General features: G+C 47.5%; 2 protein-coding genes across 4 annotated transcripts; one reads left to right on the plus strand and one right to left on the minus strand.

Annotated features, from left to right (window-relative positions):
- Positions 1-3,390: 3,390 nt before the first annotated feature.
- On the plus strand, positions 3,391-38,366 carry Rcc1l (RCC1 like). 3 transcript variants are annotated; one of them, XM_004662609.2, is made up of 11 exons: positions 3,391-3,708; positions 9,882-10,011; positions 11,769-11,897; positions 14,226-14,292; positions 15,451-15,502; positions 18,639-18,723; positions 23,717-23,898; positions 26,329-26,416; positions 26,938-27,111; positions 30,129-30,214; positions 37,434-38,366. In XM_004662609.2, exons 1-11 carry the CDS (start codon positions 3,391-3,393, stop codon positions 37,509-37,511), a joined length of 1,389 nt encoding a protein of 462 aa, XP_004662666.2. In that variant the 3' UTR covers positions 37,512-38,366. The 3 variants fall into 3 exon arrangements, with proteins under 3 accessions (XP_004662666.2, XP_045000631.1, XP_045000632.1); XM_045144696.1 differs by having other exon boundaries at positions 27,013-27,111; XM_045144697.1 differs by lacking the exon at positions 3,391-3,708 and adding an exon at positions 4,122-4,140.
- Positions 38,367-48,963: 10,597 nt separating this feature from the next.
- Castor2 (cytosolic arginine sensor for mTORC1 subunit 2) lies at positions 48,964-104,873 on the minus strand. The gene is made up of 9 exons (XM_045142830.1): positions 104,353-104,873; positions 69,391-69,461; positions 61,477-61,670; positions 61,185-61,317; positions 60,664-60,787; positions 58,882-58,992; positions 57,785-57,867; positions 55,993-56,087; positions 48,964-54,808 (listed from the first exon to the last, which is right to left on the minus strand). The coding sequence occupies exons 1-9, from the start codon at positions 104,463-104,465 to the stop codon at positions 54,743-54,745; spliced, it is 990 nt and encodes a 329-aa protein (XP_044998765.1). The 5' UTR covers positions 104,466-104,873; the 3' UTR covers positions 48,964-54,742.
- Between the last annotated feature and the right edge of the window lie 37,997 nt (positions 104,874-142,870).

Below are 142,870 nucleotides of genomic sequence, written 5' to 3' on the forward strand. Positions count from 1 at the left end.
ATGCTTCAAAACCATGTTAACCGTGTTCCAGGTGAGGACTAGTATACCTGAAAGTTGTCCTTTGACCTCCACACATACGCATGAGCTCTGGGCGTAGACACATGCATGTGTACACACACACACACACACACACACACACACTCTCTCTCTCTCTCTCTCTCTCTTTCTCTCTCTTTAAAACATTTGTTTCTGCAGTGCTGGGATGGAGCCCAGAGCTGTCTATGTCATAGGTAAGCACTCTATTAGTGAGCTACATCGACAGCTCGGCAAGTGTAATTATAAATCCATCTCTAGATCATGAGTAACTTTGCTTTATTGTTTCTCCACCAGCAAACTACAAAATGGACGGGCAAGCACTGCCCTCAAGTGGTAGCAACTCGTGTTGCAGAATTTCCTTTTGTCCTCCAGTGTTGTTTTTTTTTTTTATGTGAGAGAGAGAGAGAGGACTAACGTGGGTCCTGGGGAATCGAGCCTCGAACTGGGGTCCTTAGGCTTCACAAGCAAGTGCTTAACCGCTAAGCCATCCCTCCAGCCCTGTTCTTAAAAAGTATTTTGCTAGACTTCATCTCAACCCCCCCAATATATATTTAATTATGAATGAGAGAGAGAGGGAGAGAATGGGTGCACCAGGGCCCCTAGCTGCTGTAAATAAACTCCAGACACACGCACCACCTTGTGCATCTGCCTTTGTGTGGGCACTGGGGAATGGAACTTGGGTCCCTTGGCTTGCAGGCAAACACCTTAATCACTAAGCCATCTCTCCAGCCTTTTTTTTTTGGAGGGGGGCTTTGAGGTAGGGTCTCACTCTAGCTCAGGCTGACCTGGAATTCACTATGGAGCCTCAGGGTGGCCTTGAACTCATGGCGATCCTTCTACTTCTGCCTCCCAAGTGCTGGGACTAAGGGCATGCGCCACCACACCCAGCTGCTGTTGTTTTGTTTTTAATTTTGGAGTAGGATCTTGTAGTCCAGCTAACATGGAATTCACTATGCAGTCTCAGGGTGGCCTCGAACTCATGGTTATCCTCCTACCTCTCTGCCTGTGAGTGCTGGGATTAAAGGCGTGTCCCACCACACCTGGCAATTCTTTTATTGCTTTTTAAAAATTGCTTTTAATCTTTCTCTCTATCCCTCTCCTCTCTCTGTAGGCCAGGGTGCCCTGCAACTCCCTAGCCTAAGTTGGCCTCAAACTTGCAATCCTGCCTCAGCCTCAGCAATATTGGAATTACAGGTGTGTGCCACCATGACAGGGTATTTTAGTATTTTCTGTTTTGTTTTTGGTCAGGGTCTCACTCTGTAGCCCACAGTGACCTTGTATTTCCTGAAAACCTCCCTGCCTCAGCCTCCTCAGTGCTAGGTTTACAGGTATGAACCATAATACCCAGCTACTTTCTCCATTTCTGCTTCTGTAAGATAATCATATAGAAACTCTCCTTCCAACTCACCTCACTACTTACAACTACTTCCTGGATGGACGGGAAAGATGCTTCAGAGGTTAAGGCGCTTGCCTGCAATGCCTAAAAACCTGACTTTGATTCTCCAATATCCTAATTGGCGCATACATCTGGAGTTAGTTTGCAGAGGCTGTGGCCCTTGTAAGCTGTGTTCATTCTCTCCCTTCTCTGTTTACAAATGAATAAATGAATGTTTTAATAATATTTTATTTATTTATTTATTTTTTTTTTGGTTTTTCAAGGTAAGATCTCGTTCTAGCCTACACTGACCTGGAATTCACTATGTACTGAAAGGCAGGATAGAAAATTTTAAAGTAAACTTAGTGAAGAAATAGCTGGTTGCTATAGGTAGGGGACAGCCTGAACTGTATATTCAGGAGTAAATCAAAAATAGGCTAAAAGATAGGCTGCGGGTGGCCCAAGATATGGGTTAGTCGGGTCAACCTAAACTTTATGTCCCGGGAAGAGGAAAAAAAATAAGTTTCCCAAGACAGCCTGACCAAGGACTTAAACTCTGGTTATGCACAAATAAGATATGTAGAAATAACTGTACAAGCTTGGCAAATACCCTTGTGAGACTCCCTCCCCTTTCCCTTCCTTGCTAAAACCCTATAAAAAGAAACACCCAATAGGGCTCAGGGTCGACTCCTCTGTCTCCTGCATGAGATACGTGTCGACCCCAGAGCTCTGGTTTCCCGAATAAAGCTTCATGCTTTTGCAGCAAGTTTGGTCTCCCTCGTGTCTTTGGGTGCGTGCTATCTCAAGACTTGAGTGACGGTCTCCCTCTGGGGGTCTTTCAGTACTATTAGGGTGGCCTGGAACTCACAGAGATATTCCTACCTCTGTCTCCAGAGTGCTGGGATTAAAGGCATGTGCCACCACACCTGGCTTTAAATAAATATTAAAAAACAAAACAAGCCGGGCGTGGTGGCGCACGCCTTTAATCCCAGCACTCGGGAGGCAGAGGTAGGAGGATTGCCATGAGTTCAAGGCCACCCTGAGATGACAGAGTTAATCCCAGGTCAGCCTGGACTAGAGTGAGACCCTACCTCGGAAAAAAAAAAAAACAAAAAAAAAACCCAACAACAACAACAAAGACCAGTTTTCCTCAGCCTGGCAAATGTGGCTTAGTGATAACCCAAACAGCAAGTATGGGTTCAATGATCTCCTGCATCCAAAACTCCTTCAAATCAAAAAGACAACGGCTGGAGGGATGGCTTAGAGGTTAGGGCGTTTTCCTGCAAAGCCAAAGGACTCAGGTTCGATTCCCCAGGACCCACGTTGGCCAGCTGCACAAGCAGGCACACGCATCTGGAATTCATTTGCAGTGGCTGGAGGACCTGGCGCGCTCATTCTCTCTCTTCTTTCTCTCTCTGCCACTCTCAAATAAATAAAAATAAAAAAAATAAAATATGTATTTTTTATTTATTTAAATATATATTTTTATTTACTTATTTGACAAAGAGGGATCGAGAGAATGGGTGCGCCAGGGCCTCCAGCTACTACAAACTCCAGACGCGTACACCCCCTTGTGCATCTGGCTAACGTGGGTCCTGGGGAATTGAGCCTCGAGCCAGCGTCCTTAGGCTTCACAGTCAAGCATTTAACCGCTAAGCCATCTCTCCAGCCCCCCCCAAAAATATTTTTTTTTAAAAAAAAGCAACTAAAAGAAATGAGAAGGTTGGGAAAGGTAGGACAGGTAGGGGACAACACTGCTCTGGAGTTTTCACACGAAGCATTCTTCTAAGTGCTGATAGACAAGGCAGGGTGCTGCCACGGTTTTTCCCTCAGCGCTTTCGCCGTCAGCCAGTACTAAACATGGCCGCGGCCGCGCCGCACTTCCGCCAGGACGTGCGTGCGTGTGTGTGTGTGTGTGTGGGGGGGGTCAAAGGTGACCCAAGATGGCGGCGCCCATGAGCCGAGGCGTGGGGCGGAAGATGGCGTCGGTGGCCGCGGGGACTCGGCTGTGGCGGCGGCTGAAGTGGCCGGGACAGGTCCGCGAGCAGTGGACGCCGGCGGGGCGCTCGCGGAGCCGGCGCGAGGCGGCAGAGGCCGAGGCGGACGCGCCCGTGGTGCAGTACGTCGGCAAGCGCGCGGCCCGCGCCGACCGCATCTTCGTGTGGGGCTTCAGCTTCTCCGGGGCGCTGGGCGTGCCCAGCTTCGTGCTGCCGGCCGCAGGGCCCGAGCCCCGCGCCGGCTCCAGGCCGCGCCGCAGGATCCAGCCGATTCCCTACCGCCTGGAGCTGGACCAGAAGGTGCGGCCACGGCCCCGGGCTCCCTCCCTGCAGGTGGAGCTGCGAAGAACGTTCCTGTCCAGCTTCCATGTTGGCACGTTGCTGACCGTATTAGCGAGCGAGAGAGCACTTAGCATTTTACTTAGCATTTTCTTTGCTCTCTAGCCCAGGCTGACTTGGAATTCACTTTGTAGTCTCAGGGTGGCCTCGAACTCACGGCGAGCCGCCTACTTCTGCCTCCCAAGTGCTGGGATTGAAGGCGTGCGCCACCACGCCCAGCATTAAATGTTTAAATTATATATATCTTTTTCTTTTTTTTTTGAGACAGTGTCTCACTTTAGCCTACACCGACCTAGGCTAGCTTTAGATTTATGGCACTCCTGCTTCAGCCTGCAGTGGGATTAAAGGCATGAGCTACCGTGTTCTGCTCTAAAAAAATTTTTTTTCCCCAAGGTAAGGTCTCACTCTAGCTCAGCTGACCTGGAATTCACTCTGTACTTTCCGAGTGACCTCGAACTCAAAGTGATCCCCCTTCTGCCTCCCAAGTGCTGGGATTGGAGGCGTGCGCCACCACACCCGGCTTCAGCCCTAAAATCTTAAAAAAATTTAGTCAATCACATGTTCTGCTGTAAACTGTGCTCTTGGCACCATGTCTAAGAAATCTGTGGCTAGTTCAAAATTCAGGTTTTTTTTTTTTTTTTTTCAAGGTCTCATGTAGCTCATGCTAATCTGGAACTCACTGTAGTCCCAGGCTAGCCTCAGATTCATGGTGATCCTCCAACCTCTGCCTCCCAAGGGCACCACCATGCTTAGCAAAATTCAGTGTTTTTTTTTTTTTTTTTTTTTTTTTTTAACAGCAGCCACATCGTTTCACTAGTGCTCATGTTTGAATCTTTGAACTCCCTAGTTGGTTTTGTATAGATACCAGTTGTAGTAGGTACTCAGTTGTGATAACATCCTTAGTTTAAATGACTGACCTTTCCTTTTAGATTTATTATTATTATTATTTAAGAAAGAGAGGGAAGGCTGGAGAGATGGCTTAGTGGTTAGGCTCTTGCCTGTGAAGCCTAAGGACCCTGGTTCGAGGCTGGATTACCCAGGACCCACGTTAGCCAGATGCACAAGGGGGCACATGCATCTGGAGTTCATTTGCAGTGGCTGGAGGCCCTGGCACGCTCATTCTCTCTCTCTGTATCTCTCTCTCTCTGCCTCTTTCTCTCTGTTGCTCTCAAATAAATAAAATAAACAAAAAAATTTAAAAAAAAAAAAAGAGGGAGAGAAAAAGAATTGGCACACCAGGGCCTTAGTCACTGAAATCGAACTCCTGATGTTTGCACCACCTAGTGGGCATGTGCCACCTTGCATTTGCCATGTGTGTGTCTGGCTTAATGGGATAAGGAGACTAAAACATGGGTCCTTAGGCTTTGCAGGCAAGCACTTTAACCATTAAGCCATCTCTCTAGGCCCCTTTTAGAATTTTTAGTACCAGATTGGCCTTGAACTCACAGCAATACCCTCACATACCTTTTTCTCCCCAGTGCTGAGAACTTTTTTTATTGACAACTTCCATAATTATAGATAATAATGTATCTATAATAATCTAAATCATGATAATTTCCTCCTCTCCCTAAATTTCCTTTTCACAAATCCACTCTCTTATCATATCCTCCCCCTCCCCAATCAGTCTCTTTTATTTTGATGTTATCATCTTTTCCTTGTATTAGACTGGTCTTGTGTAGGTGGTGCCAGGAAGTGCAAGGTCTTGGATATCCAGGCCATTTGGTGTCTGGAAGAGTGCATTGTAAGGAGTCCTACCCTTCCTTTGGCTCTTAAATTGCACCACCTCTTCTGCAGTGGACCCTGAGCTTTGGAAGGTGTGATAGAGATGTCTCAGTGCTGAGTACTCTTCTCAGCACTGTGGTGCCTTCTGAGTCATCCCAGTGGTTATTGCCATCTAAAAAGAGAAGCTTCTCTAATCAAAAGTGAGAATAGCATTAATATATGGGTGTGAACTTCAGGAAACGTGCTTACAGGGCATTTTGGTGAGCTTAACATATACATTTAGCCAGATAACAACAGGTGTTACACTCCTAGGGCACATGACCTCCCCTGCCCTAGGCTTTTGACTAGGTTTTCATTACCAGGCATGTATTCCCTCCCATGGAGTGAACCTCCAGTCCAGGTAGATGGCAGTTGGTTTCCCTTATAACAGACATGCCAGTATTGCATCTGTTGCTTATTTGGCCTGGCTGGCCAGACTTAAGGCTTGCAGTATCCATTGTTGTTTATCTCCACTGATGACTTCTCTCTCCCATAGGGCTGCATGCAGCATAGTTTTTTCCAGCTTCCTGTCAGCTGGTCTGCATGGAGGAAATTTTCAGCTCAGCTCCAACTTGATTTCTCCATGACCTTGCAGCCCAGGCATGTGGAATCTTCAGCAATAGGGTCTTACCGTCTATTTCTGGTGGGAAATCACAAGAGCCTTGGTAATGGCCTATTAATGTTTTGGTGCATCAGGGACCTCCCTGGCCAACAGTTCACTGGAAGGTATCCCATCCTTGGCACTGAAATTTTTCTGGTAACAATCTATGGCTCTGGGTATGCCATTATCCAAAAAAGTAGGTTTCCATATGGCTTATGGATACCAACTTAAATTTTTTTGTTTTGTTTTTTGTTTTTTTGAGGTAGGGCTTCACTCTAGGCCAGGCTGACCTAAAACTCATTGTATAGTCTCAGGGTGGCCTTGAACTCATGGTGATTCTCCTATATCTGCCTCCCAAGTGCTAGGATTAAACCATCTTAAATTTTGATTAACTCTTCGCCCACCCTTTCCTTTACTCAATCTTTTCCCCTGCCCTCAGGCCATCCCACTCCCAGTAACCCCTTCTCTACTTACATATATACAATACCATCCCCTTAAGCCCTCCTATCTCCTCCCATATAGCCCTATTTCTGGCTTACTGGCCTCTGCTACTGATCTTTACTCCAATTCACATGCAAGCCGAAGCATTTGTAAGTGGAGTCCACATATGAGAACATGCAGTGTTCAGCTTTCTGGGCCTGGGTTACCTCACAGTATAATCCTTCCCAGATCCATCCATTTATTTCCCTGAAAATTTCATAAACTCATTTTTCTTTACCGCCGAATAGAACTCCACTTTATAAATGTACCACATCTTCATTATCTACTCATCAGTTGAGGGACATACAGGTTGGTTCCATCTAGGACCAATTACAGCCTCTATTTATTTATTTGCAAGTAGAAAGAGATGGGGAGGGGAGGAGGGAGGTTGTACCAGGGCCTCTATCTATTGCAAAGGAGCTCCAGATGCATGTGCCACTTGGTGCATCTGGCTTTACATGAGTATTCGGGAATTGAATCTGGGTTGCTGGTCTTTGCAGGCAAGCATTTTAACCATTGAGCCATCTCTCAAGTCCCAAGACAGTTTTAGATCTTCACTTGTAGTTGGCTGCACATGTCTCTCTCTTCCCTGATTGCACTGGGTAACAACCCCAGTATAGTGTTAAGACTTGGTGACAGCTAGTGCCCTCGCATCTTTATTTCGTTCCTCCCCTCCTCTGGGCTGGGATTATTGGTGTAAGCTACTGTGCATGGCCTCTCCTCCTCTCCCTGACAGAGGTTTGCTTTGTAGCCGAGGCTGCCTTCAAACTTGTGATCTTCCTGCTTGAGTCTCCTGAGTGCTGAGATGATGTGTTTATGCCACTGGGCATGGCCTTGTCTGGTGTTCTTGGTCTTTGGGGAGATGCTCACCAACGTGGTTGGAAGTCCTGTCCTGGCACATTATCATCACAGGCCCTTGATTAAGCTGACACTGCCAGATGCTGCTCAGAGCCTTTTCACATATTAACAGACTAAATGATCCCATGTGCTCTTCAAATATTTGTCAAAAGTTAAGTAAACAGGCATCGCTAAGTAGTGAGAATAATCCTGGTGTTCTGGGACGATTTTAGACCTAGTTTTTTCTGTTTCCTGCTATGCAGTCCAGCTAGCTGCAACCTCCCAGTAGGGCATTTCTGTGGAGCTGGGGCTATTCCAGAAGTATGGGGCACTAGGAGGCCAGAGAACAGAGGTGTTTTGAGTACAAGGGTGCAGGCATACATGTTCATATGAAACTAAGGAAGGAAAATGTCACAAAGCAGAAGGAGAGACATGACCCTTTAAAAAAAAACAGTTTATTTGAGAGAGAGAGAGAGAGAGAGAGAATGAGAGAGAGAGAATGGGCATGCCAGGGCCTCCAGCCACTGCAGTCGAACTCCAGATGCATGTGCCTCCTTAGGCATCTGGCTTACAGGGATCCTGAGAAACCCAACCGCCGTCTTTTGGCTTTGTAGGGAAATAACCGCTAAGTCATCTTCTCCAGTTCACATGTCCCTTTTGGATGAATTGATGCAACAAAGCATCAACAAATCCAAATTTCAGAGTTGTGTGTATATGTGTGCATATGTGAATGGGTGTGCCGTGGAGAATGTGTGGAGGTGAGAGGAGAACCTCGGGGTGTTTCTCCTCCACCTATTTTAATTTTTGCATTGGGATTGCAGACGTGTTTGCTACTTTGCATCTGCCTTAGGTGGGTGTTAAGGAAGATGGAAGTTGGATTGGCAAGCTTGCAAACAAGTGCCTTTAGTTGCTGAGCCATCTGCCCCCCCCTCCACTGCAGCAAATCCAAATGCAAAGAAATATTTAGCTTTCTTTGAGACCTGCTGGTATTTTACTGTCAAGGTCAACTTGTATTGGCACATGTCTCTAATGCCAGCACTCAGCAGGCTGAGGCTGGAGGATGATGGATTTGAGAGCAGACTGGGATAAAGAGTGAGATCTTGTGTCCCTTTCTAGAAAAACAAAATTTCTCATACTTGTTCATAAAGAATGGTACTAGGGCTGGGTGTGGTGGTGCACACCTTTAATCCCAGCACTTGGGAGGCAGAAGTAGGAGGATCGCTGTGAGTTCAAGGCCACTCTGAGACTATAGTTAATTCCAGGTCAGCCTGGGCTAGAGTGAGACCCTACCTTGAAAAACCAAAAATAAATAAATAAAATAATAACTAAATAAATATGAAAAAAGCTATTTTTAGAAAGAATGCTACTTGGGCATTTGTGTCAGGATTCAGTGAGATTTGCATGAGTTCTCTTGAGAGAGCAAATGGGCCTCTGATGGACACGAAACAGCTGAGAGATAGAAAAGTGTAATTAGGATAGGTCCTTATAGAATAATGTTAATTTTATTTATTTGAGACAGAGATAGACAGAAAGAGGCAGATAGAGAGTGAGTGAGTATGGGTGTGCTAGGTCCTTCTGCCACTGTAAATGAACCCCAGATGCACGTGCTAGTTTGTGCATCTGGCTTTATGTGGGAACAGGTATCGAACCTGGGTCATCAGACTTTGCAAGCAGGTGCTTTTAACCACTGAGCCATTTACTCGACCTGGGGCCAGGTCTTTATAACTTGTTTGAGAGGATATTGGATAAGTGAAACCAGGACTGGCCCAGGCCAGCTGGGAACATGGTCAGTCCAGGTAGTATGGGAAGAGGATTGGTTTTAGAATACACCCATCTTTAATTTATTTCCGGCCCTACCGTAAGTTGAGGTCTCCCCGGAGGTTGAGCTTCCACCGGAAGTTGGGTTTCCCTTGTGAGGCCCTAGGCAGTGTGGTTCCCTCAAGCTCACAGTAGCTGTGGCCGCACGTTCTCTTCATGGCGTGATTCGAGACTAACCATGTAGCTTGCAGTTAAGGGTGGCACTGGATCAGGCATCTTCCACTTGCCAAGCACGTGACTTAACCTGTGGGGCCTGACTTTTCTTGTTCACCATATACCCTCAGTGACATTGGTACTGTGTACATAACTTCCATCAAGCCAGCTGCTGTTGGTAGATTAGGGTGAGATGCTGTTGTCACTTATTTAAAGAGAGCTATGCAGAGAGGTTAAGTAAATGCATCTCAAGCCACACAGCTGCTGTGGGTGGGGGTCAAGATTGAAGACCCTGTGTCAACTGATGTGCTACACCTTGTTATGGTGGATGGGGATGCAAATACCTGGAACATCATGTGAGGGACAACAGTATACCTAGCATGTAGGAAACCTGCCAGTTGCTGTGGCAACCAAATGGTTTGGTAACTAGCTTGGTACCTATTGCTGAAATAACTGGCTCTGCATTGTGGGAACTCCTTTGCAGATCTCTTCTGCCGCCTGTGGCTATGGATTCACGTTGCTGTCCTCGAAAACCAAGGATGTCACCAAAGTTTGGGGAATGGGACTCAACAAAGATTCTCAGCTCGGATTCCACCAGAGCCGGAAGGACAAAAGTGAGCAGAGCCCTGGCGGTGGGACACAATCACACACTTGACGCATAGCAACAAGTTAGGGTGTACACCTGTGATCTTAGCACTGGGGGCTCAGGCAGGAAGATCTTACTGGAGACTCTGTGGTGAGACCCTGTCTCACAGAAGCAAAGCAGGGGCTGAAGAAATGGCTTAGTGGTTAGGGCTCTTGCCTACAAAGCCCAATGACCTGGGTTCCATTCCCCAGTACCCATGTAAAGCCAGATGAACAAAGTTGCACATGCATCATTTGCAGGGCTAGAGGCCCTGGTGTACTCATTCTCCCTCTCCCTTTCTCTTTTTCTCCTCCTCTCTCTCTACAAATAAGTAAAAATATTTTATTTACTTCTTTGTAAGCAGAGAGAGAGTGAATGAGTGAGAGAGAGAGAATGGGTACTAGGGTCTCTAGCCACTGCAAACAAACTCCAGATAACGTATCACACTGCATCAGTCTTTACATGGGTAGTAGGAGGAATTGAACCCAGGTTCTTAGGCTTTTCAGGCAAGTGCCTTAACCACTGAACCATCTCTTCAGCCCCAATTTAAAAAAAAAACAACAACCTTTTATCAAGGTAGGGTCTTGCTCAAGCTCAGGCTCATCTGGAATTCACTGTATAGTCTCAGGCTGTCCTTGAACTCACAGTGATCCTCCCACCTCTGCCTTCTGAGTGCTGGAATTAAAGGTGTATGCCACCAGACAGGGCTAAAATATTTTTTTTTTTAATGAAATTAAGGGCTGGAGAGATGGTTTAGCGGTTAAGGCACTTGCCTACAAAGCCAAAGGACCCAGGTTCAATTCCCCAGGACCCACGTAAGCCAGATCAAATAAATAAACAAAAATAAAATTTAAAAATGAAATTAAAAGATGTTTTAGCACTTGGAAGACAAAGGTAAGAGGATGACTTTGAGTTTAAGGCCACCCTGAGACTACATAGTGAATTCCAGGTCAGCCTGGTCTAGAGCAAGACCGTCTAAAAACTAAAACACAGCTGGGCGTGGTGGCCCATGCCTGTAGTCCCAGCACTTGGGAAGCAGAGGTAGGAGGATCACCATGAGTTAGAAGCCACCCTGAGACTACATAGTAAATTCTAGGTCAGCCTGGACTAGAGTGAGACCCTGCCTTGGGAAAAAAAACAAAACAAAAACAACCAAGAAAGCAAAACCCAAACAAACAAACAAAAAAAGTTTTGGGGTTGGCATGGCAGTTCAGGGTATAATCCCAGCATTTGGGAGGGAGAAACAGAAGGTTCTAGAGTTTTAGGCCAGTGTGAATTCTATGGTGAACTTCCTACTTTGTGGGAATTGGAATGGATAGGGTCTCAGATAGTCCAGGCTGGCCTTGAACTTCTAATTCTTCTGCCTTTCCCTCCTTCGTGTTAGGATTACAGGCACACACCACCACACCTGGTTTTTATTTATTTATTTTAAAAATATATTTTATGTATTTGAGAGAGGGAGAGAATGGGTGTACCAGGGCCTCCAGCCACTGCAAAGGAACTCCAAACACATGTGCCACCTTGCACATCTGGCTAACGTGGGTCCTGAGGAATTGAACCTGGGTCCTTAGGCTTTGCAGGATAATGCCTTAACCACTGAGCCATCATCTCCAGCCCATACCTGGTTTTTATTCTCTCACTTTCGCCTGTAGAACAGTGGGGTTGGGCAGCTTGGTTCCTATTGTCAGAGCCTCTGGGTCTCTCAGCCAGTGGACCTCACTGTGACTGCTGTGCTTCTCTGTTCAGCCAGGGGCTACGAGTACATCTTGGAGCCCTCGCCCATCCCGCTGCCGCTGGACAGACCTCAGGAGACAAGGGTGTTGCAGGTGTCCTGCGGCCGAGCGCACTCTCTGGTTTTGACTGACAGCGAAGGTGGTAGGTGGATTTGGTGAAGGCCAAGGAGGAGTGGAAGGGTGTCTCACATGCCTAGCTGTCGGGCCTGAGCAGCCTGTCGTTGCGCCACATGATTAGACGAGGCGTCTCCCCAGCTGACTGATGAGATTGCTGCAGAGAGCTACAATGGGCAGACCTTACGTTCTGTAGCTCATAACCACTCAACCCCTGAACTCTACCTCAATTCCAGAGTTTTCTGTGTGTGTATGTGTGTGTGTGTGTGTGTGTGTGTGTGTGTGTGTGTGTGTGGTGCATAGGCACTGGGCAATCAAATCCAGGTCATCAGGCTTTTGCAACCAAGCACCTTTAGTTGATAAGCCATCTCTAGATAAGGTCTCTTATTGGAGCTTACCAAGGTGTTAGGCTGGCTGGCTTGTGAGTCCCACAAGGATCCTCCTGCCTCTGCCTCCCCAGTGCTGTTACAGGTGAGTGCTACCACACCCAGCATTTTCACGAGTACGGGGGCTCAGACTCAGGTTCTCATGCTTGCAAGGCAAGCCCTTTACTAACTGAATCCATCTCTCTTTTTTTTTTTTTTTTTTTTTTTGAGATAAGGTCTCACTTTAGTCCAGGCTAATCTGGAACTCACTCTATAGTCCCCGGCTGGCCTCAAACTCACAGTGATCCTCCTACCTCTACCTCCTGAGTGCTGGGATTAAAGGTGTGCACCATCATGTCCAGCTGTTTTTATTTTTATTATTTAATTTTATTTTATTTTTGTTTTTCGAGGTAGGGTCTCACTCTGGCCCAGGCTGACCTAGAATTCACTGTGTAGTCTCAGGGTGGCCTCAAACTCACAGTGATCCTCCTACCTCTGTCTCCCAAGTGCTGGGATTAAAGGCGTGTGCCACCATGCCCAGCTCTGTTTTTTTGTTTGTTTGTTTTTATTTTTAACATGGGTGCTAGAACTCACTGTGATCCTCCTACCTCTGGCTCCCAAGTACTGGGTTTATAAAGGGACACACCACTGCCCCGCTTTGAGGCAGAGTCTCAGTCTAGCCAAAACTGATCTGGAGCTCACCCTGTAGCCCCAGGCTTGCCTTGAATTCATGGTGACCCTCCTACCTCAGTCTGGGACTAAAGGTATGCACTACCATGCCCTGCTCTTGTTTTTGTTTTTTTAACTTTTAAGAATTTATTTTTATCACTATTATTTTTTTTCAGGGCAGAGGTCTTGCACTAGCCCAGGCTGACCTGGAATTAGTCTCAGGTTGGCCTTGAATTTCACAGTGATCCTCCTATCTTTGCCTCCCAAGTACTGGGATTAAAGAAGTGCACCACCATGCCCAGTTTCCCTTGTTTTTATTTATTTTTAAATATTTTTATTTATTTATTTATTTATTAGAGACAGAGGGAGAGAGAGAGAAAGAGAGAGAATGAGTGTGCCAGGGTCTCCATCCACTGCAAGCGAACTCCAGACACATGCACCACCTTGTGTATCTGGCTTATGTGGGACCTGAAGAATCAAACCTGAACCCTTAGGCTTCGTATGCAAACACCTTTGCTGCTAAGCCATCTCTCCAGCCCCCTTGTTTTTACTTTTAACATGGGTGCTGGAGATCAAACTCAGGTCTTCATGCTTGTTCAGAAAGCACTCTTGTTCAGAACCCACTGAGCCACCTCCCCAGATCCCCAGCCTTTTGTTTTTTGAGACTGAGTCTCACTCTGTAGCCCATGCTAGCCTTGAACTTACAGTCATCCTGCTTCAGCCTCTTGAGTGCTGGGATCACAAGTGTATACTGCTATGCCCAGCCAGCAAGACATTTCCTGTGCCCTGGGCCATGAAGTTACCAAATGGGCTGTGTGTGAAGATGGCTTGTCCACTGCTACTGAGAGAAATCATGTGGTTGTCTGTTGGGGGCTCAGAGTCATGAGGCCCTTCTCCACGGCAGACTCGTTCCACCTGTTCTGTTTGGGAGCGAGCCCCATTAGTGTGGTGGTCAGGGGAGGCAAGAAGATCATTGGTTGTCTCTGCTGTCACCTTTTGGCTACATGTGTGCAGTAGGAACCATCCAAGGCGTGTTTAGGAGGCCATTGAAAGGGCATTTGGCTTCAAGGGCTGTCTAGTGACAGACACAGGTAATGGCCTTATGGTGTCAAAGTCCCAAGAGGGGGAAGCTCAGCCCAGAAGGGAAATATGCCCAGCCTCCCACATGCCCATGAGCTGCCTGCAGAGAGGCCGGGGGTATAGGAGGTCCTGTTGCAGTGAGGGTGAGCAGTTTAACCAGGACTGTTCTCGAGAGCCCCTCACAGTCCTGAGGCTGGTCCCAGGAGCCCAAGAGCTAACGTCCTCGATGTCTTGTTCTTCAGTCTTCAGCATGGGCAACAATTCCTACGGGCAGTGTGGACGGACCGTGGTGGACAATGAAGTGTACAGGTGAGTTCTCAAGGCGTTGTTTTCCCCAGGTCATGGCAGCAGGGGGTGGCTGAGTGATTGCTGGGCTGTTGCCCCTCAGAATGCAGGGTCCCTGTGCTTGACAGGAAGCTGAGCTCAGCAGAAGGCCCTGGGGGAGTGTTTCATGTAGGGATGAGCCTCATTCTTATCAGGATAGGAGGAGCACTGGTTATGATACACAGAGCATTGTTCGGTTACTTTTTGTAAAGTCATTCAAAATACTTAAATTAGATTAAAAAATATTTATCTATTTGAGAGAGAAAGAGAAAGAAATAGGCAGGCAGAGAGAGAAAGAGAGAATGGGCACGCCAGGGTATCCAGCCATTGCAAACTAACTACAGATGTGTGCTCCCCCTGTGCATCTGGTTTACATGGGACCTGGGGAATTGAGCCTGGGTCCTTTGGCTTTATAGGTAAGCACCTTAACTGCTAAGCCATCTCTCCAGCCCTATTTTAGATTTTTTCATTTTGGTATTTTATTTTATTTATTTTTTAATTTTTTTTAAATTTTATTTATTTATTTGAGAGCGGCAGACACAGAGAGAAAGACAGGTAGAGGGAGAGAGAGAGAATGGGCGCGCCAGGGCTTCCAGCCTCTGCAAACGAACTCCAGACGCGTGCGCCCCCTTGTGCATCTGGCTAACGTGGGACCTGGGGAACCGAGCCTCGAACCGGGGTCCTTAGGCTTCACAGGCAAGTGCTTAACCGCTACGCCATCTCTCCAGCCCTCATTTTGGTATTTTAAAACAAATCCTCTATACCCCAGTACTAAGGAGGCTGAGGTAAGATTGCCATGAACTTGGACTACAGACTGAGTTCTTTCTAGGTCAGCCTGAGCTACAGTGAGACCCTACCTCAAACAAACAAACAAACAAACAAAAAAACAAACATGAAGGCATGGATATTCAGCTCAGTGGTGAATGGCTGCTTAGAGTTTGGTGAGAGGCTGAGGTATGGCTCAGAGGTAGAGCCCCTGCCTAGTAAGTCGGGAGTTCCGTCCCTAGCATGACAGTAAATAAATGCAAAAGCTGAAAATAACATCAAAAAGTAAATAACTACATAACTGTTACTCTGAGTGGGCTGACCTGCACATTGCTCATGATGCTGTTCATTTTCTTCTCTCCGATTTCCTGACTGTAGTGAGAGTCACACAGTCCATCGGATGCAGGACTTTGATGGACAGGTGGTCCAGGTAAGACCCTTGTGCTAAGCACTGGCTGGCCTGCTTCTGGGGTACGTTTGAAAGGTTCATAGCTGTATGGGGTGATGACCAATTGGTTAGAGGGATTTTGGGGATTGATAAATTATTTTATTAAAAATGATTAGCTTGAAGCCAGGTGAGGTGGTGTCTGCCTTTAGTCCCAGCACTCGGGAGGTAGAGGCAGGAGGATTGCCATGAATTCAAGGCCACCCTGAGACCACATAGTGAATTCCAGATCAGCCTGGACTAGACCAAGACCCTATCATAAAAACAAAAACAGATTAGCTTGAGTCTGACATGGTGTCTCATGTCTACAATTCTACCACTTGTGAGGTTGAGGTAGGAGGATCATTGTGAGTTCAAGCTTAGCCTGGGGCTACAGAATGAGTTCCAGGTCATCCAGAGTGAGACCCTGCCTCCAAAAAAAAAAAAAAAAAAAATTGGCTTCCTTATTTTATTCCTGAATTTATGCTAGAATGTAGGGATACAAAGTTTATTAAAATTTGGGGGAAGCTGTGAGTGTGTGTGTGTGTGTGAGAGAGAGAGAGAGAGAGAAAGGAGTAAGGACAGAGAAGAATAAATGAATCCATATAAGATTTGTGTATTTACCCTAGATGAGACGTGTGAATGTGTGTGTGTAAATAAGTATGTGATAATAGCATGTGAGTGTGTGATTGTGTATGTGTGTGTGAATGTATAATGCCCAAATCCAGCTGTGTCATAGTGTGGTCATTACCATGGTGACCCCAGCTGGTTATGTCTTACTCACCATCTTGGTGCCTGGCACACAATAGGTACTTATAATGTACAATGAAAACCACACATATGTGTTTGCAGGAAGTGCTGGGAGTGCACCAAGGGCGCAGTCTGGAGTCCCAGGGAAGGAAGCAAGGGAGCCTCCTGGAAGAGGCAGGGGGTTCTGTGGTCATGCTAGACACAGTGATAGGCTAGGTTGGGGACAGGGGAGCAAAGCAGCTGGGAAGGCTGCGAGCCATCGGCACCAGGTGTGCTGTGCTTGGCATCTGGACATGTGCGCTGCACTTGGAAGTCATCTTGAAGCAGGTCGGGGACGCACTGTGGAGTCACAGTACCATGCCCGGGAGTGTAAACTCTTTGGGTTTCATCTTTTGACAGTTGGGCTGTCAAAGATTCCTAGCAGGGGGACTAGGGATATCATTTATGGCAAAGCACAGGCTCCACATACCTTAGCGCCTGGTTTAGTTCCCAGTACCTGTCCAAAGTTCTAAGCAGACAGAGTGACAGCCAAGTCATGCTGTGTTTTGAAGATGACTTTGGCCATGGTATGGAGTAGAGTTGATAAACCATGGGGGAGGTGGCTGGTGAGAGACATGTAAGGCAGAACCACGATGCAACATTTCTGAAGGTGCACGTATTGGGCCTTCATGGAACTAGACGTTGTCATGTGTGACTCCATGGGTGAATGAGTGCTCTGATATTCTCAAGCCAGGTAGATCCTTCTGGAGCAAGAACATTCGAGGCCTGGTGTGGGTAGAAGTGAGGGTAGCAAGGTAGAGCAATGTCTGGTGGGGTGGAGAGGAAGGGGAAGTAGAGCAGTGTCTTGTGAGGGTGGAGGTGAGGGGAGGGAGCTAGAGCAGTGTCTGGTGAGGGTGGAGGTGAGGGGAGGGAGATAGAGCAGTGTCTGGGTGTGGGTAGAGGTAAGGAAGGTAGGTAGAGCAGTGTCTGGTGGTAAGGTTGTGAAGGAACCCCAGGAGGGGGACCCCACGCTCTGCCCGGATATGGCGACACCCCAAATCACTCACGAGAAGCAGTCTTGATGCAAACTGCAAGAGGATTTTATTCCAAGCGCGCTGGGGCCCACAGTCGTACACCGCACAGGGGTAGAGGACTGTAGAGCCCCGAATGCAGGAACAGGACAGTTTTTATAGGGTTTCTAACAAAGCCTGTGCATTAGACCAATCATTTTTTTAATATCAGGAGCCTGTGGGGTGCGAGCCAGTCAGTTTGTGCCACCCCATAGTTTCTAAGCCAATTAGTTTAATTTGTTCAAGCCCCTTGTAGACCAATCATTCTCTTATGACCTTGGTGGTCAGCATTTGCGCAGGTCCTTGGGTGGGAGTAGCAGAGTGTGGTACCAGTCTCCTATGACCTTGGAGGTCAGCATTTGCGCAGGTCCTTAGGTGGGGGTAGCAGAGTATGGTATCAGCCTCCTATGACCTTGGTGGTCTGAGACAGGCTGCTACAGCTTATGGTGCGAGCTACTAAGGCTTACAGTGTGGGCTATTAAGGCTTATGGTGCAGGCTATTTACAGAAACCAAATAAGTGGTTCACTTCATTACTTATTTCCCATCCTTGAGGGCTATCTCATGCCCTTTTTACCTAGTTTTATATTAGGAGTGGGCTCTGATATAATGAGAAGAGGGATTCTTTACTTGCTTCCAACAGAGAGTAAAGCCTGGAGTTTGAGGTATGCAGGAGCCCGCTTAAGCTCCCTTTGGAGCGTGATAGTATTTCTGGGCTTCTGAATTCTTGGGCCTTTCAGTTGCAGGGTGCATAATGTCACTTGCATAGGCTTCTTAATTTCATGGATATGAGTTCAAGTCTCTTCTCCTCTACTTACTGGCTGAGTGACTTTGGTTAAGCCAGTAGACTTCTCTGAGGTTTGTGTTTACTAGGGGACATGGCTATAGACATAGCAGCATGGATAGCTCTTGAGTGGCATTTTGGAAAAGACATCTGGCAGCTTACTGTCATTGAGAAAGGAGATCATGATGTAGGGTAGCAGGTGAGCTTCAGGGGTACAGGGTGTCTCCCAGGGAAGTGTGAAGAACAGAGACGGGCACTGAGGACAGACCCTGGAGAAAGATTCCAATAGTGATGTGCACTGGGAGCCTGTGACAAGATAGGAGCAGTTAGAGGCAGAAGGTAGACTGGGGAGCGAGTGTGATAGCTGGTAAAGGAAGAGCCATTGGATGTATCCCTAGCTCGCTGCACGCATGTTACCAAGAGCACTTTCAGTGGGGAGGGTGACAGAGGCAAGGCCGTGTGGCTTCCAAAACAAGGAATGCAGGGAATGGGGCAGTCCAGCTGGATGCAGCCCTCCTGGTACTCACTTAACCCAGCTGCCTATCTCTGTGTGCCTGCCAGGTGGCCTGCGGCCAGGATCATAGTCTGTTCCTCACAGAGAAAGGTGAAGTGTATTCTTGTGGCTGGGGAGCCGATGGGCAGACAGGTAAGTACTTGTTACCCATTTCAGGTGGTAGAGATTTTGGCGCTTGATCTCTGGAGTTCTGGTGGTATAGGGTTCATGGTCTAGGACCCTCCTTCCTGGATGTGACCATATTTGACATCCTTTTCCATTCCCTTTGCCCCTGGATCCCATAGAAACAAACCAAGAAAGCATGAGAGGTAACCTTACTTCTCAGTAGAGAGGCCAAGCTTGAGGTAACCCTACCTCTCCTCAGTAGAGAGTCCAAGCATGAAAGGTAACCCTATGTCTATTCAGAGTCCAAATGTGAGAGGTAACCCTACCTCTCCTCAGTAGAGAGTCCAAGCGTGAGAAGTAACCCTACCTCTCTTTAGAGAGTCCAAGTGCGAGAGGTAACCCTACTTCCCCTCAGTAGAGAATCCAAGCATGAGAGGTAACCCTGCCTCTTCTCAGTAGAGAGTCCAAGTGTGAGAGGTAACCCTACCTCTCCTCAGTAGAGTCCAAGCATAAGAGGTAACCCTGCCTCTCCTTAGTAGAGAGTCCAAGCGTGAGAAGTAACCCTACCTCTCTTTAGAGAGTCCAAGTGTGAGAGGTAATCCTACTTCTCCTCAGTAGAGAATCCAAGCGTGAGAGGTAACTCCACCTCTCCTCAGTAGAGAGTCTAAGCTTGAGATAACCCTGCCTTTCCTCAGTAGAGCCCATGCATGAGAGTAATCCTATCTCTCCTCAGTAAAGAGTCCAAGTGTGAGAGGTAACCCTGCCTCTCCTCAGTAGAGAGTCCAAGTGTGAGTGGTAATCCTGCCTCTCCTCAGTGGAGGGGTCCAAGCGTGAGAGGTAACCCTGCCTCTCCTCAGTACAGAGTCCAAGCTTGGGAGGTAACCCTTCCTCTCCTCAGTAGAGTCCAGGCTTGAGGAGGTAACCCTGCCTCTCCTCAGTAGAGGTCCAAGCCAGATCAACCTGTATATTATCTTTTCCTTCTGTCTTTTGTTTGTGTTTGGTTAGTCTTGGAGGGAAGCAGTCCTTGAGGGCCCAGATCATAGGGAGGACCCCTGAGGGGAGTATTTGACCCTTCTCCACATGTTCCCGACAAACAAGGGCCTCTACCCTATCCCATGTGTCCCAATCAAAGAGATTTCCTTCTGGCAGCCATGGCGCCAGCTTTAAAAGGCAATCCCAGGTCTGTCAAGCCTGATTATCAGTCAAATTAAGCCCTCTACTCTTTAGGACTGCCCTGAGAGATTCTACAGCAGGATTGGATTTAGAGGTAGATTGTCCCTTATTATAAAGTTGAGAGAGAGAGATATCCATAAAACTAGGGCAATAGCAACCCACATGCACACGAGTAAAACACAACCGCAAGGATCCAAAAGATAGGTAAGCATGTTGTACAAAAGCCGCAGATGCAGCTTGTCTGCGAAATGAAAGTGAAAGGAAAGAGAAAGAGAATGAAGAGATGTTGACAAGTTAAGTACAGTTTGTAGAAGCAAAGTTTAGTGCAGTAAATATGAAGACTACCTCATAACTTATGAGGGTACGCTCACCTGCAAACACCGATTACCTCCTCAACGACTGCCTCTCACGGGGTTCACTAGTCTGTCGGGGTCCCAAGGCCCCACGTTGGGTGCCAGATGTTGGGCTCCTTCCCGCACAGGTAGTGCTGAGGGAAGAACCAGGCCTGCTGGTTCTTTCCTAGGGGTTGAGGGGATGATGAGCGTTGCACGACCCAGAAACCTCTCCTGGCCACCGGAGAAAAAAACCACACTGAGTCAGGAGTCCTTTCGAAGCAGGAGCTCAACTTTATTGTTACAGGCAGGTGTTTATATAATGTTGAGAAAGAAGGCGGAGACTTTAGGGTGGGGTGAGATGTAAGGGCCAATAGCACAGTGCGACCTTTGAGATGATTGGTCCTAAGTGCGCATGGGGGGGGGACGGACTCTAACTTCCTGTGTGGAAGTGGCAGGCCAGAGGCCATTTGGCCCCCTGCTGAGTTCTAAGTGCCCACAGGCAGAAATTCTAATTTCCTATGTGAAAATGGCAGGCCAGGGGCCAAGCCCCCTGCTGAGTCATGGCTGGGCGGAGGCAGTTAGGCTCAGGAAGTTCCGCTAGGCCTCAGGTCCGGGCCTCTCAAGGCCCAACAAGAGGTAACCCTGCCTCTCCTCAGTACAGAGTCCAAGTGTGAGAGGTAACCCTGCCTCTCCTCAGTACAGAGTCCAAGCGTGAGAGGTAACCCCTGCCTCTCCTCAGTACAGAGTCCAAGTGTGAGAGGTAACCCTGCCTCTCCTCAGTACAGAGTCCAAGTGTGAGAGGTAACCCTGCCTCTCCTCAGTAGAGGTCCAAGCGTGAGAGGTAACCCTGCCTCTCCTCAGTAGAGGTCCAAGCGTGAGAGGTAACCCTGCCTCTCCTCAGTACAGAGTCCAAGTGTGAGAGGTAACCCTGCCTCTCCTCAGTACAGAGTCCAAGCTTGAGAGGTAACCCTGCCTCTCCTCAGTACAGAGTCCAAGCGTGAGAGGTAACCCTGCCTCTCCTCAGTACAGAGTCCAAGTGTGAGAGGTAACCCTGCCTCTCCTCAGTACAGAGTCCAAGTGTGAGAGGTAACCCTGCCTCTCCTCAGTAGAGGTCCAAGCGTGAGAGGTAACCCTGCCTCTCCTCAGTAGAGGTCCAAGCGTGAGAGGTAACCCTGCCTCTCCTCAGTACAGAGTCCAAGTGTGAGAGGTAACCCTGCCTCTCCTCAGTACAGAGTCCAAGTGTGAGAGGTAACCCTGCCTCTCCTCAGTACAGAGTCCAAGCTTGAGAGGTAACCCTGCCTCTCCTCAGTACAGAGTCCAAGCGTGAGAGGTAACCCTGCCTCTCCTCAGTACAGAGTCCAAGTGTGAGAGGTAACCCTGCCTCTCCTCAGTAGAGGTCCAAGTGTGAGAGGTAACCCTGCCTCTCCTCAGTAGAGGTCCAAGCGTGAGAGGTAACCCTGCCTCTCCTCAGTACAGAGTCCAAGCGTGAGAGGTAACCCTGCCTCTCCTCAGTAGAGGTCCAAGCGTGAGAGGTAACCCTGCCTCTCCTCAGTACAGAGTCCAAGCGTGAGAGGTAACCCTGCCTCTCCTCAGTAGAGGTCCAAGCGTGAGAGGTAACCCTGCCTCTCCTCAGTAGAGGTCCAAGCGTGAGAGGTAACCCTGCCTCTCCTCAGTACAGAGTCCAAGCGTGAGAGGTAACCCTGCCTCTCCTCAGTACAGAGTCCAAGTGTGAGAGGTAACCCTGCCTCTCCTCAGTACAGAGTCCAAGTGTGAGAGGTAACCCTGCCTCTCCTCAGTAGAGGTCCAAGCGTGAGAGGTAACCCTGCCTCTCCTCAGTAGAGGTCCAAGCGTGAGAGGTAACCCTGCCTCTCCTCAGTAGAGGTCCAAGCGTGAGAGGTAACCCTGCCTCTCCTCAGTAGAGGTCCAAGCGTGAGAGGTAACCCTGCCTCTCCTCAGTACAGAGTCCAAGCGTGAGAGGTAACCCTGCCTCTCCTCAGTAGAGGTCCAAGCGTGAGAGGTAACCCTGCCTCTCCTCAGTAGAGGTCCAAGCGTGAGAGGTAACCCTGCCTCTCCTCAGTAGAGGTCCAAGCGTGAGAGGTAACCCTGCCTCTCCTCAGTACAGAGTCCAAGCGTGAGAGGTAACCCTGCCTCTCCTCAGTAGAGGTCCAAGCGTGAGAGGTAACCCTGCCTCTCCTCAGTAGAGGTCCAAGCGTGAGAGGTAACCCTGCCTCTCCTCAGTAGAGGTCCAAGCGTGAGAGGTAACCCTGCCTCTCCTCAGTAGAGGTCCAAGCGTGAGAGGTAACCCTGCCTCTCCTCAGTACAGAGTCCAAGCGTGAGAGGTAACCCTGCCTCTCCTCAGTAGAGGTCCAAGCATGAGAGGTAACCCTGCCTCTCTCAGTTGAGGGGACCTTGCCAAATTAATCTCACCTTCTGAAGTCTAGAGGAGACAGTCATTTATTAGTTCTGCTGACTTACACTTCTCTCCAACCTTTTGAGGGTTAGCAATTTTGACTGTGAACTCATCATCATTGAATTTAACTTGTGCGAACTTCCCAGACCTCACCTGGAGATCTTTCCTCCTCGTGGGAATTGGTTGGCCCTGGCCTGTTGCTAAGGAATGCTGCCTGCCTGTGGGGTTTTCTCCTTTCTCAGGAATTGGGTTAAGCAGGAGTGTCTGGCGCAGTGTTCTGCTTTGGCCAGTTGCCCAAGGATGACTGCCCTTGGCAGTCCAATAGTGACCTTCGTCCCAGGCGTGGTATTTGCCTTGTCAGTTCTGGTGTACTGTGTTTTGAGGTTGGTCTTAGATGAGCTCAGAGGTTTTTAAAAATTGTATTATTTATTTGAGAGAGAGAGAGAGAGAGAGGGGAAGAACAAGAAGATAGATAGTTGATAGGTAGAGAATGTGCACCCCAGGGCTTCCAGCCACTGCAAACAAATTCCAGATACATGCACCATCTTGTGCATCTGGCTTATGTAGGTACTCACTAGGGAATCGAACCTGGGTCCTTAGGCTTTTCAGACAAGCACCTTAACTGCTAAGACATCTCTCTAGCCTACCTTTTAATTTTTTTTTTTTTTAAAGGTAGGATATCACTCAGCCCAGGCTGACCTGGAATTCACTATATAGTCTCAGGCTGGCCTTGAACTCACGGTGATCCTCCTACCTCTGCCTCCCGAGTGCTGGGATCAAAGGTGTGCGCCACCATACCTGGCAGGTCTGTATTTCTACGCTGTAGCCTAGCCTGGCTTGCGGCTCATGATCCTTCTTTCTGTCTCAGCCTTCCAGTTTGTTAGTCCTGAAACATTCTTAGGGCTTTCAGATATGCCAGTTATGGTTATGCCCTTTTTCCTCCTTGGGGAATATAGAGCATGGAGGGCGCCGGTCGCAGAGGGTCCAGTGAGGTTTCCTGAGTTTATGTTTGTTAAGTGCTTCAAGTGTGTCTGTCCTGTCTGACGTCCTCCCGAGTCTGTGAGTGGAGGGAATTGAATGTCAGTGTTTCCTGCCGTGCTAGGCCTGGGTCACTACCATATCAACAGCACTCCCACCAAGCTGGCCGGAGACCTCGCCGGGGTGATGGTTGTCCAGGTTGCCACGTACGGAGATTGCTGCCTGGCTGTGTCAGCTGATGGAGGCGTCTTCGGATGGGGGAATTCTGAGTACTTGCAGCTGGCCGTAGTCACGGACTCCACACAGGTATGGACCCAACCCCATAGCACTGGGCACTTGGCACACAGCAAGGGCTGAGTTCTTGGCAGGATGGGATGCAGAGGTGCCCTTCAAGCCTGACTTGGTGTAAAGCTGCTCCTGCCCACCATCTTCATGAAACTAGAAAGAAGCACAGGGTTGACACCATCATGCTGAGCTGGCCATGGCTGGAGGGAGGGCTGGCCTCCTTCCCCCCTCCCTTCTTCTATTCCCTGAGTGGTGACATCTGTATTGGAAACAAACAAGCTGGGCAAGGTAGCACACACCTATGATCACAGCACTTGGGAAATGGAGGCAAGAGGATCAAGGTTATCCTCAGCTAAACAATGAGGCCAGCCTGGGCTACCTGGGACCTTGTCTCAATGAAATGAAACAAAATAAGCAAAACAAAACACAAAATAGTACACAAAACCTTAAAACCAGGTATGGTGGTGCACACCTTTAATCCCAGCACTTAGGAGGCACAGGTAGGATCACTGTGAGTTCGAGGCCACAGTGAGACTACATAGTGAATTCCAGATCAGCCTGGGCTAGAGCAAGACCCTACCTTGAAAAACCAAAAGAGCAACAATAAAACCACAAATGTGTATTACCATGCCTGTGTTTTAGATTTGTATTAAGGATTTGAGAATAAGCAAAAAGTAGAGTAGCAGACTGTTGTGTTGTATGACTAACATCTTGACTACACATATAATATCTTTCCACTTGCTAATTGCTAATTTAAAAAGGAAATATTTCTTTTGGTTTTTTTTTTTTTTTTTTCTTTTTTGAGGTAGGGTCTCACTCTAATCCAGGCTGACCTGGAACTAACTATGTAGTCTTAGGGTGGCCTTGAACTCACGGTGATCCTCCTACCTCTGCCTCCTGAGTGCTGGGATTAAAGGTGTGTGCCACCACGCCCGGCTCTTTTTTTTTTTTTTTTTTGAGATAGGCTCTCACTCTAGCCCAGGTTGACCTGGAACTCTCTCTCTGTAGTTCTAGGCTGGTTTTGAACTCACAGTTGTCCTCCTATCTCTGACTCCTGAATGCTGGAATTAAAGGTGTATGCCACCATGCCCGGCACTAATGGCTAATTTTTCAAAAGTATTTTTATTTATTTGAGAGAGAGAGAGAATGGGCGTGCCAGGGCCTTTAGCCACTGCATACTCCAGACACATGTGCCTCCTTGTGCATCTGGCTTATGTGGATACTGGGGAATTGAACTTGGGTTCTGTGGCTCCATCGGCAAGCTCCCTAACTGCTAAGCCATTTCTCCAGCTCTAATATATATATTTTTTTGAAAAATATTTTTATTTATTTATTTATTTGTTTGACAGACATAAAGAGGGAGAGAGAGAGAAAGAACAGGCATGCCAGGGCCTCCAGCCACTGCAAACGAACTCCAGATGCATGTACCACCTTGTGCATCTAACATGGGTCCTGAGGAATAGAACCTGGGTCCTTTGGCTTTGTAGGCAAACGCCTTAACCTCTAAGTTATCCCTCTGGCCCTTAAAAAAAAAAAAAAATTAATTTATTTGCAAGTAAAGTGAGATAGAAGAGAGTCAGGAGAATGGGCTGTCCAGGGCCTCTAGCTGCTTCAAATGAACTCCAGATGCATGTGCCACTCTGTGCATCTGGCTTTACATGGGTACTGGGGAATAGAACCTCAGGCCCTAACCTGGGTTATTAGGCTTTGCAAACAACTACCTTAACCGCTGAGCCATCTCTTCCACCCAATAGTCCTTACTTTTGCTGGGCTTCTATTTGTTAGGAGCCAGTCATTAGGTCCACCATCCTGTGCACCAGGGTTGGGTCACACACAGGTATGAGGAGCAGGGGACCGTGTCCTTGGAGCAACTCTGGAAGTAGCCCATATGATCTTGAATTTATTTATTTATTTATTTGAGGTAAGGTCTTAACATTGTCTGCTCAGGCTGGCCTAGAACTTTGTAGCCCAAACTAGCCTTGAAACTCATGGCCCTCTTCCTGCCTTAGCCTCTAGCATGCTGGAATTATAGGCCAAACAACCACATACAACTCTTTATTATTTTCTTCTTCCTTTCCTTTTCCATTTTCTTTTTTTTTTTTCTTCCGAGGTAGGGTCTCATCTGGCCCAGGCTGACCTGGAATTAACTATGTAGTCTCAGGGTGGCCTTGAACTCCTGCCTCTGCCTCCCCGGTGCTAGGATTAAAGGTGTGCACCACCACACTGGACCCCAATGCTGGTTTTGGTTGGCATCTGCCTCCTCCATTAGACAAGAATGATGGGAACTGGATCCCTCTCGTTCCCTCTGTGTCCAAGCCACGGTTGGGATGCTGAGTGCATGTGAGCTGTTTGGGAAGTGTATGTGGAACAAGTCAAATGCGCGGGGGTAGGACAGGAGCCTGGCATAGATCACTCCTCTTACTGGTTCTCCTAACCGTTTCTTTGGTGCAGGTGAATGTCCCCCGGCTCCTTCCTTTCTCAGGAGTGGGCAAGGTGAAGCAGGCGGCATGTGGCGGGACAGGCTGTGCCGTGCTGAACGGTGAGACCTGCTTCTTGGCATCTCTTTGGGAAGTGCTGGGCAGATTGGCTAGGGGAGTGGCCCATGTGCAGCAGTGGACTGCAGCCCGAGTGAGGAGCGGGGCTGCAGGACCACGTAGTTGGGTTAAGTCAGTGAATGTGCAGTGGGAGTGGGATTCCCAACAGGAATTGAGTAGCTGGGATGGACGTGCAGACACAGCCAAAGCTGGCCCGTTCTGTAGCAGACCTCCTGTCCTGGTGCTGGGGACTGAACTCAAGGCCTTACTGCTAAGTCATGCCTCAGCCCTCCTCATTGCCCTCAAGAGGTGGGGTGCTTCTGCTCTGCAAGTGGCTAGCTTGCCAGACAGACTTCTCAGGCAAGCATGTAAGCAGGAGAGAGGGAAGTACTTTCAATGTGGCAGCATGTTCTTGTGAGCAAAGGCAAAACCCCAAAGCTGTGTGACGGTGACAAGGGGAGGGGGTGCTGTCTGCATTTCTGGAGTGGGACCTTACTCAGTGTGACTTGCGTCTGTTGAAATGTAGAAGAAGGACATGTTTTTGTCTGGGGATATGGAATTCTTGGGAAAGGACCAAACCTCGTGGAAACTGCTCTTCCAGAAATGATTCCTCCCACGCTCTTTGGCTTGTCAGAATTCAACCCTGAAGTCCAGGTTTCTCACGTCCGATGTGGACTCAGCCATTTTGCTGCGATTACCAGTAAGTGACCTAGGGGTTCACTGTTTCTCAAACTGGGGCAGCTCTCAGCTTCCATCCGTGCATCCGCCTGTCTGTCCATCCACCTATCCACCTATTCATCCAGCTGTCCACCACCCACCAACACACATACATACACATGCATCCACCTAACCATCTAGTGAGTGGCACCTGTGTGGCAGTGATTAAACAGGGTGGCCCCACCAAAGGAGATTTGGCTTGAGATTGTCCCCTCTTCATCCTGGCATTCTGGATTTTGTTCCTTGGGTTCATGGTCAGGTTAATGTTGGGGTGCATTCTCTCAGGGAGTACTCATACGTGAGGAGAGAAGGGTCCAGTAAGTGCAGGAGGAAACCAGTAGTGGTTTGGCACGTGCATGGGCAGGTGGTAGGGAAATGAGTTTGTGGTGCTTAACAGCCACAGGGTGGCAAGAGGCCTGTTTGTGAGCCCATCTCTGCTGGAGGCAGAGCTCAGACCTCTCCGGACGGCAGGGAGAGAAGATGACCGAAGGGACACCTGGGCTGGAGCCTTTGTCCTTCCTCGAAGGCTCACCACATGACAGAGCCAGAACACCAAGCAAGCGTTGAGGGGGCTTTCCTGGGCTGTCCCTCCTCCACCCAGCATGACTCGGATCTCTGCAGTTCACATCAACAGCAGGAGCCTCATTTATTCCACCCACGGGGGTCCCCAGCCAATTGACCATATCCTTGCAATTAAAAACTCTTTTTGTTTTTCGAGGTAGCATCTCCCTCTAGTCCAGGCTGACCTGGAATTCACTGTGTGGTCTCAGACTGCCTTGAATTCATGGCAGTTCTCTTATCTCTGCCTTCTAAGTGCTGGAACTAAAGGCCTGTGCCACCATACCCAGCTTAATATTTTACCTTTATTTATTTATTAGAGAGAGGGGGAGAAAGAGAATGGGGATGCCAGGGCCTCTAGCCATTGTAAACAAACTCCAGATGTGTGCGCCACCATGTGCATGTGGCTTACGTGGGTTTTGGGGAACTGAACCTGGGTCCTTACGTTTTGCAGGCAAGTGCCTTAACCACTAAGCCATCTCTCTAGCCCCTGGGAACCCCCCTTTCTTTTTTGAGGTAAGGTCTCACTCTAGTCCAGGCTGGTCTGGAATTTACTGTGTAATCTCAGGGTGGCCTTGTACTCATGGCAATCCTCCCATGTCCACCTCCTGAGTACTGGGATTAAAGGTGTGCACCACCATGCCCAGCTTAATATTTTATATTTTATTTATTTTCTAGAGAGATAATGGGTACTCCAGGGCCTCTATAGCCACTGTAAACAAACTCCAGATGCATTTGCCACTATGTGGGTTCTGGGGAATTGAACCTGGGTCCTGAGGTTTCACAGGCAAGCGCCTTAACCACTAAGCAATCTCTCTAGCCCTTCTCCCCTTTCTTTTTGAGATAAGGTCTCACTCTATCCCAGGCTGGTCTGGAATTTGCTATGTTGTCTCAGGGTAGCCTTGAACTCATGACAGTCCTCCTACCTTCACCTCCTAAGTGCTGGGATTAAAGGCGTGAACCACCATGCCCAGCTAGAAGCTGTTTTAGAGCATCATCTGAGCCTGGTTGCTTTGTTAAATTTCTTCTACCACACCTTGGGTAACACAGTTTTTGGAGACACATCATGTTCAAGCCACAGCATGGGTTGTCTTCTCCTGCCACTGAGTCCTTTTCCTTCATGGCCCTCTACAGTTTGTGATTTTGATTATTGCTTCGGTCACTTGTCAGTTAGGAGGACAGGAACCACATACGCTCAGCTGCTGTCTTTTCCCCAGGGCCCAGCAAGGACATAGATGTGGCCCAGAGAGGCACCCAGTTGTTCTATGCCACCTGATTGAATGCTTCCGACCACGGAAACCCAAACAAGGACTGGCCGAGTCCCATGTTGTGCCTCACTGTCGGCCCAGCCGAAGGGGCTGGGGGTGCGGCTTTTTTGATAGAGTGCCTGCCTGACATGCGAGGCCCGGCTCCGGCTCTTGCTCTGTATAAACCAGGTGTGGTGGCACACCTGTAATCCCAACACTCAGGTGGTGAAGGCAGGAGGATTAGGACTACCATGTCGTCTGTGACTCAACAGTGAGTTTGAGGCCAGCCTGTATTGCTTGAGAGAAGCCCTGTTGCAAAAAAAAAAAAAAAAGGGGGGGGGGAGGGGCTGGTGAGATAGCTCAGCAGTTAAAGGTATTGGCTTGCAAAGCCTGCTGGCCTGGGTTTAACTCCCCAGTACCCGTGTAAACCCAGATGCACAAAGTGGCATGTGTATCTAGAGTCCATTTGCAGAATAAAGAGTCCCTGGTGCACCCTTCTGTTCTCCTTCCCTCTCTTTCCTTGCAAATTAAAAAATTTAAATATAGCCACATAGCCAGGTGTGGTGGTGCACACCTTTAATTCCAGCACCTGGAAGGCAGAGGTAGGAGGATTGCTGTGAGTTTGAGGCCACCCTGAGAATCCAGAGTGAATTCCAGGTCAGCCTGGGCTAGAGTGAGACCCTACCTTGAAAAACTGAAAAACCAAAAATAAATACATAAATATAAATAAATAAATAGACATAAAGATAGGGCTGGAGAGATGGCTCAGCAGTTAAGATGCTTGCCTGCAAAGACTAATGACTCAGGTTTGATCTCCCCAATACCCATATAAAGCTAAATGTACAAAGTGGCACATGCATCTGGAGTTCCTTTGCAGTGGCTAGATGCCCTGGTGCACCCGTTCTTTCTCTCTCTGTCTGCCTTCTCTCTGTCTCTTTCTCTGCTTGCAAATAAATAAATAAAATAAAATTAAGAAAGAAAATGGAGAGGCGCTGGCTCAGGGTTAAAGGTACTTGTTTGCAAAGCCTGTCAGCCGAGGTTCAGTTTCTCCCAAACCACAAAAAGCTGGATGCAAAGTGGCATATGCATCTGGCAGTTGTTTGCCATAGGAAGAGACCCAGTGCTCCCACACATAAGCAGACAGACACTAATGTGCATGCACACACACCCACAACCATCTTTTTTCTCTTTGCAGACAAAGGTGAGCTGTTTGTCTGGGGCAAGAACGTTCGAGGCTGTCTGGGAATCGGCCGGCTGGAGGACCAGTATTTCCCATGGAGGGTAAGGCCATGCCATGTGGGGCAGAAGTTGTTCCCACAGATGGGCTGGTCAGGGGGGTGGTCCCGGACCTGCTACCCTCCCAGGGCTCTCCTCCCACCATAGCCTGCTACAGGCTCTTGGGAGGTGTGAGTGGGAGAAGGGGAAAGTGAGCTAGCCCCGTCATCAGGCTCCCAGGTGCAGAGCCCCCACCTTTCATGGGGTTGTTGCACCCCTGGGCTCTGTTGCATGCAGGATTGGAGCCTGTCTAGTGTGCCGTCTTTATCAGAAGCCACCGGAGGAGAGGGTGGGGATGTTTCTTAATTGGTAGGATGACTCTCTAGCATGCACCAAGTCCTAGGTTCCATCCCCAGCACCATGTAAAGTGAGCATGTTGGTGTACTGCTGTAATCCCAGCACTCAGAAGATGGAGGCACAATGATCCAAAGTTCAAAGTTGGCCCCGGGCATGGAAGCGCACACCTTTAATCCCAGCACTCTGGAGGCCAGGTTGGAGGATTGCTGTGAGCTTGAGGCCAGCCTGGGACTAGAGTGAATTTCATGGCAGCCTGAGCTAGAGTGAGACCCTATCTTGAAAAACCAAAAAAAAAAAAAAAAAAGAAAAGAAAAGAAAAAAGAAAGAAAGCTCAAGGTTATCCCCAGCTGCATAGCAAGCTTGAGGCCAGCATGGGCTACATGAGACTCTGTTTCAAAATACAACAACAAAAAATCCAATGTGAATAAGTAACCAAGCCAATCATGGTGGCACATGCCTACAATCCCGGCATTTGGAGTGCTGAGGTATGAGATTACCAGTCCGAGGCCAGCCTGGGCTCTGTAGCAAGATTGGTCTCAAAACGAAACAGGGAAATTAGCCAACAAAAACTAAACAAAGCAAAAAACTAACAGGGGCCGGACAAATGGCTCAGTGGGTGAAACCGCTTGCCGTACAAGCGTGAAGAGGTGGGTGAAGATCCTCAGGACCCTCGTACAGCTGGACATGGTGTGCGGGGGTTGGCAATGGGAGCATGTCGGTGGGGGGAGAGGCAGAGCGACGAGACTCCGGAAACTTGCAGGAGACCTGCTCAAACCAGGTGGAGGACTGGGACCAGCACCCAAGTTTGCCCTTGGGCCTCACCCATGAGCCATGGCCTGTGAACCTGTACTCAGCACACACGCACGCACACATGCACGCATGCACGTGCAATATAATCAGCACTTGGGAGGTAGAGACAAGAGGATCAGAGGTTCCAAGTCATCCTTGACTACAGCGGCTGAAGGCCAGCCTGTCTCCCAAACTATAACCAAACAAACAAAAGAAAGCCTCAAAAAGAAGAAGCCAGCCCAGAGGCTGTTGCTGGGACCAGGGAGCTGGGAAGCGGTGCGTCACAGGAGGGACGTTCCACGAGGCTGGGGAGGTGGCGCCTGAGGTCAGCTGTTCTGGAGGCCCGGCTCATGGAATGTGCCAGTGAGCTGAAGGGAAGCAGGCTGAGCCAAAGGGCTCAGGGCAAGGACAGGCTTTACTTGGGTACCAGGGAATTGAACCTGGGTCTTTAGGCTTTGCAGGCAAGATCCTTAACCGCTAAGGCATCTTGTCAGCCCTGGTTTTTTTTTGAGGTTGGTCTTGAACTCACAGTCATCCCCCTACCTCTGCCTCCTGAGTGCTGGGATTAAAGGCATGGGCCACCATGCCGGGCTCATAGCCCCCCCCTTTTTTTTTTTTGAGGTAGGGTTTCCAGGCTGACCTGGAATTCCCTATGTAGTCTCAGGTTGGCCCTGAACTCTCAGTGATCCACCTACCTATGCCTCCTGAGTGCTGGGATTAAAGGCGTGTACCACCATGCCGGGCTCATAGCCCCCCCCTTTTTTTTTTTTGAGGTAGGGTTTCCAGGCTGACCTGGAATTCCCTATGTAGTCTCAGGTTGGCCCTGAACTCTCAGTGATCCACCTACCTATGCCTCCTGAGTGCTGGGATTAAAGGCGTGTACCACCATGCCTGGCTCTCCTAGCCCCTTTAAAACAAACAAAAAACAACTATTTATTTGAGAGAGAGAGAGAGAGAAAGAAAGAGAGAGTGAGCGAGCATGTCTGTGTGAGAGAAAAAGAACACCAGGGCACTTTTGCTACTACAAATGAACTCTGAACACATGAGTCATTTGTATTGTCTGGCTTTATGTGGGTACTGGGAAATTGAACCTGGGACTGGCAGACTTTGCAAGCAAACATTTAACTGCTATGCCATCTATCTCCCTCCCCCTCCTTTTGTGAGATGGGGGTTTCATATAGCCCAGGCTGGCCTGGAACTCACTGTGTAGCCCCAGGATGGCTTGAACTCTTGACCTCCCAAGTACTAGGATTACAGGCTTATACCATCGCACCCAGTTTATGTGGTACTGGGGATGGAACCTAGAGCTTTGTGTATGCTAGGGAAGCACTCTGTCCACTAGGCTATATCCCCCCAGCCCTGTAAATGGCATTTTTTTTTTCTTCGAGGTAGGGTCACACTCTAGCCCAGGCTGACCTGGAATTCACTATGTAGTCTAAGGGTGGCCTCGAACTCACAGTGATCCTCCTACCTCTGCCTCTCAAGTGCTGGGATTAAAGGTGTGCGCCACCATGCCCGGCTGGCACTTACTTTAAAGAGAAGTATTGTATACAGCAGCTGCTCCCAGCAGATGCCACCGTGACTGTCAGCGGCAGTGGGCAGCTGGTGCCTAAGTTTCTTCCTGCTCACCCTTGCTTGCTTTCTCTCCCCTCCCTCCCTCCTTCCTTTCTCCTTTTTCCCCTCCTTTCACTTCTTCTTTCCTTCCCTTCCTTGTCCCTTTCTTCTTCTTTGTTTTGTTTTTTCAAGGTAGGGTCTCCCTCTAGCCCAGGCTGACCTGGAATTCATTATGTAGTCTCAGGGCGGCCTCAAACTCACTTACCTTGGCCTCTCGAGTGCTGGGATTAAAGGTGTGTGCCACCACACCCAGCCCCTTTGTTTTTGTGTGTGTATGTGGCATGTGTATGTGTGGTGTATGCATGTGTCTGCACGGGTGTATGCAGATGGACATGCCTGTGCCCGCATGTGCAGGCCGGAAGACAAAGGGGTCTTCTTGTCTCTCTTTGATCTTACTTCCCTGAGAGCCTCTCACTAAACCCTGAGCTCCCCAGTTTTTTTGGTTGGATTGACTGACCAGCAAACCCCAGTGACTCTTGTCTCTGCAGCCGTTAGCACTGTGGTGGTTACAGTCATGCCCGGTCTTTTGCGTGGCCTCTGGGGATCAGGCTCGGGTCTTCGTGCTTGTGCAGCAAGTGCTCGTACCTGCTGAGGTATCCCCCAGCCCTCCCTTTTGTGCTTTCTCCCGCCCGAGTACTAGCAAGGCCTGACCCGCTTAGCATCCGATACCAGACTAGATGAGGCGTGCTCAGGGTCGTACGGCCTGGACACCCTTTCGTGCTTTCTGAGCGGAGGCTTGGGAAACAGTGGAAGCAGTGACTTTTGGGAAAAAAAAAAATTTTAAGAGCCACCTGGCTAGGCGTGGTGGTGCACACCTTTAATCCCAGCACTCGGGATGATGCTGAGGTAGGAGGATCACTGTGAGTTTGGGGCCACGTTGAGACTACATAGTGAATTCCAGGTCAGCCTGGACTGGAGTGAGACCCTGTCTCAAAAATCAATACACACACACAAAAAGTCACCTCCCTTCATATCCTCCTTCTCTTCCCCTTAGAGAGTGGTTCACCCACTGAGGTGGTTTGGACAGAACATGGCCACTGGGTGGTGGACGTTCAAGGCTGGCTGCTAGAGCCTGATGCCTCCTGCTTCTCGGCCAGTGCCCACGTGGTTCTGACTCACCAGAAAGAATGGCGGCTGGCTTGCCATTGGCTTCCTTATATGTGTGTCTAGTCCAGGGCCAGGCATGTCTGTTCTGGTGAAAGTTGTGTTGGCACCAAGCCATTGTTCACCCTCCTGCATATCCAGTGAGCCCTAAGGGTTTGTGTGGCCACTCTGTTGTTCCCTTGTTATCTTTTGATTGGTTGAGGGGACAGCTTGACACAAAATCCTGAGGTCATTGTTAGAGAGCTCCCTGCTGCCCCAGAGCAAGGCCAAGTGGGAAAGCCAAACCAGACGCTGCTGTCAGGGAAGCCCAGGGGCACCCAAGTTACGGCCTTGGGTTCTGTGGTGCCTTGTGTGTGGCTTTGTGCCTGGTGCTTCATGTGGCGTGAAACTTCTTCCTCCATAGTGCCTCTCTCGCAGCAGCCTGCTCCCCCACTCTAACGCCTATTCGTCATCAACTTAAAAAGAGCCAAAAAGGGCTGGAGACATGCCTAGTGGTTAAGGCATTTGCCTGCAAGGCTCAAGGACCCTGGTTTAATTCCTCAGTACCCACATAAAACCAGATGCACACGATGGTGCATGCATCGTCTGGAGATCGTTTGCAGTAGCTAGAGGCCCTGGCACGTCCAGTTTCTCTCTCTCTCTCTGCTTCTTTCTCTCTTTCTGAAATAAATAAATAAATAATAAAGAGTCAAAACAAAGCCTGGAGTGGTGGCACATGCTTTCAGTCCCATCACTCGGGAGGCTGAGGTTAGGAGATCACTGTGAGTTTAAGGTCACTCTGGGGCCTATAGCTTGAGTTCCAGGTCAGCCTGGGCTAGAGTGAGGCCCTGCTTCAAAAATACAGAAATAAATAAAAAGTGGTTCTTTTCTGATGGGCTTAAGCTCAGGAAGTGACAAGTGAGCCACCTGGTTCAGACCTCTTCTTCCAGAAGCTGGGTGTGGCGGCTCCCACCTGTAATACAACCCCACCCTTAGGAGGCCAAGGCAGGAGGCTGGAAGGTTCCAGTCAGCCTGGGTCACATAGTGAGACTGTGTCTCAGGAGAGTGGGAGTTGGGTCCTTGATGTGGCTCAGGTGGTGGAGTGTGTGCCTGGCATGCACAAAGCCCTGGGCTCCATCCTCAGCTCTGCAGACACAACCAGGCATGGTGGCGCACAGTTGTAATCCTAGAATCAGGAGTTCAAGGTCATCTTTGGACACATACTGAGTTCTAGGGCAGCCCAGGCCACATAAGAGTCTGTTTCAAAACAACAGCCCCCTAAATGTAGCGCACATCCTCAGTGAGAGCCTGAAGGTAGAAATTTCAGGATCCTGGTTGTGGTTGTTGGAGAGACAGCACTACACAGAGGCATGGAACATTCCAGCAGGAACGTCTCAACTTTCAGGACCCTGTGTCTAAGGGAGAGCATTGCAGGCCTAGGGTCAGGCGGCGGGGGGTTGTGAGAGGTCTTTGCCTACCATCTTGCAGAAGGCTGCTCTTTCAGGGGTGTGCTTTTCAGCCTTGCTTTGTGACTAGCTCAATAATAAGACATGGCTGGTGACAGGCTTGTCAGATGGTCAGTTCAGGGACTTGAGAGGCCATGGTCATTGGAACCTTAGGCAGTCAGGACATATCCTGCCCAGCACACCAGGGCTGAGTGGCTTCCTGTGGTTTGTGTCCTAATGGCCAAAACATTTGGGGACAAACACGTAGGTGTCTAAGTGAAATGGGGTGGCCTCAGGTGACTGAGGCAAGGCACTTTCTCCATAAAGGTAAACAGAAGCTCTTGAGTGGCCTGGGAGGTTGCTAAGAGCCCACTTGGCCAGGTCACCCTGGGGCAGCCCATCACCGGTGCTTGGGGCCATCCTGGAACACCGTCCACAGCCCCGGGCCATGCCTCCGCTGTCCCCTGAGGCCCGCTTTTGTTTGTTCTGTGATAGGCTCTGCTAAGCTGTTTGTTTAGAGAGGCAGGGAAGACCAGCACCCTAATGGCGTTAAGCTGGGGGTCAGTGCTTGCACCTCTGGGCTTTTAGGCCCGGCCACCTGGCTCTTGGGAAGCTCAGGAAACACCGTGGCTGAGGCTGTCTGGGCCCTTGACAGCTGCCAGCAGGGAAGGCAGGTAGAGTCAAGATCTGGTGGCCGGGCCAGCCTCCGCATCCTGGCGCGGTTCTGAGGCCCTGCCATTGGGGGTGGTGGTGATGTGGGACATGTAAGACCCAGCTTGTAACCAGAGAGGGGTCTGTAGGGTCTAGTTCCCAAACTTGACCCACCAGGTAGGAGCAAGGGTTCCTGGAACTCTGGGTGACCCCCAGGGAGAGTCACTGTACACTTGGCCTAGGGCAGGGGACCTGGTGGCCGTGCTCCCAGGGCAGTGGGCTCCGAGACATGCTGTTGTGTGAAACCTTTTCCCTGGGAAGACACGAACGCATGTCTCTTGGCCCTAGATAGAGCCAAGCCAACAGAGCAAAGCAGGATTACACCAAAACCAGTTTTGGTGAAGCAATGAGTTTATTGGGGTTACTCACAGAAAGGGGTGAGGAGTTACAAGAGTGTGGGGCTCCCATGGAAGGCGTGAGCCAGAAGTCCCATCCCAGCCTGGATGACAGCCTCTGCACGGCCGCTTGGGTGGTACTCCTGGTCGGGCTTTCTCCTGTACATGCTCCTCCCTCAGCTTTAGGGTGAGGGATTGCTCACGGAGCATGGAGGCCCCAAAGCAGCTGTAACATTGCGAAGGCTCATCTCGGCGCGAATGATGACATCTCCAGCGCTGCTTAGAGGGAGCTCACCGTCTCTTTATCTTCTCTCTATGTGCACTCTCCCCAACCCCACCCCAAACCATGAGACCTCATGTGTGCACCTGACATCTCAGGCAGGGTCTGACCACCTTCTCCGTGCCCTTCCTTCCATGGAGGAGAGTCTGTAGGCCAGAGCTCATGAGACGCTTGTAAGTTGTCCTGGCTGCTTTGGATCAAGCTGGCATAGTTGTTTACTGCTTTCAACACAGAGGAGTTCACAACACACGAACATTCGTGGCTGTGGACATCTGTGTCCTTCCATCTCTTTGAGATGACACTCTAATTATGGTGCTCCTAGTGGGCAGGGAGCTGGGGTGAGTGGCCTGTGAGTAGGTATGGGTCTCCCATTTCCAGGACAGGGACCCACGCTCACAGAGAACATGGATCCCACTAAGAGGCTAGACTGGGGCCGTAGATCAGTTGGTAGAGTGTTTGTGTAGCATGTACAAAGCCCCGAGTTCAATCCTCAGCCTTGCATAAACTGAGCATGGTAGGGCACACCTGTAATCCCAGCACTGGAGAGGTGGAGACAAGAGGATCAGAAGTTCAAGGCTGTCCTCAGCTCCATCGCTCCAGACCAGGTGAGCTGGGTGGTGATGCTTTGTAGCAAGCCCTCCCCTCACCATGTTCCCATGCTTGTCTTCCAGGTGACGATGCCTGGTCAGCCCGTGGACGTGGCATGTGGTGTAGATCACATGGTGACTTTGGCCAAGTCATTCATCTGAACTTCCTTCCTGCCCACCCTGGAATGGCCCTGGCCTCGGAAAAGGCAGTTTGGCAGAGGCAGGGGTGTGTCGACCTGTGGGGCTCTCTTGATGGTACCAGGTCCTTCGTGGGGCCCGGCACTCACTTTGATTTCAGTGGGGGAGAGCCTTGTGGGAGTCTCTGGACGAAGCCCTTCCTGAACTGAGCGCAGGAAGGCCACCCTTGACCTGTCGCGATCCCTAGGAGTCCCGGGTCACAGGGACCTGGGACAGCAGAAGAGTTGGCACATCGCACTGTTTCCAGGTAACATGCAGTGGCTTATGACATCTCACCTGGCTGAGAGATGTTCCTCGGGGAAGCTCACTGCACATGGCTTGTTTGATCTCAAGAGGGGATGCTCAGGATGGCCTCTGGGGCCCCTTCCCAAAAGGCTGGCCCAGCTCAGAGAGGGACCCAGCTGGCTTCCACAAGCTCACCTTGCTCTCATAGCCTCTGTGGCCAGCCCCCTCAAGCAAGTTTCCCAAACAAAGGAGGACGATGCAGTAGCCTGGAATCCTTCAGGCTGGGATTCTACATGGAGCTGCCAATGTACGCCAGCCTGCCACCCTAGGGCCTGAGGCATCCTGGCTTTGGACCCACGCTCACTGCCTGGCTTGGAACAATTTAGAAGGCCCTGCAGAAATGATGAGTTCAAGGCCAAATACTTGTGGGCTGAGGGCTCGGAACACATCCGCCAAAGCTTGGCTGGAAGGCCAGCCTTGGAAGAAAGCCTCAGAAAGGAAAAAGATTTGCTTGTGAAAGAAAACTGGGCTTTTTCCCTTCAAGAACTATTTAAAAGTGTCTTTTGGAGTAAAGTCTATTTTTTGCCTTTTCAATATTGGAAGAGGTCTTGTAATTTTTTTTTAACTTGGTCATTAGACATTAGCTTTTAAAAACATAGTATTTGGGGCTGGGGGAATGGCTTCGTGGATGAGTGCTTGTCACTCAGATATGAGTGCCCGAGACCGAGCTCGATACCCCACACTCAACATGAAAAGTTGGGCATGAGCTGGGCGTGATGGCGCATGCCTTTAATCCCAGCACTCGGGAGGCAGAGGTAGGAGGATCGCCATGAGTTCGAGGCCACCCTGAGACTACATAGTGAATTCCAGGTCAGCCTGGGCTAGAGTGAGACCCTACCTGGAAAAAAAAAAAAAAGTTGGGCATGGCCACACATGCCTCTAACCCAAGTCCTCTGGGGAGCAGAGAGAGAATTGCTGGGGCTCCCTGGTCAGCCAATCCGAAAAACAGGGAACTCCAGGTTCAGGAAGACATTGTTCAGGGAAGAAAGGCAGAGGAGTGGTAAGAGGAGGACACCTGATGTCCTCCTCTGGCCTCTGCAGCTTGTGCATGAGGCACACGTATCCTTGCATATGTGCATCTGCTCACCACCCCCCCCCAAAAAAAAGAAAGAAAAGCCGGAAGGAGTTGTCCTGATCCTTGAGTGTGCCTTAAAGCCCAGTTTTCACCTGCTGGGGTTGGTCTGCTCCCTACCCGCCGGAAGTCCAAGTTGCCCTCTTTTTTTTTTTTTTTTTTTCGAGGTAGGGTCTCACATAGTCCAGGCTGACCTGGAATTCACTATGTAGTCTCAGGGTGGCCTGGAACTCACAGCGATCCTCCTACTTCTGCCTCCAGAGTGCTGGGATTAAAGGCGTGCGCCACCACTCCTGGCTCCAAGTTCTCCTCTTCTGATCCAGGTGCTGAGCAAACAGCCCCGTGCTCTGCCTGACTGCCCCGGAGTCCTCCCTGCCACAGCGGGAATAAAGTCTCCTCCTTTGTGACAGTCACCATTGTCCGCTTGTCAGGGTGTAGAATCACCTAGGAGACAACTCTCAGCATAGCTGCGGTAGATTTTCCAGATTAGGTTGATTGGGGTGAGAAAATTCACTCTTTATTTTTCTGTATTTGAGAGACAGTGTGTATGCGTGCCAACACAAAGCAACTCCAGGTACAGGCTTCACTTTTTGCATCTGGTTTTCCATGGGTCCTGCGGAATCAAAACGGGGCTGTCAAACTTTGTAAGCAAGCACCTTTAACCACAAAGCCATGTCTTCAGCCTGGGAAAATTCACTTTTTTTTTTTTAAGTATTTATTTATTTGACAGAGAAAGAGGGAGGGAGGGAAGGAAAGAGAGAGAGAGGGAGAGATTGGGCACACCAGGGCCTCCAGCCACTGCAAAGGAACTCCAGACGCGTGCGCCCCCTTGTGCATCCGGCTAACGTGGGTCCTGGGGAATCAAACCAGGGTCCTTGGGCTTTGCAGGCAAACGCCTTAACCGCTAAGCCATCCCCAGAAGCAGGTCCTTTGAATGGGTCTCCCAAAAGTGTACATGTTGGTCCCTAATAGGGTGATGTTGAGAGGTGAAGCCTTGTGGGAAGTAGGTGACTTAGAGGGTGTGCCTTTGAAAAGGATTTCTGTAGTTCCCAGGGACTGCAGTCAATTCTCACAAGTTGTTATAGTTAGCCAGGAAGCTGGGTGTGGTAGCGCATGCCTTTACTCCCAGCACTCGGGAGGCAGAGGTAGGAGGATCACCGTGAGTTCAAGGCCAGCTTGAGACTAGAGTGAATTCCAGGTCAGCCTGGGCTAGAGTAAGACCCTACTTTGACCCCCCCCCCCAAAAAAAGAGCCGGGGGCTGGAGAGATGGCTCAGTGGTTAAGGTGTTTGCCTGCAAAGCCAAAGGACCCAGGTTCAACTCCCCAGGACCCATGTAAGCCAGATGCATAAGGGGCACATGCGTCTGGAGTTCATTTGCAGGCCCTAGCATGCCCATTCTCTCTGTCTCTCTTCTATTTCTCTTGCTCTTTGCTTGCAAACAAATAAATAAAAATTTAAAAAAATTATTGAAAATAAAAGAGTTAGCCAGAAGCTGGGCATGGTGGCGCACTCCTTTAGTCCCAGCGCTCAGGAGGCAGAGGTAGGAGGAGTTCATGAGTTTGAGGCCAGCCAGAGACTTTATGGTGAATTCCAGGTCAGGCTGGGCTAGAGTGAAACCCTACCTTGAAAAACAACTGAACAAAACAAAAAGTTAGCCAGCCCCTAAATAGGACATCTTTCTCACCCCTTCCGAGGCTCAGAATGTGGGAGAAGAAGGGAGGGTCAGAAAGAACATTAGAGCATGGGAAAGAGAGTGCTGTGGATTGCATTGGCTGTGGTTTCCTGCACAAGACAGCCTGTCTACATTCCGTCATGCGTGAGGGAGGGCTTCTCAAGGGCCTACCCCTCCTAGAAGACTTAATGGCAGTTAATGGTTGCTGGGGGAGGGGAACACTGTTCAGTGGTGTAGCCACTGCTGAGTTGTCCTCGCTCTAGTAAATAACCCCCATCCTTGCTCAAGCAAGCAACATAATGTGTAATTCAGTGGGATACCACAGACACACACGAGACATGCAAGCAGGAAGGGGGACCTTCTGGGAAGTGGGATAAGAGGGCATTGGGGGAGTGCGGTGGTTCGATTCAGGTGTCCCCCATCCACTTAGGTGTTCTGAATGTCAAGTCCTCAGCTGGTGACAAGTTTGGGTATTGGATCCTCCTGGAGGCAATGTATTGTTGGGGCCGGGCTTGTGACTGTTACAGCTGTTATGCCCAGTTCATGGCGGCCCCACTGACCACCAAGGAGAACCAAACTCGCATGCAAAGGCAAGGACCTTTATTTCGGGCTTAAGCTCCGACTCTTGACTTCACCAGCTCAGTGGATCCCTACAAGAGCCCCAAGAAGCGGGAGGGCAGGGTTTTTATAGGGATTTGAGCAAAGAAGTAGGGGGCGGCTACATGATTGGTTGGTTTAACCAGTAACTGTACTTGTACTCTTTTATTTATTTATTTTTTTTAAATTTTTAAAAAAATTTTTATTTATTTATTTGAGAGCGACAGACACAGAGAGAAAGACAGATAGAGGGAGAGAGAGAGAATGGGCGCGCCAGGGCCTCCAGCCACTGCAAACGAACTCCAGACGCGTGCGCCTCCTTGTGCATCTGGCTAACGTGGGACCTGGGGAACCGAGCCTCGAACCGGGGTCCTTAGGCTTCACAGGCAAGCGCTTAACCGCTAAGCCATCTCTCCAGCCCTGTACTCTTTTGATTGGCTGGGGCAGACAGGCAGGGGGGACAAGTCTTAGGCAAGCCTGGACATGTCTAGGGGCTGACTCAGGTCCTCTGCCTAAACCGGAATTTGAAACTTAGGCCTAGCCAGGGCAGCGCCTCACTGAAGCTTGTCATGGTGCCAGTCTGGTTTCCGGGTCTTTTAATAGCCAGCTTCCCCTTGCCAGTGTTTGGCACACTTTCCTGTTGCTGTTGTCCATCTGATGTTGCCCAGAAGATGATGTCCACCCTCTGCTAGTATCATCAATGTCCCCCACCATCTTGGAACTTCCCCTTGAGTCTGTAAGCCAAAATAACCCCCCCACACACACACAAGCTCTCTTGGTGGAGGATATAATCAAAATACATTATATACCTGTATGAAATACAACAATAAAGTGAGCTGGTGTCACGAACACTCTCTAGATTATCACTACACAGAGAGGATTCCGCAGATGAAGGCACAAGAGACGCTGGTAAGTTTGCAAGAGAGTTTACTGATGTTGTTATAATACACAAGCAAGACCATATCATGCAAAAGGCAACTAAAGCCAAAAACACATAAATCCAAATACTCATCCTAACATAACAATATCTTGATTAGGTCTAACATCATACGACCTGATTCCAAGCGAGGTTCGAGCTGCGACGTTCACTTTCGATTTCACCATAGCGATGCCTCTGGTGACCGGATCGGCTGCGGTCTTGATCCGCCGGCGTAAGTCTTTGGATTGACTTACGGACGATCTGGAGTTTGCGTTGGTGAGCATTCCGGATTGGCTCGCTGATGTTGTTCTCAGTCTCGGACTAATGAGCTGCGTGTCTCAGTCAGTCATCGTGGCGAGAGAGAGAGATGCTTTCGGTTCTTCGGGTCTCTTTTTATACACTTTAAGACTTATCAATCTTAATGCACACATGTCTGTTTATCTATCATTACATCACTGCAAATCGTCACTCTTAATTTCTAACTTATCTACTCTGGACAGGCAAGCCTGTCCTTACATGCTCATGACAGCTGGGCATGGTAGCACACACCTTTAATCCCAGCACTCAGGAGGCTGAGTATACAAGAGGTTCGAGGGCCACCCTGAGAATACATAGTGCATTCCAGGTCAGTCCAGGCTGCCTGGGCTAGAGTGAGACTCTACCTGGAAAAACAAAACAAGTGAACAAACAAAAATCAATAAAAGAAAATGAAATTTAAGAAGCGTTAGCCAGCTGGGCACAGATGTAGATGTCTGTAATCCCAGCACTCGGCTAGGTAGAGGCAGACAGTTGGGAGTTTGAGGCTAGCCTGGGCCATATGGCAAGACTCTATCTCAAGAACAAGCAAGCAAGCGCACAGAGTTAGCCTGACTGCCTTGTGACGTGGCGGCTTACTCTAACACACACTCCTAAGGTGCCATCAGCCACTTTGTGATGTGGCCATGAGGCCTTCACCAGAGCTCAGCAGATGGGGCTGGCCAAACTTGAACCCAATAAGCCTTTTCTTTCTTTCTTTTTTTAATTTATTTGAGAGAAAGAGAATGGGCACACCAGGGCCTTTAGCCCTGCAAGCAAACTCCAGACACATGTGCCACCATGTGCATGTCTGGCTTACGTGGATTCTAGGGAGTCAAACCTGGGGTCCTTAGGCTTCACACGCTAGTGCTTTAACTGCTAAGCCATCTCTCCAGCCCAGGCCTTTTCTTTACAAAGTATGAGACCTCAGGCATTTTGCCATGGCAACATAGAATAGACCAGGGAGCCAAGACTTGAGAAGCTACAGCTTCAAGAGTGATGGAGCCAACATTGCTGAGCAGAATTGACCCCAAGTGTGACCCCTGTTATATGTAACTTCCTGAGTCAGACTATCTTGAACTCTTCTTTTAAAAAAAATATTTATTTATTAGAGAGTGAGAGAGAACGGGCAACATCAGGGCCTCTAGCCACTGCAAACAAACTCCAGAAGCATGCACTGCCTTGTGCATCTGGCTTACATGGGTACTGGGGAATCGAACCTGGGTCCTTAGGCTTTTCAGGCAAGTGCCTTAACTGCTAAACCATCTCTCCACCCCCCCTTAAAATACAACTTATCTTTTTTCGAGGTAGAGTTTTACTCTAGCCCAGGCTGACCTGGAATTCACTATGTAGTCTCAGGGTGGCCTCGAACTCACAGAGATCCTCCTACCATTGCCTCTCAAGTGCTGGGATTAAAGGTGTGTGCCACCACACCCAGCTAAATAAAAACACTTTAAAATTTTTTATTTATTGTGCAAGGAGAGAGAGAATATGAATGGGCATTTCAGGGCCTCTAGCTGATGCTAATGAACTCCAGAGGCATTAGCCACCTTGTGCATTTGATTTTATGTTGGTTCTGGGGAATTGAATCCAGGTCATTAGGCTTTGCAAGCAAGTGCCTTTAACTGCCGAGCCATCTTTAGCCCATATCCTTGAACTATTTTTTTGTTGTTGTTGTTTCGAGGTAGGGTCTCATTCTAGCTCAAGCTGACCTGGAATTCTGTAGTCTCATGCTGGCCTCGAACTCACAGCAATCCTCCCCACCTCTGCCTCCTGAGTGCTGGGAAAGGTGTGTACCACTATGCCTGGGTTAAAAAACAAAAAGATAAGTGGGGACTTCCAGTTAGATGGTGGCATAGGAACCACGCCAAAACAGCCTAGGGGAGAAAAAGCAAAAAATAAACCCAGCAAAACATACTCTTCTACTACAAAGTGAGGATTATAGGAAATTATTGACTGCATTAGAGAAGTAGGAGAGATCCAGAGCGTCTAGAGTCCACATAGGCAGACAGAAGCGGCTCCAGCAGCGGTGACACCAGGTCCGCGTAGCCACAGCCGCAAGGCTCGGCCTGAGCCTCAGGTAAAGCCAGGTGAGGGATTCTCCACTCACACCGGAGCTCCTCGCAAACTCAAGAAATGTGAAGGGAGAACGGAAGGGACCAACGGAGGTGCAGCTTGTGAGGAAGAGGATTGCAAGGACCAGTGGGAGAACTTCAGCCATTCACAGCCTCCTCCCCCACCCCCACCACTGCCAGCACAAGCTCCAGAGACCTGGGAAGGGAGCTCACCTACACAGCACCTGGCACAGGCAATCAGAGCAGCGATCCAGCGACCCAGCCAGCTTACCTGAGCCCACAGTGCAACAAAGAGGGACCCAAGCAGGAGTGTAGCAAAATTGAGACCAAAACCATCCCAAAAGGTAGCTGGGATTACCCCAGGTCAGTAGCCACCAAATAAGCCTGGTATATAGGCTTGAATCAGAAGTGCTAATTCCACCTTCCATGTCAGGCAAATTATATGTTAAATGTGATGGATGGTCGGGTTTGCCACTTTTAAGCTATATTTTGGGCTTGTCATTTGTTGCTTCCCAATTTAACCTTTGTTTCCTCTTCTGTCATTTGTTAGGGAAGGACCTCAATTGGTCACAGTCTGACTAAAACCCTCAACAGAGCAGAAATCTTAGCTTCCTAGTTCACAGGATTAAGAGTGTAGGGGAACACACATCCTAAGGGACTGTGACTTTGTTAGAGGATCTGGTTGTCATAATAACTACTCTTGCATAAATACTCTGTGCTGTTTATCATTGAACGTGTACATTGTTAAGTTAAATTTTAGAATCTGCCTGTATTTTGTTCCACTCAGCCTACTTGAATACTCTCATAGCAGGCAAACCCAACACCTAAGGTCACTTTTGTAGATCCTCTGAGAGTCTTGAGAACCACACCTAGCACCTTAAGCTCCTACCCTGAAGATATATAATATCAGGTTGATTGATACATCTAATAATACTGCAGATAATCAGAAAATCCAAGCACTAAATTAATCTAAGATGCAAAAATATGTACATTATAACACAAGAAACACAAAAAATCAAGACAATACAAATTTACCCAAAAGTATTAATGCATTAGAAATGACCTCCAGTGAGACTGATTTAGAGGAAGTACCTGAGAAAGATTTCAAAAGAATGATTTTAAGTATGTTCAAAGAAATTAAAGAGGAAACCAAAGAAATGAAAGAAAACACAGATATCCAGGTGTGGTGTTGCACACCTTTAATCCCAGCACTTGGGAGGCAGAGGTAGGAGAATCTCTGTGAGTTTGAGGCCACCCTGAGACTACATAGTGAATTCCAGGTCAGCCTGGGGTAGAGTAAGCCCTTACCTTGAAAAACAAAAAAAAAAACAAAACAACGAAAACAAAAAACAAAAAGATGATGACACAGGAAACCATGTTTTTAGTGATTTAAAAAATACCTTTTATTTATTTATTTATTTATTTATTTATTTATTTATTTATTTGAGAGAGAGAGAGAGAGAGAGAGGGAGAGAATGGGCATGCCAGGGCCTCCAGCCACTGCAAACAAATTCCAGACACATGCATCCCCTTGTGCATCTGGCTTACGTGGGTCCTGGAGAATTGAACCTGTGTCCTTTGGCTTTGCAGGCAAATGCCTTAACTGCTAAGCCATCCCTCCAGCCCACAGGAAACCAATTTAATGTAACAAGGAGGTCAATATAAGACATAAATAAGGAAATAGAAATAATAAAGAAAACCCAGTTAGAATTACTAGCAATGAAAAACACAGCCAATGAAATAAAAAACTCTGTAGATAATCTCACCAGTAGAATGGATGAAGGAGAGAATAGAATATCTAAACTAGAAGACCAGGTGGCAGATCTAATACAGTCCAACAAAGAAAAAGACAAACTAATAGGAAAGTATGATTGGGAATTTCAAGATATTTGGGACACTATGAAAAAATCATACATATGAATTCAGGGTATAGTAGAAGGAGAAGAATTTCACTCCAAAGGCATAGTAGGCATTTTCAACAAAATCATAGAAGGAAACTTACCCCAAATTGGGAAAGAGGTGCCAATGCAGATATAGGAAGCCTTTAGAACACCAAACAGACAAAACCTGGAAAGAACCTCTCCTTGCCATATTATAATTAAACTACCAAACATACAAACCAAAGAAAGAATACTGAAAGCAGTTAGAGAGAAAAATCAAGTCACATACAAAGGCAAGCCCATCAGGATCCTACCAGATTACTCAACACAAACTTTAAATGCCAGAAGGGCTTGCAATGATATATTCCAAATTCTGAAAGATAACAACTGTCAGCCAAGGTCACTTTATTCTGAGAAGCTATCCATTCAAATAGATGGAGAAATAAGACATTTCACAACAAAAGCAGGCTAAAGGAATATCTGAAGACAAACCCAGCTCTACAGAAAATACGTTAAAGGACCCTCCATGCTGAAGAGAAAGAAAAGCAGACATATAAGGAACCTGGAAAAAACAAACCATACTCAAATACTAGATAATATAAGACAGCAAAGGTAAAACCAGGAGAACTACAAAACAAGAAAAATGGCAAAAATACACACCTTTCAATAGTAATTTAATATCAATAGTCTCAGTGCCCCAACCAAAAGACAAAGGTTTGCCGACTGTGTTAAAAAGCAGAATCCTTCAATTTGTTGCCTCCAAGAAACTCACCTTTCTACAAAGGATGGACATTATCTTAGGGTGACAGGTTGGAAAATGGTGTTTCAAGCAAATAGGCCTAGAAAACACGCAGGGGTTGCTATCCTAATATCTGACAAGGTAGACTTCAGCCCAACATTAGTTAGGAAAGATAAGGAAGGTCACTTTATATTGATTAAAGGCACAACTCCAACAAGAGGACATTATAATCCTAAACATATATGTACCTATCAAGGGGGCTCCCAACTTAAACAAACACTATTAAAACTCAGGTGACAGATAATACCAAACACAGCTGTAGTGGGTAACCTCAACACCCCACTCTCATCAATTGACAGGTCATCCCGGCAAAAAATAAACAGAGATGCATCTGGATTAAGTGAGGTAATAGAACAAATGCACCTAACAGACATATACAGGGCATTTCATCCAAATGCTACAGAATATATATTCTGTTCAGCAGCACATGCAACATTCTCTAAAGTAGACCATACATTAAGACACAAAACAAATGTTAACAAATACAGGAAAATTGAAATAATTCCTTGCACTCTATCTGATCACAATGGGATCAAACTACAAATCAATATCAAGAAAAGCTATAGAGCATACACAAAATCATGGAAACTAAATAATACACTACTAAATGATGAATGGGTCAATGAAGAAATCAAGAAGGAAATAAAAAAATTCATAGAGTCAAATGATAATGAGAACACAACATACCAAAACCTTTAGGGTACCATGAAAGCAGTCCTAAGAAAGAAATATATAGCTTTAAGTGCCTATATTAAGAAATTAGAAAGGTTGCAAGTAAACCACATAATGCTTCACCTTAAAGCCTTGGAAAAAGAAGAACAAGGCAAACCGAAAATCAGTAGACGGGAAGAAATAATAAAGATTAGGGCAGAATTTAATGAAATAGAAACCAAAAAACCAAAGAATCAATGAAACAAAGAGTTGGTTCTTTGAAAGGATAAACAAGCTCGATAAGCCTTTAGCAAATCTGACCAAAAGAGAGAAGAGATACAAATTAATAAAATTAGAGATGAAAAAGGCACCATCACAACAGATACTGGAGAAATTCAAGAAAATCATAGGGGCATACTATAAAAACATATACTCCACTAAGTATGAAAATCTGAAAGAAATGGATGATTTCCTTGATTTATATGACCTACCTAAATTAAATCAATATGAGATTAACCTCTTAAATAGACCTATAACAAGTATGGAGATCCAAGTAGTTATCAAAATCTCCCAACTAAAAAATGTCCAGGCCCAGATGGATTCACTGGTGAATTTTGCCATACCTTCATGGAAGAACTAACACTAATGCTTCTTAAACTTTTCCATAAAATAGAAGAAGAAGGAATCCTACCAAACTCTGTCTACAAAACCAGCATCACCCTGATACCAAAACCAGAGGAAAAAATTAAAGAGATAGGTGGGCTGTGTGTGTGTTGATCCTCTAATTTCTTTTATTTATTTGCAGGCACAGAGGGAAGAGAGGCAGACAGAGGGCCTCTAGCCACTGCAAATGAACTTCAGTTGCATGTACCACTTTGTGGTTCTGGGGAATTGAACCCAAGTTGTTAGGCTTTGCAGGCAAGTGCCTTAACTGCTGAGTCATTGCTCCAGCCTTGGCAACTTGCTATTAATACAGCTTTTCTGAGATTTGAAGGGTTGCCCTGCCTTCTTCAGCGGACAGCTTATGTTCTCCCGATCACTGTGTGTGTGAAGAAGGGAAAAGAACAACGTACTCATCAACACAAAATCACACAGGTGTCAGTCAATGTCATTTTTTCCTTCATTTTAATTAACACTTTACAAAGTACAAAATATACTGTCTTTTTTTTTGGGGGGGGGGGACATTAGGTACTTTTTTTTTTTCTCTCCATCATACAGTACATGAATCTCAAGGGATCTGTGTTTTCTTTGACAAAGAAAACAAAAGCATGGGGGCCCTGGGGGTGGGGTAGGAAGGACCACCAGTTCTCCCCTTCACCGGAGCCACAGACCGATGACACAGGACCAGTGACGTGCCGCTGTTGCTGGTGACCTGGGCACGGCATGCCAGGTGAGGGCCAGAGGGGGCTGTGGCCAGGCAGGGCACCCACCACTCACTCCCCTACCTCAGGATAACGGAAATGATTTTGGCATAGAACAAGAGGAGGGCTGGGCTTTTCTTTTTTTGTCACTGTTGTCAGCCCCATATTGTTTTGGGGCTAACCCTGCTCATCTCTTCCTGAACCATTTTCTGAGTCTAGGTAAACTGAGGCAGTGGAAAGGAACAGTGCTCTAGGCTCCCTCTGTGGGGACCTGAATTTGGCTTGCTTTTTCTTTCTTTTTTAAACCTCCCTTCCCCCTGCTGGGGTCCTTTAACTTTGTGGACTCCCCTACTGCAAGATGAGCATCCTCCACCCCACTTCCTTCCGTGAATACTGTCTTCAGAACCAGGTGAGTTGAAGAGGCCACTAGGTGGGCCCCAGCCTGCTCAGGTGGCTATATGGATTGGCAGGTCTCTGAAGGGCACAGGCCCTGCTGGGGTCACGCAGAGACGTCTAAATATGCCCATGTGGGGCTGAGCCCGCGCCACCAGGGCAGTCCCGCCTTCCACCCCGCAGCTAGGGCCTACGTTTCCCACCAGCCACCTCAGTCTATATGGCAGTGGAATAGGCTCCTGAGGACTCCAAATACTGCATGAGACACTCTTGTAGCTAATTAGAGCTGGACTCTTCACACATGTGCACACACATACACACTCATGCCTAACACATGTACACACACACACATGCGTAAGTATAATCACACACAGAACAGCATCCTGGCACCTGGGATAGGCCACTTGGAACTTCTGGTCCTCACAGCTTCCCCTCCTCTTGTACCAACTTCCACCATCTAGTTGGTGCCATGGGTACCCCTCCCCCCCCCAAGCCTCGGGACTCAACTCTTGGGCAAACTGTATGTTCAGCCAGGGGTTCCCCCACCTTCCCTAGCTGAGTAGCCTCTGTAGCGGGGTCAGAGGTCAAGCTGGAATCGTCCTGAAGCTTCCTCCTTTGGTCTGTGGGAAGGGGCTTGGGGCTCAGTTAAATGTGCTCTTTTGAGGCTTCTAATAGATAATGAAGCAGAAGCAAGATGGGATGTTTCAAGATGCAGGAAAAGCTAAGCTCGATCTGGTTAGCTCTGCCTGTCCAACATAGCAAAGTCAGGTCAAGCAGCCATTGGCCATCTGTGTTGCTTTTTTCCCCACCCCCCTGGCCAGCATAAAGTGGACAATAGCAAAAGGAGAATGTGCCAAACACTCAGGCCATCCTGGTTTCAAGTAATTCCCTCCAGGCCATCTCTCCACACGGATGTCTTCCACCCCTCCAGGCTGTGTACCCGCCTCTCAGCAAAGTATCCAGACACCTGAAAATGCAATGCTAGGTCTTCTCCCTGTCAATGTCACCCATAAGCCCCTCACCAAGCCAAATGTCGACTTTCTGCTCCCTAGCTCTGCTCACAGTAGATGGGGAAAGGTGTCCTGTGGTAGGTAACTCACCAGGATCTAGAACTGCCCAGGAGAGGAGCGAGCCTCTGGGCATGTTGCGGAGCAGTTTCCAGATTGAATTAAAGGAGACGGGAAGATCTACCCTCAATATGGCTGATACCACTCATGAGCTGGGGCTGTGGACTGAATACAAAGGAGAAAACAGGCTGTGCACCAGCTTTTATCACTCTGCTTTTTGCCTGTGAACTGAATATGTGACCAGCTACCTCACATTCCCGCCACCATGATGAACTATATCACCTCACAATAAACCCTGCAAGTTGCAATTTTGTCCCATGTTTCGTCCCAGCAGTGAGAAAGTAACTAATCCATGTCTTTTCCTGTCTCACCTGTCATTGCTCAGGATGGGGCACCACGCTCTGCTACCATCTGGGAAGCTTTCAAGTCCCCTCTCCTACTGGAGTCTGGGGAGGAGCGGGTGTTGCTCCGTATCCAATCCAGAGGCCCTACGCATGGCCCAGGGTGGCTTCAAGTCTGTCTGGGAAACGTGGCCACGAGGGGCTGGTGGCGGGTGGCTCAGGTCACCTCTGACTATCATGTACCAATACGGGGGACCCTTTCTGTATCTAGGGGACTAGCCCTGCCTGCCTGCCTGTGTCTCCCTAGTTTCACAGTCCCTTCTGTCACATCACAGGGGACAGCACCCCTGCAGGGTGCTGCTGGCCACCAGACGTCAGTGCATCCACACCGCTTGGCGGGCACTGGGGGAAACGACTAGATCACCAGCTCCCGTCCCTCACACCAGGAACCTGTTACCCACAGCTGGTGATTCAGGTGAACGCTGGTGGTATGAGAGGCCCTGGCCTCCCCCCTGAATCATGGGGAAGGTATGGGGTCAGGGCTGCATGACTTTTGCTGGGGAGGGGGTACAAAGCTGGTAATGCTTTTCTTTTTTTTTTCCCTTTTGTCTCTGTGGGGTGTGCGGGAGAAGCGGCTTTGTTGGGAAGCCCAGGCTGTGGGGCTGAGCCAAAGGATGAGGCCTTTGTCATTGGGGACAGAGAAGAGTCACTGCCCTACCATCTCCTCCTGGTGGGGGGGGGGGGTTACCATCATTCTGTAGTGTAGGGGCCAGGCGGTGACCATGACTCTATGCACTTTTCTGACCAGAGCGCCTCTTACAAGCAGACACAAATGCCATGATCTCAGGGAGTCTCTGTGAGGGGCCGTATGCTCACCCACGCTCGGCAGCCTAGCTCGGGGTGCCTGGCAGGGAGCCTAAAGAGCCGCTCTCCCCACCACACAAGCCAAGAGAACCTCCGCTGCAGGACTGGCTACCTCTAAGGCTGGGTCAGCCAGGGATAGGTGGTGGCCTTCCAGAAACACATGTCCCTCCAAGCAAGGTCTGGAGGGACCCTCATGCCCATCAGACAAGGAGATGCTGGGGCACCGAAAAAGGTAACAGATGGGGATGCCCATCCCCATAGCTGTGGAGACCATGATGTGTCTACGCTATGCCCAGAACTCAGAAGAGAGACCCGGCTTCCCTTTACAAGCTGGAGGATGGAGATGGCCAAGCGGGGAAGGTGGGGGGAGGGGGGATCTCGGGGAGACTGGCTGGTGAGCACAGGGGAAACCATACCGATTGTTCTGGGTCAGGTGGGGACGGACTCCAGGAAGTGACCAAGGCATACCCCCTGAGATTTCTAAGCTTGTAGATTTAAAAAGGAAACAACAGGTAATAAGCCACCTTTAAAGTCATCCAAAGATAGGGGACCCTGTGTGTTATGAGGGGGACAGAATGTGACGTGTCCACCAGCCAAAGTCTTTGGGGGTTGCCATGGAGGAGAGGGCTGTGTTCTGTCACAAAGCAAAAAACAACAACAACAAACAAAAAAACCCCAATCACTTCACCTCTGGACTGATGTCAAGTACCCAGAGGCCTCGGATGTGGAGATGGGGGTGCAGGAGCCACGAATCAGACCATGCCGGCCCTCCACACCTATCCCAAAAGCTCTGTAGGCTGGTGGTTTTAGTCTCCCCTGCAGACAGCCCCAAGGGATCCCTAGGACTTCTCTGATCATTGTATTGCCTACATACTTGAATTAAAAATATATAGTGGCTCAAAACGTGCCTTTGTGTGCGACATATATGGTGGGGGAGGGGACCCTTGCACCCACATGCGTACGCACACAAGGGAGAGGGGGCCTGTGCCCGCATCCTGCGCACACAGAATATATTAACATATATATTGCTCAAGTATATATGCTATTTACAGTACAGATCTCTATCAACATAAAACAGGTATTTATAGGTGTGTACAATACAGTCCTAGAAATTCTAGGGGGAGGGTATACAACTCTGGGGGGTGGGTGGGCCACTGGGGCAAACACACTTGTACAGAGGAAGGGAAAAAAAACAGAAAGGGGTGTGGAGAAGTGCACCCCAGAAAATGAAGACCTTCCAAGGTGATAGAAGGCTACTCAGGGTACCCATTTGGCCATCTCCCTTTTGGAACCAACAGACGATTTATATAAGATTTTGGTTGTTAGGGGATCTTGTGCAAAATGAATGAACTAAAAAAAAAAACAACCCCACAGGTGGGTTGCTAGTTAGTGTGGAGGGTTCTGAACATCTAGATAGTTCCAGAGCAATTGCTTCATCTGGGGAGGCGGGGGGGGGGGGCAGTGGCTTGTGGGTTTAGAAAAGCGAGGAGGACACAAGACCTACACAAAGGCAAGCAGGTGTCCCCTTCTCTGGCGACAGCATGACTTGGTGACAGACTGAAACACTGCAAGAAAGGGAGCCTGGACAGGGCCTGCCCTCCCAGCCGGCAGGGGCCACCTTCCTGTGGCCCCTGGTGTCGCTCTCCACACCCCTGAAGCCCAGGCTGAGAAACCCTGTAGAGGGAGCCATGGGGTTCCAGTGTCTTGTGACAGTTTCTCTGTCCCCTATGCCACAGGGCCACTGAGCCTGGACCCCCCCAATAAAACTCAAGCAGGCCCCGTGTCTCCAAACGAAACTTTCACCATCAAGTAGCCTGGGTGCAGAAACACTGAATAAAACCTCCAAGTATGATTCCTCTCTGCGATGGCTCGGACGGTGGCCTCCTGGAGCGGGGACCCGTACTCAAGGACACCACAGCCCAGAATATGGGGTGAACGGGCTGGGTCAGGTAGTCCAATCTGGGAGGTGGGACCGAAGCCTCTTCAGTGTACCCCCAAAATGGGACAGGGGAGGCTGACGTGTGGGGAGGATTCTAGGCTGGTCTAGTTGATGGCTGGGAAGGGGAGGCCAGAATGCTGGGGAAGCCCCAGCTGGGAGAAACTTGAGTCACCGCCTGCTCGTATCGGGGTCTGGGGAAAGCAGACGGACGGAAGCTGGTGTGCTCCAGGCTGGTGGGGTGTGTGTGGGGGGGGTGTCCTGGGCTTCCCTGCTCCCCCGGGAGTGAGTGCTTATGTGCAGAGGTGCCCAGGGTCCCTCTTGGCAGTCATGCTGGGAGTTGGGACATGGCCCTGTGTGGTTAGTTGGCAGGCTGGGGTGGTGACACTAGGTAGTTTGGCAGTCCCCAGCTCAGGGGCCCTGCTCTGCTCCTATCTGAGGTGCACAGGCCACTCTGACCCCATGGTGGCCCACTGGCCTCCACTCTGAGGGAACCAGCCTCCGAGATGATGAAACCAAAGACCAGCGACCATACCGTTCAGCTCCGGGCACTCAAGGAGGTTTCTTGGGCTCCAAACACCCAGCCTTGCTCCACCAGCCCCCCCCCCCAAGACATCCCTGGGAGTGGAATCTCTCGTCTGAGATGCCAATTTCCTTTGGTGTCTGCTGTGGGCTACGTGTGAGGCCACAGAGAAACACTTTCTGAGGTGGGGTTGTAGGGAGGAGGCTGGGGCAGTCCCCACTGGGGGGAAACTGAGTCATTCTTCAAAAGGCTGGGGGCTCTAGAAGGCAGGAAGAGGACATAGGAGGTGGCCTTGCCCAGGCCCGGAGGGGTCAGCAATCAAGGGGGTATCCCAGAGGCCCCTTCCTTGGGGTCCCTGGGCCAATTTTCCAGTCTGTAGGGAAATACTGCAAGAGTGATCTTCAGGGAAGGGCTGGCCCAGGCCTGGGTGGGCTGCGGCAGGGGAGAGCCCAGCTCTTAGCGCTTCTAATGCGTTCCTCCATGACTGACCTTCAGGGCGTGAATGACCCCGTTGATGTTCTCCTCTGGAACCTATGGGGCAAAAACCAAAAATAGGGGCTGGAGAGATGGGCTCAGCTGTTAAGGTGCTTGCCTGCGAAGCCCAAGGACCCACGTTTGATTCCCCAGAACCCATGTAAGCCAGATGCACGGAGTAGTGCATGCATCTGGAGTTCCTATGCAGTGGCTGGCGGGGGGGGGGGGCCTGGCATGCTAATTCTCTCTCCCTCTCTCTAGTAAATAAAAAATACAGGGCTGGAGGGATGGCTTAGTGGTTAAGGCATTTGTCTGCAAAGCCAAAGGATCCTGGTTCAATTTTCCAGGACCCACGTTAGCCAGATGCACAAGGGGGTGCATACATCTGGAGTTAGTCTGCATGGCTGGAGGTCCATGCGCACCCATTATCTCTCTGTCTCTTCCTCCCCCTCTTTCTCTGTCAAAAAAATAAATACAAATTAAAATATATATATATAAATATTTTACAGCTAGGCGTGTTGGCTCATGCCTTTAATCCCAGCACCTGGAGGCAGAGGTAGGAGGATCACCATGAGTTCGAGGCCACCCTGAAACTACATAGTGAATTCCAGGTCAGCCTATACTAGAGTGAAACCCTACCTTGAAAAAAAGAAGGAAAAAAAAATTTAGGGCTGGAGAGATGGCTTAGCTGTTCCAGCACATTCCTATGAAGCCTAAGGACCCAGTTTTGATTCTCCAGGTCCCATGTAAGCCAGGTGCACATGGTGGCGCACATGTCTGAAGTTCGTTTGTAGTAGTTGGAGGCTCCGATGTGCCCATTCTCACTCTCTTTCTGTTCCTCCCTCTCTCTAATAAATAAATAAAAATAAATATAAAGAATTTTTTAGAAAAACCAAAACCAGGGCTGGAGAGATGGCTTAGCAGTTAAGTGCTTGCCTGTAAAGCCTAAGGACCCCGGTTCAAGGCTCAATTCCCCAGGACCCAAGTTAGCCAGATGCACAAGGGGGCGCACGCATCTGGAGTTCGTTTGCAGTGGCTGGAGGCCCTGGTGCGCCCATTCTCTCTCTCCCTCTCTCTTTCTTCTCAAATAAATAAAAATAAACAAAAAAGTTTAAAAAACCAAAATAGAAGAGAGACTAGTTGGGAAGGAGGGGTTCAGTGGGAACAACTACAACAACAAAAAATTGGTGAGCCGGCTCCAGACATACGCAGGTCCTGCCTGGTTATGGGGTGTCACTCACCAGTGCGTGGTCGAACTTGAAAGTACTGATATAGTAGGCGGGGATGTCTGCAGCTGCCAAGGGTTCGGATATCTGGGCCACGATTCCACACTCATCTGGAAAAACAGGGTATGCTCAGACTCTGGGAGGCCTCTCCGCCCCCACAATGCTGCTGGGCAACCCCGTCCCAGACCTCTGGGGCTCAGTTCCGTGGCCCTCGCTGAAGGTAGACTGTACTTGGGGAGGCTCCGATCTCAGGGCTCCACACACTGGTCTTGTCCCCTTTGCTTTCGCTTTGCACGTCCCAGTCCCTGCCACCCTTGCTGTCTTGGGAATTCCCTGAAGACGGCTGATCTGATTGTTTGTCTTCTAGATGTGTCTGTGGGCCTCAGTTTCCTCCTTGGAGTGCCCACCAGCCCCTAGCTCTACAGGTAGCTCCAGGAGTTGGAATGTGAGGCTTTTTACCTCCACCTGCAGCACTTCTGTCTCTCTAGAACCTCAGCCTGGAGGTTGGTCCTTCCCTCTCCCCTGGTATCCTGACTAAGGACCCTTAAAAATCCCTTTTCCTGCCTTTCATCCCAGCACTCGGGAGGCAGAGGTGGGAGCATCGCTGTTGAGTTACAGGCCACCCTGAGAATGCATAGTTGTGGTGGTTTGATTCAGGTGTCCCCTATAAACTTAGGTGTTCCAAATGCTAAGTTCCCAGCTGATGGAGATTTGGGAATTAATACCTCCTGGAGGCGGTATATGTTGGGGGCGGGCTTATGGGTGTTATAGCCAGTTTCCTCTCGCCAGTGTTTGGCACACTCTCCTGTTGCTATTGTCCACCTTATGTTGGCCAGGGGGCAATGTCCACCCTCTGCTCATGCCATCATTTTCCCTGACACCGTGGAGTTTCCCCTCGAGTCTGTAAGCCAAAATAAACCCCCCACAAGCTGCTCTTGGTTGGATGATTTCTACCAGCAATGCGAACCTGACTGCAACAATAGTGAATTCCAGCTCAGCCTGGACTAGAGTGAAACCCTACCTTGAAAAACAAAAATGAAACGAGATCTCTTCTTCCTACAGAAGCCCTCCAGGGTGTGGGGAGCACTCCCCGATCAATTTCGACGAGCTCTGGTTGGGAATTTGGATATTCCCTTCAACTCCTTCCCTGACCATCTGTGTGCACGTGTGTGCGTGCGTGCGTGTGCGCGCGCGCAGAACTGGATATCTCTGAATCAACCTGGGTTCCACTGTTCTTCTGTGAGTACTACTGCCTCAGTTTCCCAAGTGCTGGGAGGACAGGTGTGTAACCACCATGCTCGATGGCCATCTCCTCCCTCCATCCCTCCCTTTCTCCATCCCTGCGATTTTCAGTGCTAGGAATGGAACCTCAGACCTTTGCGTGCTACGCAAGTTTTCTACCACGGAGCGCTGACTCCCAGACCCTTATTGGAGGATTCTGGGTAGGTGCTCGGCTGCTGAGGCTCACTGAAGAACTGTAGGCAGATGCTCCGCCACTAAGCCACGTCCCCAGCACGTCATTCTAGTCAGGGGTTGTACTGTTGAGTCACACCTCCAGCCCTGATGTATGCATTTTAGAGTTGGAGGAAAGTAAGAACCGTCTTGTGGAAGCCCACTCCTCCCATTCCCTGGAGACCTGCATAAACCTGTCATCCCACGACTGACCAAGGGGACCTGTCAGCTTTTCTAAGTCTCACTCTCCCCTTTCAGACCATAGCACAGGATGTCACCTAGGCACTGTGTGGGTACATGTGTGGTTCAGCAGTCCCCTGTCCCTGTATGTGAGTACTGGACCCCAGGCACTCACCGAATCCCAGGGGTTGGCCTCCAATCCGCACCATCTTCCAGAGCTCTCCAGATGCACTCGTGAATAGCAAATTACTCGGGAACCTTCAGAGGGGAGGGAGAGGGACACAAGGTGAATGTTAGTTGTGCCACCATCTGGCTCTGCCTTGGTGTGGGGCAGATGCAGGGCCACAGGGAGAGGGCAGCTAGCCCCAGGGTGGGGCAGAGCTCAGGGCACCAAGGACGGTCTCAAGATAGTGCCCCCCACTTGCATGCTCTGCTCTGCACCCCCTCATCTTGGGTGGAGAGGGGAAGGTAGCGCTTGGGACGAGGTTTGGCGACAATGGCTAAGGCGCCATGAGTCAAATCTCTGCTTTGGTCATCAACTTGCTGTGGACTTTGGACAACGGCTGTACCGATTGGGAGGACCTTTATTTTATTTATTTACTTTTGGTTTTCAAGGTAGGGTCTCACTGTAGCCCAGACTGACATGGAATTCACTATGTAGTCTCAGGTGGCCTTGAACTCACAGCGATTCTGCTACTTCTGCCTCCCGGGTGCTGGGATTAAAGGTGTACATTACTATTTTTTTTAAAATATATTTTATTTATTTATTTTTATTTGAGAGAGAGAAAGAGGGAGGGAGAAAGAGAATGGGTGCGCCAGGGCCTCCAACCACTGCAAACGAACTCCAGATGCATGTGCCCCCTTGTGCATCTGGCTTACGTGGGTCCTGGAAAATTGAACCAGGATCCTTTGGCTTTGCAGACCGCTAAGCCATCTCTCCAGCCCCCATGGTACCTTTAATTTAACTATTTGTAAGGGGGGAGAGAGAGAGAGGGAGAGAGAGAGAGAAGAGAGAGGCAGAGAGAATGGGTGAGCCAGGGTCTCCAGCCACTATAAACAGACTGCAGCCACATGCGTCACTTAGTGCATCTGGCTTTATGTGGGTGTTGGGGAATCAAACTAGGCTTTGCAGACGAGTGCCTTAACTACTGAGCCATCACTCCAGCCCAATGGGGAGTACCTTTATTGAAGGGAGTGGGGAGGGCTCGCTCGGGATAAAGTGGGCGACCCCGCCCAGGCGCCAGAGGATCCAGCCCTGGGGGCCTTGCTCACCTCTGTTGCGTCTGCACATCCATCACCAGGGAGATGTAGCCCTCGATGAGGGAGAAGGAGAAGAAGCGGATGTGGCCACAGTCCTCGCCGGCAGCCATGGGGTCCTTCACTCTGGGGGGTCAGGGAAATGAGTGGGGTTTCCATCACAGCCTTCATGCTGCTTGCCTGCCTCCATCTCCTGTCTCACCACGGGTCTCCCCCATTAGGGGGATGGAGGGGATTCCATTCTGTTCACGGACGTGGGCAAGGCGCTTAACTGGGGTGGATGCCTGGCTGGTCCTTGGCTCAGGTGACGCGTGTCCCTTCCTGCACAGGCTTTCTGTGTCCTTGTGTACGCCCGTATCTGAGGGACCTTGGTACCCGCTGCCTGGGCCCGCCCCACCATGTTTACAAACCTGCTCCCAAAGGGGGTCTGGAAAAGAGCCTAGTTGGACAAGTGCTTGTTGCACAAACATGAGAACCTGAGTTCTTGATTCTTAGAAAACGTGTTTGAAAAAAGCCGGATATAGCCGAGCGTGGTGGCGCATGCCTTTAATCCCAGCACTCGGGAGGCAGAGGTAGGAGGATCGCCATGAGTTCGAGGCCACACTGAGACTCCATAGTGAATGTCAGGTCAGCCTGGGCTAGAGGGAGACCCCACCTCAAAAAACAAAAACAAACAAACAAACAAACAAACAAACAAAAAAAACCGGACATGAGGGCTGGAGGGATGGCTTAGTGGTTAAGGCGCATGACTATGAAGCCCAAGGACCCAGGTTCAATTCTCCAGGTCCCACATAAGCCAGATGCCCATGGTGGCACATGCATCTGGAGTTTGTTTGCAGTGGTTAGAGGCTCTGGCATACTCACACACTCTCTCTCTCTAATAAATAAATTTTAAAAAATATTTTTAAAAAGCCAGATATGGTGACATGTGTCTATAATCCCAGGTTTGGAGAGGTGGAGACAGGTGGCTCCCTGAGGCTTGCTGGTCAACCAGTTTAGTATACTTGGTGAGCTGCAGGCCAATGAGAGACCCTGTCTGAAAGGTAGTGGACAGGGCCTGAGGAGTAATACTTGAGGTTGTCTTCTAGCCTCTACATGCGTATGCACCCATGTGCACACGTGAATACGCACACATTTAAAAAATTCCACTGAGGAGCTGGGCGTGGTGGCGCACGCCTTTAATCCCGGCACTCGGGAGGCAGAGGTAGGAGGATTGCCTTGAGTTCGAGGCCACCCTGAGACTACTACATAGTGAATTCCAGGTCAGCCTGGATCACAGTGAGACCCTACCTCAAAAAACCAAAAATATAAAATTCCACTGAGGATGAATGAGTGCTTGGAGGAATAAGGAAAGCAAAGGTTAGCTCTTGGTTCCTCGGCTGTCTGGGGCTAACCCTTGGAGTTCAGGGGCGGGGGAGGAGGAGGTCTGCATCCCACCCACACATGGTCCTTATGCTTCACCAGGTATTACTGTAGCCAGCATGGGATGTCTCTACCCTCACGCTGGGACTTCTAGATAACGCTACGTCTCTCATTTCAGACTAGCACCCAGGGCGGGCCCATGTCTTACCACCTCAGTCTGGCTCCCAGGCACACACACATGTCTCCCCTCCTTAGACAGTCCCCCCGACACCCTACCTCCGCCCTCAGACTGGCTCCCAGGGCAGGTCCCTTCCCCCTCCTCCTGTGGACTGGCTCCTAGGCAGACCCGGGTGTCCCCCCCTCAGTAATCTCCTACGGCAGGTCCATGTCTCCTCCCCGGCACCACCCTGCAGCGCCTGTCCCCAGAGGCCCTACCCACTGGAGTAGAACATGACATCCATGAGCAGCGTGGCCACGGCAGGCAGCGTGTCAGGGTCCAGGCTGGTGACACAGAACCGGTTGCTCGGGCTGGACAGTGGGTGGATGACCGGCCTCTGGACTGCAAGAGTACAATGACACTGGTGCTGAGGCTGGGACAGAGGGGGGGGGGGTCTCGTGGGTAGGTATCAGGACCAGGAAGATGGTTAGTCCAGCCTCAGGCCATGTCCAGCAACAGCCACTGGTGGGTTTTCCGGCTCCCACCACCTGCAGTTGCCCAGATTCGCTAAGTGCAGGCTAGGACCTTGTGCACACGCTATGAACATCCTCCCAGCTGGCCAGCAGACACCTTTAATCCCAGCACTCGGGAGGCAGAGGTAGGAGGATCGCTGTGAGTTCGAGGCCACCCTGGGACTACAGAGTGAATTCCAGGTCAGCTTGGACTAGAGTGAAACCCTACCTTGAAAAAGAAAAAAAAAAAAAAAAGAGTGGGACAGGATTCCCTAGCCTCAACTCACCCATCTTGGACTTCATGAAGCCATTGGTGATCCCAAGGTTCTCCGCCGCCACTGTCTCGCCGTTGACGACCCGCAGGATGGTGAATTCCGATGACAAGGTGTGGGTGACGAAGGGCAGGTCACGCTCGCGCACCTGCAGATGAAGGGGGGAAAGTGGAGGTCACTGAGGGCCAGCTCCCCCTACCTCTGGTAGCACAGGGGTGAGGTGGGGGAGGGACGCGGGTGGGTTGAGAGACACACGCGCGTAAGGAATGGAGAGGCGGTCTGGGAAGGCACACGGACGTCCACTCACCAAGATGAAGTCAGTCTGATAGGTGGACAGCATGAACACAGAGATGTTTTGATCAGCCAGGGGGGCGATGACAGACTTGGCGATCTTCGTCACGCCGATGGGCTGGGAGCTGGAGAAGCTGCCACCACCGGATACCACGTTGAGGGCCAGCCAGGTGGCATCTGCCACACTCAGATGCTCGGATGAGGGCAGCTCTGAAGGACACACACACACACACACACACACACACACACACACGTAGATGGCAATGTTGTTGACCGCTAGGAGCCCATGTGTTCCCAGAGAGGGCTAAACGGAAGAGGTTGGGACCTGAGGTCCTGAAGCAAGTGCTCCCTCAGCCTTTAGGGTCTGAGTTTCATTTATGAAGACAGCTCAAAGGCTGGAAAGATGGCTCAGCGGTTAAGGTGCTTGCTTGCTTGCAAAACCAAAGGACCCAGGCTCAATTCCCCAGGACCCATGCAAGCCAGATGCACAAGGTGGCGTATGCATCAGCGGTTAAGGTGCTTGCTTGCTTGCAAAACCAAAGGACCCAGGCTCAATTCCCCAGGACCCATGCAAGCCAGATGCACAAGGTGGCGTATGCATCTTGGAGTTTGTTGGCAGTGGCTGGAGGCTCTAGCGCACCCATTCTCTCTCTATCTGCCCCCCCTTCAAATAAATAAATAAGTCCCAAGTAAGTAAATAGAATTAAAGCCGGGCGTGGTGGCGCATGCCTTTAGTCCCAGCACTCAGGAGGCTGAGGTAGGAGGATCCACCATGAGTTCGAGGCCACCCTGAGACTACAATAGTGAGTCCCAGGGTCAGCCCAGGCTCCAGCGAGACCCTACCTTGAAAAACAAAACAAAACAAATTATGATGGGACAAAAGGCCTTATCAGGGAGGTGCAAGCAGGGGACACCTTGGAAGACTTATGACATGCCAGGTAGCTGGGGTGGGGAACATGTGAGTGGATGATCTGTGTGTAGCTTCAATTTCCTCTGCTGTAGGATCGGTTATGCCCTTGTGATCTCCTTCCTCTCACAGCCCTTCTGTGTGTCACCTGTCAACAGCACCTTAGGATAAACTGCCTGCCCCCTCTCTCCTTGCTTCAGTCAGACCTGCACAGTGGACTTCTCTGGACAAAGACACTGGGGCTAGAGAGATGGACAAGGCGGGCAAAGGGCTTGCTGTCCAAACACGAGAACCCGAGTTCAGAGCCCTCGAGTCCACGTATAGCTGGATGGGGCATCTCACCCGTGGTGAGATCGGAGGCCGAGAGAGGAGAGTCCCTGGAAGTTTGTGGGCCAGCTCACCTGCTGTCCACAGCAGTGACCAGTGCCTCAGACAAGATGGAAGGCAAGGGGGCTGGAGAGATGGCCCAGTGGTTAAAGGTGCTTGTTTGCTAAGCCTTGCTTAAGCTCATTTCCCCAGTACCTACATAAATGTACCAAGATGCACCAAGTGGCCAGCAAGGACTGGCACGGTGGCATATGCAGGTCTACAGTCATACACAAGAAAACATCAGGGCTGGAGGAATGGCTTAGCGGTTAAGGCGCTTGCCTACAAAAGCCAAAGGACCCAGGTTCGATTCTGCAGGACCCACATAAGCCAGAGGCACAAGGTGGCACATGTGTCTGGAGTCTGTTTGTAGTGGCGGGCCCATTCTCTCCCTCTCTGTTTTTCTCTCTCCCAAATAAATAAATAAATTAATTAATTAAAAAAAAAAGAACATCACACACACATACAGATATAAGAAGGCCAGATGCCCGAGCTGTCCCTGGGTCTCATTGCACACAGATGCTCTCTCTCCAAGAAGCCGTGGACATGAGACAAGGTCCCACGTGTGAAGTTCCTCTAAGGACATGCATTCCCAGACACCAGCTAAGACCCTCTTTTCCTGTCACAGGGTGGGGCAGGGGACAAGGTAAGATGTGGTCTCTGAAACTGTATACCCCACGAGGACCATGCAGCGAAGGGACAATTATCACTCACTGTCACTGTCCCCTCCACAATCTAGGGGCCTATTCAACTAAGCCAAGATTCAACTTCAAAAAACAAATACAAACAAGCAAAAAACGAGGTTCAGGCTGGAGAGACGGCTTAGCAGTTAAGGCGCTTGCCTGCGGAGCCTAAAAACCCAGGTTCAATTCCCCAGTTCCCATGTAAGCCAGACACACACAGGTGAGGCAAGCACAAGGTCACACATGCCCACTAGGTGGCACAAGCATCTGTTGTTTGATTGTGGTGGCTGAGGCCCTGGTGCTCCAATTCTCTCTCTCTCTCCCTCTCTGTCTTTCTGTAAAAAAAGAAAAAAAAAAAAAAAAAAAAAAAAGAGCCAGGCTCTGTCCTGGGCACCGATTGCAAGAAGCCAGAGTTCCTATAATGACAAAGCAATTCAAAAACTGGAGGGGGCTGGGCTGGGCTCAGGAATGATGGCTTTGGAGGAGGGTATGCTGAATGGATGGAGGTCCATCAGGATCCTACCTGCTGAGCTCTGTTGCCATGGCGACCACAGCCTCAGGGAAGTCCCTGATCCATCTGGCTCAGAAGGGACAGAGAGTAAGGAGGCGGTGGCCGTATAGGAAAAGGGAGAGGAGGAGGGCCAGTGATGGGCTTCAAGATGCCATGGGTCTCTGGCTCCTGAGATGACCTGTTGCCCAGGTCATCATTTTTCCATCTGTCTCTCCAGGAAAGAGACTTCCAAAATAAGGCTCACTCAGAATCAATCTTATCTCCTTTCTGAAATTCTTTTTTTTTTTTTTTTTTTGTTTATTTGCAAGGAGAGAGAGAGAGAATGAGAATGGGCATGCCAGGGCCTCTAGCCACTGCAAACAAAGTCCACATGCATGTGCCACTGTGCATCTGGCTTTACATGGGTATTAGGGAATCGAACCTGGGCCCTTAGGCTTTAGCAGGTAAGCACCTTGTGTGCTAAGCCATCTCCCTAGTCCTCCTTCCTAACATTCTGAGGAGCTTGAACCTTGTCCTGCAAGGTGCTTTGCAGGGGTGGCACGTGAGCCCCTTATGGTCTCCCAGGAGCTACCAAGTGCCAGGATGTCCTGATTGGAGCCTGGGAGTTGGTCACCCTCTACCTCCAGGCCACTGCAGTCACCGGCTGGGGGTGAGTCACGTATCCAGGCAGCAGTGAGAGCTGCCATTCCTGAGCACGTCACAATGAAAGGGATAAAGATAACACCCCATCCTTACCCCCAAGCGAAGATTCCAGCAGAGCAGGCATACACGCGCAGTGGCTAAGTGTACCGGGCAGGGAACTAATTTTTCTTTTCACCCTTCCAGTCCCTTCTCTCCCCTCCCCTCCCTTCCCCTTCTCTCTCGCTCTTTTTGAGGTAGGGTCTCGCTCTAGCCCATGCTGATCTAGAATTCACTCTGTAGTCTCAGGCTGGACTCAAACTCATAGTGATCCTCCTACCTCTGCCTCGCAAATGCTGGGATTCAAGGCGTGCACCACCCCCCCCCCCCGGCTTTGTGTTTGTGTGTGTGTGTGTGTGTGTGTGTGTGTGTGTTTTAATATTATTCGTATTAGTTTTACACTGGGTGTTATGTATTCCAGGCTGGTCTTGAACATCTGATCCTCCTGCCTCTACCCCTTAACCTCTGGGATTATCAGCCTTATTATTTTATCTATTTATTCATTTTTGTTTTTCAAGGTAGGGTCTTGCTCTAGCCCAGGCTGACCTGGAATTCACTATGAAGTCTCGGAGTGGCCTCGAATCCACGGTGATCCTCCGATCTCTGCCTCCTGAGTGCTGGGATTAAAGGCGTGCACCACCACGCCCGGTTTATTTTATTTTGGTGGTGGGGATATAGTCCAGGGACTCAAGCATGCTATGTAAGTGCTCTACTGTTGAGTTACACGCCCAGTCCTTTTGTTCATGTTTTAATACATTTTATTAAAATTTATTTGAGAAAGGGAGAAAATAAATGAATGAATGGGAATGGTGTGTGCCAGGGCCTTTTGCTACTGCAAACAAACTGCAAATACCTGCACCCCTTTGTACGTCTGGTTCTGCATGGGTACTGGGAAACTGAGCCCAGCTTAGCAGGCTTTGCAAACACATGCCTTTAACCACTGAGATACTCCTGCTTTTGTGTGTGTGTGTTTTAAAAATATGTTTTACTTATTTATTTGAGAGAGAGAGAGAATGGGCACGCCAGAGCCTCCAGCTACTGCAAACGAACTCCAAACACATGTGCCCCCTTGTGCATCTGGCTTATGTGGGTTCTGGAGAGTTGAACTGGCTTTACAGGCAAACGCCTTAACTGCTAAGCCATCTCTCCAGCCCTTTTTGTGTTTTTTTGAGGTAGAGTCTTGCTCTAGCCCAGGCTGACCTGGAATTCACTATGTAATCTCAGGGTGGCCTCAAATTTACAGCAATTCTCCTACCTCTGCCTCCCAAGTGCTGGGATAAAGGCGTGTGCTACCACACCCGACTTCCTGTTTTAATTTTTTTTTAAGTTTTTATATTTGTAATTTGTTTATTAGAGACAGAGAGAGGGAGAGTGGAAGAGAGTGAGAGAGAGAGTGAGTGCACCAGGGCCTCTAGCCACTACAAATGAACTCTAGACGTATGTGCATCTGGCTTATGTGGGACCTGGAGAATAGAACCTGGGTCCTTAGGCTTCAAAGGCAAGTGCCTTAACCACTAAGCTGTCTCTCCAGCCCACCTGTTTTAATTTTTGAGATAAGGTCTCACTCTCTAGGTCAGATTGGTCCTAGAACTCACTATATAGACCAGGCTAGCCTTGAACTTGTGATAACCCTTTTGCTTCAGCCTTCTGAATGGTGGAGCAAATGTGAACTACCACATACACCAACCAAATCCTTGGTGTTAAAACTTACACACACACACACACATACACACATATATGTATATATATATATTTGTATATTTTTCACACACACACACATATATAATTTATTTATTTATTTATTTTTAAGAGAAAGAGAGAGAGAATGGGTGCACCAGGGCTTCTAGCCACTGCGAAAGAACTCCAGGCGCATGTGCCACCTTGTACATCTGGCTTACATGGGGATTGGGGAATTGAACCTATGTCCTTTTGCTTCTCAGGCAAACCCCTTAACTGCTGAGCCATCTCTCCAGCCCCCAAGGCTATTTCTTGCTTCAGCTATGTATGTGGCTCTGTCATGGGACCCTGGGCAAGTTAATGAATGGCCAGTTTCTCATCTGTAAAAATGGATTTTTACACTTTACCCTGTGGGCCACTAAAACAATCCCAGGGACCCCGATGGAGCCGAGCTGTCCAGTTAAGGATGAACGGGAGCCTAGTTCTGCTCACCATCCCCACTTTGTGACAGATACTATTTCACCAAGACACACAACTTCCTCTGCCACACACCAGACCATGATAGGTATATCCATGTAGTGTGGCTGGCGGCAAACCAAGCGTGGAGGGAGATTTTTACTTGGATGTCATGCAGCTGGGGACAGCAGACACTGTGTCCTTTCCATCTCCTGCTGTGCTAAGCTAACCTGCTCTTCCACCTCTCAGATTCTCTGGGCTGGAGACCGAGGCCCTGTTTCTCCCATGGGAAGGCTCAGGCAGGAAGAGTAGGGTGAAGCAACTTCAAGAGTTGACAGGTCATAATTTTATTTTACTTTCTGTGGTCTGCCCTCAGCCTCCCAAGTGCTGGGATTAAAGGTGTACGTCTGGCCCCAGTACTTCTTTTTGGGGTGACTCAAAATCCACTGAATCTTAAGATGGTGAATTTAAAAAGGTACTTTTTTAGCTTTCTTTTCTTTTCTTTTTTTTTTTTGAGGTAGGGTCTCACTCTGGTCCAGGATGACCTGGAATTAACTATGTAGTCTTGGGGTGGCCTCGAACTCATGGCGATCTTCCCATTTCTGCCAGAGGAAAAAAAAAATGAGAGAAAGGGAGGGAATTGCCACTGTGAACAAACTCCAGATGCATGTGCCTCCTTGTGCACTGGGCTTCATGTGGGCACTGGGGAATCAAACCCAGGCTGCCAGGCTTTCCAGGCAAGTGCCTTTAACTGCAGAGCCATCTCTCCAGCTCTAAAATGGCAAATTAAAAAAAAACAACAACAACAAAAACTTGTGTGTTGCCATGCGTGGTGGCGCATGCCTTTAATCCCAGCACTTGGGAGGCTGAGGTAGGAGGATTGCTGGGAGTTTAAGACCACCCTGAGACTATGTACTGAATTCTAGGTCAGCCTGGGCCAGAATGAGACCCTACCTCAAAAAAAAAAATGTGGGGTGTGTGTGCACGCATGCGCAAGTGTATGGGCATTTCAGGACCTCTTGCCACTGCAAATAAATGCCAGACATATGCAGTACTTTTGGTATCTGGCTTTGTATGAATGCTGAGGAATTAAACTTGGGTCCATAGGCTTTGCACACAAAAGTTTTTAACTCCTGAAACATCTCTCCATTCACAGAAATGGTGAATTTCATGATATATAAATGACAGCTCAATTACAAAATGTGGAAGAAGTCGGGTGTGGTGAGGCATGGCTTTAATCTCAGCACGAGGGAGGCAGAGGTAGGAGGATCACCGTGAGTTCAAGGCCACCCTGAGACTACATAGTGAATTCCAGGTCAGCCTGTGCTACACAGTGAGACCCTACCTCGAAAAACAAAACAAAACAAAACAAAAAAATTAAAAAAAAATGTGCATGTAAGAAACAAAAGCCAGGTCACGTTCCTGTAATCCTACCACATGGGAAGCTATGGCAGGATGATTGTGGGCTTCAGGCTAGCCTGGGATACATAGTGAGACTGTCTAAAAGCAAAACAGGCCAGGTGTGGTGGCACACACCTTTATTAATCCCCACACTCAGGAGGCAGAGGTAGAAGGGTCGCCCATGAGTTCCAGGCCAGCCTGAGACTACATAGTGAATTCCAGGTCAGCCTAGACCAGAGTGAGACCCTACCTCAAAACAACAACAAACATAAACAGAAAACAACCTAAAAGCAAAACAAATAGTGGGCAAGTTGTAGGGCCTGACTCACTCACCCTAAGTTCGATTCCCTAGCACCCATATAAATAGCTGGGCACGGCTATGCATGCCTGTAACCTCAGTCCTGCTAGGAGCAGACATGGGAAAATGGCTGGGCTCACATAACCAGTATGACTGAAAAACAATGGCACCTGGGCTGGAGAGATGGCTTAGTGGTTAAGCACTTGCCTGTGAAGCCTAAGGACCCTGGTTCGAGGTTCAATTCCCCAGGACCCATGTTAGCCAGATGCACAAGGGGTCACAGGCATCTGGAGTTCGTTTGCAGTGGCTGGAGGCCCTGGCACTCCCATTCTCTATCTATTTGCCTCTTTCTCTCTCTGTCACTCTCAAATGAGTAAATAAGAAACAACAACAACAACAACAAAAAAAAAAAACGGCACCTCTGTTTCAAGGAAATTTATATCAGAGGATACCCCATGTCTTCCTGTGGCCTCTACATGGGTGTGCATGGGATAGAAGCATCTGCATACACATGCACTATACCATACTCACACACAACAAAAACAAAACACCAAAACTAATACAATTTTTTAAAAAACTTTTTTTCTCCCTTTTTTTGTTTTGTTTTTAGTTATTTATTTGAGAGCAACAGACAGAGAGAGAAACGGGCAAAGAGAGAGAGAGAGAGAGAATGGGCGCGCCAGGGCGTCCAGCCACTGCAAACAAACTCTAGATGTGTGCGCCCCCTTGTATATCTGGCTAACGTGGGTCCTGGGGAATTGAGCCTCGAACCGGGGTCCTTAGGCTTCACAGGCAAGCGCTTAACTGCTAAGCCATCTCTCCAGCCCCTAATACAATTTTTTTTGAACCAAAATCAAAAGTTAAAACAATAACAACAGCAACAAAACTGAAAAAAGAGAAAGAAATAAGGAGGCGGGCAGGTAGTACCAACGCCAGGAGAAAAAGGCACTTACCAAGGAAGCCCTCTTCATCTACAATGATGGTGTAGTCCTCCGGTGTCTCCGTCAGACTGAAGAACTTGCACCTGAGCAGACAGACAGACAGACAGACATATGGTCAGTCCTGACAGGTCTTTGTGTCGCAGTTTCCTACCTGTAACCCAACTGGGCTTTGTTTATGGAGGGCTCTGGGCCCAGGCTGCTGATATGAATCACTGTGTTCTCCCCCAGTTGTGACAGAGGATGTCACACAGAGGCCTACATAGTGACTGCACACTGCCTGTTGCAGTCCGGTTCGCATTGCTGGTAGAAATCACCCAGCCAAGAGCAGTTTCTGGGAAAAAAGAGGTTTATTTTGGCTTATAGGCTCAAGGGGAAGCTCCACGATGGCAGGGGAAAATGATGGCATGAGCAGAGGGTGGACATCACCCCCTGGCAAATATAAGGTGGACCATAGCAACAGGAGAGTGTGCCAAACACTGGCATGGGGAAACTGGCTATAGAGCCCATAAGCCTGCCCCCAACAATACACTGCCTCCAGCAGGCATTAAGTCCCAAATCTCCATCAGCTGGGAACCTAGCATTCAGGCTGTATCTATCAAGTTTATGGGGGACACCTGAATCAAACCACCACACTGCCTGCTTCCTGTCCTGGCCTGAGCTTTTTAGCCCCACTTCTCTCAGAAGTGACAGGCTGGCTTATGCAGGTGACAAACCATCTTTGCATGACCCTTCCCCTGTCACTACAAGTCTCTGTTCCTAGATTTTACTATCCCATTCTTTTCATTTATTTATTTTTTGGTTTTTCGAGGTAGGGTCTCAATCTAGCTCAGGCTGACCTGGAATTCACTCTGCAGTCCCAGGCTGGCCTTGAACTCATCCTGATCCTCCTACCTCAGCCTCTGGAGTGCTGGGATTAAAGGCAGGTGCCACCATGCCTGGCTGACCTATTCTTTATCTGTGGTACTGGAGAGTGAATTTAGGTGCTCAAATATACTAGGAAGTAAGTGCTCTACCACTGAGCCACGCCCCCAGCCCCTCACTGGGGGATTCTAGGCAGGAGCTCTACCACTGAGCCACGCCCCCAGCCCCTCACTGGGGGATTCTAGGCAGGAGCTCTACCACTGAGCCACGCCCCCAGCCCCTCACTGGGGGATTCTAGGCAGGAGCTCTACCACTGAGCCACGCCCCCAGCCCCTCACTGGGGGATTCTAGGCAGGAGCTCTACCACTGAGCCATGCCCCCAGCACCTACCTCTCTGGGGGATTCCAAGTTGTTTTACCACTGAGCTACAAACCCAGGGTCCTTGTTGAGTCTTGTGTGTGCACATGTTTGTGTGCTTATGGTGATTACATGCGTATCTATCAAATTTCAAAGAATTTGCCACTAAAAAGGGCAACATTTAAAAAAAATCTTGAGTCAGAGTCTCATGTAGCCCAGGCTGGCCTACAACTCATTTTGTAGCTGAGGCTGATCTTGAACTCCATTCTCCTACCTCCCAAATGCTAAGGTTACAGGCATGTGTCACCATGTCCAGCTAAGAAAGCTACTTGGGTATGTGTAAATTACACCTAAAAAAAAAAACCCAAAAACAACTTTGACCTTTGCTTGGTGGCACACACCTTTAATCTCAGGACTCTGGAGGCAGAGGTAGGAAGATCACTGTGAGTTTAAGGTCCACCTGGGACCAGAGCGTGTTCCAAAAAGAATCCAAAAGAAAAAAAAAAAAATAACCAAAAGCAAAAAGTAAAAACTAACAACAAAAAAGCCTGACTTTCAAGAATATGCTGGTGAGTGACATAATTTTTTTTTTTTTGAGGTAGAGTTTCATTCTAGTCCAAGCTGACCTGGAATCCATTACGTAGTCTCAGGGTGGTCTTGAACTCACAACGATCCTCCTACCTCTGCCTCCCAAGTGCTGGGATTAAAGGCGTGTGCCACCATACCTGGCAACATAAATTTTTTGTCCCCATTGATAACTATACATGCTACTTCATTCTTCTCCAGTTTTTAAAAAGTTTTTAAAAAATATATTTTATTTATTTATTTATTTGAGAAAAGAGAGAGAGAAAGAGATTGGGCACGCCAAGGCTTTCAGCCACTGCAAACAAACTCCAGATGCATGTGTTCCCTTGTTCATCTGGCTTATGTAGGTCCTGTAGAATCAAACTGGGATCCTTTAGCTTTGCAGGCAAATGCCTTACCCACTAAGCCATCTCTCCAGCCCTTCTCCAGTGACATCTCAGTCTGGGATTGCCCCACAGCCAACTTGTAAACCCTTGTGTGGATAGCAGTCCGAAACAGCTTCAAGGACAACAGTAAATTATCATCTTATAAGTGGCAATCATTGTCCTGATTGGGCTCCTTTCTAGGGTTCCCGATTTTTTCAGAGGGAGGGAGAGAGAGAGAGAGAGAGAGAGAGCGCGAGCGAGCGAGGGCACTTCAAAACCCCCAGTGACCAAATGCCCAAGGGCACATACAAGCTAGGAGCGACAGGGCTCCCGAACGCCTAATAATCCAGCGGAGGCAATCGACCGGAGCACAATGCTTGCTCCTCGCGGCTGTGGGGACACTCCAGAAATAGACCAGACAAATTCGTCTGGAAGGCATAAACACCAGCAGAAGGCAACTGCTGTCTCTGTGGACCCTGGGTATAAATAAGTGAGCTGTTGAAGTGACCTGGCCCTTGCAGCCAGCGCCAGGGGATGGCCAGCTGTTAGATGTCCATCTCCGAGAAATACGCAAACTGGTATGGATGAGCTCCGGGGGACAGAGGAGCTAGATAGAGGGACCTGCTGTTCTCACTGTGGTCATCAAAGCCAACAGTCAGCCCTCGACCTTTTCATCACTCCACAGCTTACTCACAGCAATCCTCCTGCCTCAGCTTCCTGAGCGCTGGGGTTAGAATCACCAAGACCTGATGTCTTTCACTGTATGTGCATATGTGTGTATGTGTGTGCGGAGGCCAGAGAAAAACCTCGGGTGTGGTTCCTCAGGAATGCCATCCACCCATTTTGAGATAGGGCCTTGGTTTGTTTATTTTGTTTTTTAATTTTTTTTTTTTTTTCGGGCTAGGGTCTCACTCTGGCTCAGGCTGACCTGGAATTCACTATGTAGTCTCAGGGTGGCCTTGAACTCATGGCGATCCTCCTACCTCTGCCTCCCGAGTGCTGGGATTAAAGGCGTGCGCCACCATGCCCGGCTTGTTTTTTAATTTTATTTTTAGATTTGTATTTTTTATTCATTTGCAAGGAAAGTGGGGAGGGAGCAAGAGAATGGGCACACCAGGGTTTCCAGGCACTGCAAGTGAACTCCAGATGCATGTGCCACTTTGTGCATCTGGCTTTATGTGGGAACTGGGGAATTGAACTTGGGTTGTTAGGTTTTATAGACAAGTGTCATACCACTAAGCCATCTTTCTAGCCCTAGATAGGGTCTTTCATTGGCTAGACTACCTGGCCATCAAGCTGCAGGGAGCCTCCTGTCTCTAACTCCCCAGCACTATGGTTGCAGATGAATGCTACCTTACCTGACATTTTAGGGCTCAAGTGAGAGACCTCATTTTTTTTTTTAAATTTTTTTTTTGGTTTATTTTATTTATTTATTTATTTGAGAGCAACAGACAGAGAAGGAGGCAGAGAGAGAGAGAGAGAGAGAGAGAGAGAAAGAATGGGCGCGCCAGGGCTACCAGCCACTGCAAACGAACTCCAGACGCGTGCGCCCCCTTGTGCATCTGGCTAACGTGGGACCTGGGGAACCGAGCCTCGAACCGGGGTCCTTAGGCTTCACAGGCAAGCGCTTAACCGCTAAGCCATCTCTCCAGCCTCTCATTTTTTTTTGTTTTGGCCTCAGTAAATGATTTGAAGCGTGATCAAAGAAGGTAGCTGATGTCAATCTCTGGCCTCCACATGATGCATACATGTACATCCACACATGCAAACACACACACTTCACAGGCCTGCACACACGTACATCCACATATGCAAACACATGCATACATACCACATGTATAATACACGTGTATCCCACGTATGTGAATACTCACACATTCACACCACATAGACCTACACAGGATAAAACCTAGTAAGGGCTTGGGGGTGCAGCTCAGTGGTGGAGCTCCTGCCTACAATCCCCCAATGAGCCTCATGAGTGCGGGGTGCATAGGTGTGCATAGCCATGCCTGGCCACTTTGTTTTTTAATTTTAAAAAGAATTATTTATTTATTTGCAAGCACAGAGAGACAGAATGGGCAGGCCAGGGCCTCTTGCTGCTGCAAACTCTAGATGCATGTGCCACTTTGTACATCTGGCTTTATGTAGGTATTGGGAAATTGAATCCTGGTGATTAGGCTTTACAGCCTAGTACCTTAACTGCTAAGCCATCTCTCCAGCCCTGTGATTTTGCAGTGTTAGGGATAAAACTCAGGGCCAAGCAGGAGCTCTACCACTGAACCACACTTCCAGCCCCTCACTGGGGGATTCTAGGCAGGAGCTCTACCACTGAGCCACACCCCCAGCCCCTCACTGGGGGATTCTAGGCAGGAGCTCTACCACTGAGCCACACTCCAGCCCCTCACTGGGGGATTCTAGGCAGGAGCTCTACCACTGAGCCATGCCCCCAGCCCCTCACTGGGGGATTCTAGGCAGGAGCTCTACCACTGAGCCATGCCCCCAGCCCCTCACTGGGGGATTCTAGGCAGGAGCTCTACCACTGAGCCACGCCCCCAGCCCCCCACTGGGGGATTCTAGGCAGGAGCTCTACCACTGAGCCACGCCCCCAGCCCTTCACTGGGGGATTCTAGGCAGGAGCTCTACCACTGAGCCACGCCCCCAGCCCTTCACTGGGGGATTCTAGGCAGGAGTTCTACCACTGAGTCACATCCCCAGAACCTCACTGGGGGATTCTAGGCAGGAGCTCTACCACTGAACCACACCCCCAGCCTGCTTGTTCCTTCCTTTCCTTTGATCCTTGATTGTGGACAAAGGTGGTGACATTACCCCGCTTCTCTTGATGTGACTGGAAATGCATTGACTTCCCATGCTCCTCCCACTGCAGCCTGGGATAACACCAACAGGCTTCTCAGGAACATAGGAAGCCAAACCCTTGCCCCTTGAGTAATCTGTGGCCCCGTGGCTGTCACATCCCAGACACTGTTAACTCAGAATGACATTCCCTAGAGAGCTCAGCTGGGGTGTTGTCCGGGCTGTTGTCCTGTTGCCAAGCAACTCTAGTGCCCCAGTTCCTGGGTCACAACTGCTTCAACTTCCCATCTATGGCCAGCCTTTGTAGCCGTCCGATTCTGGTGGCCCCTGTCGCTGACCGGCCCAGTGCCTCAAATCTCCTAAGATGTTGGCCAGCTGGAGAGATCGCTCAGTGGCTAACGGTGCTTGCTCGACGCAGGCTCCTCGGGAAAGCCTCTGCCTGCAGACACCCCAGCCTGTCAGAATCACTGCTCTGCAAATTGCTACACCATGACTGTCCCACAGTGTGCCTCTCTGTGCCGAGCCCTATCCCTCACTCTTGGCCTCTCCCTCTCTCGAAGTCTCAAGTTACCTCCATTTTAAAAATGGTTTCCCCCTCACTCAACTCTCTCCTCAGGTCATGCCATTTGGCTGGCTTTTAACTTCTCCATCCAGCTCCACTCACCGGTGACATGACCTCCATTAGCCTTATTTGATGGCTGTGCCAACCTGTCCCTGACCTTCAGGGGGACCACAGGGTGTTTTCTGAAAACTAGACTCTCCCCCATTGTCTCCATTTCTCAGGGTTGGCACTCTTCCTCTGGCCAGGACTTCTCCTTCTCTTCTTCCTCTTTTTTTTTTTTTTTTTTTTTAGGTAGGGTTTCGCTCTAGCCCATGCTGACCTGGAATTCATTCTGTAGTCTCAGGGTGGTCTCGAACCCACCAGTGATCCTCCTACCTCTGCCTCCCACGTGCTGGGATTAAAGGTGTGCGCCACCATGCCTGGCTACCTATTTACCTATCTTGCTTTGTGAGTAAATGTGTGTGGGTGTTCATGTGTGTGCATGCGTGTGTGCGTGTGGAGGCCAGCAGTTGATGTTGGTTGTTTTCCTCAATTGATCTCAATTTTTTTTTAAATGTATTTCTATTTTATTTATTTGAGAGAGAGAGGGGGGGGGGAGAGAGAGAAGCAGATAGAATGGGCATGCCAGGGCCTCCAGCCACTGCAAACCAACTCCAGATGCATGTGCCCCCCCTTGTGCATCTGGCTTACGTGGGTCCTGGGGAATCGAGCTGTGGTCCTTAGGCTTCACAGGCAAATGCCCTAAGAGCTAAGCCATTTCCCAGGCCCGTTTTTGTTTGTTTGTTTTTGTTTTTGAGGTAGGGTCTTGCTGTAGCCCAGGCTGACCTGGGATTCACTATGTAGTCTCAGAGTGGTCTCGAACTCACGATGATCCTCCTCTCTCTGCCTCCCAAGCGCTGGGATAAAAGTCGTGAGCCACCACACCTGGCTTGATCTCCCCTCGTGTGTGTGCTCTATGCATGCATATGTGGCGCTCTGTGCATTTGCCTGTAGGAGCCACAGGGGAATGTCCGGTGCTCTTCCGCCCATTCTGTATTTTAAAATATCTTACTTGTTTATTTGCAAGGAGAGAGAGGGAAAACAAGAGAATGGGTGTGTCACTGCAAATAAACTCCAGGTGCATACACCACCTTGTGCAGCCAGCTTTATGTGGGTACTGGGGAATTGAACTTGGGTTGTTAGGCACTGTAGACAAGTGACTTAATTGCTGAGCAATCTCTCCAGACATTCTTACTTGACCTAGAGCTCCTGATTTATTGAGCCTGCTGCTTTTTTTTTTTTTTTTTTTTTTTTTTTTTTTTAGCCCAGGTGATTCTCTGGTCTCTGCGGCTCACATGACTGGGGTTACAGAAATGTATTACCATGCCCAGTTGTTTATGTGGGTACCTGAGCTCGCTCTCTAGTCCTCCCTGTGCCCGGAGCTCATCCTATTTGGGTGGATTAATTTAGCCAGTGAGCCCTAGGGATCCTCTTGTATCTACCTCCACCGTGCTGGGACTACAGGAAAGTGTTACCATGCCTGGCATTTTTATATGGGGGCTGGGGATTTGAACTCAGATCCTCATGCTTGTGTAGCCAGCACTTTACCCACTGAGCAATCTCTCCAGCTCTGCTTTCAAATATCTTAAGTCCTTCCTCCCTCTCTTCCTCCCTTCTTTTTCTTTCTTTTTTTCAGAGATAGAATTTCACTATACAGCTCAGGCTGGCTTGGGATTTGAGATCCTCCTGCCTCAGCTTCCAAGCTTGGCCCTTGCATGAATTTCTGATATCCTCCCTGACGTGGGAATCACTGTTGTTTTCCACTGAGGAAACGGAGGCTCAGCGAGGCTAACAAACCTGACAGGTCACTGAGAATGCCGTGCGCCCCTGCAGGGCTTGGGGATGGCATGCCATCTCACGCCAGTGGTTCATCGTCAAAGACTCATCGCTGTTCCCTTTGGGCCTGGCTAGGGCCAACCACCCAGGCAGAACCAAGGCCTGGAGCTGCCCAAGGTGGCCTGAGGAGGTGAGTCACTTCTGAGGACATTCCTATATTCAGCCACTGTGGCCGCCTGTGTACATGGTCTAGCCAACACTGGAAACTCGATCTGTTTACTCTAGGCTTCTCAGCCCAGCAGAGTGGGGGCCTCGCAGGGCCTTTCCTTGTGGTATCCCGGGGCACCGGTGAGCAAGCCTGGGCCAAACTTAAACACACATGCACGCAAAAGTTGAAGGAGGAGGGCATGGGGGGGGGGCTGCCTCTCCAGTGTAGCCTTCTCTGGTAGCTATGAACTAGGTAAGAGTAGCAAAAGGGAGAGAATTACAAATGCTTATTTAATTTGTGACACAGTTTACCATGGAGGTCTCATCAACTCAGCAGAAGGCTGGGTGTGGTGGCGTAAATATACAATCCCAGTACTTGGGAGGTTAGGGCAGGAGGATTACAAGTTCAAGGCCTGCTTGGGATTCACAGAGACCCTGTCTCAAAAAAAACAAACAAGGGGCTGGAGAGATGGCTCAGTGGTTAAGACGCTTGCCTCCAAAGCCTAAGGACCCACGTTTGATTCCCCAGTACCCATGTAAACCAGATGCACATGGTGGCGCCTTAACCGCTAAGCCATCTCTCCAGCCGTCCACTGTTTCTGAGATAAGGTTTCTCCTTGGCCTGGAGCTCACTGATTAGTCTAGACTGGCTGGCCAATGAGCCCCAAGGATCCTCCTCTCTCCACCTCTCTAGCATGGGGTTTTCAAGAACATATCACCAAGCAGGGATTTTTTTTTTTTTTTTTTAGATGGCTTCTGGGGATTAAAGATTGAATTCAGGTCCTCTCACTCTCATGGCCAGAACTTTAAAGAATGAGCTATTTCCCCAGTCTCTGTTTTTTCTTTTTTTCTTCTTCTTCTTCCTTTTTTTTTTTTTTAATATTTATTTATTTGCAGGTGTGTGTGGGGGGGAGTGAGCGAGACAGAGGAAGAGAGAGAGAAAGAGGGTGCCAGGTCCCCTTGTCATGGCAAATGAGTTCTGGAGAGTCAAATCTGGGTCCTTAGGCATCACAGGCAAGCACCTTCAACTCTAAGCCATCTCTCCAGCCCTCAGTTCAGTCTTCAGCACTGAAAATCATGACAAAACCCCCAAGGCACAGAAAGACAGGGGTCTGGGTCAATAAGGGTTCCATATGGGAGCACTGTTATTTAAACAACAAAGTGAAAGGAGCATTGGTAAGCACATCATGACTGTGCAGACCCAGGGTCCATAAAAAGGGCTTTGAAGTGTGTGGGAGTGCATTGAGGATCAGCAATGATAAAGTTAAGTACACACACACACATATGTATGTATACACCCATTTTTTTAATATTCTATTTTTATTTATTTACTTGAGAGAAAGAGGGGGAAAGAGACAGAGAGAAAGAATGGGAACACCAGGGCATCCAGTCACTGCAAACGAACTCCAGATGCATATGCCAACTTCTGCATTTGGCTTATATGGGTCCTGGAGAATCAAACCTGGATCCTCTGGCTTTTCAGGCAAGCGCTTTAACTGCTAAGCATCTCTCCAGCCCTATATGTGTATTTTCAAAGCTGCTCTCCCTGGCTGCGTGGAGGAGCTGCTCTTGGTCTTGTGGAGGACCCTGCTCCTCAGTGTCTAACCAGCCTTCTCAAGGTTGTTCCCACCCACTCTTCCCCAGTCCAGAGAATGAAACTCAGGGCCTCATGCATGCTAGGTAAGAGATCTAACATTGACCCACACCCCAGCGGCTCACTGGGGGATTCTAGGCAGGAGCTCTGCCACTGAGCCCCGCCCCCAGCCCCTCACTGGGGGATTCCAGGCAGGGGCTCTACCACTGAGCCACGCCCCCAGCCCCTCATTGGGGGATTCCAGGCAGGGGCTCTACCACTGAGCCACGCCCCCAGCCCCTCACTGGGGGATTCTAGGCAGGAGCTCTACCACTGAGCCACACCCCAGCCCCTCACTGGGGGATTGTAGGCAGGTGTTCCATCAGAGCCTTGTCTGCAGTCCTCTTTTTACTCCCCATACCCTAGAAATGAAGATTCTCAGGCTGTTCTTCAACTTGCTACCCTGTCTCAGTCTCCCCCAGGTAGCTGGGATGACAGGCCTATACTGCCAGACCTGGCTGTGGATTTAAAAAAAGGAAAAAAAATTCCAGTCAAGCGTGCAGGATGTATGATGTGCCACCGTAACTGTCTGTACGTGTGCAACCCCATGGCACTAAGGACACCCACACGGTTGAGCAACCCTGTCTGCCCTCCGTCTCCAGAACACTTTCATCTTGCACAATAGAAACCTTACACCCCTTAGGCAATAGCTCCCCAATGCCCTCCCTCAGCTCCTGGCAACAACACGGCTACTTTTTCTGCACGATTATTTTTCAGACAGGATCTCATGTAGCCCAGACTGGCCTTGAACTTCTGATGATCCTGCCTCCACCTCCCAAGGGCTGGGATCACAGACATGCGCCACTAGGCCCGGTTACTTTGTCTCTAACGAATCTGACTGCCGTGAGGACCCCACGGAAGCAGCGGAAGGCGTTTGTCTTTTACTGTGACCAGCTGACATCTGTCAGCACATGTCCTCGTCTGGCTCACGCGGCCTGTGGCAGGTGCCAGCATGTCCTTCTTGAAGGCCGAGTATTATTTCCTCACCCGTGTGTCTTGCATGTTTACGCGTTCACCTGTTCATGGATAGTTGAGCTCCGTCCGTGTTTTTGGACCTTGTGAATAACGCAGCTGCGAGCATGCATTGTTGCAGGTATTTTCGAGGCCTGGCTTCAGTTATCTACGATGTACACACAGAAGTAGAAGAAATGGCCGGGCGTGGTGGCGCACGCCTTTAATCCCAGCGCTTGCTGGCTTGGGAGGCAGAGGTAGGAGGATCACCATGAGTTCAAGGCCACTCTGAGACTACATAGTGAATTCCAAGTCAGCCTGGGCCAGAGAGTGAGACCTTACCTCAAAAAATCAAAAACAAACAAACAAACAAAAAAGTAGAAGAAATGAATGGATCACAGGGTAAATTTACCTTTGTTCTTTTCTGGATATTTTGACACGTGTGGTGTGTGAGGATGTTTTCTCATCCACGTGTACACATGTATGTGCAAGTGTGGGTGTATGCACATTTTTGCATGTGCGCGGAGCCTAGGGGGCAACTTAAGGTGTCACCCTCAGGAATGCCGTTCACCTGCCTGTCCACCTCCCCAGTGATGGGGTTACAGACTCACGCCACCCTGCCCTGTATCTTCCTGCAGGTGCTGGGGACTGATCTCAGGTCCTTATGCTTTTGAGGCAAATGCTTTACTCACTGAGTTATAACCCCGGCTCCAGATCTTTTGTGACAAAGTTTTGCTATACAGCCCGGGCTGCCCTCAAGCTTATAATGCTCCTGTCTCAGTCTCCCGAGTGCTGGAATGATAGGTGAGTTACCATGCCCATTGATGCACCACCTTATATTCCTATTAACCATGGCCAGGCAGTTCCTTTCTCTCCATTCCTTTGCCAACATTTTTTTTTTCTTTTTAAAAATATCTTGCCGGAAGTGATGGCACATGCCTTTCAGCTCGGCATTTGGAAGGCAGAGGTAGGAGCATCACTATGAGTTTGAGGCCAGCCTGAGACCCTATCTCGAAAAGCCAAAATAAGTTTTTTTTACTTTATTCTTTGACCATTTCAAGTACATAATGTATTTTGATTGGATTTGCCCCCATTTTGCCTTCTCTTATCCTTCTCTCACTGAACCCCTACCCAGTAAGTTTCACTGCTACTCTTATGTCTTTTTGTTTGTTTTGAGGCAGACTCTCACACTAGCCCGGACTGGCCTTGAACTCATGGTGATCCTCCTACCTCAGCCTCCCGAGAGCCTGTACCACCAGGCCCAGCTCTGATGTCTTTGTGCCTGCTATTTACCAGAGCAAAGGCAACTCACCAGTGGCTACACCACTCAAGAAAATGACTCCCCTCTCCCAACCATTAACTCAATCGCTCTTCAGGGAGGGGTGGGGCCACGTGAGCAACCCTCCCCCGCCTCCGTAATGGAATGTCGACAGGCCCCATCTTAGGCATGTCTTGCGCAGGTGATCACAGCTGCTGTGAGTTCACGATGGCAATGGCCGTCGTCACTTCCAGAATGCAGGGTTCCTGAGCCCTCAGCCCCTCCCCCTGGCTCATGCATTCTTTCCCTCCCTCCTCTGAGATACCTTGGAGGAGGTGATGCAGAGGTCCTGTTTGGGGCTCAGCACTCAACAGCCCCCTATTCTCAGCACTTTGACCAGTTATGAGTCTCTGCAGTGACCCTGGCGCACTGCAGAAAGGATCTTCTCTGACGGAGGCTGAGAGCAGGACTCATCCATGCATATAACGCAGGTATTCACAAGGCAGTTTGACAACCTGTCCACTGAGCAACATGACAGTGGTAGACGCCCCCTCTAGGGTGTTTGACCTGCTCACCCATGGGCTTTTGATCAGGCATACTTTCCTTCCATGGAGTGGATTTTGAATCTAATCAGAAAGAGGTTGGTTACCAACATAACAGCCATGCCACTATTACACTATCCCTACAGAGGCAGTTAGAGAGAATGGGTGTGCCAGGGCCTCTCAGCCATTGCAAATGAACTCCAGACACATGTGCCACCTTGTGCATCTGGCTTCATGTAGGTACTGGGTAGTCAAACCCAGGTCCTCTGGCTTTGCTGCTAAGTGCCTTAGCCACTAAGCTATCTCTCCCCACCCTTTCTTGCTGGTTTTAAAAAATATATTTTATTTATTTATTTGAGAGAGAGAGAGAGAGAGAGAGAAGGAGAATATGGGTATACCAGGGCCTCCAGCCACTGCAAACAAATTCCAGATGCATTCGTCCTCTTGTGCATCTGGCTTATGTGGGTCCTGGAGAAGTGAATCGGTATCCTTTGGCTTTGCAGGCAAATGCCTTAACTGCTAAGCCATCTCTCCAGCCTTTTTTTTTTTTTTTTTTTTTGAGGTAGGGTCTCATTCTAGCCCAGGCTGACCTGGAATTCTAGTCTCAGGGTGGCCTTGAACTCAGGGTGATCCTGCCACCTCTGCCTTCCGAGTGCTGGAATTAAAGGCGTGTGTTACCATGCCCGCCCCTCCTTTTGACACAGGTCTCACATATCCTAGCCTGACCTCAGACTTGCTATGTAGTTGAAGAGGTCATCCTGTGTGAACCTCTCCTGTGTGAACCTGAACCTCTCAAGCACTAGGCTAACAGGTGTGCACCACCATGCCCTGGTTTAAACAGTGGTCAGGATGGAACCCAGGACTTTGTGCATGCTATGTAATCTACCTACTGAACTACAGCCCCAGCCTCCACATGGGTCTTGAATATGTTGATGGCAATTGTAGGACCCCCCCCCCCCTTGCAGTAGCCAAAAGGAGGGCCACCCCCTGTCAGTGAAGGAGGGAGGAAAGAGAAGACTGTGGTCCAGTGCTATTTGGTGCAGGGTCAAAGAACCTGACAGCTTTCAAAGACTTGGGCCGTCTCAGAATAAATGGAGTCCAGAAAAGACCTTGACTTTAAAAAAGAAAACAGGGCTGGAGAGATGGCATAGTGGCTAAAGTGCCTACCTGCAAAGCCTTAAGGACCCAGGTTCGATTCCCCAGTACCCATGTAAGCCACATGCATCTGGAGTTCATTTGCAGTGGCTAGTGGCCCTGGCACGCCCATTCTCTCTGCCTTTTTCTTTCTCTCTCAATAAATAAACTATTAAAAACACATTTAGTTGAGTGATTTCTATTTTTTTTGTGGGGGGGAGGGTGAGAGACAGGGTCTTGTCATGTAGCCCAGGCTGGCCTTAAACTCATGATCCTCCTGCCTCAGCCTCCTGAGGACTGAGTGTCCTGATAACTAGCAGCTGGCATGTTACTGAGCAAAGAATCAGAGAGGCAGGGGCTGACGGGGAGCTCCTCTCCTTTCATGGTGTGGACTTGGATGGCAACAAGCGTCGCTTGCTGGTAAGCGGAGAGTCCCTAAGCTGGAAAGGTAGGAGGGGACAGAGGGCTCTAGCTTTTGAATGGAAGAGAGCCAGGATAGGGAACATTGTAGGACTACCTCAGAAGCTGAGTGCAGTGGCACATGTCTACAGTCTCAGCACTTGGGAGGCGGAAGCAGGAGGACCCGAATTTCAAGGTCACCCTTGGCTACATAGCAAGTCTAAGGCCAGCCTGGGATACAAGGCAAAACAAAAAGCCATGCATGGTGGCTCACACCTTTAATCCCAGAACTTGAGAGACTGAGGGAGGAGAATGGAAAGCTACTTATCAGCCTGGGCTATGTAAGGAGATTCTGAGTTTCAGGCTGGCCAGGGATACAGAGTGAGTCCCAAGTTAGCCTGAGTTAAAAAAAAAAAAATCAAGCCAAACCAAACCAAAGCCAAAAATCTACTTCAGGTGTCCTAACTAGGGAGAGTGTGCAGGAGGAGGGCAGAGACAAAGATATGGTCACAATGCCATGTGTAATGGTTAATCTATTTGGTTTTGGTTTTTGAGGTAGGGTCTCACTCTAGTCCAGGCTGACCTGGAATTCACTATGTAGTCTTAGGCTGGTCTTGAACTCACAGGTATCCTCCCATTTCTGCTCCCCAAGTCCTGGAATTAAAGGTGCATGCTACCACACCCAGTTCTTTTTTAAAAATTATTTTTATTTATTTGCAAGGAGGGAGGGAGGGAGAGAGAGAGCGCAACGAGACGTGGCAGGGGGAAGGGGAAAAATGGCCAGGGCCTCATGCCACCATAAATGAGCTCCAGATGCATGTACCACTTTGGGCATCTGGCTTTACATGGGTACTGGGGAAATCACACCGAGGCCACCAGGCTTTGCAGGCAAGAGCCTATAACCATTAAACCCTCTTGATTGTCAACGTGACTGGCTTCAGAGGTGCCTAGGAGATCTGTAAAGCACACTCTGGGTATGTCTGTTGCATTAGATGGCAGATGATCTTAGAGAAGGAGAGTCGGCTGGTCCAAGAGAGGCACTGAGAGACATTGCTTTTAGAACTGGAACTTTCAGACTCCCAGGTGAGATGGCAGCAGAGTCGCACCAAACCAGCCTACAGAGGAATTTAAGCAAAACCACAGCAAAATACAATTTTCTTCTGAAAAGTGAAGGTGCCTAGGGTTTTATCAGCCACAGCGGAGAAGCAGGAGAGACCAAGAAAGAAGGAAACCGGCCAGAATCCCACAGAGGAGCAAAGACCAGACAAGGGGATTTTCCAACTTCATCAGACCTGAAGGGGAGACAGCAGAGATCAGCTAAGGAGCTGTTGAAAGGGGTACAGGCGGGACCAGTACAACCCCAGGCTTCGCTGGTGGCAGGGCACCAGCTCCACAACACAACACGGAGGGATGGAGGTGGGCGCTCAGCATTGGTGAGACTGGGAGCCACCCCAAAAGGTAATGAGGTTGACTGACAAAAAGGCAGATACATAAGAAACATATGTGTATATATAGTTAAATAGCCAGATGCACAAGGGGGCGCACGCGTCTGGAGTTCGTTTGCAGAGGCTGGAAGCCCTGGCGCGCCCATTCTCTCTCTCTCCCTCTATCTGTCTTTCTCTCTGTCTGTCACTCTCAAATAAATAAATAAATAAAATTTAAAAAAAAAATTGAATTAGTAAAGTGAAAAAAAAAAAAAGCAGGTACATAGAAGTACGAATCTCTCTTTCCATGTCAGGGCAGGTTACATATTCATGGTTGACTTTACCACTTCCAATTAAGCTGTATATTGTTGCCTTTGAGGCTTTCAGATTCATACAGCCTTTGTCGTTATTGGGGGGCAGGGTCTGATTCAGACTCGGGCTGACCTGGGACCTATTTCAGAACAGAAATCTCGACCTCCCCGCAGACAGGATTAGGAGTGTAGGGCAACACACACCCTTAGGGATTGTGGCTTCGTAAGGTGACCTGCTTCAATCCACACACTTGCACACTCCCTGCTGGTGTTTACTGAATGTGTATATTGCTCAGTTCAATTTTAGAATTTTGCCAGTAAATTGCTCTACCCAGCCCATTAGAATACGTGAATAGCAGGCCAACTCAACTCCTAGGCTCACTTCTGCGGTTGCATTGGAGTGCAAGAGCTGCACTTGGCGTCTTAAACTTCTGCTCTGAAGGCACATGAAGTTGGACTTCCAAGTCTAAGAGGACCGCAGACAATTAGAAAACCCAAGCATCAAATCGACTCAGGATGCAAAAATTGCTACATTATAATACAAGAAACACAAACAATCAAGACAATCCAACCCCATCAAAAAGTATAAATCCATGAGAAATGACCCTCAATGAGACTGTTTTAGATGAAATGCCTGACAAGGATTTCAAAAAAAATGATTTTTATCTATGTTCAAAGAAATCAAATGAATTAGAGTAGAAAACAAAGGAATTAAAGAAAAAAACAAACTCCTGGAGGAATTCCAAGAGAACACAGGAAACCAGCTTAGTGAAATAAGGAGGTCATTACAAGACATGAGTAAGGAAACAAATACTGAGGAAAAACCAGGCAGAAATTCTAGCACTGAAAAACACAGTCAAATAAAAAACTCTGTAGAAAATCTCACCAGTATAACGGATGAAGAAGAGAACAGAATATCTAAATTTGAAGATCAGGTGGCAAATCTAGTACAGTCCAACAAAGAGAAAGATAAGCTAATAGGAAGATATAAATGGGAATTTCAAGATATTTGGGACACTATGAAAAGATCAAACATATGAATTTGGGGCATAGTAGAAGGAGAAGAATTTCACTCCAAAGGCACAGTAGGTGTTTACAACAAAATCATAGAAGAAAAATTTCCTCAAATTGGGAAAGAAATGCCAATGAAGAGACAGGAAGCTTTTAGAACACCAAACAGACAAAATCTGGAAAGAACCTCTCCTTTCCATGTTATAATTAAACTACTAAACACACAAACCAAAGAAAATATATTGAAAGCACTTAGAGAGGAAAAAACAAGTCACCTATGAAGGCAAGCCCATCAGAATAACTGCAGACAACTCAACACAAACTTTAAAAGCCAGAAGGGCTTGGAATGGTGTATTCCAAGTTCTGAAAGATAATAACTGTCAACCAAGATTACTTTATCCCACAAAGCTATCTATCCAAATTGAAGGAGAATGTCCTTATTGGACATTCCACAACAAAAGCAGGCTAAAGGAATTTGTGACAACTAAGATAGCTGTAAAGAAAATACCTGAAGGAATCCTTCATGCTGAAGAGAAAGCAGAGCACACACATGAGGAAACAGGACAAATAAACCATATTCAAATAACACTTAAAACAAGAGAGTAGGGTTAGAGAGATGGCTTAGCAGTTAAGGTGCTTGCATGCAAAGCCAAAGGACCTTGGTTTGGTCCCTAGGACCCATGTAAGCCAGATGCACAAGGTGACACATACTTCTGGAGCTCGTTTGCAGTGTCTGGAGGCTCTGGCACACCCATTCATATTCTCTCTCTCTCCCCCTCTACCCTCTTTCTCTCTCTCAAATAAATAAATAAAAATAAAAGGGCTGGAGAGATGGCATAGCAGTTAAGCGCTTACCTGTGAAGCCTATGGACCCTGGTTCGAGGCTCGGTTCCCCAGGTCCCACGTTAGCCAGATGCACAAGGGGGCGCTCACATCTGGAGTTCGTTTGCAGTGGCTGGAAGCCCTGGCGTGCCCATTCTCTCTCTCACTCTCTATCTGCCTCTTTCTCTCTCTGTCACTCTCATATAATCAAGTAAATAAATAAATAAAAAACATCTTTAAAAAAAATAAAATATTCAGGGCTGGAGAGATGGCTTAACAGCTATGGCATTTGTCTGCAAAGCCAAAGAACCCAGGTTCGATTCCCCAGGACCCATGTTAGCCAGATGCACAAGGTGGCTCACATGTCTGGAGTTTGTTTGCAGTGGCTGGAGGCCCTGATATGCCCAATCTCTCTCTCTCTGTCAAATAAATAAAAAAAAAATTTAGAACAAGAGAGCAAAGAGAAATCAGGAAGCACTACAAAACAAGAAGAATAGTGAGAATAAACACATACCTTTCGATAATTACTCTTAATATCAATGGCTTCAATGCCCCAACCAAAAGACACAGGCTTGCAGACTGGATTAAAATGTAGGATCCTGTTATTTGTTGCCTCCAGGAAACTCATCTCTCAATAAAAGACATACACTATATTAGAATGAAAGGATTTCAAGCAAATGGGCCTAGGAAACAAGCAGGGGTTGCTATCCTAATATCTGACAGGACAGACTTCAAACCAACATTAGTGAAGAAAGTTAAAGAAGGTCACTTTATACTGATTAATGGAACACTCCAACAGGAGGACATTACAATCCTAAACATATATGCACCTAACATGGGGGTTTCCAATTTCATCAAACAAATACTATTAGACTCAAGGTCATAGATAACGCCAAACACAATTGTAGTGGATGACTTCAATACCCCACTCTCATCAATTGACAGGTCATCCTGGCAAAAAATAAACAGATAGACATCTGGATTAAACGACGTCATTGAACAAATGGACCTAATAGATATCTGCAGAACATTCCATCCAAATGCTGCAGACTATACATTTTTTCTCAGCAGCACAGGAACAGTCTCCAAAATAGACTATATATCAGGATACAAAGCAAGTCTTAACAAATGTGGGAAAATTGAAATAATCCCTTGTACTCAATCTGACCACAATGGGATTAAACTACAAATTAGGGCTGGAGAGATGGCTTAGCGGTTAAGCGCTGGCCTGTGAAACCTAAGGACCCTGGTTCGAGGCTCGGTTCCCCAGGTCCCACGTTAGCCAGATGCACAAGGGGGCGCATGCGTCTGGAGTTCGTTTGCAGTGGCTGGAAGCCCTGGCGCGCCCATTCTCTCTCTCTCCCTCTATCTGTCTTTCTCTCTGAGTCTGTCGCTCTCAAATAAATAAAGAAATAAAAATTAAAAAAAAAAAAACAAAAAAAAAAACCCCTACAAATTAGCAACAAGAAAAACTACAGAGCATACAGACATTCCTGGAGACTAAACAGTACACTATTGAATGATGAATGGGGCACTGAATAAATCAAAAGGAAATCAATAAATTCATAGAATCAAATGATGATGAGAATACAACATACCAAAACCTTTGGGACACAATGAAGGCAGTCCTAAGAAGGAAATTTATAGCTCAAAGTGCCTACATTAAGAAATTAGAGAATTCACAAGTAAATAATTTAATGCTTCACCTTAAGGCCTTGGAAAAAGAAGAAAAAGGCAAACCCAAAATCAGTAGATGGGAAGAAATAAAGATTAGGGCAGAAATTAATGAAGTAGAAAAAAAAACAAAATCCAAAAGTCAATGATACAAAGTTTGTTCTTTGAAAGCATAAATAGATTGATAAACCCTTAGCAAATCTGACCAGAAGAGAGAAGAGACACAAATTAATAAAATTAGAGATGAAAAAGGCACCATTACAACAGATACCAAAGTAATTCAGAAAATCTTTTTTTTTTTAATTTAAAAATTTTTATTAACATTTTCCATGATTATAAAAAAAATCCCATGGTAATTCCCTCCAGAAAATCTTAAGGACATAATTTAAGAATATATATGCCTCTACGTTTGAAAATCTGAAAGAAAAGGATGATTTCTTTGATTCATATGACCTACCAAAATTAAATCAAGATGAGTTAAACCATTTAAATAGACCTATAACAAGTATGGAAATCTAAGCAGTTAGAAAAAGTCTCCCAACTAAAAAAGTCCAGGCCCAGATGGATTCATTGGTGAATTTTACCAGACATTCATGGAAGAACTAGCACCACTGCTTCTCAAACTTTCCCATAAAATAGAAAAGGAAGGAATTCTACTGAACTCCTATGAAGCCAGAATCACCCTCATGCCCAAACTGGACAAATACAGAACAAAAAAAAAAAGAAAGAAAGAAAGAAAGAAAATTACAGACCAATATCCTTCATGAACATAGATGCAAAAATTCTGAACAGAATATTGGCAAACAGAATACAAGAACACATCAGAAAGATTATTCACCCTGACCAAGTAGGCTTTATCCCAGAGATGCAGGGATGGTTCAACATAGGCAAATCAATAAATGTGATGCACTATATAAATGGACTGAAGGACAAAAATCACATAATTGTCTTAATAGATGCAGAAAAGGCATTTGACAAAACCCAATATCCCTTCATGATAAAAGACCTACAGAAACTAGGAATAGAAAGAACATCTCAACATAATAAAGACTATTTATGACAAGCCTACAGCCAACATAATACTAAATGGAGAAAAACTTGAAGCTTTTCCATTAAAATCAGGAACAAGACAAGGGTGTCCACTGCCCCCAGTTTTATTTAATATAGTACTGGACATCTTAGCTACAGCAATAAGGCAAGATACACTCACATAGGGATACAAATTGGAAAGGAAGAGATCAAATTATCATTATTTGCAGATTATATGATTCTATATATAAAGGACCCTAAAGACTCTACCAGAAAACCATGAGAGCTGATAAACACTTTTAGCAACATAGCAGGATACAAAATAAACACACAGAACTCAGCACCTTTTCTATATACTAACAACAAACATGTGGAGGATGAAATCATGAAATCTGTCCCATTCACAACTGCCTCCAAAAATAAATAAATAAAATAAAGTACCTTGGAATAAATCTAACCAAGGAGGTGAAGGATCTCTACAATGAGAACTTTAAAACACTCAAGTAAGAAATTGCAGAAGACACTAGGAAATAGAAAGACATCCCTTGTTCTTGGATTGGACGAATCAATATTGTGAAGTCAAACTTAAAAAAGCCATCTATACATGTAATGTAATCTCCATTAAAATTTCAATGGCACTCTTCATGGAAATAGAAAAAAACAATCCTAAAATTCATTTGGAAGCACAAAAACCCTAAAATAGCCAAAACAATTTTGAGTAACAAAGATAAGACTGGTGGTATCACCATACCCAATTTTAAGCTGTATTACAAAGCCATAGTAACAAAAACAGCATGGTACTGGCACAGAGACAGACAAGTAGATCAATGGAACAGAATAGAGGACCCAGATGTTAATCCAGGCAGCTACAGCCATCTGATTTTTGACAAAAATATTCATTGAAGAAAAAAAAAATAGCCTCTTCAACAAGTGATGGTGGGAAAAGTGGATATCTATATGTAGAAGGATGAAAATAAATCCTTGTCTTTCTCCATGCACAAGAATCAAATCCAAATGGATCAGGGACCTTAATATCAGACCTGAAACTCTGAAACTGCTAGAGGAAAAACCAGGGGAAACCCTTCAACATATTGGCATAAACAATGACTTTCTGAATATAACTCCAATTGCTCAGGAAATATAACCACTAATCAACCACTGGGATCTCATGAAATTACAAAGCTTTTGTACAGCAAAGGACACTGTGAATAGAGTAAAGAGATAACCTACAGAATGGGAGAAAATCTTTGCCAGGTATATATCTGACAGAGGATTAATATCCAGACTATACAAAGAATTGAAAAAACAGAACAATAAGAAATCAAACAACCCAATTAAAAAATGGGCTATGGAGCTGGGCATGGTGGCGCACGCCTTTAATCCCAGCACTCGGGAGGCAGAGGTAGGAAGGATCGCCATGAGTTCAAGGCCACCCTGCGACTACATAGTGAAGTCCAGGTCAGCCTGGGCTAGAGTGAGATCCTACCTCAAAAAAAAAAAAAAAAAAAACCTTAAAAAATGGGCTATGGAACTAATTAGAGAGTTCTTAAAAGAAGAAATACAGATGGCATATAAACATATAAGAAAATGTTCTACATCTTTAGCCATCAGGGAAATGCAAATTAACACTACTTTATAATTCCATCTCCTGTTAGAATGACTATCATCAAGAAAACATATGAGGGCTGGAGAAATGGCTTAGCAGTTAAGCGCTTGCCTGTGAAGTCTATGGACCCCGGTTCAAGGCTTGATTCCCCAGGACCCACGTAAGCTAGATGCACAAGGTGGCACATGCATCTGGAGTTTGTTTGCAGTGGCTGGAGGCCCTAGTATCTATCTGCCTCTTTCTCTCTCTCTCTGTTTGTTGTTCTCAAATAAATAAAGAAATAAATAAATAAAAGAAAACAAATGACGATAAATGTTGGCAAGGATGTGGAAAAAGGGGAACCCTTCTACACTGTTGGTGGGAATGTAGTCTGGAATAGCCATTGTGGAAATCAGTGTGGAGGTTCTTAAGAGAGCTAAAAGTAGATTCACCAGAAGCTGGGCATGGTGGCACATGCCTTTAATCCCAGCACTCGGGAGGCAGAGGTAGGAAGATTGCCAAGAGTTGGAGGCCACCTTGAGACTACATAGTGAATTCCAGGTCAGCCTGAGCTAGAGCAAGACCCTACCTTGAAAAAAAAAAAAGATTCACCACATGATCCAGCTATAGCACTCCTGGGCACATATTCTAATGACTCTTCTCACTACCTTAGAGATACTTGCACAACCATGCTTATTGCTGTTCTGTTCACAATAGCTAGGAAACAGAACCAGTGTAGATATCCCTCAACAGATGAATGGATAATACAGATGGGGTACATTTACACAATGGGTTTCTATTCAGTAGTAAAGAAAAATGAAATTATGAAATTTGCAGGGAAATTGATGGACCTGGAAAGGATTATACTAAGTGAGGTAAGCCAGGCCCAGAAAACCAAACATCACATGTTCTCTCTCATATGTGGATCCGAGCTACAAATGTGTAGACTTGGGTGTGGGCTGGAACCAAAAAAAAAAAAAAAAAAATTGGTAGCAGAGGCCAGTAAGCTAGAAAAGGACTATAAGGGAGGGAGGAAAGGGAAGGACTTAAGAGGATGGTATTGTGTATATGTAAGTAGAAGAACAGATTACACGGAGTGGAATGGCCTATGTGAAGCCAGGGGAAGAGATTGAGTAAAAGAAGGGTGTGGGGGAGGGTCAATCAAAATTCAAGATATCAAAATAAAAGAGGGACTGATTGAGAGGAGGAGGGGATATGATGGAGAATGGAGTTTCAAAGGGGAAAGTGGGGGGAGGGAGGGTATTACCATGGGATATTTTTAATAATCATGGAAGTTGTTAATAAAAATTTGAAAAGAAAATCAAGATTTGGATAATGACACATTCAGAAGCCATAGGTTGTTACTAGAAAATTTTCAGTACCAGGGATGGGATACTTTCCAGTGAGTTGTTGGCCAGGGAGGTCCCTGTTGCCTCCAAAATATTACAGGCTATTGCCAAGGACCTTCGTTTCCCATGAGAAAGAGATGGTAAGACCCTATTGCTGAAGATGTCACATGCAGCAAACTCACTGAGAAATCAAGCTGGGGCTGAGCTGAAAACCTCGTGGAAAAAGCTGCCCTGCATACAACCCTATGGGAGACAGTAGTCATCAGCGGTGAAAACAGTGGGCACTGGAAGCCTCAAGTTTGGCCATCCAGGCCAAATGACCAAACGAGTGCAATAGTGTCATATCTGCTCTGGGGGAAACCAACTGCTAATTGGACTGGAGGCCCGCTCTATGGGAGGGAATACCTACCTGGTACTGAAAACCTAATCAAAACCCTATAGCAGGGGAGGTCATGAGCCTTAGGGGTATAAAGCCTGCTCTTGTCTGCTTAAATGCATATAGCATGCTCACCAAACTGCCCTGTAAGCACTACACTTAATGTTCATATTCATATATTAATGCTATTCTCACTTTTGGTTAGAGAAACTTCTCTTTTCAGGTGGTGGTGACCACTGGGATGACCTAAAAGGCAACTTACTGCTGAGAAGAAGTGATGGAGGAGTGTCCAGCATAGAAACATCTCTATCATACCCTCCAAGGCTCAGGGTCCGTTGCAGAAGAGGTGGCAGAAAGAATGTAAGAGCCAAAGGAAGGGTATGATTCCTTACAATGCCAACTGTCCAGACAGAAACTGGCCTCTATATCCACAACCTTGCAGTGCCTAGCAATACCTACACAAGACCCTCATATAGGAGAAAAAGATGATGACATCAAAATAAAAGAGAGACTAATGGAGAGAGGGAGGGGATATGACAGAGAGTGGAGATGTAAACAGGAAAGTGGGGGACGGGAGGGAATTATTATTATAAGTATAGAAGTTGTCCATAATAAAATTATACATTTAAAACAAAACAAAACAAAATGTATATGGATCAGATTGTATGCATAGATGGTATGAAAATGTTCTGCAACTTGGGTTTTTAAATTTTGTACATTTTCCAAGACCAATGAGCATGCATGTACAGATATAGGTGTATATCACATTCTTTTTGGCAGCTGTGTAGGCCACCTTTTATGAATGGACCATAAGTAATTGGTGACTTTTATACTGTTACAAGAATTTGACTATCTTTTGTACCAACGTCATTGACATGACCTATGTGCCAAGTATGGTGCCAGGCAGTGAGGGTTCAACCACAAGTAAGACAAACACTTGTGTATCATTATCATTGTCGCATAAATTCTGGAATGTGAAAACCCTGAGCCAACTAATTTGTTATGTTCATTGAATTATGAGACACATAAAGCATGTAGAATATTTAAAAAAAGAATTGGAGCTTTATTAGGAGAATAATTAGCATCAAGTCACAGGAAGCATGATGGGGTCCTGGAACCAGAAAGAAAAGCTTCGAATCGCAAGAGGGGCTGCAGTACTGTGGAGGACACAGCCACAGTGAGAGGCTTTGGTTTTTCCAAAGAACAAAGGAATATTCTTGCCTGTATGGAGCTTTTGAAGGAGAGGGTTAGATTCTGTACCTTGAGAAGGCAAGCTTAGTTCATATTATATGCTGAGTCATGCAGGTGTTAGGTAAGGCAGTAAATTTTTTTTTTTTCTTTAAAGAGAGAGAAAGAGTATGGGTGCATGAAGACCTTCTGCTGCTGCAAATGAACTCCAGACTCATGCACCATTTTTAAAAAAGATTATTTTATTTTAGAGAGAGAGAGAGAATTGGTACCCTAGGGTCTCAGTCACTGTAATCAAATTCCAGATGCTTGCGCCTCCTAGTGGTCATGCACAACCTTGCGCTTGCCTCGCCTGTGTGTGTCTGGTTAACTGGGACCTGGAGAGTGGAACATGGGTCCTTAGACTTCACAGGCAAGTGCTTTAACCTCTAAACCATCTCTCCAGCCCCTCTTTCTTTTTTTTTTTTTTTTAAAGAAGAGAAGGTTTTTTTTTTTTTTTTCTTTTTTTTTTAATTTATTTATTTGAGAGCGACAGACACAGAGAGAAAGACAGGTAGAGGGAGAGAGAGAGAATGGGCGCGCCAGGGCTTCCAGCCACTGCAAACGAACTCCAGACACGTGCGCCCCCTTGTGCATCTGGCTAACGTGGGACCTGGGGAACCGAGCCTTGAACCGGGGTCCTTAGGCTTCACAGGCAAGCACTTAACCGCTAAGCCATCTCTCCAGCCCTTTTTTTTTTTTTTTTGTGGTAGGGGTTCACTGTAGTCCAGGCTGACCTAGAATTCACTATGTAGTCTTAGGATGGCCTTGAACTCACAGTGATCTTCCTACCTCTGCCTCCTAAATGCTGGGTTTAAAGGCATGTGTCGCCACACCCAGCTTCAGACAATAAGGTTTTAATTCAAGGTTGCCTCAGACTGGGTGACAGGACCTTCTCTTTCTTTCCTTTGAGAGAGAGAGGTGGTGGGGGGGGATATGAATGAATATGGATGTGCCAGGGCCTCTAGCTACTGCAGGCAAACTCCAGATGCATGTGCCACTTTGTGCATCTGGCTTTACATAGGTACTGGGGAATCGAACCTGTGTCATAAGGCTTTGTAGGCAAGCACCTTAACCACTGAGTCATCTCTCCAGCCCCAGCAGGGTCTTCGTAATGCAACCTCTTCTGTGTTCTAGTATCTGTGCTGGTAATTTTGAAAGGACTGGATGGTGACAGTGCTCTGACTTAACGAATGGTTATAAATGCATTGATGGGCTCAAGATCTGAACAACTGGGAGGTGGTGGAGAGATGGCGGGAGAGCCGGGTTAGAGGAAGTGGGTCACTTGGCACACGCTCTTGGCAGCTGTATCTTGTCCTGGCCATTTTCTGTGAAGGCTCTGCTTGGCTTCCTGTCTGCCATGATGTGAACAGCCTCTGGCACACACTTCTGCTGCCATCAATCGAGCTGCTTCACTTGTGCCTTCCCCACCACAGTGGACTGAAACCTCTGCAAGTGCGAACAAAATAAATCTTTCTTTCCTGAAGTTATCCGGGCCAGGCACTTGGCACAAACACAACGAAACTAACATGCCAGGTAAAGGGGTGGGAATGAGATGTCAAGGGCCAGCCTGAGGATTCTAAGTGACACAGGAATGTGAGAGGAACATATGGAATCCATCCCAACATTCACCTCTACATGGTTCACCTGGTCTTCCGTCCAGGAGTCTCCTTCCAACCTTGTGGTATCTGTCATCCTCTACCCTTGACAGGGACCATACTTCCCACTGGGCATGTTTCTTCTGCATCTCAACTATGCCACAGGCTTTGCATATGAATGAAAGGTACCAACTGGCCCACACCCATCTCCCCTTGCACTCTTCTTTTTTGCCCTTTAGCCTCTAAAGGTTTGGTCCACACTCTTCCACCCACCGTGGACTCTGGCTGTGTGAATCACGTGGGCTGCACTGGAGGTGGGCAGGCTCATCTGGGGCTTGCCCTGTGCCCACCCTGTTCAGCTCCAGTCCATCTACGTCCATCCCTTGCGCCTCCTGTCATCTCCCCATGATGACCTGATCCTGGCTCACATGGAACAGCCTTCTCCAAGAGGCCTAACCTGCTTGCAGCTCTGAGGTCCTAAATCATTTTGGATGCCCCCTCCAAAGACCCCCCCCCCACCTCAGTGACCAGTGAATGCCAACGGATCTGTTCTTTATGTATAAGAAACTCTGCCCCTTGAAGACTGGTGCTAGCCAGTACAGGTAGGACTTTTTTTTTTTTTTTTTTGAGTGAGGCAGGGTCTCACTCTAGCTCAGGCTGACCTGGAATTCACTATTGGAATTCTCAGGTGATCCTCCTACCTCTGCCTCCCGAGTGCTGGGATTAAAGGTGTTCACCACCACACCTGGTCACTTTTTTTTTTTTTTTTTTTTTTTGAGAAACATTTTCTCACTGGCCTAGAGCTCACCAATTTGACTAGCTTGCTTGGTCAGCTGAGAGGTGTGCCCTACTGTGTCCAGCATTTTTTAAAATGTGGATTCTGAGGTCTGAATGCAGGTCCTCATGCATGCAAAGCAAGAACTTTACCAACTGAACTCTCTCTTCACTACCTCTTTTTTTTTTTTTTTTTTTTTTTTTTTTTTTTTATCTGTTTACTTATTGAGAGACAGAGAGAGGCAAGCAGGAAAAATGTGAGCATGCCAGGGCCTCCGGCCACCCTGTAAACTAACTCCAGACACGTGTACCACTTTGTGCATCTGTCTTTATGTGAGTATTGGTGAACTGAACCTAGGCTGTTGGGCTTTGTAAGCAAGTATCTTTAACCACTGAGCCATCTCTCCACCCCTCTTAAAAAGACAGTTCTCAGTATGTAGCTAAGGCTGACCCCAAAACACCTTAAGTTGTCCAGGCTAGACTCAACCTCACAAGCCTTCAAGACTCCAACTGCTGGGATTACAGGTATATGCCACTATGCCCACCAAGAGATGGGTTTTAGAGGGTGGCATTTAAAGGTAATAGCATAGGATGAGGGAGATAGCTCAGTGGGTAGATTGCTTGATTTGCAAGAAAAGGACCTGAATTCAGTCTCCAGAGCCTACATTAGAAAGCCAGGTATGGGGCTGGAGAGATGGCTCAGTGGTCAAGATGACTGTCTGCAAAGCCTAATGACTGGGTTAGATTCCCTAATACTCACGTAAAGCCAGATGCACATAAACTGGCATTTTGTATCTGGAGTTAGGGCCATCCTCTTTCTCCCTTTCTGCTTGCAAGTAAATTAAAAAAAAAAAAAGCCAAATGTAGCAACACATGTTTGGAGAGGTGGAGACAAGAGGATCCTTGAAGTTGGTTGGACAGCGGCTTGTCTGGTTAATTGGCAAGCTCCAGGCAACGAGGGGGAAAAGGAAGTAGGGCTGGAGAGATGGCTCAGAGGTTGAGGTCTTCCTGTTCAAGCACAAGGGCTCGAGCAGGCCTAAGAGACCTCTTGAGTTCGATCTCTAGGAACCCATGTAAATAACTGGGTGTGGCCGTGCATGTCTGTAACCCCAGTCCTGTAGGAGAGCAAAGATCTGAGAAATGTAAAAATGTGCACGCTCCCCAACCACAAATACAAACCCAACAAACACACACACACAAATGGCAAGCTCCAAGATCAGTATGTGTGAAATGCAGCGCTCAATGTTATCTGTCTAATTCTCTCATGTCTGCCTTATAGGCCGGAGCCTTCCCAGTGTAGGGCTGGGGGTAGAAGCTAGGGTCTCCTGTATGCTAGGCAAGTGTTCCACAAATGAGGTATACTCCAGTCATTCACTGAGCCACGCCCCCAACCCCTCACTGGGGGATTCTAGGCAGGAGCTCTACCACTGAGCCACGCCCCAGCTCCTCACTGGGGGATTCTAGGCAGGAGCTCTACCACTGATCCACACCCCCAACCCCTCACTGGGGGATTCTAGGCAGGAGCTCTACCACTGAGCCACGCCCCAGCTCCTCACTGGGGGATTCTAGGCAGGAGCTCTACCACTGAGCTATGCCCCCAGCCCCTCACTGGGGGATTCTAGGCAGGAGCTCTACTGCTGAGTGACCCCAGCCCCAGTTTAAATCCAAGACTAAAATCTGTCACTAAATGCCTATAAAAGCAGCATACTCAGGGCAGAGTGGTGACCAGCTTGGAATATATCCCAGATGTTTCTGCTCAGCTAAATGATTTTTTTTTTTTTTTCTTTTTTGAAACAGGGTCTCATGTTGCCCCAGGATGTCCTCAGACTTGTGGCGATCCTCACGTGTCTGCCTCACAATTGCTGAGACTGAAGGTGCATGCCACTATGCCCAGTTCCAGCTGTGTGACCCTGCCCTCCGAGGCCAGAGTCTACCTTCTTTCTCTCTGCCATATATGGCCAAGTCGGGGAAAGCTTTCATTATCATTGGTACCATGATGGGGGAGTAGGTGGGCTGTATCTTTATCTTGCCTCCTCCCTATGACAAAATGCCTGAGAGAGGCAACTTAAGGGAGAAAGGATTAGTTTGGGGGTCACGGTTTGACAGTCCGTCATGGTGGGGTAGGACAACAGAGTTCACAGCAGCAAGAGCGGGCAGAGTGGCTTATGATGTCATAGATTATCTTCCCATCCTGGTAACCAGGAAGCAGAGAGAGCTCATGCTGAAGGCAGGCCTGGACAATAACCTCCAAGTCCCACCTACCAATGACCCACATCTTCCAGTCAGACTCTGCCTCCAGAAGGTTCCACAACCTCTCCAAACAGGGTCACCTGCTAGAGATCAGGTCTTCAAACACTTGAGCCTATGGGGGTCATTCCACACCCAAAGTACAATAATTACAGCAATGTATATCAATGATCCAAAAACTTTTCTTGGGGTGAAGGTTTGTAACCCAGAAGGGAGAGCAAGACAAGTTAATAATAGGTTATTAGAGGGAAAAGTTGAAAAGCAGTGGGGAAAGGAGAACCTGTAATGGAGGGTCTGCATGGGAGGTTATCAAGGGTGAGAATTTCCACAAAAACAAAGAGTCCTCAAGTCCACATTGGACCTGGTGCCACAGGCCTATCATCTCAGCTATTAAGGAGACTGGGGCTGAGACTGGAGGATTGCAAGTTAAAGTTTTTTTTTTTTTTTTTTTTTTTCCTGGAAACTTAGTAAAACCTGTCCTGAAAATTAAAAATCAGATGGGATGCTTGGCTCAGTGGTAGAGCACTTGCCTAGAATGCCCCAGTGAGGAGCTGGAGTGTTGCTTAGTGGTAGAGCTCCTGCCTAGAACCCATCAATGAGGAGGTGGGGGCTTCACTCAGTGGTAGAGTCCCTGCCTAGAATCTCCCAGTGAGGGGTTGGGGCATGGCTCAATGGTAGAGCTCCTACCTAGAATCCCCAGTGAGGGGCTGGGGGGTGTGGCTCAGTGGTAGAGCTCCTGCCTAGAAGCCCCCAGTGAGGGGCTGGGGGCGTGGCTCAGTGGTAGAGCTCCTGCCTAGAATCCCCCAGTGAGGGGCTGGGGGTGTGGCTCAGTGGTAGAGCTCCTGCCTAGAATCCCCCAGTGAGGGGCTGGGGGTGTGGCTCAGTGGTAGAGCTCCTGCCTAGAATCCCCCAGTGAGGGGCTGGGGGTGTGGCTCAGTGGTAAAACTCCTGCCTAGATTCCCCCAGTGAGGGTCTGGGGGCGTGGGTCACCTAATTCCTATTAAAGCACAGCAATCCAGTGCTTCCTCCTCCAGGAAGTCCCCCACCCCATTCCCAGCCTGTCCCTGCTAGTTTCTTGGCCTGCTGGACCATGTTTCCTCGATTCCAACTATCCACCTGTAATTGCCCCTTTCGCCAGCTCCAGGCTTTAATGAGGACAGGATAATCTACCTCCCCGCTGCTGGGACTCATTTTGCTCTGGGTGAGAATCTCCCAATGCCATTGCCCTCCCCATGCTCCACTCCAGGGAGAGAGTCGGGGGGAGAGAGAATGGGAAAAGGAAGGAGGAAGGGAAGAAGAGGGAGAGAAAGTCTTTAGTGGGTAGAGGCAGGGGTATGACGATGTGGGGAGGATTTAGGGTGACATCACTTGTTCTTGAAGACTGACAGGGCATTAAGTGGGGTGGAACAGAAAGACACATGGGTCTGAACTGTGGAAGTGAGGATGTATTTATGAGGCGTGGCTTATGATGTCATAGATTATTTTCCCAAAGGCCTAGAATGCCACACCAAGAATTTGGCCCTATAGACTGATTGAAACTTAACAAAAAAAAAAAAAAAAAAAAAAAAAAGAAAATTATTCATTTATTTGCAAGGAAAGACTGAGAGAACATATAAGAACAAGAATGAATGGGCATGCCAGGACCTCTAGCCACTGTAGACCAATTACAGAGGCCCGTGCCACTTCGTGCATCTGGCTTTATGGGGTCCCGGGGCATCAAACCAGGATTGTTAGGCTTTGCAGGCAAGCGCCTTAACTGCTGAGCTGTCTCTCCAGCCCTGACTGAAATGTTTTAAAGAGGCAATGACACGTTCAGGGGTGCTGTGCTGGTATGGGAGAGGTGGATGATCTCAGGGCTCTGGACCCCAATGGGGAAGACAGGAAGAATTGGATAACTCAACGAGTGGCTGGTTGTTATAAATACTTTATATATCCACACTTCACTATTTCATTTTTTAAATATTTTTTTTGTCGGGGATCAAACCCAGAGCCTTGTGCATGTCAGGCACATGCTCTTCAACTATGCTAAATCCCCAGTCCTTCCTTTAAAACATTATTTATTTATCTATTTTTGTTTATTTTTATTTATTTGAGAGCGACAGACAGAGAGAGAAAGAGACAGAGAGGGAGACAGAGAATGGCGCGCCAGGGCCTCCAGCCACTGCAAATGAACTCCAGACGCGTGCGCCCCCTTGTGCATCTGGCTAATGTGGGTCCTGGGGAATTGAGCCTCAAACTGAGGTCCTTAGGCTTCACAGGCAAGCGCTTAACCGCTAAGCCATCTCTCCAGTCCTAAAACATTATTATTATTATTATTATTATTTTTGGCTTGTTTCTTTTCACTGTTGCCAGGCTGATTGGCAACTCACTCTGTAGCCCCAGGCTGGCCTCAGACTTGGGTCAATTTTTCTACCTCAGCTTCCCAGGTGCTAGGACTAAAGGTGTATGCCACCATGCCCAGTTTAAAAAAAAAATCACCTTTTTAAGACACATTTTTATTTATTTATTTGTGAGTAGAGAGAGGAATGAGAGAGAATGTGCACTCCAGGGCCTCTTGCTGCTGCAGATGAACTCCAGATGCATGTTTTGCTTTTGTGCCATTTCCTCGTGGGTACTGGGAAATTCAAACCTGGGCTAGCGGGTAACCACTGACCAATATCCCCAGCCCCTAAAATTACTTTTTTAAAATTTATTTTTATTTATTTACTTATGAGAGAGAGAGAAGGAGAAAGAAAGAGGAAGATATATATAAAGAGGGAGTGGGCATGCCAGGGTTTCTAGCCACTGCAAATGAACTCCAGAGGCATGTGCACCTGGCTTTCGTGAGTTCTGGGGAATCAAACGTGGGTCCTTAGGCTTTGCAGGCAAGAGCCTTAACCGTTAATCCATATGTCCAGCCCACCCCCTCCCCATCAAATTATTTTTTAAGGTGTGGTAGTACATGCCTTTAATCCCAGCACTCAGGAGGCAGAGAGGTAGGAGGACCACCGTGATTTCGAGGCCACCCTGAGACTACATAGTGAATTCCAGGTCAGCCTGGGCTACGGTGAGACCCTACCTTGAAAAAGCAAAAAAATAAAATAACAAAATTGCTTTTTTGTTGTTGTTGCTTATTTTTAATTTATTTGAGAGTGACAGACAGACAGGGAGAGAAAGAGGCAAACAGAGAGAGAATTGGGTGCGCCAGGGCCTCCAGCCACTGCAAATGAACTCCAGACGTGTGTGTCCCCTTGTGCATCTGGCTAATGTGGGTCCTGGGGAATTGAGCCTTGAACCAGGACCCTTAGGCTTCACAGGCAAGCGCTTAACCGCTAAGCCATCTCTCCAGCCCAACAAATTACTTTTTAAGACCTTTTTTTTTTTTGCACCTTTATTTTTTTTTTGCATGTGTTTGTTAGCATGTGTTATGCACAGGGAGGCATGCATGTATGTGCAGAGGCCAGAGGACAACTTGGGTGACACCTTCAAGTATAATATAAACTTTTACCTTTGAGACAGGGTCTCTCACTGGTCCTGAGCTCACTGATTTCAGACCAGAGCAGCTAGCCAGCAAGCCCTAGGGAATCCTCCTGTCTCCAACTCCTCAGTGCCAGGATTACAGGCGTGTGCTGCCATGTTTGGCATTTATGTGGGTACTTGGGACTTTAGTCAGGAGCTCATGTTGGATAGGCAAGTACTTACTTACCCAGGGGGCCTTCTCCCCAGCTAAAAAGCTAATTTCCAGGGCTGGAGAAATGGCTTAGTGGTAAAGGTGCTTGCCTGCAAAGCCAAAGGATCCAGGTTCTATTCCCCAGATCCCATGTAAGCCAGATGTACAAGGTGGTGCATGTGTCTGTACTGAGCTCATTTGCAGTGGCTAGAGGCCCTGGCATATGCATTCTTTCTCTATCTGCCTCTTTTTCTCTCTCATAAATAAATAAATAAATAAATAATGTGTTTTTTTTAAAAGCCATTTCCACATGTGTTTCATGACCTGTGTGGGCCTCTGACTGTGCTATATCCACTTCACAAGAGGGACAAAGAGAGAGCCCAGAGGAGGACCGTGACCTGCCCTCAGCCGAGCCTGCTGGTCCCGGTGAGAAGCCACGCCTGAGCTCAGAGTACACAGGGCAGCGGGTCCTCAACCATTTCTCTGAAGTGCTCAGCAGTTTCTGGAGTGGGACCCTGGAGACAAGGGGTGACCTTTGACCTCTGAGTCATCTTGCGACTAGTCACTTGGGCTGGTCTACACAGCAGAGTAGGGGACCCACAAGGGGACCAGCTTCCCTGTGGCCAGGCAGGCCAATAGGAGCTCATCCCTGGAACTTGGGGAGGGGGGCCTGTACTCTAAAAGGGCTAGTCCCTCCATAAAGGCCAAGGGGACAGAAGAAACTTGCTCTTTCCTGTTTTCCCTCAAAACACCTTCTAATGACCTCCCAGCTCCAGCTGTTTCAGTGGTCGCAGAGGTTCAGAGGAGGGGGGGAGAAGGTGGGGGTGAGTGAGGGCTCGAGGTTGGAAAAGCAAGACCAAATCTGTTACCTTCAACCCGGGATTGTGGATGGGATGGGACACAGACGGCAAGAAGCATTCAACAGGAAGAGGGAAGACTTTTTGCATCTTTTTTTGGGGGGTGGGGGTGGGGTAGGGTGTTTAGAATCTGAGCTCTCAGGTTTTGTTTTCAAATGACCTGTTTAATAATTGACCCGGAAGCCACCCAAGGAACAAGGGCTGTACCCAGATAGAGATTCCAAACCCCTGGTCCCCGGGATGACCCAGGAGCAAGAAAGTAAACAAGATGCCAAGGCAGGGTTGGCTCCTTACATCTTGCAAACAATGAAGGGACACATGGAAGTCAGGCCCCTCAGCAAAAAATCGTGTAACAGGCAAAGAAAGAAGACCAGTGTCTCCTGAGCTGGGCACCTTTAGGACACCTTAGTCAGGGAAAGGATGGGTGTGATGCTGTTATTTTAACTTAATCTTGACCTGTAATGTACACATCCATTATGCAGCCAGGGAGAACACCATCTCCCTCCTAACCCCCCTGAAACCCAGCCAGCCACAATGGTAGGTGAAGGAGGGATTTTAAGTTACAACAGCTTACTCCAACACTCACTAGACTGGGCTCGGACTCCTTTAAAAACAATTATACAAAATGTAAGACAACCCTAATCCAAGTAGTGTCCTGGGGTTCACAAAGTCAGATCTCTACCTAGCACCGGGAAAAGTCCAAATTTTGTTTTTTACCAAAAAAAAAAAAAAATATATATATATATATATATATATATATATATATATGTAATTTTTTTTTCTTCTTCTTCCTTTTACCTTTTCAAGGCCTTCTACTATTTCCCTCTCAGCAGCATCCAAGCTCAGCCTCCAGACACGATCCATAAACAAGCCTGCTCCTCCCCTTCTGCGATTCAGTACCCCCCCCCCCCGACACACACTCTCACTTCCATGGACCCCAAGGAGAAAAAAAAAATCCCGGCGACCCCGGCCCGCAGCCCCTCCCCCGCCGCCCGCAGCCCTCGCAGGCACTGGGGATAAACATTCGCTAATGATTTTATGATTTTCTGCCACGCTCAGCGCCATCCCTCCCCCTGCCGTGGAGACAAGGGGGGGCCGGCCCAACCAAGGGATATGAGCAGGGGGGGGGGGAATGGGGCGTGTTAGTTTTTTTTCCACCGCCGGGTTCCCACACCTGTTTTTCATTCATTCATTCGTTCCTGCATGCATTCATTCATTCATTCTCGGATTCGTCATCGAGGCCATGGTGTGTGTGTGTGTGTGTGGGAGGGGGGGTGTAGATGGTTTAGGATCTCGGGGAGGGGGCCGAGATTGCAATCGTTGAAGAGACAGAGGCTGGGAGGGGGGGCGCATTAGGGTTGCCTGGGGTCCCGCTGGAGGGGACCCCCCCACGGGGGGAGGGGGAGGAAAGGGGGAATGGCTTTGTCCAGTGCAGGCTTACGGCGGGGTTGTCGGGGACCGAAGTGGTTTTCCATCGCGCTCCCACCCCCGGGTGCAGCCTCTTTGTCTGTCCCCGGCCAGCACGGCGTGCCCCCCCCACCCCACCCCCCAGCGCGCTCACCTGGTCTTGGAGGACAGGAAAGCAAGTTTGATGAGGCCGTAGGTGAAGAGTGGAATACTCTCCTTGGCGACGCTGGCAACTTGCAGCCGGTGTTCCAGGATGTGCAGTTCCATCGTCCGCCCCGATCTCTCCGCGGCGGCTCATCGGCCAGGGGGGACGAGCCACGGCCCCCGCCCCCTGCGCGCGCCCAGCCGGCACCGAGCCTCCGCGGGCAACCGGCCCCGGGGATGTGTGTGCGTGTGGGGTGTGTGTGTGTGTGTGTGTGTGTGTGTGTGTGTGCGGGGGGGGGGAGGGATCCAGAGCTCGGTGCACTGCTAGACTGGACACGATCCAAAAGAAAGAGGCCTGCCAAGTTGCAAAAAAAAGGGGGGGTGGATGGGGAAGAAGGCTTGGGAGGACCGGTGGGGCGAGCCAGCGAGCAGCGCCCGGAGCAGCAGCGGCGCCCGGCGCAGCAGCAGCAACAGCAGCAGCAGCAGCAGCAGCAGCTGGTGTTCGCTGTAACAAACAACTTGCCACTCAAACGCCGGCCCGCTCCGCGCATGCGCGGCCTCGCGCGCCGCCTTTCGGGAAATGTAGTCCCCGTGCGCGCGCGGTCCTTTCCCGGGTTCGGCGGGCTGCTGATTATCACTGGTTGGCGGAGGTTAGGGAGAGGAGGGAGGGAGGGAGGGAGGGAGCTGGGCTGCTGCGCCACGGGTGCACCGGGCATGCAAGAACGCGTGCCCCCATTCCCCCTTCTCCCGCGAAGGAGACCGAGGGTGGGGGGAGGACACATTGGGGCGCAGCTTGAGCTAGAATGCAATGGTCTGTCTTCACTCAGGCTTGGCTTTGAGGTGGGGGGTGCGAGAATGTCAATCGTGCAATATCCCCCCCCCCCCCCAGCCCTTCTCTTCCAAACAACTCCAGCGGTGGAAGGAGGCCTGAGCCTGGCAGGGGAAAGAGGTTTAGAGGAAATCAGTGATTCCAGGGCTGAGAAGCCAAACCGAAAGAGGGGTGTGTGTGTGTGTGTGTGTGTGTGTGTGTGTGTTGGGGGCTGGGGGCTGGGGGGGGGGGACGGAGATGAAGGTGATGTCTACCAAGAAAAAAAAAAAAAGGCTGCGGCCTTGGGGAGGGGACACGCAGTCTGGGTGCTGCGGGGTGAAGGGGAGCGCTCGGGATGGCGGAGGGGGCGCGCAGGAGGGAGGGCAGCGGCCTTCCAAGCAGAAGGAACACTGTGTCCAACGGCGCGGAAGCGTGAAAGCCCCCATGCCACTGTGTGTGTGTGTGTGTGTGTGTGGTGTGTGTGTGTGTGTGTGTGTGTGTGTGTGTTTGGCTTTGATGCAGCGGAAAATGTGAGGGAGGAGAGAGATAAGGCAGGCTCAGGAACCCGGGGCTCGGTCGCCAGGGTCGTATGTTGCACAAGCTAAGCTAGTGAGGTGAGGGATCCTCCTGAATGGGAAATATTTACAGTCCCATGGAGGGTCCATCTCCAAGGGTCTCGCAGGATGTCGGGAATCCTGTCCTGCAGACATTCCCTGCTTGATGGCTGGCTAGGGTTTTGAAATCTTCTAGGTTAAAGTTACTGACTGGTGGCTTTGCCCTTTGGCAGAGTAATTTGGGGACTTGGTGGGTCAGATCTACCTGGTGAGGCAGGCTGGGAACTCTTTGTGGGAAAATCCTGGCTTTTAATCTCACGAATTCTTAGTCTTCTAATAGATAGGAATATATTTGGTTTCCTCATTCCCTCACAGGGGTGTGGGAGTGAAACCTAAAATCTTAGGTAGGTCTCAAAGCCCCTTCATTTGTTTACACTAAAAAGTTGTATCCGTCAGTTATCTATCATCTAATGGCAGTGTCTCATGAAGCCCCGGCTGGCCTTGAACTCCTAATCCTTCTACACCTGTCTTCCAAGTGTTGGGATTACAGGCCATTCTAATAAAGACTATTTAGAGCTGGGAATGTAGCTCAGTAATAGAGTGCTTGCCTGGCATTTGTAAGGCTCTGGGTTTGATTCCCAGCACTATCTATAACATAAAATTAGATAACACACCAGGCATAGCGGCACACGTTTATAATCTTAGCATTGGGGAGGCTGAGGCAGTAAGACTGCTGTGAATTCTAAACTAGATTAGGTTATATAGTGAGGAGCCTATCTCAAAAACAAACAAACCCAAACTAAGTAAACAAAAAAACTTGTTTGTTTTCCTTCTCTAAAATCTCAGCTTCATAAAAGCAGTGAATTTTGTCTTTTCTTTGCTGTATTAGCATTGGGAGTAGCTACTGGTGTATGAGGGGCACTTATTCAATACTTGGGGAATGCCTTTAGAATCTATAAATCCAGAAGACCCAGACAGATAGAGAGAAATTGATTCAGAAAGTGTACTTGGTGGCTCACGCTCATGATCCCAGCAACCAGAGGATTGTGAGTCTGCGGCCAGCCTGGGCTACAGAGTAAGAGGTCCTGTCTTAAAAAACACAACAATGCATTCAGGGTCCAGCCAAATAGCGCAAGCTTGGGTGTGAGCCAGCTGGGAGCTGGACAGGAAGAGGGAATTGTGCTTGCAGACCCAGCATCACAAAACAACCAACAGGTGACAAGCAAAGCAAACAGGGCTAAAAATCAGGACTTGGCCAGGTTTTCATCTTCTGCTCCCAAAGGCCCAAGTCAGTGTTTTTCAATCTATGAGCCCTGACCTGTGAGCGGATGGAAAAATGAATTGAGCAGGGCACAACTAGCATTAAAAAAAAAAAAAAATTAAAACAGGCCAAAGGAAGGATAGGACTGCTTTACAATGCACTCTTCTGGATGCAAAATGGCCCGGATATCCATGATCTTGCAGTGCCTGGCACTACCTACACGAGACCAGTATAATAGGAAGAAAACATTATGAGGAGAGGTATATTCTGAGTTGTGAGCTCACCTTGTATCCATGAATTCTATAGGAAGTTTTAAAGGCCAGCGAGTAGTTGCCTGTAAAATACCCCAATTCAGTTTATAAAAATGTGTGCCCAGGGGTATTTGAGAGCACTGATTGCTGTTCTGTTTTGCAGGAAAATTAACCTACTGCCTTTGATTGCAGCTGAAAGATCTGAGGCAAGAACAATATACATGTAGATGGTACCATACTACTTGATAATCAACCAAATTAAGGAGTCAAATCATCCCAGCAAACAAAAATAGGAATTTTGAGATCCTGCAACTAAGATACAATGGTCATTTATTTTCCTAATAAAGTTACTGCTCTTAAACCTTCAAAAAAAAAAAAATAGGAGGAAAAGATGATGACATCCAAATAAAAGAGAGACTGATTGAGAGGGGGAGGCGATGTGAAAGAGAGTGAAGTTGTGAAGGGGAAATGGTAGGGAGGAAATTATGGGTTTTTTGTTTATAATTATGGAAGTTGTCAGTAATAAAAATAAATAAATAAATAAGTAAATAATTTAAATAGAATCCAGAAAGGCATTCTATGTGGCAAGAACAGGTAATGATTATCTTTCCTATGTCTCTAGGAAGATTTGGTTTAGTCATGACAGAGCATGTGTGTGCACTCATATCCCATATACTGGATCTTGCTAGAAATAGTATTACCTGGGCTGGAGAGATGGCTTAGCGGTTAAGGCACTCGCCTGCGAAGCCTAAGGACCCATGTTTGACTCTCCAGATCCCACCTAAGCCAGATCCACAAAGTGATGCAGGCACGCAAGGTTGCCTATGCCCACAAGGTGGTACACCACCTGGAGTTCCATTGCAGTGGTTGGAGGCCCTGGTGGGCCAATTCTCCCTCTCATAAAAAAAAAAAAAAAAAAAAATTGTACCAAAAAAAAAAAAAAAGGTGGGTGTGGTAGCACATGCCTTTAATTCCAACACTAGGGAGGCAGAGGTAGGAGGATCCATGAGGCCATCCTGAGAGTACATAGTGAATTCCAGGTCAGCCTGGGCTAGAGTGAGACCCTACCTTGAAAAAAACAAAGTAACAAAAACAAAAACAAAAAGAATTGCAAAAAAAAAAAAAAAAAAAAAAAAGAAAGAAAGAAAAGAAAGAAATAGTGTTACTTGACAAAAGATGACTTTTGGGCTGGAGAGATGGCTTAGCGGTTAAGCGCTTGCCTGTGAAGCCTAAGGACCCTGGTTCGAGGCTCGGTTCCCCAGGTCCCACGTTAGCCAGATGCACAAGGGGGCGCACGCCCATTCTCTCTCTCTCCCTCTGTCTTTCTCTCTGTGTCTGTCGCTCTCAAATAAATAAATAAATAATTAAAAAAAAAAAAGATGACTTTTATTTTGTGGCTGGGGCTGAGGATTGACCACTGAGTCTACCACTGAGCCACGCCTCCAGCCACTGGGTTTTGTAGTTGCCTTTTTGTTGCTGGGGTGAAGCAGCTGAAGGCAGGAGAGGTGTGTGTGTGTGTGTGTGTGTGTGTGTGTGTGTGTGTGTGTGTGTTTTGGTTGACAGTCTTGAGGGGAAAGCTTCATGATGGCAGGGTCCAGCATGGTAGAGCAGAGGCGACACCAGTTCTGTCACCGCAGATGGACAATCGCAGCAGGACAGTGAGCTGACCCCTAGCAAAGGGGAGCTGGCTGTAATAGCTCTAGCCCCCCCCCCACAACACACCTCCTCCTGAAAGGCTCCCCCTCCCAAATTGCTGTCAACTAGGAACCAAGCATTCAAAACACATGAGTTTATGGGGTTACCTGATTCAAGCTAACATGCTGGGGCATCCTAGGCAGGTGCTCTAATACTGAGCCATGCCCTCAGCCTTTTGCTGGACACAGACACTAGAAGGTAGAGCCTGGTTGGAAGGAGTAGGTCCCATGGGAGCATGTTTTTTTTTAAAGAAATTTTAAAATATATTTTTTTAGATTTTATTTTTACTTGTTTATTAGAAACAGAGAGAAGGAGAGAGAGAGAGACAGAGACAGACAGAGAGAAAATGGGTGCACCAGGGCCTCTAGCCACTGCAAACGAACTCCAGACACATGTGCCACCATGTGCCTCTGGCTTACATGGGGCCTGGAGGATTGAACCGGGGTCCTAAGGCTTCGCAGGCATGCACCTTAACTGCTAAGCCATCTCTCCAGCCCTTTAAAAGAATTTTTAAAAACATTTTTATTTATTTGAGAGAGGCATATATATGAAGAGAGAGAGAGACAGAGAATGGGCATGTCAGGGCCTGTAGCCACTACAAATGAACTCTAGATACATGTGCTACTTTGTACATCTGGCTTCACATGGGTACAGAGGAATCAAACCCAGGTCCTTAGGGTTTGCATTCAAATGCCTTAACTGCTGAGTCATCTCGCCAGCCCTACAAGATACATCTTGTCCTCAACCCTGTCTGTCTGTCTGTCTCCTTCCCAGAAGTCATGAGGTGAACACCTTTGGGCCACCACATGCTCCCTGTATAATTTTCTGCCCTATCCCTGGTTCAAAGCAATGTGCTGACACCTCCAAAGCAGTGAGTCAACATAGAGCTTTCCTCCTTGAAGTTGCTTTCCTTGTGTGTTTCTGTCACAGTGACAAGAAGGTGACTAATCCAGAGCCTTAGGCTCAATGTGAGTTTTGCACATTCATACCATAGCAGTTACCTTCTCATTGCAGGGACAAAACACTTAACCAGAAGCAGTTTATGGAAGGAAAAGAATATTTTGGCTTATAGGTTTTTTTTTTTTAAAAATAAAGATTCTTTTTTTATTAATTTATTTATTAGAGACAGAAAGAGGGAGAGAGAGAATGGGCATCCCAGGGCCTCTAGCCACTGCAAACAAACTTGATTCATGTGCCACCATTGTGCATCTGGCTTGGACCTGGAGAATTGAACCTGGGTCCTTAGGCTTCACAGGCAAACGCCTTAAGCACTAAGCCATCTCTGTAGCCCCTTAAAGGTATTAAACTTTTTTTTTTTTTTTAAATTTGGGCTAGAGACATGGCTTCGTGGTTAAGGCACTTGCTTGCAAAGCCCAAAGACCCATGTTTGACTCTCCAGATCTCATGGAAGCCAGATGCACAAAGGTGAGACAAGTGCAAGGTGGCACATACCCACTAGGTAGCGCAAGCATCTGGAGTTCGATTGCAGTGGCTGAGGCCCTGGTGTGCCAATTCACTCTCTAAAAAAAATTTATTTATTTACTTATTTTGGAGAGAGATTGAGAGAGAGAGAGAGAGAGAGAAAATGGGTGTACTAGGGTCTCTAGCCACTACAAATGAATTCCAGATGTATGCACCACCTTGTGCTGCTAGCCTATATGTGGGTGCTGGGGAATCAAACCTGGGTCTTTAGGCTTGGCAGGCAAATGCCTTAACCGCTAAGCCATCTCTCCAGCCCAAGGCTTATAGTTTTGAGAGCAAGTTTCACCATGGTGGGGAAAAGCATGGCATGAGCAGATAACCTGGGCATCACATCTTGTCACACCGGATGGGAGGCAGCAGCAAGAGTGAGCTAGCTCTGAGCACTCAGATCCACCTATGGGATTCTTAGGTGCTGGGATTAAAGATGTGCACCATCACACCCTGCTTTAGGGTTTTTTGTTTTTTTTTTTTTCGAGGTAGGGTCTCGCTGTTGACCTGGAATTCACTATGTAGTCTCAGGGTGGCCTTGAACTCACAGCGATCCTCCTACTTCTGCCTCCTGAGTGTTGCGAGTAAAGATGTCTGCTACCACGCCTAGGCTTTTTTTTTTTTTTGAGACCTGGTGTCCTTATATGGTTCAGGTTGACCTTGAACTTGAACTTGACACAATTCTGCTAAAGCTAAATTCCAAGTACCTGGATTCCAGCTGTGCACTAACACACCTGGCTCGTGGCATCGATTTGAACATTGCAAAGATGAATTTTTCTCTTGGCAGGAATCTGGTCTCTCCAAGTTCCTTTGTGATGATAATGGGGGAAAAACACAAGACAAAACAAAACAATCGTGGAGCTGGAGAAATGGCTTAGTGGTTAAGGTGCTTGCCTGCCTAAACAAAAGATCCAGGTTCCATTCCCCAGGACTGACATAAGCCAGATGCACAAGGGGGTGCATGTGTCGAGTTCATTTGCAGTGGCTGGAGCCCCTGGCACACCCATTCTCTTTCTCTCTCTCTTTCTCTCTCTCTCTGTCTCTCTCTCTCTCTCTGTACATGCTTCTTTCTCTCTTTCAAATAATAAATAAATCTTAACCAAAAAAGAAAACAACCAATTGCGGATGCCACTTCGATCCCTCATGAGTCATAAGCTGCATCTTGGTGCAAAGTGCAATTTTCCAAGGGAGGCTATTTGTAGCCTCCAGCTCCTCATCAGGGGATTCTAGACAAATGTTTCATCACTACCACGCACTACTGGGGCATGGCTCCACTGTAGAACACATGTTTGTACTACCCCAGTGAGGGGATAGGGGCGTGGTTCAGTGGTAGAGAACCTGCCTAGAATCCCCCAGTGAGGGGCTGGGGCGTGGTTCAGTGGTAGAGCTCCTGCCTAGAATCCCCCAGTGAGGGGCTGGGGGCGTGGCTCAGTGGTAGAGCACCTGCCTAGAATCCCCCAGTGAGGGGCTGGGGCGTGGCTCAGTGGTAGAGCTCCTGCCTAGAATCCCCCAGTGAGGGGTTGGGGGCGTGGCTACTCAGTGGTAGAGCTCCTGCCTAGAATCCCCCAGTGAGGGGCTGGGGACTTGGCTCAGTGGTAAAGCTCCTGCCTAGAATCCCCCAGTGAGGGGCTGGGGGTGCGGCTCAGTGGTAGAGCTCCTGCCTAGAATCCCCCAGTGAGGGGCTGGGGGTGTGGCTCAGTGGTAGAGCTCCTGCCTAGAATCCCCCAGTGAGGGGCTGGGGGTGCGGCTCAGTGGTAGAGCTCCTGCCTAGAATCCCCCAGTGAGGGGCTGGGGGCGAGGCTCAGTGGTAGAGCTCCTACCTGGCCCTGAGTTTTATCCCTAACACTGCAAAATTACAGGGCTGGAGAGATGGCTCAGCAGTTAAGGTACTAGGCTGCAAAGCCTAATCACCTGGATTCAGTTTCCCAATACCTACATAAAGCCAGATGTACAAAGTGGCACATGCATCTAGAGTTTGCAGCAGTAAGAGGCTCTGGCCTGCCCATTCTGTCTCTCTGTGCTTGCAAATAAATAAATAATTCTTTTTTAAAATTAAAACAAAGTGGCCAGGCATTGCTATGCACACCTATGCACCCCGCACTCATGAGGCTCACTGGGGGATTGTAGGCAGGAGCTCCACCACTGAGCTGCACCCCCAGCCCTTACTAGGTTTTATCCTGTGTAGGTCTATGTGGTGTGAATGTGTGAGTATTCACATACGTGGGATACACGTGTATTATACATGTGGTATGTATGCATGTGTTTGCATATGTGGATGTACGTGTGTGCATGCCTGTAAAGTCTGTGTGTTTGCATGTGTGGATGTACATGTATACATCATGTGGAGGCCAGAGATTGACATCAGCTACCTTCTTTGATCATGCTTCAAATCATTTACTGAGGTCAAAACAAAAAAAATGAGGTCTCTCACTTGAGCTCAGTAGCTCAGTGGTAGAGCTCCTGCCTAGAATCTCTAGTAAGGGGCGCGGCCTAAATTCCAGGGTCATTGGCTCCTAGCTCAGCTAAGGATGCTCTTGGGTGCAAGCAGGGTTGTCTTCAAGCCAAGGAGGGACTGGGTAGCTCTGGGTGGTAAACAAAGGATCCTCAGATCCACAGGCAGCCCACCCACAGCTCCTGGTTACACTGACGTTTACCTTTGCTTGGCACATGCTCCCTCTCCCAGCTCTGGCCACTGGTTCTTGTCCATGTGACATTCCTTTTCTAAAAACAGACTTGTAGCACCTCCAGCAGATTTGCAGTCCCTTGGCAGTGGCCCTGTGGAGCATCTGAGTGCCTGCTGCCTCTGCATGGATTTCCTAGGTCCTAGAGACAGACTGGCGGGGGCATCTCCTAGCCCCAAGATCTTTACTATTTTATTTATTTATTTACACGCACGCATGCGCGCACACACACACGTGTGTGTGTGTGTGTGTGTGTGTGTGTGTGAGAGAGAGAGAGAGAGAGAGAGAGAGGGGTGGGGGGAAAGAAAATGGGCACGCCAGGCATCTAGCCACTGCAAATGAATTCCAGATGCATGTGCCACCTTGTGCATACATCTAGCTTAAGTGAGTACTGGGGAATTGAACCTGGGTCCTTAGGCTTTGCAGGAAAGTGCCTAAACCTCTAAGGCATCTCTTCAGCCCCACCCCCCAAGATCTTTAGATCACAGCTCTACCTGTCCTGGGGCTCTAGCTGCCCACTTGTTCACATCTCTGAAGACTGATGGATGCACTACTTCATTACTCCATTCTTGGTCTCTTTATACTACTGGCTTTTTTTTGGGGGGGGGGTGCGGGTTGACACTTCTAACAGTTACCTTCTCATGGCTAAGACAAAACCTCTGACCAGAAACAGCTTAGGGAAAAGCTTTATAGCTTTTGTTTGTTTGTTTATTTTTATTTATTTGAGAGTGAAGGGGGGGGGGATGGGTGCATCAGGGCCTCCAGCCACTGCAAACAAACTCCAGACGCATGCACCACCTTGTTCATCTGGCTTACGTGGGTACAGGGGAATCGAGCCTCGAACAGGTATCCTTAGGCCTTACAGGCAAACGCTTAACCGCTAAACCATCTCTCCAGCCCCTTGGTTTGTAGTTTTTTTGGGGGAAGCTTCATCATGGTGGCGAAAGCATGGCAGAGCAAATAACTGAGTGTCACATCTTGTCACATCAGCCGGGAAGGGACAGCAAGACCTTAGGGCTGGATCCATAAATCTCAAGACCCGCTCCCAGTCACTCGCTTCCTCCAGCAAGGCTCCACTTCCCAAAGGCTCCTGGCGCTTTCCCAAAGTGCCACTAACTGGGAACCAAGTATTTGAGAAACACGAGCCTATAGGGAACATTTCATTTAAACCACCACAAGGGTAGAACATGTCCCTGAGGAAGGAGGTTTCTGCCTAGAGCTGGGTGGCCCCCCATCAGGGTTACAGGAGCCATAGAATCCAGATGAACTCTCAGCTCTTCTCCAAGGATGGCCCCATCACCCCCAGGTACACCACAAAACCTAGAAGGGGGCTGAGGCTGTAGCTCAGGTGGCAGAGGCTTGCTTAGCCTGCACAAAGTCCTGGTTGCAGCCCCAGGCACTGTGTAAACTTGGCTGGTGGCACACACCTGTAATCCCAACATTCAGGAAGTGGAGACAGGAGGTTCAGAAGTTCAGGGCCAACCTGGGCTTCATGAGACTGTGTCTCAAAATACACCTCCATCGAGATGGCATAGCAGTTAAGGCGTTTGCCTGCAAAGCCAAAGGACCTCAGTTCGATTCCCCAGGACCCATGTAAGCCAGATGCACAAGGTAGCGCATGCATCTGGAGTTTGTTTGCAGTGGCTAGAAGCCCTGGCACGCCCCTTCTCTCCCTCCCTCTCTCTTTCTCTCTACCTCTTTATCTCTCTCAAATAAATGAATAAAAACAAAAATATTACAAAACACCTCCATCAATAAAAACCTACTTCCTTATCTAGTAATAAAGGGGCTAACCTCCCCTGGAGAGTTGTTGGAAGGGATGTTGATGATGTTTCCCTTCCCTCCCTTACTCTTTCCTTCCTTCCTTCCTCCCTCTCTCCTTTCTCTTTCTTTTGGTTTTTCGAGGTAGGATCTTGTTCTAGCCCAGGCTGACCTGGAATTCATTATGTAGTCTCAGGGTGGCCTTGAACTCACGTTGATCCTAATACCTCTGTCTCCCAAGTGCTGGGATTAAAGGTGTGCACCACCACACCTGGACCTTCCTTCCTTCCTTCCTTCCTTCCTTCCTTCCTTCCTTCCTTCCTTCCTTCCTTCCTTCCTTCCTTCCTTCCCTCCCTCTCACCCTTCCTTCTTTCCTTCCTTCTTCCCTCCCTCCCTCTCTCCTTTGTTTGCTTGTTTGTTTCTTTCTCTCTCTCATCTCTCCTTCCTCCCTCCCTTCCTTCTCTCTTTCTCTCTCTCCTTCCTTCCTTCCTCTCTCTTTCTCTATTTCTTTCTTTCTTTCTCTCATGTAGCCCAGGCTGACCTCAAACTCACCATATAGCTGAAGATGCCCTTAAACTCCTGATCCTCTCGCCCCACCTTCCACGTGCTGGGGTTATAGAGCACTGGCCCATTTCTAGCACGTCTGACTTGCTCCCTGGCAGAGCAGGTAGGAAATGTTCTGTGAAGAGCGACAGCGGTCATCCGTGTCGCTAGTTACGGAAGCTGCGCGTCTGCGTCGGTTACCTGGGTTAGAGAACTCTGCTGCCACCGCCCTTGGGTAGGAAGGGGTTCTCGGAGCAGGGCTGCCCCGTGGAACTTTCCACAGTTCTGTGACCAGGCTGGGCACTTGGGCACAGGTGGCTCTGCCTGCCTTTCCCTTCCTCTCTTCTCTTCCCTTCCCTTCCCCTTTCCCCTTCCCTTCCTTTCTTCTCTTCCCTCTCTTTCTTCCCTTCCTCTCCCTTCCCCTCCTCTCTCCTTCCCTTCCCTTCCCTCCCTTCCTTCCTCTCTCTCTCTTTATTTCCTCCTCTTTTTTTTTTTTTTTTGAGGTAGGGTCTCACTCTAGCCCAGGCTGACCTGGAATTCCCTATGTAGTCCCAGGCTGGTCATGAACTCAGGGCAATTCTCCTACCTCTGCCTCCTGAGTGCTGAAATTAAAGGCATGCCCCACCATACCCAGACTTCCTTTTTTTTTTTTTTGCATGCATGTGTGTGCATAAATGTGTATGCATGCTCATAAGCACCTGTGTGTGGAGGCCAGAGGTTGATGTTGGCTGTCTTCCTCATTCAAGTGGCCTTGTGCCTTACTCTTTGAGGCGGGGTCTCTCACTGAACGTGGAGCTCATTGACTTGGCTAGATTAGCTAACTGGAGAGTCCCAGAAAGCCTCCTCCTTCTACCTCTTCAGCACTGGGATTAATCACACGCCACCACGCCCAGCATTTTCTGTGGGAGCTGGAGATCTGAACATGGGTCCTCATGCTTACACGGCAAGCACTTTGCCCACTGAGTCATCTCCCCAGCCCTGGCGGTGGCTCTTTTGAGGGCTGGAATTGGGATCAGTGAAATTCAGTGTTCTGGTAACTTGGGTTGCAATGACAGAATCCACAGACGAGGATTTAAGCAGCACACATTTGTTTCCTGCTGTTCTTGAGAAAGGCAGCCCAGGTCAAGACGTCAGCAGGTGCAGAGCTTGGAGAGAGAGAGTGAGTCCCTTCTCAGTTTGGTGATAGTTTTCATCGTGCTGGATCCTCATGTTGGGGGAAGGGAGAAGAAGCAAGTTCAATATTCTACCTGTCTGTGAATTTCAACAGGATATTACTGTGTAGCTCAGGCTAGCTTCGAACTTCCGATCCTCCTGCCTCAGCCTTCCACATGCTAGGATTACAGGTCTGTGCTGCCATACCCTATCTGTCTGTCGGTCAACCTCTCTGCTCTAATTTTTGTTTTAAATTATTTTTATTTATTTATTTGAGAACGACAGACAGAGAGAGAAAGAGGGAGACACAGAGAGAGAATGGGCACGCCTGGGCCTCCAGCCACTGCAAATGAACTCCAGACGCGTGCGCCCCCTTGTGCATCTGGCTAACGTGGGTCCTGGGGAGTCGAGCCTCGAACTGGGGTCCTCAGGCTTCACAGGCAAGTGCTTAACTGTTAAGCCATCTCTCCAGCCCTCTCTCTAGTTTTTTGAGACAGGTTTCAAGCACCAAAGGCTGGCCTGAAACTTACTATGTAGCTGAGAATGACCTTAAACTCCTGCTCCTCCTTCCCTTGCCACCCTCTTGACTGGTAAGAGGACGGTCATGGGCTCCACACTCAACTTTCCTGTCTCTTCTTTTTATGTTTTCTTTATTATTATTACCATTATTGTTATTTGGTTTTTCGAGTTAGGGTCTCACTCTAGCCTAGGCTGACTGGAATTCACTCTGTCGTCTCCGTCTGGCCTCCAGCTCATAGCTGTCCTCCTACCTCTGCCTCTCAAGTGTAGGGATTAAAGGCATGTGCCACCATGCCTGGCTCTTTTTAATTTTAATTTTTTTTTTTTTTTTTTTGGTTTTTCAAGGTAGGGTCTCACTCTGGCTCAGGCTGACCTGAAATTCACTCTGCAGTCTCAGGGTGGGCTCGAACTCTCAGCGATCCTCCTACCTCTGCCTCCCAAGTGCTGGGATTAAAGGCGTGCACCACCATGCCCGGCTTAATTTTAATATTTTTAATAAGCATTTTATTTATTTACTTGCAAGGGGAGACAGAGAGAGAGAGAAGGGAGAGAGAGGGAGAGAGAGAATGGGCACACCAGGGCCTTTTGCCACTGCAAAGAAACTCCAGATGCATATACCGCTTTGAGCATCTGGCTTTATGTGGGTAGTGGGGAATCAAACCCAGGCCGTGAGACTTTTCAAACAAGCTGCTTTAACCACTGAGAAATCACACCAGCCCTCCTTTCTTATAAGATTATTAAGTTCATCATGGGAACTCTATTATACAACCCTAGCATGGATAAACACAGAAGACCTGATGTCAAATGAAATAAATTTGTTATGTAGGGACGTGTACTCTAAAATTTCCCATATATAGGTATCTTATGTAGCCAAACTCCTAGAAGTGGAGAATAGAATGAAAGTTGCCAGAGTCTCCAGAATCGCCCACAATTCTCTGTTTTGTAGCAACACTAGCTTTTTCCTAATGTGGTGGTTTGAATCTAAAATGCTCCCCACAGACTCAGACTTAATCCTCAGTTGGTATCACTGTTTGGCAAAGTTGTGGGACCTTTAGGAAGTGAAGCCTTGCTGAGGAGGGGACTCACTGGAGGGTGGGATTGAGGGTTTTTTTAAAAATTAATATAATTTATTTATTTTTACTTATGAGAGAGAGAGAGAGAGAAAGTGGGTACACCAGGGCCTGTAGCCACTGCAAAGGAACTTCAGACACATGTGCCACCATGAGCATCTGGTTTATTTGGTTCTGGAGAATTGAATCGGGGTCCTTAGGCTTTGCAGGCAAGCACCTTAACTGCAAAGCCATCTCTCCTGCCCGGGCTCGAGGTTTTATGGCCAGCTCCACATTTATGGATTGCTCTCAACCTCCTCCTTGCTGCATGCTGGCTGTCTTCCTCTGCCATGCTTTCCTGCTGTGACAGACTTCCCCTTGAATCTGTAAGTCAAAAATAAACCTTTTGGGGCTGGAGAGATGGCTTAGCAGTTAAGCGCTTGCCTGTGAAGCCTAAGGACCCTGGTTCGAGGCTCGATTTCCCAGGACCCACGTTAGCCAGATGCACAAGGGGGTGCACACATCTGGAATTCGTCTGCAGTGGCTGGAAGCCCTGGCGTGCCCATTCTCTCTCTCTTTCTCTCTCTGCCTCTTTCTCTGTCTGCCCCTCTCAAATAAATAAATAAAAATAAAAAAACAAAAAAAAAATAAATAAACCTTTTGCTTCCTTAAGCTGCTGCCAGATAGATATTTTGTCTCCTGCCAGATAGATATTTTGTCTCGGCAATGATAAGTAACATACACCCAGCCTGCTTCTTGAAGACTTTTAATTTCCTTCCACATTTTCTAGTCATTTTTTAAACAAAATATTTATTTGAGAGAATACAAATAAGCACACCAGAGCCTCTTACCACTATGGCAAACAAACTTCAGATGCATGTGCTACTTTGTGTGCCTGGATTTATGTGGGTACTGGGGACTTGAACCTGAGCCCGGAAAGCTGGCAAACAGGTGCCTTTAATCACTGAGCCATCTACTCAGTCCTCCAGTCTTTTTTTTTTTCTTTGAAGGTACTGTGGACCTGTGGATGGAACCCATTGACTCAGGCATGCTAGGCAAGCTCTCTACCATTGAACTATTTCTCCAGCCCCCACAATTTTTTTTGTCAAGGTAGGGTCTCACTCTAACTCAGGCTGACCTGGAATTCACTATGTAGTCTCAGGGTGGCCTCGAACTCGTGGTGATACTCCTACTTCTGCCTCCCAAGTCCTGGTATTAAACGCGTGGACCACCACACCCAGCACCCCACTTTTTAGTACTGTTATTTATATTCACACCCCACTCCTGATACCAATTATCTTTCTTAGTCTGTTTTGTGTGACTATAACAAATTATCTGATTCCAGAAATGCATGAAGAGGTTTGTTTATGATTCTGATGTCTGGAAAGTTCAAACAACATGGCACTGGTATTTGGCAAGGACTCCCTGGTCATATTACAACATGTTGAGAGAAGTTATGAAGTCTCAGGGTAGCCTTGAACTCATGGTGACCCACCTACCTCTGCTTCCTGAGTGCTGGGATTAAAGGTGTGTGCAGCCATGCCCAGCCCTAGCTCTTTTTTTAAAAAAAATTTAATTTATTACTTGCAAACAGAAAGAGATATGAGATAGAGAAAATGGGTGTGTCAGCGCCTCTAGCAGCCACAAATGGACTCCATATAGCTGTTCCATTTTGTGCATCTGGTTTTATGTGGGTTCTGGGGAATCGATCTCCAGTTGCTAGGCTTTCAAGCAAGTGTCTTAACTGCTGAGCCATCTCTCCAGTCTATAGCCTAGCTCTTTTTTAAAACAATTGAATCTTGGGCTGGAGACATGGCTCAGCAGTTAAAGCACTTGCCTGCAATGCCTCATGACTGAAGTTCATTTCCCCAGTACCCATGTAAAGCCAGATGTACAAAGTGGCTCATGCATCTAGAGTTAATTTGCAATGGCTAGAGGCCCTGGCATGCCCAGACTCAATCTCTCTCTCACTGTTTTCAATTAAATAAAATAACAACTGGGCTGGAGAGATGGCTTTGTGGTTAAGGCACTTGCCTGAGAAGCCTAAAGACCCATGTTCAACTCTCCAGATCCTCCTAAGCCAGATGTACAAAGGTGAGGCAAGTGCAAGGTCGCACATGTCTAGTAGGTGGCACAAGTGTCTGGAATTAGATTTCAGTGGCTGAGATCCTGGTTCACCAATTCTCTCTCTCTCTCTCTCTAAAATTAAAAAAAAAAAATGAAACAAGTGATCTCTTGAGAACTAATCCAGTTCTGTGAGACCCAATTCATTCCATGAGACCAGCATTAATCCCTTTTAAAAGCCCCAACATGTTTCGAAGCCACCTCTACCAATATCATCACCATCACCATCATGTTGAAGCCAAGCTTCAAAATGAATTTGGGTGGGGACAAACGATATTCAAACAATAGCACTCAGGATGTATATTTTGTACACTGTTGGATTTGATTGACTAATATTTGGTTCCGGATTATTTATACCTCTGTGTTTATTAAAAATGCTCGTCCACATTTTCCTTTCTTGTACCCTTTGTGAATTAGGCCAGTGGTACTCTCAGAAAGTAGTTAGGAAGCATTCTCTTTGCTTCTGCTTTCTGGAGGCGACTGAAGACAGTTGGCACTATTTCTTCTTTAAATGTCTGTGGGTACTTCTGGGCCCAGTGATTTGTTTTAAATGTTAGTAATTACTAATTCCATTGCTTTAATAGACACAGGCATATGCAGGTTGTCTGTTTCTCCTTATGTGAGTTTCAGTAGACTGTTTCAGGGAATTGATCCATTTCATCTATGTTGTTAAGTTTATAGGGAGGGAAGTCACGCATGCGTGTTTGTGTGTGTGCATGTGTGAGTGTGTGCATGTGTGCGTGTGTGTGTGTTTAGTTTTCTTTCTATGGTGCTAGGTATTGAACCCAGGGTCTCACACATACTAGGCAAATACTCTGTTGCTGAGCCATGCCTCTAACCCCTCACTGAGGGATTCTAGACAGATGCTCTGCAACTAAGCTGTCCCAGCCCCTCACTGGGGGATTCCAGGCAGGAGCTCTACCACTAAGCTATTGTGGTGGTTTGATTCAGGTGTCCCCCATAAACTTAGGTGTTCTGAATGCTAGGTTCCCAGCTGATGCATATTTGGGAATTAATGCCTCCTGGAGGGAGTGTATTGTTGGGGGCGGGCTTATGGGCTTTATAGCCAGTTTCCCCATGCCAATGTTTGGCACACCCTCCTGTTGCTGTGGTCCACCTTCTGTTGGTCAGGGGGTGATGTCCACCCTCTGCTCATGCCATCATTTTCCCCTGCCATCGTGGAGCTTCCCCTCGAGCCTGTAAAACAAAATAAATCTCTTTTTCCCAGAAGCTGCTCTTGGTTGGGTGATTTCTACCAGCAATGCGAACTGGACTGCAACAGCTATGGTCCCAGTTTTTTTTTTTTTTTTTTTTGAGACATGCCTCCCTCTGTCTGCCCTTGAACTTACAGCATTCCTTCTGCCTGTTATCTGAATGCTAAGGTTACAGTCTAAATACCACCACACTGGCCTAATTTAACCATGTCTTCTCTGATTTTCCATTTTCTAGTACTTGTCATCTACTGACGGAGAAGTACTGAACACTCCCACCCTTGAAATGAGCTCTTCTATTGCTCCCTGAAGCTCTCTCAGGTTTTGCCTGTGTAGTCTGATGCTCTATGGTTATGTGTATTTCACGTTAAGTGTTGACATATTTTCAAGTGAGACTTGATCTTTCATCATTATGTGATGCTTCTTTTTGTTCTTGACAATTGTCCTTATAGTGAAATGTACATGGTTTGAAATGAACATACTCCAGCTTTATTTTGTTGACTGTTAACATGGTGTATGTTTCTATGTTCTTTCATTTTAAAGATTTATCATTACGCAAAAAGCATTTACTTGAGGTAACAGCATACAACATGGAATTTAAACATCTTACTTTTTCCACAGTGTTTTGCATATTGATATTAATGTGTGGCCAATATCTGGAATTCTTTCAAAACACAGCAAGACCCTACCTCAAAAAAAAAGGGGGAGAGAGTGGGGGGAGAAGCTCAAAACAAGATCAGGTAGAAGAGTGATGGAGGACACCCAACATTCCACACTGGCCGCTGCAGGGGAGTGACTCCTCAATGGAGGTGAGCATATGGGATGTCACAGGAATACATACATGTACACATACCACACACACACGAGCAAAAAATATACAAGATTGGGCAGTTTATTTCTTTATTGATCAGTTGTAGGTGTTTAAAAAATATTTTTCAGGCTGGAGGGATTGCTTAATGGTTAAGGCGTTTGCCTTCAAAGCCAAAGGACCCAGGTTCGATTCCCCAGGACCCACGTTAGCAAGATGCACAAGGGGGCGCATGCGTCTGGAGTTCGTTTGCAGTGGCTGGAGGCCCTGGCATGCCCATTCTCTCTCTCTCTCCCTCCTGCCTTCTCTGTCAAATAAATAAATAAATAAATAAAAATGAAATATTGAAAATATTTTCAAATCTTGGGCTGGAGAGATGGATTAGCAGTTAAGGCCCTTGCCTGTGAAGCCTAAGGATCCAGGTTTGATTTACCAGTACTCACATAAGCACACAGGGGCTCATGCATCTGGAGTTTTTTTTTTTTTTTTTTTGCGGTGACTAGAGGCCCTGGTGTGCCCAATCTCTCTCCATCTGCCTCTTTCTCTGTTACTGTAATAAATGAATGAATGAATGAATGAATAAATAAATAAATAAATAAAGATATTCAAGTATTAATCCCTTATGAGATAGATATATCATGTTCTTTGATGAATGTGACATTCGTAATTTTTTTGAGATAGGGTCTCTTGTAGCCCAATCTGGCCTTGAATTTGCTATAAGGCTGAGAATGACCTTGGACTCCTGATTCTCCTGCCTCCACTTCCCAAGTGCTGGGATTATGGACCTATGCCATCACACCTGCCTCAACATTTAAAAACAGAAGAATAAGGGTCGGGCGTGGTGGTGCACGTCTTTAATCCCAGCACTCAGGAGGCAGAGGTGACATAGTGAATTTCAGGTCAGCGTGGGCTAGAGTGGGACCCTACCTCGAACACCCCCCCCCCCGCAAAATAAAACAAAACAAAGAAAACCCCAGAAGAATAAGAAAGGTTTAGTGAGAGAAATATGATCAAAATACATTATATATATGTGTGAAAGTGTTAAAGTGAGATTTGTAATTCAAAAATGATAAGATTCTTTTATTTATTTATTTTTGGTTTGTCGAGGTAGGGTCTCACTCTAACCCAGGCTGACCTGGAATTCACTATGTTGTCTCAGGCTGGCCTTGAACTCATGGTGATCCTCCTACCTCTGCCTCCTGAGTGCTGGGATTAAAGGCGTGCGCCACCATGCCTAGCTGCTATTCACTTTTTTTTTTTTAATTTTTATTAACATTTTCCATGATTATAAAATATATCCCATGGTAATTCCCTCCCTCCCCACCCCCACACTTTCCCATTTGAAATTCCATTCTCCATCATATTACCTCCCCATTACAATCATTGTAATTACATATATACAATATCAACCTATTAAGTATCCTCCTCCCTTCCTTTCTCTACCCTTTATGTCTCCTTTTCAACTTACTGGCCTCTGCTACTAAGTATTTTCATTCTCACGCAGAAGCCCAGTCGTCTGTAGCTAGGATCCACATATGAGAGAGAATATGTGGCGCTTGGCTTTCTGGGCCTGGGTTACCTGACTTAGTATAATACTTTCCAGGTCCATCCATTTTTCTGCAAATTTCATAACTTCATTTTTCTTTACTGCTGAGTAGAACTCCATTGTATAAATGTGCCACATCTTCATTATCCACTCATCTGTTGAGGGACATCTAGGCTGGTTCCATTTCCCAGCTATTATAAATTGAGCAGTAATAAACATGGTTGAGCACGTACTTCTAAGGAAATGAGATGAGTCCTTTGGATATATGCCTAGGAGTGCTATAGCTGGGTCATATGGTAGATCAATCTCTAGCTCTGTTTTAGGAACCTCCACACTGTTTTCCACAATGGCTGGACCAGATTGCATTCCCACCAGCAGTGCAGAAGGGTTCCTTTTTTTCCACATCCCCACCAACATTTATGATCATTTGTTTTCATGATGGTGGCCAATCTGACAGGAGTGAGATGGAATCTCAATGTAGTTTTAATCTGCATTTCCCTGATGACTAGTGACGTAGAACATTTTTTTAGATGCTTATATGCCATTCGTATTTCTTCCTTTGAGAACTCTCTATTTAGCTCCATAGCCCATTTTTTGATTGGTTTGTTTGATTCCTTATTATTTAACTTTTTGAGTTCTTCGTATATCCTAGATATTAATCCTCTATCAGATATATAGCTGGCGAAGATTTTTTCCCATTCTGTAGGTTGCCTCTTTGCTTTTTTCACTGTGTCCTTTGCGGTGCAAAATCTTTGTAATTTCATTAGGTCCCAGTGGTTAATCTGTGGTTTTATTGCCTGAGCAATTGGGGTTGTATTCAGAAAGTCTTTGCCAAGACCAATATGTTGAAGGGTTTCCCCTACTTTTTCCTCTAGCAGTTTCAAAGTTTCCGGTCTGATGTTAAGGTCTTTAATCCATTTGGACTTAATTCTTGTGCATGGCGAGAGAGAAGAATCTATTTTCATCCTTCTGCAGATATATATCCAGTTTTCAAAACACCATTTGCTGAAGAGGCTGTCTCTTCTCCAATGAGTATTTTTGGCATTTTTATCGAATATCAGGTGGCTATAGCTACTTGGGCTTACATCTGGATCCTCTATTCTGTTCCACTGATCTACATGTCTGTTTTTGTGCCAGTACCATGCTGTTTTTGTTACTATGGCTCTGTAGTATAGGTTAAAATCAGGTATGGTGATACCACCAGCCTCTTTTTTGTTGCTCAGTATTATTTTAGATATTCGAGGTTTTTTGTGATTCCAAATGAATTTTTGGATTGTTTTTTCTATTTCCATGAAGAAAGCCTTTGGAATTTTGATAGGGATTGCATTAAATGTGTAGATTGCTTTAGGTAAGATTGCCATTTTCACAATATTGATTCTTCCAATCCAGGAACAAGGGATGTTTCTCCACTTTCTAGTGTCTTCTGCAATTTCTCGCTTGAGTGTTTTAAAGTTCTCATTGTATAGATTCTTTACTTCCTTGGTTAGGTTTATTCCAAGGTATTTTATTTTTTTTGATGCAATTGTGAATGGGAGTGATTCTCTGATTTCATCCTCTGTGTGTTTGTTGTTAGCATATATGAAGGCTACTGACTTCTGTGTATTTATTTTGTATCCTGCTACATTGCTGTAGATTTTGATCAGCTCTAACAGCTTGCTAGTAGAGTCTTTAGGGTCCTTTATGTATAGAATCATGTCATCTGCAAATAATGATAACTTGATTTCTTCCTTTCCAATTTGTATCCCTTTTATGTGTGCCTCTTGCCTTATTGCTATGGCTAAGACTTCCAAAACTATATTAAATAAAAGTGGGGGCAGTGGACACCCTTGTCTTGTTCCTGATTTTAGCAGAACAGCTTCCAGTTTTTCCCCATTTAGTAATATGTTGGCTGTAGGCTTGTCATAAATAGCCTTTATTATATTGAGATATGTTCCTTCTATTCCCAGTCTCTGTAGGACTTTTATCATGAAGGGATGTTGGATTTTGTCAAATGCTTTCTCTGCGTCTAATGAGATGATCATGTGATTTTTGTCCTTCAACCCGTTTATGTAATGTATTACATTTATAGATTTGCGTATGTTGAACCATCCCTGCATCTCTGGGATAAAGCCTACTTGGTCAGGGTGAATGATCTTTTTGATATACTCTTGTATTCTGTTTGCCAATATTTTGTTGAGAATTTTTGCATCTATGTTCATGAGGGAGATTGGTCTGTAATTTTCTTTTTTTGTTCTATCTTTGCCTGGTTTTGGTATCAGGGTGATGCTGGCCTCATAGAAGGTGTTTGGTAGAATTCCTTCTTTCTCTATTTCCTGGAAAAGCTTAAGAAGCAATGGTGTTAGCTCTTCCTTAAAAGTCTGGTAAAATTCAGCAGTGAATCCATCCGGGCCTGGGCTTTTTTTAGTTGGGAGATTATTGATAACTGTTCGGATCTCCATGTTTGTTATAGGTCTATTTAAGTGATTAATCTCATTTTGATTTAATTTAGGTAGGTCATATAGATCAAGGAAATCATCCATTTCTTTCAGATTTTCATACTTTGTGGAGTATATGCTTTTATAGTATGTCCCTATGATTTTTTGAATTTCTCTGGAATCTGTTGTGATGTTACCTTGTTCATCTCTGATTTTATCAATTTGTGTCTCTTCTCTCTTTCTTTTGGTCAGATTTGCTAAGGGTTTATCAATCTTGTTTATCCTTTCAAAGAACCAACTCTTTGTTTCATTAATTCTTTGGATTGTTCTTTTTGTTTCTATTTCATTAATTTCTGCCCTAATCTTTATTATTTCTTCCCGTCTACTGATTTTTGGTTTGCCTTGTTCTTCTTTTTCCAAGGCTTTAAGGCGAAGCATTAGGTCGTTTACTTGCGACCTTTCTAATTTCTTAATATAGGCACTTAAGGCTATAAATTTACCTCTTAGAACTGCCTTCATTGTGTCCCAGAGATTTTGGTATGTTTTGTTCTCATTATCATTTGACTCTATAAATTTTTTGATTTCCTTTTTGATTTCTTCATTGACCCATTCATCATTTAGTAGTGTATTGTTTAGTTTCCATGATTTTGTGTATGCTCTATAGCCTGTCTTGCTACTGATTTGTAGTTTAATTCCATTGTGGTCAGATAGAATGCAAGGAATTATTTCAATTTTCCTGAATTTGTTAAGATTTGCTTTGTGTCCTAATATATGGTCTATTTTAGAGAATGTTCCATGTGCTGCTGAAAAGAATGTATATTCTGCAGCCTTTGGATGAAATGTCCTGTATATATTTGTTAGGTCCATTCCTTCTATGACCTCATTTAGTCCAGATGCCTCTCTGTTTATTCTTTCCCTAGATGACCTGTCAATTGATGAGAGTGGGGTGTTAAAGTCACCCACCACCACTGTGTTTGGTGTTATCCGTGACTTTAGTTCTAATAGTGTTTGTTTGACGAATTTGGGAGCCCCCATGTTAGGTGCATATATGTTTAGGATTGTAATGTCCTCCTGTTGGAGTGTGCCCTTAATCAATATAAAGTGACCTTCCTTATCTTTCTTGACTAACGTCGGACTAAAGTCTACCCTGTCTGATATTAGGATAGCAACCCCTGCTTGTTTTCTAGGCCCATTTGCTTGAAACACCGTCTTCCAACCTTTCACCCTAAGATAATGTCTATCCTTTGTAGAAAGGTGAGTTTCTTGGAGACAACAAATTGTAGGATCCTGCTTTTTAACCCAGTCTGCAAATCTATGTCTTTTCGTTGGGGCATTGAGGCCGTTGATATTAAGAGATATTATTGAAAGGTGTATATTTATGTTTGCCATTTTTTTGTGTGTGTGTGTTTCTGGTTCTACCTGTGCTCTCTTCTGTTAACTGGTATTTGAGTATAGCTTGTTTTTTCTAGGTTCCTTATATGTGTGCTTTTCCTTTTGTTCAGCATGGAGGATTCTATCAAGTATTTTCTGTAGAGCTGGTTTTGTCTTCAAATACTCCTTTAACCTGCTTTTGTCATGGAATGTCTTTATTTTTCCATCTATTTGAATGGATAACTTTGCAGGATAAAGTAACCTTGGTTGACAGTTGTTATCTTTCAGAACTTGGAATATATCACTCCAAGCCCTTCTGGCTTTAAAAGTTTGTGTTGAATAATCTGCTGTAATCCTGATGGGCTTGCTTTTGTAGGTAACTTGATTTTTCTCTCTAACTGCTTTCAATAATTTTTCTTTGGTGTGTGTGTTTGGAAGTTTGATTATAATATGGCGAGGAGAGGTTCTTTCTGGGTTTTGTCTGGCTGGGGTTCTAAAGGCTTCCTGTATCTGTATTGGCACCTCTTTCCCAATTTGGGGGAAATTTTCCTCTATGATTTTGTTGAGACGCCTACTATGCCTCTGGAGTGGAGTTCTTCTCCTTCTACTATGCCCTGAATTCTTATATTGGATCTTTTCATAGTGTCCCGAATATCTTGAAATTCCCAGTCATACTTTTCTATAAGTTTGTCTTTCTCTTAGTTGGACTGCATTAGGTCTGCCACCTGGTCTTCTAGCTTAGATATTCTGTCCTCTCCCTCATCCATCCTACTGGTGAGATTTTCTACAGAGTTTTTTATTTCATTAACTGTGTTCTTCATTGCTAGTAATTCTGACTGGTTTTTCTTTATTATTTCTATTTCCCTATTTATGTCTTGTATTGCCTTCTTTATTTCATTAAATTGGTGTCCTGCCTCTTCTTTGATTCCTTTGATTTCCTCTTTGATTTCTTCTTTGATTGTTTTCATGTGTTCTTTGACCTCTTTGAACATATTTATAATTATTCTTTTGAACTCTTTCTCAGGCATTCCCTCTAACTCTTTCTCACTGGAGGACATTTCTGATGCATTAATACTTTTAGGTGGATTTATATCGTCTTGCTTTTTAGTGTTTCTTGTGTTATAATGTATATATTTTTGCATCTTGGATTAAGTTAATGCTTGGATTTTCTAGCTAGCTGTGTATTCTTAGCTGTATCAATTGATTTGATGTAATATATTTTCAGGGTAGGACCTTAAGGTGTTAGGTGTGGCTCTTAAGACACTCAGAGTATCTACAAAGATGTTCTTAGGGGTTGAGTTTCCCTGCTATAGGAGTATTCAAGCAGGCTGAGTGGAATAAAATACAGGTAGATTCTAAAATTTAACTAAACACTGTACACATTCAATCAAAAACAGCCCCGAGTATGTATGCAAGAGTAGTTATTATAACGACCAGATCCTCTATCAACAAAGAGGTTAAGATTTCTGGTCTGTTGAGGGATCCAAGTCAGCTTGTGACCAAGTGAGACCCTTCCCTGGTGCAATCCCAGTTACCTTGGATGATTTTGGTCTCAGTCAAGTTGCTGCCTGGGTCGTCGGGCTGCTGTTCTGATTTCTGGAGCTGGGCACTGGCTTTTCCTGCGGGGCCAACTGAGCCGCTGCTGCTGCCTCTGCTGCTGCTGTAGCTGCCACTGCTGGAGCCACCACTGCTGCTGAAGCTGCTGCTGCTGTGTCCACTGCCGCTGCTCCCCCTGAAGCTGCTGCTGCCGAGTCTGCCGCCGCTGCCGCTCCTGGGTCTGCTGCTGCTGGGGCCGCTGGTACCGGTGCTGGAGCCGCTGATGTTGCTGCCGAACTCTGCTCCTGCTTGGGTCCCGCTGTCAGCCCAAGTTGGCGTGGCCGGGTCCCGGGCCGCTGCTCTGTGCTATTTACTTTTATTGGCACTTTTCGTTCATATAGTGGGTATACTATGATTGTAATCCCTTCCTGCCGCCCTCCTTTTCCCCCTCCCTAATCCCTGCTCCACTGAATCCTTGTTTCCAATGAGTCTCTGTTCGATTTTGATGCCGTCATTTCCCCCTTCTGTTATGCAGGTCTTGTGTAGGTAGCGTCAGCCACTGCGAGGTCATGAATGTCATGACCACTTAAAACAATAAAGTTCTAAGATCTGGCTGGACTGAATGAAGAGTTTGCATTTGTTAAATTTCACAGGTATACTCATTGCCTTTGTAACTCTAATTTCTCTTTGACATCGAAAAGCATTTTTTTTTAATAACGTTTTACAACCTCGCCCCTGCACAGAATAGTGGAACTGAGGTGGCAGGTCGCTCAGTGGCAGGATGCTGTCTTGGCATGCACATGACCCGAAACTCAATCCTCAGCAATGAAAACTACAGGCTTGGGGCTGGAGAGTTGGCCCACAGGTTAAAGGCACTTGATTGCAAAGCCTAATGGCCCAGGTTTGATTTCCCAGCACTTCCGTAAAGCTAGATGCACAAAGTGGTGTGTGCATCTGGAGTTTGTTTGCAGTGGCTGGAGGCCCTGGTGCGCCCATACTCACTCTGTCTGCCTCTTTATCTCTCTTGCCTTCACTCTCAGAAAAAATAAAAATACTTAAAGAACCAGAAAAACAAAAGTTTTGTTTAAAAAACAATTTAAAAATTAGGGCTGGAGAGATGGCTCAGCAGTTAAAGATGCTAGCTTGCAAAACCTGATGGCCCTGGTTCAGTTCCCCAGTACCTATGTAAAGCCAGATGCACAAAGTGGCACATGTCTCTGGAGTTCTTGTGCAGTGGCAGGAGGCCCTGGCATGCCCATCCGGCCCCCTTTTCTTCCTGTTTTATGGGATGGCTAGAAGGCTCAGCAGGCAAGAGCACTTGCTGAGTAAGCATGGCAGCCTGAGTCACCCTGAGTTCAATCCACTGCACCCACACATACAGCTAGGTGTGCAGACAGACAGCTACATATGTAACCCCAGTCCTGTGGGGAGTGGAGACTGGAAAATAACTGGAACTTGCTGGTCAGCTAGTCTGACTGAAAAATGTCAGGTCAGTGAGAAGCTGTCTCAAGGAAGCCCACAGATGAGCGATGGACAGCAGCTGGTGTTCCATTCCAGCCTCTGCATGTGTGCGCAGGGGGCATGTGCATCTGTGTACACATAGATGCATATGCCACACGTACATACCACATACACATGCTGCACTACCATACAGGCACACAATCCCCTAAGCTTTATTTGTTTTTTTTTTTTTTTTGGTTTATTTTTACTTATTTACTTGAGAGTGACAGAGAGAGAAAGAGACAGAGACAGAGAGAGACAGAGAGAGAGAATGGGCACGCCAGGGCCTCCAGCCACTGCAAACGAACTCCAGACGCGTGTGCCCCCTTGTGCATCTGGCTTACATATGGGTCCTGGGGAATCAAGCCTCGAACCAAGGTCCTTAGGCTTCACCGCTTAACTGCCAAGGCATCTCTCCAGCCCACCCCAAGCTCTCTTGATTCATTTATCTGCCCTTCAGAGCTGTGTAATCATCACGACAAAGCAAGTTTAGGCATTTTCATCATCTAAGAGGGAAACGCTGGGGTTGGGGAGATAGCTCACGGGGTGAGAGCGTTTGTTCCACGGGCATGAGAATCTGAGTTCAGTCCTCAGAACTCACATACAGGTCCGGCTGTGGCTGCCCGTGCCTGCAACCCCAGCGCTGAGGAGGGCGGTGACAGGAGAGTCCCCACGGCTTCCTGGCCAGCCAGATGCAACAGAAAATGGGGAGCTCCAGGTTCAGTGAGAGACTCTGTCTCTGGGGTATATAAGCTGGAAGAGTGACAGAGGGGGACGGTTGGTGTCCTCCTCTGGCCTCTGCATACCTGTGCATTGCGCATGAACATCCACACATAGCCGCGTACTGTACACCCTTAGCGAAAATGGAAGAATTCATAACATAGCCGTTTGTGGTAATTCCCAGTTTTAAAATTTAATTTGGATGTAGTCTAGTTTCTTCTTTTCTTTTTTGTTTTTGCAAGGTAGGGTCTCGCTCTAGCCCAGGCTGACCTGGAATTCACTATGGAGTCTCAGGGTGGCCTCGAACTCAGGGTAATCCTCCCACCTCTGCCTTCAGACCTTCAGAGTGCTGGGATTAAAGGCTTACACCACCATGCCTGGTTAGTTTGTTATTTTCTGTCATTGTCTCTGGTTTTTTTTTGTGGCATGTTCAAGAAATCAATACCAAATGCACCATGAAAGTTCTCCCTATGTTTTTTTTTTTTTAAGTTTTTGTTTATTTTTATTTATTTATTTGAAAGTTACAGAGAGAGCAAGAGGGAGAGAGAGAGAGAGAATGGGCACGCCAGAGCCTCCAGCCACTGCAAACAAATTCCAGACACGTGCACCCCCTTGTGCATCTGATTAACGTGGGTCCTGGGGAATTGAGCCTCGAACTGTGGTCCTTAGGCTTTGCAGGCAAGCACTTAACTACTAAGCCATCTCTCCAGCCCATCTCCCTATGTTTTTCATTCTGTAGCCCAGGCTACCTCAGAACCCACTAGATAGCCCAGGATGGCTCCAAACTACAGCAATCCTTCTACCTCAGCTTCCCATGTGCTAAGATTACAGGCGTGCATCACCATGTCTGTCCCTGTGTCTTCATATTTACAGTAGCTTTCTTCTAGATAGCATAGGGTTGGGTCTATATTTAAAATCCACTGGCGTGTTGGGTTTGTTTGTTTCCGAGGTAGGGTCTCGGTCTAGCCCAGGCTGACCTGGAATTCACTATGTAGTCTCAGGCTGGTTTCAAATTTATGGTGATCCTCTTATCTCTGTGTCCCAAGTGCTGGGATTAAAAGGCGTGTTCCACCATGCCCAGCCTGGAGTGTTTTGTTTTGATTTAATTTAATTTATTAGAGACAGACAGACACACACACACACACACACACACACACACACACACACACACACACAGAGAGAGAGAGAGAGAGAGAGAGAGAGAGAGAGAGAGAGAGAGAGAGAAAGAAAGAATGGGCGCGTCGGGGCCTCTAGCCACTGCAAACGACCTCTAGATGCATGTGCCACCATGTGCATCTGGCTTACGTGGGACCTGGAGAATTGAACCGAGGTCCTTAGGCTTCACAGGCATGTGCCTTAACCACTAAGCCATCTCTCCAGCCCAAGTGTTGGTTTAATTTTTTTTTTAAATATTTTTATTTATTTATTTATTTTTCACAATTTTTATTAACATTTTCCATGATTATAAAAAGTATCCCATGGTAATACCCTCCCCCCCACTTTCCCCTTTGAAATTCCATTCTCCATCATATCCCCTCCCCATCCTAGTCTCTCTTTTATTTTGATGTCATGATCTTTTCCTCCTCTTATGATGGTCTTGTGTAGGTAGTGTCAGGAACTATGAGGTCATGGATATCCAGGCCATTTTATGTCTGGAGGGAGCATGTTGTAAGGAGTCCTACCCTTCCTTTGGCTTTTACATTCTTTCTGCCACCTCTTCCGCATTAGAACCTGAGCCTTGGAAGGTGTGATCGAGATGTTACTCAGTACTCCAGTCATTTCTTTTCAGCATTATGATACCTTCTGAGTCATCCCAAAGTCACTGCCATCTGAAAAGAGAAGATTCTCTACCCAAAGTGAGAGTAGTGTTAATATAAGAGTATAAATATTAAGAGAAGTGCTTACTGGGCAGTTTGATAAGCGTAGTATATATATTTTTCCAGACATCAGCAGATGTTACGCCCCTAGAGCTCATGACTACCCCTGTTTTAAATTTTCAGTATCAGGGATGTGTTTCCCCCCCATGGAGCAGGCCTCCAGTCCAATTGGAGGGCAGTTGGTTTCCACCATGAGAGATGTGCCATTATTGCACCTGTAGGCTCATTTGGGCTGGCTGGCCAAATATAAGGCTTTCAGTGTCCATTGTTGAGTATCTTCACTGGTGATTTCTCTTTCTCCCATTGAACTGCATATAGAATGGCTTTTTCCAGCTTTCTGTCAGCTGGTCTACATGGAGGAGGTCATCAGCTCAGTTCCAGCAGGATTTCTCAGTGGCCTTGCAGCCCAAGTGTGTGGAGTCTTCAGCAATAGGGTCTTACCATCTATTCTTGGTGGGAAACCAAGGGCCTTGGCAATAGCCTATAATGTTTTGGGGACATCAGGGACCTCCCTGGCCAACAACTCACTGAAAATTTTCTAACAATGATCTATGGCTCCTGAGTGTTTTAACTGATCTATTTAGTCCACGGGTGTTAAAGTTATTACTTGGTCTCGTTGGATTAATGTCTGCCATAATTAACACTAGTTTTCTGTTCATTTTCCTTGATTATTGTTTTACGTTTTGGTGGTGGGTGGTAAGAACATGGGCACTGCTCAGGCCACACGGGGTCCTGAGAACCACGTTTCTTCTCTGCCTGAGAGCTGACAAGTGCAAAGGAAGTTGGCTGCTGAGTGAGCTATTTGCATTCAATATCATTTTTAGGGTTGGGGCTTAATGAGAAAGAATGCTTGCTTGCAAGCATGAAGACCTAAGTTTGATCCCTAGCAGTCACATGAAATATTATTTATTTATTTATTTGAGAGAGAGAGGAAAAGAGAGATAGAGGCAGACAGAAAGAGAATGAGTATGGGCACGTCAAACCCATATAGGCCTGGACATACAGGCATCCCACTACTGCAAATGAAGTCCAGAAACATGGGCCACTTTGTGCATCTGGTTTTACATGGGTACTGAGAAATTGAGCCTAGGCTATTAGGTGTTCAGGCTTTGTAAGCAAGTGCCTTTAACCCTTGAGCCATCTCTCCAGCATCCAGCACTCACACAAAAAGGTAGCTGTGGGCTGGAGAGATGGGTTAGCACTTAAGGCACTTGCCTGGGAAGCCTGAGAAAACTCATGTTCCAATCTCCAGGTCCCACATAGGCAGATGCACAGCGGTGCAAGCACGCAATGTCACATGTGCCCCACAAGGGGGCGCATGCATCTGGCGTTTGTTTGCAGTGGCTGAAGGCCCTGGTGTGCCCATTCTCTCACCCTCTCTCTGCCTCTTTCTCTCTCTCTTAAAAAAAAAAAGGTAGATGTGACCACACATATCTGAACCCCACTACTGAGTGGGTCAGAGATAGGAGAATCGCTGGGGCTCAGAGGTCAACCAATTTGACCAAAATGCAGCAACTCTAGGTTCAGCAAAGAAATTCAAGGAACAAAAACAGGACAGCAAAAACAGAGGACACCCTATGCTTTCCTCTGGTCTCTGCACAAGCGTGTATGCACCATACACACACGCACACACACAATATCGTCTTTATTCCTCACATGTGGGGCTGGGAACGTTACTATTATTTGATTTGATCAGGTCTCTCATTTCAAGGTCCAGGTTAGCCTGGAACTTACTATGCAGCCCATGCCGGCCTGAAATGTATCGTCTTCCTGCCTTAGCCTCCAGGGTGCTGGGTTTACAAATGTGTACCACCATGGCCCGCTTAGTGTTCCCATTTTAAAGGTGGACACGTAGGCACTGTAGAAGTAGGGCTTACCTAACACCATCTAAAATGTCGTTCTGAAAAAAAAAAACAAAAAAAAAAAACATGTCATCAGGCTGGGGAGATGGCTCAGAGGTTAAGGCGCTTGCCTTTGAAGCCTATGGACCCAGGTTTGATTCTCCAGGTCCCACGTAAGCCAGGTGCACAAGGTGGCAAATGTGTCTGCAGTTTGTTTGCAGTAGCTGGAGGCCCTGGAGCGCCCATTCTCTCTCTCTCTCTCTCTCCCTCTCTCTAATAAATAAATAAATGAAAAACCTTTTTTTTTTTTAAGTGTCATCTTAAGCACATTCTAAATGGAAACAAATCATGTTCCCAACCTTTCTAAGTTTCAGTGCAGTCCAATGAATGATCAATTGTTGACTTTTTGAAGCAAAATATCACACAGCCTGGGCAGAGCGCTGTTTGCTAACTCCTCCTAATGTCTTTGTGCTCAAATCCCATCAGCTGTCACTGGCGAGCTGTTCCCGTTGGCTTGGGGAAGTAGCTTGGCAACCATCATGGCTGACAGTAGCTAATTTTCAACTCCTGGGAGTATTGGGGTCCCTAGGGTGACACCCAGCTTCTAAGCAGTGTGGTGGGAGGCAGTGAGAGGGGGCGCAGCCACCGTCATGCCTAACTGCCCAACTGCCCTGTTTCTCCTCCTCCTCCTCCTCTTCGTCTTCTCTGGGTCTCATGTAGGCCAGGCTGGCCTTGAACTCACTACAAAACTGAGAATGACCTTGAACATCTGATCCTCCTGGCTCCACCACCCCAGTGCTGGGATTACAGATGTGCACCACCACGTGCAGTTCATGCGGTGCGGAGGATCCAAACAAGTGCTTCATACGTGCTAGGCAAGGGCTGTATCCACTGAGCCACTTCCCCAGCCCATCCTTACCATCGTTTCTCGTTGGGTCCTCAAGTACATATTACATGTCTGGGGCCACTTGTAGGGCTGGAACCCATGAAGCCCTGGAAACCCAATGTTTTTTTCTTTGTTGTTGTTGTTTTTCGAGGCAGGGTCTCACTCTGGCCCAGGCTGACCTGGAATTCACTCTGTAGTCTCAGGGGGGTCTCGAACTCACTGTGATTCTTCTCCCAAGTGCTGGCATTAAAGGTGTGCTCCATGCCCAGCTCCAATGTTTTTTTTTTAAATAACTTTTATTATTTGTTTATTTGACAGAGAAAGAGAGGAAGAGAGAGAGGGAGAGGGAGAGGGAGAGAGAGGGAATGGGTGCATGGGTGCTCCAGGGCCTCCAGCCACAACAAACGAACTCCAGATGCGTGCGCCACCTTGTGCATTTGCCTAATGTGGGTCCTGGAGAATTGAACCTGCATCTGGCTTTACATGGGTATGGGGAATCGAACCTGGGTTGTTATGCTTTGCAGGCAAATGGCTTAAAAGGATGAGCCATCTCTCTCCAGGACTCTATTTTTTTTTTTTTTTAAATTTGGCTGACATCAGGCCGTGTGCGTGTGCGTGTGCGTGTTGCTCGTATGTGAGAATTCGGGCATGTGCTGTGGTGTACATGCGGAGGTCAGGTTTCTCAGTCACTGCTCTGTTCACCAAGCCAGTTTGCCAATGAGCTTCCAGGAGGTTCTCTTGTCCGCACCTCTCTTCTCACTCTAGGATTTACAGAAACACCCCACAGCTTCTGGCTGTTACGTGGGGTCTGGGGATCTGAACTCAGGTGTTCATGCTTGTGCAGCAAATGTTTTCTCCATGGGACCATCTCCCCAGCACTATTGTAACCCCACCTTTTGTTAAGCCAACACAGTGTGGACAGTCTGTATCCTGCTGAGTATTGTGCATATGTTACGGGGTGTAGCCTCATCCCTCACTGCGAGTATTATAACATCTTTTTTTTTTTTTTCTGGGTAAAAGAGTTTTATTTTAGCTTACAGACTTGAGGGAAGCTCCACGATGGCAGGGGAAAATGATGACATGAACAGAAGGTGAACATCAGCCCCTGGCCCACATAAGGTGGACAATAGCAACAGGAGAGTGTGCCAAACACTGGCGTGGGGAAACTGGCTATAATACCCATAAACCCACCCCCAATAATACACTGCCTCCAGGAGGCATTAATTCCCAAATCTCCATCAACTGGGAACCTAGCATTCAGAACACCTAAGTTTATGGGGACACCTGAATCAAACCACTACATTCCGCCCCCGGCCCCCATAAACTGATACCCATACATGAATAACATCCTATCTTAACTGCTTAAAATTAAAAGTATTTTCAGGGCTGGAGAGATAGCTTAGTGGTTAAGGCGCTTGCCTGCGAAGACTAAGGACTTATGTTCAACTTTCCAGGTCCCATGTAAGCCAGACCCAGTGACTCAGCGTGTAAGGCCACATATGCTCAAGGGGGCACATGTGTCTGGAGTTTGACTTCAGTGGCTGGAGGCCCTGGTGTACCAACTCTCTCTCTCTCTGTCTTTCATAATACAAAAGGCAGTCTGTTGGGCTTGCCACAAAAAAAAAAAAAAAAAAGTACTTTCACTCTGATGCTGAAGACACTACGCACTGTAGGACACAGAGAGCTAAGCTGGAAGTCTCCTCCCCGCTGGCTAGTTTTCATAGTGCTGGAAGGTTCTATGCAGGCTGATGCGGGAGAAAAGTCATCAACAAGTTTTAACCAGCAGTGGACCCTGTGAGCTATACATGTGGCCTGCCAGGCAGCACGTGCTCGCTGGTGCCGGCTGGCATGACTGTTACAAGGATACCCACCTGCTCTCTGACTGGATTGAGAACTGCTCCATGGGGGGGAGTTCATGTCTGAAATTGAAAGCCTACTTTAAAGTCTATGGCTGGGGCTTGAGAGATGGCTTAGCAGTTAAGGCATTGGCCTGCAAAGCCCAAGGACCCAGGTTTGATTCCCCAGGACCCAGGTAAGCCAGATGCACAAGATGGCGCATATGTCTGGGATTCATTTGCAGTGGCTGGATGGCCTGGCCCACCCATTCTCTCTCTCTCCCTCCATCACCACTCTGTCTGATTCTTTCTCTCTCTCTCTCAAGTAAATAAATAAATAAAAACAAAAATAATTGAAAAAAGCATATGGCTGGTGGGCTGAAGAGGTATGGTCTCAGCCTAGCCCAGGCTGACCTGGAATTCACTATGTAGTCTCAGGCTAACCTTGAACTCAAGGTGATCCTCCTACCTTGGCCTCCCAAGTGCTGGAGTTAAAGGCATGTGCCACCAAGCCTGAAAATAAATATATTAATTTTTTTTAAAGCCTATGGCTGGGAAAGTCATTATATACATGTGGAAGAAAGAATGTAATGATATTTGAAGACAGAACCTGCATAATTTTATCCATTCTTCGGAGAAAGGGTCCACCCTGTACCCCAAGTTAGCCTTGAACTCCTGATCATTCTGTGTTAGCCTCCTGAGTGCTGGATGAGAAGCATATACCACCTGCTTGCTACCTGGCCATTTCTTTCTTAAATTATTTTTTAATTTATTTGTTTGACACAGAGAAAGGTGTTGGGGGTGGGGGGAAGAGAGGGGAGAGAATGGGGGCACATCAGAGCCTCCAGCCACTGCAAATGAACTCCAGACGCATGCGCCACCTTGCGCATGTGGTTTACGTGGGTCCTGGGGAATCAAACCTGGGTCCTTTGGTTTTGCAGGCAAGCGCCTTAACCATTGAGCAATCCCTTCAGCCCTCTCTGGCCATTTCTAATTCTAATTTGTGTTGCCTGGAGCCACAAAATATGCGCTATGTCTCCGCAGTAGCAGATGCTAAACTAGCCAGGGAGCACTCGCTGTCCAGGAGCAGTCTAAAGTGGGACTGTGACTGTCACTGTGGGACTGACCTTCACTGTCCTTAACTGTTAAGAGCTAGCCACGCCCACTCAGAGAGGACACTGGTCCAGTCCCTACCAGGAAAGAGAAACAAGAAAGTCTTGTTCAGCAGGGGTCTGATGGGAGGGTTGACGGGACTCCTGTCTCCCGACTCCATGGGGCTAGCCCATGGCAGCCTCTCCTCCTTTTCCTTCCCTTCCCTTCCCCATCTTCTAATTCGCTCTCTGCCCCCTTACCGTCCCTTCTCCTCCACGGAGCTGGCTTCCTTGAGTCTTCATGGATTCTAGTCCCCTGAAGAGTCTCCTTTGTGGTCACAGTGACAAATTTGTCTTCTGTCACCAGCACAGCTGGCACACCTGCCCAGTCCTCCTTCCAGTTAGACCTGCCAGAGCCTGTCTGTCTTTGACCTGGCAAACTTCCCAGCAGAGGCTCGGATTATTCACACAGGGGTTAAAGACCTTGACCCTGCCAGCGCTTCCTCCAGAGACAGCGGGAGGACGCGGGCCTGCCCTTCCGGTACACGTGTGGAGACCTCCTCGTGTTCGTCCACTGGTTGGGGTCACAGCCGTGTGTGCCCTGTGACCTGCAGCCACGTGTCCTTGAGCTTCTCACTGCTCATCTGCTTTCTGTCCTTGTCTTGTCTAAAGGGGTCTCCTTCCTCCATGGCATGCCATCCCAGGAATGGCTTTAAATTCTTCCTGGTATCATATCATCTATCTATCTATCTATCTATCTATCTATCTATCTATCTATATCATCTGCCATCTCTCTCTCTTATCTATCTACCTGTATCATTAATCTGCCATCATCTATAGCTTTCTAGCCATTCATTATGTATCTAAAATCCATGTATATATCTACCTGTCCATCCACCATCTATCTATAATCTTCCTATCTATTCTCTCTATCCATTATTTATTATATATCTGTCCATATATCATCTGCATTTCAATAACCTGTATCTACCAATCCTTCCTATCTCTCTCTCTACATCTATCGTCTATCTATGCATCAGCTATAGCTATCCATCCATCATCTGTTGTCCATCTGTCAATCATCTATATCTATCTTTTCATCCATAATCTATGAGTCATCTACTCATCAATCAGCTGTCTATCGTATCTACCAATTATATATAGCTTCCTAGCCATCCATCAATGATCTGGTAATCATTTACCCATACTGTCTACTCATTGCCTATTGTCTATCTATTGTCTATCTATCCATCTATTATCTATCTTTTTTCATTTAAAAATATTTTATTTTTATTTATTTATTTGAGAGAGAAGCAGAGAGAGAGAGAGAGAGGGAGAGAGGGAGAGAGAGGGAGAGAGAGAGAGAGAGAGAGAGAGAGAGGGAGGAACAGATAGAGATAGGATGGGCATACCAGGGCCTCCAGCCACTGCACATGAACTCCAGATGCATGCACCACCTTGTGTATCTGGGTATATGTAGGTACTGGGGAGTCAAACCTAAGTCCTTTGGCTTTGCAGGCAAGCGCCTTAACCACTAAGCTATCTCTCCAGCACGATGTATGTATGTATGTATGTATGTATGTATGTATCTATCTATCTATCTATCTATCTATCTATCTATCTATCTATCTATTAATCATCTAATCTATGTGTATCCGTCATGGTTCTCTAGAGGAATAAAACTGATAGAATAAATATGGCTTAGCTCCAGATTAAGGCTGGGCAGTCTGACAAAAGCCGTGTGCAGGCTGCGGGGTCGCAGGGCCAGGTACCTGCCCATCCCCGAGGCTGGGTGCAGGCTGGGTTCCAACGTAGCTAAACGGTCACACGTGTACTGTCAAGTAGCACAGGCAGCTGGACAAGAGAAAGGTGTTGCATTTCCTGGACAGTTCTTTTCTTTCTTTCTCTTTTGTTTTTTGTTTTTCTTTATTATATTTTATTTGTTTATTTGAGAGAGAGAATGGGCACGTCAGGGCCTCCAGCCACTGCAAATGAACTTTAGACACATGTGCCTCCTTGAGCATCTGGCTTACAGGGGTCCTGGGGAATCGAACCAGGGTCCTTTGGCTTTGCAGGCAAATGGCTTAACTCTTTTTTTTTTTTTTTTTAATTTTTATTAACATTTTCCATGATTATAAAATATATCCCATGGTAATTCCCTCCCTCCCCACCCCCACACTTTCCCGTTTGAAATTCCATTCTCAATCATATTACCTCCCCATTACAATCATTGTAATTACATATATACAATATCAACCTATTAAGTATCCTCTTCCCTTCCTTTCTCCACCCTTTATGTCTCCTTTTCAACTTACTGGCCTCTGCTACTAAGTATTTTCATTCTCACACAGAAGCCCAGTCATCTGTAGCTAGGATCCCCATATGAGGGAGAACATGTGGCGCTTGGCTTTCTGGGCCTGGGTTACCTGACTTAGTATAATACTTTCCAGGTCCATCCATTTTTCTGCAAATTTCATAACTTCATTTTTCTTTACCGCTGAGTAGAACTCCATTGTATAAATGTGCCACATCTTCATTAGCCACTCATCTGTTGAGGGACATCTAGGCTGGTTCCATTTCCCAGCTATTATAAATTGAGCAGCAATAAACATGGTTGAGCACGTATTTCTAAGGAAATGAGATGAGTCCTTTGGATATATGAAATGGCTTAACTCTTAAGCCATCCCTCCAGCCCTCTGTTTTGTTTTGTTTTCAAGATAGGGTCTCACTCTAGCTCAGGGTGACCTGGAATTCACTATGTAGTCTCAGGGTGGCCTTGAACTCAAAGCGATCCTCCTACCTCTGCCTCCTGAGTGCTGGGATTAAAGGCATGTGCCACCACGCCCGGCTTTTCTTTCTTTCTTTCTTTCTTTCTTTCTTTCTTTCTTTCTTTCTTTCTTTCTTTCTTCCTTTCTTTCTTTTTTCTTTTTTTTTTTTTGAGTCTCTCATGGAATCTGGAACTCACCAAGTAGGCTAGATTAACTATCCTGCGAGCCCTAAGGACCCTCCTGTCTCTGTCTTTCCTAGCCAGTGTCGCAGGCATGCGTGCCACCGTGCCCAGCATTTAAGCGGGTGCTGGAGGCTGAACTCATGTCTGCATGCTTGGACTCACCTTCCCAGCCCTCTGCTTCACCTCCCCAGGGGAGACCTCTTTTTGCTTGTGCGTAATACGTGTCATTGGGCTGTGTCACCCAACTACTGAGGTCATCACCCACCCCCCCTGCAACCCAAGGAGGACCTCGGTCAGGCTGTGGGATTTCCTAGGAAGGTGTCACTTTCTGCTGACTGCCAGTGAATTGGGACCCACACATGTGGTGGGCAGCTGTCCCTTTGACTCATTCAATGTCTGCAAATATTATCTCACCCGCCCCAGATAGTTGCTGACCCCAGGAGAGGCCACAGGAGTGGCGCTGAAGGACTTTAAGGCGCAGGGAGGGTCATGCCTTCGCATGACAACCCAGAAATCCCTGAGTCGGGGTGTGGAGACTTGCTAGGTCCAGCTGGGGAGGAACGTTTCCTCTTGTCTAGAAAACCATCGCAATAGCTTTTCTGGGATCTCCACTGCACCTTGTGGGCCCCACTTCCAGATTCGCTCCGTGGTTGTGATTTGGACCATGGCAGGTGTCTGAATTTTCCTTTTAGGTGGAGTCTCTGCGTGGTCAACTGTCCAAGTACTTACCTGTTCACTTTCTCTTCCCACCCTCCCCAGTAATTGGACTGAATCCATCTTCCCCGCTCTCCTCTCATCTCCTTCCTTTTCTTCCACCTGACTCAGTCCACTTCTAACCTGCTAGTTCTTCTTTGAGCTGAGGCACTTTGTTCTTAGTTTACACATACAATGCTTGTCTGGGTTATTTCACTTAACATGATAACCTCCACTTCCACCCATTTTCCTGTGATTATTTCATTCTTTTCTATCCTCTCTCTCTCTCTCTCTCTCTTTTGAGGTAGGGTCTCACTCTAGGCCAGGCTGACCTGGAATTCACTATGGAGTCTCAAGGTGGCCTCGAACTCTCAGCGATCC

This window comes from Jaculus jaculus, chromosome 2, assembly GCF_020740685.1.
Source record: "Jaculus jaculus isolate mJacJac1 chromosome 2, mJacJac1.mat.Y.cur, whole genome shotgun sequence".
Taxonomy (NCBI): domain Eukaryota; kingdom Metazoa; phylum Chordata; class Mammalia; order Rodentia; family Dipodidae; genus Jaculus; species Jaculus jaculus.

What these genes read in the sequence shown, in the direction of transcription:
- Rcc1l (XM_004662609.2), top strand. Translation starts at nt 3,391, where the DNA reads ATGGCGTCGGTGGCCGCGGGGACTCGGCTGTGGCGGCGGCTGAAGTGG. An exon ending in CCATTTTGCTGCGATTACCA is followed by an intron (nt 27,112 to 30,128) that starts GTAAGTGACCTA and finishes TTCTCTTTGCAG; the next exon opens with ACAAAGGTGAGCTGTTTGTC. An exon ending in ACCAGTATTTCCCATGGAGG is followed by an intron (nt 30,215 to 37,433) that starts GTAAGGCCATGC and finishes CTTGTCTTCCAG; the next exon opens with GTGACGATGCCTGGTCAGCC.
- Castor2 (XM_045142830.1), bottom strand. Translation starts at nt 104,465, where the DNA reads ATGGAACTGCACATCCTGGAACACCGGCTGCAAGTTGCCAGCGTCGCC. An exon ending in GATGTGCAGACGCAACAGAG is followed by an intron (nt 57,868 to 58,881) that starts GTGAGCAAGGCC and finishes TCCCCTCTGAAG; the next exon opens with GTTCCCGAGTAATTTGCTAT. An exon ending in AGGCCAACCCCTGGGATTCG is followed by an intron (nt 56,088 to 57,784) that starts GTGAGTGCCTGG and finishes CTGTTTTTCCAG; the next exon opens with ATGAGTGTGGAATCGTGGCC.